The sequence below is a fragment of the Musca autumnalis genome, unplaced genomic scaffold (genome assembly GCF_047663935.1).
Source record: "Musca autumnalis isolate F117 unplaced genomic scaffold, ASM4766393v1 scaffold_1, whole genome shotgun sequence".
NCBI lineage: Eukaryota > Metazoa > Arthropoda > Insecta > Diptera > Muscidae > Musca > Musca autumnalis.
The window spans coordinates 329,847,001-329,966,908 of record NW_027411644.1 but is presented as its reverse complement, the minus strand read 5'-3'; the positions used below and the strand labels follow the sequence as shown (position 1 = coordinate 329,966,908).

At 34.1% G+C, this 119,908-nt stretch overlaps 5 protein-coding genes and 1 long non-coding RNA gene across 14 annotated transcripts; 4 read left to right on the top strand and 2 right to left on the bottom strand.

Moving 5' to 3' along the window:
* The first annotated feature begins 14,375 nt into the window (after positions 1-14,375).
* Unc-115a (actin binding LIM protein Uncoordinated 115a) lies at positions 14,376-55,988 on the top strand. 9 transcript variants are annotated; one of them, XM_073963383.1, is made up of 11 exons: positions 14,391-14,975; positions 43,372-43,682; positions 44,176-44,847; positions 45,659-45,715; positions 45,985-46,511; positions 46,582-46,755; positions 46,823-46,962; positions 47,386-47,474; positions 54,207-54,273; positions 54,344-54,585; positions 54,690-55,988. In XM_073963383.1, the coding sequence occupies exons 1-11, from the start codon at positions 14,972-14,974 to the stop codon at positions 54,801-54,803; spliced, it is 2,397 nt and encodes a 798-aa protein (XP_073819484.1). In that variant the 5' UTR covers positions 14,391-14,971; the 3' UTR covers positions 54,804-55,988. The 9 variants fall into 9 exon arrangements, 8 of the variants coding, with proteins under 8 accessions (XP_073819486.1, XP_073819487.1, XP_073819484.1 ...); XM_073963380.1 differs by lacking the exon at positions 47,386-47,474 and adding an exon at positions 51,321-51,427 and having other exon boundaries at positions 14,406-14,975; XM_073963379.1 differs by lacking the exon at positions 14,391-14,975 and adding an exon at positions 23,048-23,483.
* Positions 55,989-59,850: 3,862 nt separating this feature from the next.
* Positions 59,851-65,208, top strand: LOC141390162 (ATP synthase subunit C lysine N-methyltransferase). Its single transcript, XM_073962849.1, has 3 exons — positions 59,851-60,239; positions 60,368-60,549; positions 60,614-65,208. The coding sequence occupies exons 1-3, from the start codon at positions 59,960-59,962 to the stop codon at positions 60,782-60,784; spliced, it is 633 nt and encodes a 210-aa protein (XP_073818950.1). The 5' UTR covers positions 59,851-59,959; the 3' UTR covers positions 60,785-65,208.
* Positions 60,794-66,342, bottom strand: Oga (O-GlcNAcase). Its single transcript, XM_073962848.1, has 10 exons — positions 66,165-66,342; positions 64,850-65,007; positions 64,681-64,790; positions 63,941-64,600; positions 63,768-63,885; positions 63,622-63,707; positions 62,839-63,554; positions 62,711-62,778; positions 62,227-62,648; positions 60,794-62,161 (listed from the first exon to the last, which is right to left on the bottom strand). The coding sequence occupies exons 2-10, from the start codon at positions 64,996-64,998 to the stop codon at positions 61,326-61,328; spliced, it is 3,165 nt and encodes a 1,054-aa protein (XP_073818949.1). The 5' UTR covers positions 64,999-65,007; positions 66,165-66,342; the 3' UTR covers positions 60,794-61,325.
* A 1,803-nt stretch (positions 66,343-68,145) lies between these two features.
* On the top strand, positions 68,146-70,016 carry LOC141391532 (uncharacterized). The gene is made up of 5 exons (XM_073964407.1): positions 68,146-68,542; positions 68,616-68,771; positions 69,259-69,396; positions 69,452-69,666; positions 69,732-70,016. The coding sequence occupies exons 1-5, from the start codon at positions 68,411-68,413 to the stop codon at positions 69,841-69,843; spliced, it is 753 nt and encodes a 250-aa protein (XP_073820508.1). The 5' UTR covers positions 68,146-68,410; the 3' UTR covers positions 69,844-70,016.
* On the bottom strand, positions 69,276-70,119 carry LOC141391533 (uncharacterized). Its single transcript, XR_012409673.1, has 2 exons — positions 69,997-70,119; positions 69,276-69,915 (listed from the first exon to the last, which is right to left on the bottom strand). It is a non-coding gene; the product is annotated as an uncharacterized lncRNA (long non-coding RNA).
* A 23,744-nt stretch (positions 70,120-93,863) lies between these two features.
* On the top strand, positions 93,864-102,527 carry Nelf-A (Negative elongation factor A). The gene is made up of 6 exons (XM_073962847.1): positions 93,864-94,241; positions 94,861-95,115; positions 95,246-97,966; positions 98,033-98,497; positions 98,584-98,739; positions 102,266-102,527. Exons 1-6 carry the CDS (start codon positions 93,924-93,926, stop codon positions 102,449-102,451), a joined length of 4,101 nt encoding a protein of 1,366 aa, XP_073818948.1. The 5' UTR covers positions 93,864-93,923; the 3' UTR covers positions 102,452-102,527.
* Positions 102,528-119,908: the final 17,381 nt, after the last annotated feature.

Genomic DNA, 119,908 nt, shown 5'->3' with positions numbered 1-119,908 from the left:
ACGCAACACACCATTGACGAAGCCTTTAACCGTTAAGTTGTGATTCCTCTGTTGGACTATGGCTATAGAGATTGTGGGACCATCGTTCTCTTCAACTCGCGGCGGCGCCTCGTGATTGGCAGAACAGGTTTTATCTGATTCACCTGATGCCTCTCTTTCCAGATTCTTGGCCACCGGTTGTTCGTCGCTTTTTGAAGGCGGTGAGGGGGATCTGGGTCTTGCTTGCCGCAATCTGCATTCTCGGGACATGTGTCCAGTTTTCCGACAGTTATAACAAGTCTTTTTCGTTCTAGCAGCCCCTCGTTTCACACGCATCAGTGCATCTTTCAGCAGGTCGACAACGGTCTGGGAATTGTTGTCCTCAACTTGCAGCCTCCGCACGTTGTAAGCTTTAGGTTTCACCAGCATCTTCGCGGTTTCTTGGGCCAGGGCAAATGACACGGTTTCTGCAAATGTTCCCATTGGTGCCGCATACGTCGCAAATTTTATCTCTGGATCACGAATACCACTTGCAAATGTCTCAATCTTTATGCGGTCCACCAATGGATGTGTCTCTCCTGGATATGCCAACTGCGCCAATCGCTCTATATCAGCCGCAAAGTCTTGTAAGGTCTCATTTGGCTTCTGGACTCTTCCCCTCAGTTCCATTCGGTAGATCTCTTGCTTGTGTTCACTACCGTACTTACGTTCGAGTGCAGCCATTATATCCCCATAACTGTTTCTAGAAGCGGCGGGAATACTCTGTAATACGTCAGCAGCATCACCCTTCAATGCCATAAGTAGTGATACCGCCTTTTCGTTGTCGTTCCAAGAATCTCTAGCAGCCACTGTCTCGAACTGTAATTTGAACACATTGAAAGAGGTAGAGCCGTCGAACACTGGAGGCTTAATTTTTAACGCGTTATGGATAGCTCTCACTGGACCGCCTTTAATTTCCAGTTCCGACATTTTCTTTTCTATGCCCAGAATCTTCTCATCTTGAGCCAGAAATTTCTCGTCAACAGACAAAATCTTTTTATCCAACTCTTTAATTTGTACCTCCACGTTTTCTACTCTCTTTTCAATCACCATCGTGATGTTCTCGAGTTTCTCGTTAATTGTTCTAGAATTTACCTCTAATTTTTCCTCTAATTTCCTGGAATATTCTTCACTCTTTCTGGAATTTTCTTCCATTTTAACATCTAATTTGTCCATCATTTTACTGGAATTTTCTTCAACCATTCGACAATTTTCTGCTTTCATTTCCATCATAAGCCTAGAAGTTTCTTCATTCTTTCTAGACATCTCTTCTAACATTTTACTGGAATTTTCTTCCATTTTAGCATCTAATTTCTCCATCATTTTGGAATTTTCTTCACTTTTCTTATTCATTTCCTGCATAATCATAACCAGCATTGATTTCAAATCGTCACCCCTGGCAGCTACCGATGAAACTTCCTCAACAGTGGATTCGCCCTTTGCCGGTAACTCGACTTCCTCCTTACCATCGAACTCATATTCATCGATGTTCATTCCACGGCGTTCGAACTCTTCCAACAAGCGTTTTTGTAGTTCGGCCTTGTTGCCAGTAGAACACAACTCCAACTTACTTAGCTCCTTCTTCAAGTCTTCCACTCGTAGATCCTTAAACTTCATTGTAGGATGATCGTAATCTCACTTCCTGACACCAATTGTTACGGAATTAGATTTAACTAATCTCCGTGTAGACGTTGTTTTATTCCCCAGTACGATTTGTACCAAATAAAACAGGGTTCGTTTTAGATTACGTTTCTACAATGCTTTATTTACTTTATTACACTTATTCGGAACCGACTTTAATTACTAAGCACACAGCAAGTCTCTAGTTAGTACGCAGCACTTCTTTAACCGATCTGTTCAGTTCAACGCTTAAAACACAACTCAACTCATGTTGCCGTTCCTACCGCTATTTATATCCAAAATCTCCTTGGTCTAGAATTATCCAGTAATCTGGCAACTTCTCGAATCTGTGCATCGAACACACAGACGCACATTCGCACTTTGCGTATACATTTTGTATATAAAAAGTGACAACCCATATGTAAAATACATATCGTGTAAAGTACCCATAAGCGAACAACCATACTCACATACATACAAGTAGACCAGCACAGTAATGACGTAATTACAACAACAAACAAATACACGAAATACGAGAAGTAGAAACTAAACGATAATTACATGATTATGGCAAAACAAAATAAAAGCACATTAATGAAAGGTAAAGTAACATCTAGAATAATGAAGAGAGTTCTACATGGTAGTTGTTGTTGCTTAAATAAAGTAACTGCGTAATAAAACTTTACGTTACAATTCAAATTTTTAAATTAACGGAAATTAAACTAAACTAACTTAAAACTATCAGTTACATTCGTAACAGTATTTTTTAACACAAAATAACAAGAGAAACTGGGTAGTGCAGTAGTTTGAGAAATAGTAATAAAATTAGAATTAAAATAAATATACAAATATATGCACTCTTCAGTTCGTTCGCAGTCGTTAAAAATAAGTTAAAAAAGTAAGCATTCCTGAAAAAATGATTTAATATTAATAGCCTTTATTTTACAGGTGAACAACATTTAATATAATACGCCGTTGTTTATCAATGGAAAGGCTCATTTATTTTGAGAGAGATTTATTAAGGTAGATGTATTAGCAGTCTTTTACAACAATGTCAAATAGGTTTTGTAAACATAATTTATTTTCTTAAGGCCCCCACTCATTTATCAGTCTGTGCCGTCAGTCCGATGAACCCTTTCTGTATGTGTGACTGACAAGTGTGTAGCACCAACCATCAGTCAAGTCTAAAAATCTTGAATTCCTCCTCCACAAATGAATGATTTCTACGTTTTTTGTGTTCCTACACGAACATTATTTTCTGTTTTCCAAAATTGTTTATTGACAATTTGAAAATAAACACAATTACCCAGACTGATGGGGGTTCATTTTGAAATCAAAACTATTTTGATTTTCATCAGTCTTGGAAAACTCACACATACATTCTCAAAATTTGAAAAATTTACACATACTACCATAAATGCTGGCAGTCAGACTGACTAATGAGTGGGGGCCTTTAGCACAATTTCATTCCGAATTCATTATTCAACAAATTCCACAAATATTTACATTTTTTCATTCATAGTTTTGTTTTGTTTTAAAATAAACACATTTTTTGGCGTCTACCTGCATAATGTTTCTTGCAAATACATCGAGGCCTTGTTTTTCACAACTTGTTCGAACCTGGGGCTGGATTCTTGTTCTATGAAAATTTGAAATGAAAAATATTTTCTCTATAAAATTTTTTATTTGAAATTTATTTCCTTTATAAAAGTTTTCATTTCAAATTTTCATAGAACAAGAATCCAGCCCCTGAGTCAGGGGCCCTGACCTACTTTCTAGATTGTTATTGGTCTGTTCCAGTACTGCAAGAATATACTATTTTTTCCGATAACATAAAGGAAAAATGTTATCGTAGTAAAAAATAGTAGCTTCTTGCAGGTTCTGGAACAGAGCATATACCATGACTTTACGGACTCAGCTTCCGCATACAGTGTCAAAACTAATGCACGCCTTCAATACATTTTTTTTAAAATGGTAATTTTTTTAAGAAAACAATTACTCTGTTCCAGAACCTGTAAGAAGCTACTAATTTTTACTACAATAACATTTTTTCTTTATGTTATCGAATAAAATAGTAAAAATTAGCTGATTCTTGCAATACTGGAGCAGACCAAATGTTGTAAAATTTGGTCTGTTCCAAGATCTATTTAACAGGTCACGTAAGTAGCACAAATACAACTCTGTTTTAGCCAAAAATTCTTCAATGTGTCAAAATGTTTGTTTACATTTTCATACAATTTATTCACAATAACAAAAAAATTGACAGATTGAAACCAATCAGCTGGTCGTTTTACGCCCCCTTATTATTTCATCATGGTCTGTTCCAGTACTGCAAGAATCTACTCATTTTTACTATTTTTCCCGATAACATAAAGGAAAAAATGTTATTGTAGTAAAAAGTAGTAGCTTCTTGCCAAGATCTATTTATGAGGTCACGTAAGTAGCACAACAAAAACTCTATTTTGGTGGAAAATTCTTCAATATGTCAAAATGTTTGTTTACGTTTTCATACAAATGATGCACAATAACAAAAAAATTGACAGATTGAAACCAATCAGCTGGTCGTTTTACGCCACTTTATAATTTCATCATGCTTCTTGCAGGTTCTGGAACAGGCATATTGTTTTGTATTTTTCTTTTTATTTTGGTCTGTTCCAGAACTGCAAGAATCTACTAATTTATACTATTTTTTCCGATAACATAAAGGAAAAAATTTTATCGTAGTAAAAAATAGTAGCTTCTTGCACGTTCTGGAACAGAGCAATTATTTATGTATATCTTTTTCTCTGATCCAGAACCTGCAAGAAGCTACTATTTTTTTACTCCGATAACAAATTTTCCTGTATATTATCGAAAAAAATAGTAAAAAAAATTACAGATTCTTGGAGTTCTGGAACAGACCATTTATTATTGGAAAATACAAACATATGGCCTGTTCCCGTACTTTATAAAGTGGTAAAAGTCGTAAAAGTTGTAAAAGTCGTAAACGATTTTCATATAAATTTTGTGTACGGGAACGCAAAATGTGTAAAAGTGGTAAAAATTGTAAAAACTTTTTAGTTCTGGAACAGAGCTATAAGTGATTCAGAATTTAATAAACAAAAGTTAAGTTTCAAAACCCATTTTAAGTCGCAAATATAATGCTTAGTTTACATTTGGCGTCGTTTCTTGATTTTGAAGGCGTTTCGTGATTTCGCGCGGAATCAAACAAAAGCTGTGTTCCAGAACTAAAAAGTTTTTACAATTTTTACGACTTTTACACATTTTACTCGAAAAAGCGTTCCCGTACACAAAAAAGTTGTAAAATGTTCACTTCTCTTTAAACAAAAATGGCGCTGAATGACGCTCTCTTTAAAAACTTTTTACACGACAAATTTGGTCGAGGAAAAAAATAGTAACATGGTTGCCGGCGTCTGATTGGCTGATACGCCGACTTTGACATTTGTTCCAGTTTTTTTGACGTATTTTCCATTTTTCCGTTCCCGAACTATTTCAAAAAACTTGTGTGTGATAACAAATTTTTTGCAGTTCTCTCTTTTACGAGTTTTACCATTAAAAAGTACGGGAACGAAGCTAAAATTTATCATGATTTCGCATACAAAAATGAAATCATCTCATTTCGTGATTTCAGCGAAATTAACATCGAAATCACAGTACACATGATATACAACCCTGTATTTGCATAAAAAAGTACCAAAAGTTGCAACACTTTTCACGTATCACAATAAATAAGGTAGATGGTCAATTACTGCAACAAACAATTTTAGTATCAAAATTTATAAACTGGTCTGTTCCAGTACTGCAAGAATCTACTAATTTTTACTATTTTTTGCGATAACATAAAGGAAAAAATGTTATCGTAGTAAAAAGTAGTAGCTTCTTGCAGGTTCTGGAACAGAGCAAACAATGTGAAAAAATATTAAATTATATTGTTACAATGCTATTTTTCATTGTGCTCCCGTACTTTTTAATGGTAATGTTAGAAAAAAGGGCGAATTGTCAAAAATTGCTTCCCCATACAAATTTCTTAAAAAATACGGAAACGAAAAAATGACGGAAATTGCAAAAACTCCAGCATAAATGTCAAAATCAACGTAGCAGCTATCATATTAGATACCAATGAACATGCTTGCTGCTAGTTTCTACTAGGCCAAAAGTGTATGGCAGAAAACAGGAGAAGAGGGTGTTATTCGGCGCGATTTTTGTTTGAAGAGAAGTGCAATATTACTATAGCTCTGTTCCAGAACTAAAAAGTTTTTACAATTTTTACCACTTTTACACATTTTGCGTTCCCGTACACAAAATTTATATGAAAATCGTTTACGACTTTTACAACTTTTACGACTTTTACCACTTTATAAAGTACGGGAACAGGCCATATATTTCGAATTACGGGAACGCATTTTTAGCACTAAACGAGAAAACTACTGCAAGTGCTAATATTGTGCAGGATCTGAGCACAACTTTTATCTATCAAAATTTATTATAACGATGTCTCAACGATAAAATCATTTTTTTATTTTTTCATTTGTTAGTACTATACACAAATAATACGATATATAGATAATTTTACTATAATTTTCCAAAGAAAGTTTTAAAATTCTATATTGTCGTATATTTTTGATGATTAATTCAATTTGCAAAAACTTGATTTGAAAATTCATGTTCGATCAGCTGCGCATATGCGTCTACCTTGATCATTGTGATATGTTTGAAATCAACAAAAAATAAGTGTAAACACCGGGGTGTATTTCAAGATTTCGTGAAATCCAGTGGATTTTGGAGCGCAAGTGTAAACTTGGCATAAGCGGACAAAACTAAAGCACCCCCAATTTGAGGTACAACAAACGCTAGTAAAATCAATATTTCGTTGCTTATCCTTTATTCTGGATGACGCAAGCACATCGTTTAGGCATAGAGGATATCAAATAATTAATTATTGCAGGCGATATTGCTTTTCAGACTATTTTTGCGGTTTCAAATACATTTTCTATGGGTTTTCAATTTTTTTTGGATGATTTTCGAGTTAACGATCTCCCACAAGCCCCAATTGAGAGTTAAGATCAGGGGATTGGTTGGGCCAACGGAGAACTTTTGTCTAATTGTTTTGGAATCACTCCTTTACCACTTTCGATACATGTTTTGGCTCGATATCTTCCTGGAATATCCATCTAAGTTATATCTCTTCTTCAGCATAAGGCAACATCACTCCTTTTACTACGTTACGATACTTCAAACGTTCCATAATTCCATTAATTTTACGAATTGGTCCAATCCCTTGCCCCGAAAAAAAATCCCAGACCATTGTGTTCCGCCTCCATGTTATACAGTGCCCTTATAATATTTAGGATTTAACCGTTGCCCATTTGATCTATGCCTTATGAAAACAGCACAGTCCTCCATGTTTGGATACCCCAGTTCAGGTGGGTCTTGGCGAATTCCAGTCTGGCTTCCATCGTTTTTTTGTCGATATGAAAGGTTTTTTTTTGCTGGTCGTCGACTGAATAAGCCGTCGCCTACCGTTCTTCTGTAAATCGTTCTTTTGCTAATTTTTCAATCTAAGCGATTTTGTATTTGACAATTTGACCAGTAGTGGGATTCTGTAACTCATTTTTGCCGTTATCGATAATTGTCGGTAAAATTAAAATGCTTATAATTTCGATAATTAACGAAAATTTTCGGTAATTTAACGACGAATAAAAAATAGTCGCTAGCCTCTACCGACAGAAACAGTGATGCCAACTTTTCTTTATGTTTTTAGTCATAATTTTGCGATTTAATTTTACCGATTTTTGTCGGTAACAGCAAAAATGAGTTACAGAATTCCACTACAGAAGATGCTGTAGCATAATTTTGTGATGAATATGAACAATATTGGCTAATGTTTTGGTATAGCCCCCTTATAGCGATACCATCCGATCTTCGCTATTTTGAGTATTTAAGCAACATTTTCCTACTAAATTAGCTGTAATTTGGTACTTATACGGCGTTTATATTATAGTTTTTTGCAGGATTAACCTTCTTTATGAGGATTTGTTTGAAGTATATACAATGGAAATGACATTTGAAACCCAGACCCACTGGGTTAACCTTGTTATATATAAACTGCCTATTAGGGTTCCTAGTGGCCACAAAACATTTCCACCAAAATTGTGGACCTGGGTCCACGTTTGGGTATAACCCCCATATAACGGTACCACCCGATTTTCTGTATTTTTAGGATTTAAGTTAAATTTTCCGAAAATCAATTATTTCTCCTGCAATAATTTATTATCCTCTATGCCTAAAAGAGGAGCTTGCTTCATCCAGAATAGAGGATATGCAACGAAATATTGATTTCAATACATTTTGTTGTACCTCAAATTGGGGGTGCTTTAGTTTTGACCGCTTATAGTACGTTTATATATAACCGGATTTAACAAACCCAATGGGTTTTAAATGTAAATTCCATTACATATACGTCAAACAAATCCTCATAAAGAAGGTTAACCCTGCAAAAGGCTATAATATAAACATGGCCTTATATTTGCTACCTAAAATGTTTTTTGAATTTTAACTTCTGTTTATTAAATTCTGAATTCATTATGTTTGCATTTTCCAATAATAAAGATATAAATAAATAAAGAGAAAATTACAAAACATTTCACAACAATGTCTTCTTAAAAAATACCATTTTAAAAAAATTTACTGATGCGGTGCTTTAGTTTTGGCCAACACTGTATGTTCAAAAGTTTGTTTCATCACAATTGGTCTGTTCCAGTACTGCAAGAATCTACTAATTTCTACTATTTATTTCGATAACATAAAGGAAAAAATGTTATCGTAGTAAAAAATAGTAGCTTCTTGCAGGGTCTGGAACAGAGCAATTGTTGATGAATTTCAATTCAATAAGTCCCGGGCCACACTAAGAGCAATTTCACTGAAATTTGGACATGAAAGTAAAAGGAAATGTAAAATAAAACGGTCTGTTTGTTTCATACGAATATTGCAACAAAGCAAAACTGCAGAACACATGAAACCGTGTACACTAGTTTCTTGAAATTATGAATTTTTCCCAAAAAATGCAAAGTTTCGTTTCAAAATTTCATTGAAATTACTCTAGTGTGGCCCGGGACTAAATGTTGCAATACCATGGTAGAACAAACCATGTAAAGTAAATACTACAGCAAATACAACTCAACAACCACATAGAAATTTGGTTTTGTTTGTAATGTTGTGTCAAAGGTAAATGTAAACAAACCAAGGAAACCTCTTTATTTGAATTTAAAAAACTAATAATTTTTCACATTTGATTCAATATTTTGGAAAACATGAATGAAAATTCGTTACATTTTCAATTCGAATGTTTCCACATCATTCCACTAAATGCATAATTTCTATCAAAAAGTAGAATTCTTACAAAAATGTCTGGGGTCGCTGGAGTATGTTCGAATTGAGTGTTGTGAAAAAGAAACTCAAAATAAAATGCCAAAAAATACAAGTTAATAAATATTTTGTTTTGGCAAAAGGCTACATGGGGTTAGTTTTTGACGGGAACTATATCCTTAGACTAAAATATTCATGAAAATATTGCAATTTTCCGCAAAGATCGTCTTCGAACTTTTTGGAGTTTTTGGGTTTGAGTAACTTGATTGCGGCAAAATTGAGTATTCCTTCGTCTATATTTTTATTAGTCTATGTTACAACTTTTTTGTGTACGGGAACGGGTTTTCGGGTAAAATGTGTAAAAGTCGTAAAAATTGTAAAAACTTTTTAGTTCTGGAACAAAGCTGTATACTACTCTGAGATCAAAAAACTTAATAGTATAATGAGTAATAAAAAATATCAGTGTAAAATAGAGAGGAGATATGATTACATTACTTTACTTAAACTACTCTCAATATTTTTGTGGGTTTTGTTTTTGCATTTTGTTAAAGTATTGTCTGTTATCTGTTATTTCACGCTTATAAAGCTACACTTGACCTACAGTGAATCACAGTCAAAAGTATCCATTTCAATTTCTTTCATTAAAACTGCGATTGCTAAGAGTTAATTAATGTTGGCAATTTCATTCTTTTTTTATATTTTTACATTAGGGTCTTAGCTTAAATATAATAAAATACAATTAACGAAATTCGGGTAAGTTTTGATAAAAAATAAAAATTTTTAAACAACATCGATTTCTACCTCACAGTGAAAAGTATCCACTCTAAACTTTCATGAAACAAAAAGGATTTTTAAAGAAAAATGTTATTTTTAAAAAATGCTTAAAAAGCCTCAAAAAATTAATTTTCAAAATAAATTTTATGTTTTCTCGCAAAAAAAATCTCATCGCTAAGTGGGTTAATACCATGGCGGAATAAGGTGTTACATCAATAACAATAATCGGTCTATTTAGAGGTAGTTTACACTATCTATCAATGTCATATGACACGAAATAAAAACATTCCATATCTACCCACGGAGACAATGTGGAGACGTAATTTTATTATATTTTTGTTGTGGTGGACGCACAGAATAAATGGCGTAAGGAAAATCTCCAATATTTCACATATTAGTGAATATTTGACGATGGAAAATTTCATGTCATATGACATTTACATATAGTGTAAACTACCCCTTACCTCACCAAACGTCAAAATTACGCATTACTGTGAATTGATCGTTTACCTTTTGTATGTAATTTTTTCACAATAATGCATTTTGACAGCTAATGTGATAATCCGCTGTTTTTGCCGTTGTACCTGTATTATTGTGCCATTGTTAATACATAATTTTTGTGGAAAAGGATTTTGGTTTTGTAACCGGTATTTGTAGATTAAAGTTTCAATTTACTATTGGTGTCCAAAATAAATGAGAGAGAATTGTTGGGAGAGTAATGTCCCTTTGTTAAACAACGGCTGACATGGCTCTCATTTGGATTTGTTATTCTCTGTTGTTACGACAACGTGCAGGCGTGTACATAATTAATTTACATAGGCAAAGCCGACTGATATTTTTTTCTTTTTTCCTATAGCCTCCATATAGCGTTACCACCCGATTTTAGGTATTTTGATGCTTTTATCTACGTATTCAGGCCGAACTGGCTACAATATAACCTTAGAAATTGTTTTTCACAGAGCATGCTAAGGAAGCATTATACATATTATTAATGTAATATATTATTAATATAATATTTAATAATATTTTTGTATTGTAGCAATACCAACAACAACTACAGCAACAGCCGTAGTACATTATGATGGCACCACCTGGACAAGCGCAGCCTCAGATCCAGGTGATCCAAATCGTACAGCCAACACAACAGCCAGTACAAGAGCCAACACAACAACTTCAATCTCAACCTCCTCAAGCACAACAACCCCAACAACCGAAACAAACCCAACAGCCCAAAAAAGGATTGGTGTTATATGAAGAACAAAGGCAACAAGCAACAAAAACAAAATAATAATACCGGAAGACGTAACAATGATCATGATCAGTACGATGTACATGATCAGTACGATGTCGTACTGATTACGATCATTATTACCCCGGAAGACGTAATGAGGAGGTACGTCGCACTGTTACTTACTCTGCTGCAGAGCAAAGCAATGCAGCCCTACATAGCGGAACAGCACCAAATGCTACAGAGCAGAACAATGCAGCCCTACACAGCGGAACAGCACCAAACGCTACAGAGCAGGGCAATGCAGCCCCACACAGCGGAACAGCACCACCCCCGCAACGAGTTGTTGTGATACGAACGCCGCCCTGCAGAGTCGAGCACAGCTTAGTTTAAAATTTATTAAACAAATTAGGACCTATTTTACCTCGAAAAAACTTGAATTATTTTTTTATTTCAACAAAGTCTTCTGTGAAATTAGTAATTAGTCCTTAAAACTAAGTACAGATAATTAAACAAATTTCTAATTAAAAAGTTTTTTTAAAGCATAAACTACTCCAATCAAACATAAAAACAGGTTTTATATTAAATTTAGTATCATATTTTATATTGAAATGACAAATTATTAAATTTTTAATTAGTGTTAGATGTATCAAAAGGATCCGAACCAAATAGATAGAACAATTGTAGGGCTCAAAGTCAAACACATCATTAGGTGTGTACGATAACTTCGCAAGTAAAAAGTACTTGCAAGCACTCAGCAAGTTCTCACTAACGTCTCTCCACCAATTTTATTCTCGAAGCAAAAAATTTGCAGATTGTTATCGAACAGCAATTTGCAAAAACTTGCAAGAAGTCAGCTGATTTGATAAACAAGAAATTGGCGGAAAAGATTAAATTTAACGGCTTATCTTTCCTTTACCCACTCACCTCAGAAAATTATGAAAAAAATACCACAGATAGTGCTTTTTATCCCGATTCCAACCATGTATTGCTTTTGTTGCGGAAATGTATACTTCCCAAGAAATGGGCCTCCAACGTTCCACAAAGTCCCTTGTATAAAATGTTGGCAAAGCACTGCAGAAAATTATGAAAAAAATTACCACAGATAGTGCCTTTAATCCCGTTTCCAACCATGTATTCCTTTTGTTGCGGAAATGTATACTACTTTGGGCCTCCAAAGTTCCACAAAGACCCTAGTCTAAAATGTTGGCAAACCACCGGTGATGTTTATACTGATTTCAACGATGTATTATTTTGTTGAAGGGTATGTATACTTCCCGAGATATAGACCTCCAAAAATATCTAATTTAAAAGAAAATTTTGTTCCCATCCCCGAGATTTGCACATGTCCATAGGAGAACTCTTAAATCCCGGACGAAGGCCGGCTATTTAGAGAAGAATAGGTTAGGGCCTTTGTGGATTTTTTCAGGCCCATATCTCGGGAAGTATACATTTCCGCAACAAAAGCAATACATGCTTGGAATCGGGATAAAAATCACTATCTGCGGTAATTTTTTCATAATTTTCTGCGTTGGGTCGGTAAAGGAAAGGAGTTCCAATTTAACAATTGAAGGTGTCTACCATTTTTTTTATTTTCCATTTAAAATTCTTCTTCGATCCATAAAATCGTGTACACACTTAACAGCTATATTATTTGATTTTGTGTCAATAGATGTGAAAATAATCTTCTCTCCTTCTCTGGCCTTTCCTACATCTTGTTCTGAGTGCGAGAATGCGGATTGGATTATGACAATAGTTTGTGAGATAGGGCAACACGGAAATCAAAGACACGAAAATCCAATGGTGTTGTAGCTTGTGCCTTCAAATATAGTGGCTCTCCTTCCCCGTTCTTATTTGATAGTGGTCGATTGACTTATGCAGGCAAACCCGTTGACTTGACTTGCGCCAATGATCCGGAACTGAGTTCCACCCGGCTATCGTGTTAAGGCCTCGGCTTCTGGCTGAAAGCATTTCTGCCTATTATGTGACGAGGCCCTTAGTGTTGCTACAACTACAATTCACTTTCCAATGCACAAATATAAAACATACTGGAACGCAGTGCGATGTTTGGCATACATATTTATTGATATCGTTGGGAATACCTGGCCGTCTGCATTGTGTTTCTCCTACTCCATGGATGCACTGCTTTTTGCTGAGATTTGATACCTTTAAAATAAAAAAAAATAGTCACCAGAAACTACAAAATAAGTTATTTTACTTACATTACCGTTTTCCATAATTTATTTAATATTTTTCCCCTTTTTTATATCTATTTATTTTTAGTCTGTTCCTTTACTTTTGAAAGTGGTAAAACCGGCAAAAGTAGCAAAAGTTGTAATCTGCTTCCATATGAATTGTATGGTGTCTGAAGTAAAGGAACGCTTTTCGAGTAAAAAGTTGTAAAACTTGAAGATTCTTGCACGTAAAGGAACAGAGCTTTTAATAGGCAAACATTTGTTTATGTTTTTGCCAAGAAGTCCGCCACAAAACTTTCGAATTTAAATCAGCTGATCAAACTTGCAAATTCTTACAAGAAAAATTTTCCTTGCAAAAACTTGTAAACAAAAGTCTCCAAAACTCTCCAATATTCTCTCACAATTGTCTCCAAATTCTCTCTCTTTTACTTTGCAAGTTTGTTATCGAACAGCATTTTGTAAAAGTTTGTGCAAATTTGCCCAAACTTTTGGGTTATCGTACAGACCTATTGCTAATTAAGCTGGGTACACAATGTCAGTTTTGAATGACAGCATTGTTGTTGCTTGCTAGTGTGGCCGTTCATTTTTGTCATTCATCATGCAACCACGAAATGTTTTGTGGTTGCTGGACGGTTGGACAGTTATCGATAATTGCAAAAAATCGTCATTCAAAACTGACAATGTGTACTGCACTATAGAAACCCCACTATTGCTATTGCCATCTGTTGAATCCTCAGCTCTTCGATCAAAAGCTCTTTATTATTCATGATCTTGGTGTTGGCGTTGTTGAACAATGCCATTTCATTTTCAGTGGCCAGTGGACCCCCTTCGCGTTCCCCGCCTTTTATTGAACAAACTTGTTCGAACAGCATTTTGTAAAAGTTTGTACAAACTTTAAGGTTATCGAACAGACATAATTGCTCTGTTCCAGAACCTGCAAGAAGTTGCTATTTTTTACTACGATAAAATTTGTTCCTTTATGTTATCGGAAAAAATAGTAAAAAGTTGTAGATTCTTGGAACAGACCAAATATGGACTATGTATGTTGGTGTGTTGTACGTGATTGTTTGAGCGAACGACGTAATTAAGGCGCTAGTATGAACATGGCATTACTCAAGTCATTGTCAAATTATCGATTGCATTTTATTTTCGATTAATTTCGATAGGTCCCTACTAATCGAGTAATCGGTGTGTCTGTGTGTGTATTGAACTTCTGTTGTTGTGTGTAGAAAGAAAACGTTAACTTCTTCTCAGCGTTTCGCGTTCAGTCTAAAAAAAAGTTCGTGAAAAGGTCGTGTGTTGGTTGCTTCTTGCGCTACAGTCTTTTAACAATTTTTAACTTAAATTTAGAAAAGCTGTGAGTGGTGGTGTGTGTCGCGTTTTTTAATAAATTGTTAATTCACATTTTGAAGATAATACTTTATCAGTTTTTCACAAATTTGCTGTTTTCCTCCTTTCTTTGCGGCTCTAATAAAACAGCCTGAATTTTGTTTCATTGCAAAAAATTAAAAAGACGAAAGAGGGCAGCAATATCGACAAAAAATGCATTTATTTTGAAAATTTACAAATAAAATATGCAAAATTTTCATAAATAGTGTTGAAATACGAATATTAAACACAAAATACAATAAAACAAACGTTAAATATTTTTTTTGTGTGAAAAAAAGTTAAAACGCTGTTTAACGAAAGCAAGGCTAGCAAGCAGTTTGTAGTTATTGAACACCAGAAAAAAAGAAGGGGCAGCAGCAGCAGGCAGAATAAAAGTGTTGTAATGGGTGAGTTTTGCAATTACACGACAAGAACAAAAACGACAAAAAAACATGAAGAATATGGCTGAAATTGGGGGGTAGAATTTGTGAATGGAATGAACTGTTGTTTTATTTTTTAACCCTGATGATTGATTTGGAAATCTATTTCTGCAATAAAATGTTTTGTTAAGTGCAGAATATGGAAATATGTTGTTTAAATTTAATTAAATTAATTTACACAAATTGATTGTTGGCCATGTGAAAGAGTGTTGTGTTTTTGTTTTTTCTTGTTATTTCTTTGTACACTCCCTAAGAGAGCAAAAAGAGAATGAGAGCCTGTCTCATTGGTGGTTTGTTTTTGTGTTCGTTTCGAATTAGAATTTTTCTGCAATGTATTCGAATTCGAAGTATGATATCACCCGTTCGTTCGTCCACTTTACGCAAAAACAAAAAGGTTAATACATTTTAAACACGCACTTCTTCGGGGAGGGGGGCACATGTAGAAAACACATGGCCATATGTGGTGGCCTGGCCTGGGATTCATAAGGAATTTGTCAAAAACAAAACGGAATGGCTTAAATTACTCATCGTTTAAATTGTATTCCCCCATTTCCTCGTTTTTGAGAAGATATCAAAATTGTTTTACTTCAGACATGATACCACAATCATAAATATGTCTTGACTTCAGAAAAAGGTAAACAATGACGTATACATTTCCTTTTACGCTTTCTTGTTTCATGTGCTTGGTTTTAGCACAATCAGTCTAACGTGGTTCGTATTTTTTTTATATCAATGTCATGTTTTGAAGATGCTATTCTGATATTCTTGTTCGACTGAATGAATGGCTGAATGGTTGGTTAGTGACTGTTCCATATTTACCAAATAGGTATTCAGCTTAAAACGAACAATAATTATATTAATAGGTATAACCTTTGTTCCAGAACTAAACATTTTTGTTGTAATAACAATTTTTGGTACTTAAGTATATGTGAATGAGCTTTTAGGAAAAGGCTAAGTCAAGAGCATTGTTATAATTTATACCATTTGGGATTATAAACAAGCTTTTTCGTCATTTTCGTGGCTTAAGTCTCATTAATGGGTACTTTACACGATATGTATTTTACATATGGGTTGTCACATTTTATATACAAAATGTATACGCAAAGTGACAACCCATATGTAAAATACATATTGTGTAAAGTACCCATAAGTGTCGAGTTTTGAGCCACCCCGATACCAAACTTGTATACCGATATTGAATGTTATCAAACTCGACAATTACAAGGCGGCCTTATCGACAATTTACCATCACTACTTGTCAACAGAATTGGTAATAAGCAAGATCGTCTTGATCGTCAACACAAAACCAAGAATAAAAGTTTAATTAGTGACCGCCTGCGTCCATATTTTGAAACGTTTGTTTTTATTTTTGTGTGACAATTTTAAATTGCATTTGACCACGTGAGTATATTTGAAATACTTTTGTGGTGTCCTTTCTGTGTATTTGCTGTTTTGTTTAGTTGCTGCATTTCCCGCCAAACAACGATTTACTTGACCTTAATTTAAGTCAAAGTTGCAGATTCCTCGTCCTTTTAGACGAATCTCGGAACGGGCTGAAATTTTGTACCAGAGGTACTCTTGACCCTGATCACAACGATATATAGTTTTTCCGAGATATCGGTCTTGAAATGTTACTATTCTTACTTGGAGTGTACTTTTACACCTGTTCATAGAGGAAAGTCTTAAATCATTTTTTAAATGTTGACTTTATATTTTTAAATAAATTGTTAATATTTTTTATTTTTAGAGAAATATGGAAAGTCCAGCTTAATCACAGATTTGTTGTTTTGCCAAAGTGAATCTAAATTGTTAATAGATAATTTAACAACTTTTCCAAATTATTAAAGGCATTAAAAAACACTCTTCATGAGCTGTAACACGGTACTCATATTGTATAGGTTCATTAAAAGTGGGGATAAAAAAAAATTATGTATAAGAAAATTGAAGACCGGAATCGGAATCTATATAAATATAAATACCATATTATATAAGACCATATTACAAGGCAATTCACGGCCTTCTATATGTAATTTGCACCAAGAATTCCGCGGAATCTATTAACTTCCTGAGAAATCTGATGAAAAGCGGGCATTTATCGACGTCCAAGAAGCAATATTTTGCACAAGAACAACTCCAAAGCTTTCTAGGGTCTCAAAATTTGTAATATGACACTAATTTTGTGTTTTTTTTAAAGTGCATTACTTAAAAACGCAAATAATTAAGCAAGGGTCGGCTTTAACAAGCTATACAAGAAGTTTGACCTTAAATAACGGCATTTGACCCCCAAAAATTATTTTTGCTGTTAATTCCATAAATTGCACGGCAATACTCATATTTCCTTGGGGTGTATGTAAACTTTTGTCCTCATCATTTTTAGGTTTTTGTAAAATTTACCGTTATTTGTATTATGGGATATACTTTTGTTCTATTAAATATTGTTTATTAGTGAGACGAAATAAAACTGCATACTTGGAATTTCATAAAAATCACTACTAACCTTAATACCCGAGATTTAGGGGGTGTATGTAAACTTTTGTCCCTGACTGTATATTTCAGCACTGCTGAGTGACAGGTTCTAACTTGTTTTATAAATTAAGGAGGATCAACACTATCTCTTGAGCTTGGGGCGATATTCGAGTCAAAAACTCGCATAAATCTGGAGGGTTTATGTCCAAAAGGTAATAAAATTGACAAGTTGGTATCTGAAGTTGTCAGCTCCAAAGTCTCAATTAAACTCAATCGCAATTGAGTTTGCTTCTTCCGCTCTCCATTTAATCCATGTAGAACTGATCTTGCTTCATCCGCTAAAGGGGTTTTTATATTGTCTTCCCAATATCAATTCTGATTGGGAAACATTATGGTGTTAGATTGCATTCGAATGATGTTAAAACATATGGCATGTGGTGTCCTTTTTACGGCATCGTTTGAACTGCTTCAGAACATGCAGTGGAATCACTAGTCTACACTGAAGAAAGAGTTGTTAAAATCTAGTGAGCTAGTTCAGTGCCTAGTTCGTTTACGTATGAATGCTTTCATGCAAATGATCCGACCGATAGCTCCAGATAGTGAAGTAGGTTGTTCAAACGAACTTTTAACAACACTCGCGACTTAATGGAACTAAAACAAAGTTAAGTCGCTCTACAACATTAGATATGAACGTACATTTTTAACTAGGAATTATTATATCCTGGGTATCCGTGGTGCATGTAAGTATGGTATACTGTAATATCTTTTATTGCTCACACGATATGTCCATTGGTAGCGCAACTGGGCCCAATTCCAAACTGTCATCATCATTAAAATGATTATTTTTTTATGAATTATGACAAAAATGATCAGTCAAGTTTTTTCTTCATTTTCTTGCCTTTTCTTTAGCTGCAATGAATGGCAGTTGTCAAGTGTGATGAATACCGCACATAACATACGTACACATATGTATGTATGTTTTTACGTTTATATGTACCTGTCTTCATTATTAAAAAAGAAAAGCACGCATATAATGTGACATCTGTTGTTGGTAGTTACGATTATAAGTAAAAATAGTAACGGTAACATGCTTAACATTCGTATCGACCGTCTGTCTGTCTGTCTGTCCACTTCCATTCATCCGCTTCTAGTAGGTGCATTATTGTTTTTATTGCCATTTTTGTTGTTGCGGACGTGCCATGAATGAAAAAAATGTTTCTTTTTGTTACTTTTTTCGAGTGCGTTTTTTTCCTCTGATCCGATTCCGTTATTGTTGCTGCTTTTGTTGGCTTTTTTGTGTATTTTTATTTTTGATTGAATGCATTCGCGCATTTCTGTGAATGAGCTCTGATGAGGAGTGCAATGTGTGTTTGTTTTGTTGATTATTTTGTGGGGGTTTTCTCATCTCATCATTCAATCATCGTTTATTATGTTTTCTTCGACTTACTGTGCATCTTCAATTGCAGCAGTTGTAGCAAGAGGAACGTTGTTGTTGTCTTTTATGAATAGAAAAGTTGTGACGGGGACTTTTTTCGCCATCAAATGAAAAAATGCTAAAGTAAACTATAAATTATTCATTCTTCATTCCAAATGCGACGGGGCATTATCACGCTAATGAAAGCGAAAGGATTGTCGGATTGTCATTACTGCTTCATAATTTTGTGCTACTATTGTTTTTATTTTGTTTACATCCAGGGTGGCAAATGTGAAATTTTGTTTGGGGTATAGGTAGAATTCGGAATGCCTCATCACAACGATATATAGTTTTCCGGGGGAAGTCTATTCTTCCCGTGATATGGGACTTCGCATTTCGAAAATGTCTTTGCATTTAGGGTCCCAAGGACTATCTACTGTAAAAATTTCAGACCGATCCGATAGGTGCCCATAAGCAACGTAATGGTGTTAAAGTACATTTCCCAAATGTCAAGACTCATATCTCGGGAAGCATGGATTTCCCCCCGGGTTCAGGGTCCCAAGGGCTACCAATGGTAAAAACCGAGAGGTGCCCATATCTTGGGAAGTATGGACTTTCCCCGGAAAATTATATATCCTAGGGTGACAAGGGCTATCAACAGTAAAGTACAGTACACATTGTCAGTTTTGAATGACGATTTTTTGCAATTATCGATAACTGTCCAACCGTCCAGCAACCACAAAACCAAAAAGATGTAATTTCTTGAACTCCCTAATTGTAACAACAACGTCACATACATATACCATTTAAAAATTCGTCTAAGAAAAACACAAAAATACATAAAACCGGAAAACATTGCATAAACTCGTACCTATTCAGCCAACTGTCACATTCCATATAGACATTATTTTGTTTTAACATCCAAACATTCCTCAAAAGAACATCATTGAATGTGGGCCACCAAAATAGAAAAACTGAACAGACAAAAAATGTTAAAACACCAAACATATGACTCGGAACTTTAAACGAGAAGTGTGAGGTTGGCGGATGCGGTGGCACACGACATGTTCTCAAATTACAAAACACTCGAACAGAAAAAAAACGCAATCCATTGTATTGGAAAAATTCCTTTGTTAACAAACAAAACACACTCGTTTGGCTGCCACTAAAATATCCTCCAACTAACTCATCCCTCACAGATGATCATTTTATTTATTGTTTGTATGTAGGCATCTTTGTAAGTAGCAGCAACATAATAATCATAATCATGAGAGGAACGTGCTTAAGTACAAAAAAATTATCCCTATTTTCACAGTGCATTCCATGCGAGTGTGTTTGCGTGTATGTTTCCCAAAGTGTATCTGCTAGTCGTCCAGTCGAATATGTATACCAATGTTTGTGGACGTGAAAGGTGGAATGGGGGGTCACAATCTAGGTCATATGCACTTGATTCATTTGGTTGTTGCTGTTGTTGTTGGGTTTATTCTCTGCCACTTAATTTATATCTATTTTTAGGAGTCACACTGCCTGCCGCCGCTGCGGCTTTTCTGTTGTCGTAGTCGTCGTTGTCTTGGAACATGTTTTCTATTCTACTTTTCATTAATTACTCTTTTATGCTATTGTTTTTATTTCTTCGCATATCTACTGCTTAATGATGTTCCTCCCCCCATTTAAATTTATCCGATTTATGCTGTTTAAGTTTATGTCGATATTCTTTCGGTGGTCGTCGTCGTCTTTGTGTTCGATCAATATGCGGTTGGTTGGATATGGATGGATGGTTGGTTGGTTTCCGACAATTCTCATCATTTCTATGCAAGAAAGAGAAATCGTTCGGGAGGAAAATTATCAAAAACGAGAGATATACCAAATGTTCTTTTAGACGATGACGCTAAAAACATGAATATGCCTATATTGAAGATATTTGCGCTAAGAATTGAGCAAATGTTGTGCTGTATGTGGGAGAGGTTACAGTGAAAACCTTAATGTGGCGATACTACGGTAATTCAACGTGTATTATTTTAGACTTATTACAGATTGTTCTTTTATTCCTAGTTCAATGTTGCAACTTATTCTTTAAGAACCTCCATTTAGACCCTATTACAAGGTGGCGCAAAAGTAATCTTCCGAAGTTTTTTGGCAGTAATTTAAAAAAAATGAAAAACTTTGATTTTTCTTGTGGATTATTTTTATTTGGTCTTTTAATTTTTTTTTTTTTACATCAAGTCGAGAATGTGATATCAGATAAATGGCCGCCGCAACATTTTATTGTCATTTGAGCCCTTTTTATGGCATTTTACATCACTTTGGCCAAAACTTCCGGCGATAGGTCCTAACATTCTTGGCGGATATTGTCTTTAAGAGTTGACATAAACCCGCGACTTCAAAAAGCCCCACAAAAAGAAGTCTGGAGCGCCTCATCACTCATGATAATTTTGGATGAAAAATCATCTTCCTCTTGGTGGTGATTAAGGATGGATTGATCGTATGTTAGACACGATTGGCGGTCAGCGTTTAACAGCTGATGTACCGTCTGGACTTTGTACGGAAACATTTTCAAATATCGTACCAAAATTCGCTGTAAAGACCGTCAACTGAAACCCATTTGCGTGGCACGTCGTCTGGTCTATGTCGAAGGCGCTTCTGTGACATCCTCGGCTACAGCAGCAATATTCTCTGCAGAACGGACAGTCCGGGGTCTGCCATGCCTGGCAGTATCTCGTGTTGTGCCAGTCTCTTCGAAGCGAGCGGCTAAACGTCTGCGACGAAATTCACGTTGTGCCAAAGTCACCGACCGATTATTGGTCAAATAAATAATCACCAATATTCCGCGTTCTGGAGCAGTGTAGCGTAACATTGTTTATCAACGTGTATTTCGCATGTGTTTACTACACAAATGTCAAAACAGAACTGATATTAGGGGCCAATCGCAAAAATTATAGCATTTTCTGATAGGAGGATTACTTTTGCGCCACCTTGTAGAACCTGGAATCCCAAAAATGTTTCTTTGTCCGTGCAATAGAGCTGCCAACTATCGTTATTCCCAACATTAGACATTTTCGATATTTCATTTATAAAAATCGATAGCTACCGATATTATCGTTAGTTCGTCATCACCATTAATTTGGAAATAAAAATAGCGGAAAAATTTGTTGACATTTTGCACAAGTACATAGAAATATAATGGAGAAAACCCTATTGATTTTATTTAATAAAAAGACAATCTACTTTTACGTGAGACTACGGACTTACTTCCTTACATCCACAAAACCGAAAAGCCGTGTAATTTATATTCATTTTAATAAAATTTAGGTTATCTATCGATATTAAATTAAAAAAAATCGGTACTATCGATAGTGCTATCGATTTTTGCCAGCTCTAGCAAAAATATAAAAAATCCGCAGTGATGTTCTTGCTGTTACCTCTATTCAGAGCTCCGAATACTCACTCGAATTTCACTCGCGAGTGAAACTCTTCTCGAATTTGAGCATGATGAGGGGGGCAAGTTGGCCCCTCTCCCTCACCAAACAAAAACTTACCCCACCCACAAACAAAATTGCCCCAACCCCCTTAAAAAACTCACCAAAAAATTTACACCCTACCCAATTTTCACTCACGAGTAAATTGGAGCTCTGCCTGTATTATTGTTCCAGTTATCAATGTTTTTAATGTCTATATTCTTTCTGAGGTTTGCGATGACATCTTTTTTCGAAAGCCCCAATTGTTGCTACTCCACAAACATCCCCAAAGGTACATATCACTGAGTGCATTCCGATTATCCCGATTAATATTAGCTGAATGATATAGGATCTACTGTTGCTTATCGCCGAATCCGAACGACGTGTCCTAAGACACCACAACTGTAGTGAAGTTTTACATGGGTAAGATACTCTGGAAACTTCGCAAACATTCGCTAAGTCGTACTTCTTCAAGCTAACATTCAAATCATGAGCATACATCAATATTAATAAGGCTTCACTGTTGCACCTACACCATTCATTCGATCATCAGATAACATCATCCCAAAGATCGCTTTTCACTTGAGACAAATGATCGTTACGCTCTCTTCATCTCTGCCAATGGATGTTTTTCTTGAGTTTTCATTTTGTTTGATGCTATGCTTAGCCGCCATGAAGAACAAGAACGGACATTCAAATTTGATTTGCTTTTTTTCTTTGAGAATTTTCAGTCAATTTTGTTACTTTAGCGTCTGCGGTTTGTCCTCTATCATTCCGTGATTTCGTTCTATCGTTCGTTTCTTTCGTATTTCCCCTTATTTCGGTAGTTGAATCACCTTTGCGCTGCTGCCTGCCACTTATCTATCGATCGATCTACATATGAACGTGTGTGAATTCTATAGTGAAACAAAGTTTTCATATCAATTATCTTCAAATCTAAAGAAAAAATAGAAGAAAGCAAAAAAAAAAAATAAATAAAGTTGTGACTGATCGTCACCAAACCTTTCAGTTTGTAGTGAAAATTGTTTTTGTGCAAAGAATATTTGATAATTGATAACAACTAAAAAAACGATACAACAACATACTGTATAATGAAAAAAGGCAGTTCATCGCGTTTCTTGAACTTTTTTGGCACACTACGTAAGCTAATCACCACATATTTATTTTTGTGTCGAACCTTTTACTAATTTTCATTTTTTTCACATTCTCATCGCCTTATTATACAATGTTGTGTTTGATTATTAAAAGTATTCCAAAAAGTAGCCCACGCCTTTTTTTGATGATGACTCAATTTTGAATAAATGTTCGTTTGCGTAGACCAATGCGAATGTTGTATTGTTCTTGTAGTAGTTAGTTATGTATTTTTGCTATGTGTGATGAATGTTAATTAAAACATCATACATATGTATTTATGTATGTACATGTGTCATTTTGATTTCAATTAAAACGATGATCTAGTCTGGAATGCGCTTCAAAACACACCGAACTTCAAATTATATTTCACGAGTCAAGTGTAAAATTAATTTGGCCATGACCTTCGTGCCATTAATTTATATTAATTAATTTGATTTTATGTGGACTATTGTATGAAAAAGGTAAAGATATCTCATTTGAAAATGGATTTCGCAGATACATGAGGAAAAGTTTTACCCAGTAAAAAATATCCATCTGCATTACAACTTAATTATTACCTGTGTGATAATTTGTAAATTGTATTTAACAATTTTGTTTTGTTGTTGCTATAAATACAAAAGTTATCCAAACAATATAATTGGTCTAGTACCGCAAGCTTCTGCTAATTTTTACTATTTTTTATATATCATAAAGGAAAATTTGTTATCGTAGTAACAAATAGTAGCTTCTTGCATGGTATGGATCAGGCATAATATATCGTCTGTTCCAGAACTCCAAGATTTCACAACTTTTTTATTACTATTTATGATAACACAAAGGAAAAATTGTTATCGTAGTAAAAATGTATAGATTTTTACATGTTCTGGAACAGGCATACAGATATACAATCGAACTTCTCTATAACGACCTTCCGTGTAACGAATACTTCTCTATAACAAAATAATCTCTCTATAACAAAATAATATCTCTATAACGTATTAATTGGTCGGTCCCCAAGTGTTACGTTATAGAGAAGTTCGATTGTATGTTAACTAAAAATCGCTTATAGAAATATTGTTAGATATAAGCAAACTGCGAGTAGTTAATGTTTAGATGTTTTTTGGAACCGCTCATGGCCCTATGGTCTAGGTTACTGTAATAAATAAATTAAATTAAAAAAAAATTAAATTATAGCGTTAAGATTCATAAACCCACTCGATTTCAAATGTCAATACCATATCGTATACCTCAAATAAATCCCCGTTACAAATCCACTTGATTTTACATGAAGTACCTATGTATACGCTATGGAATTGACATTTGAAGTCGAGTGGATTTCGTAAATCCAAACGTACTTCAAGCCATATTTGAAATATATGATTTCAATTTATGCCGTATCGGCATATCGGCCATTACATTATACCGATTTTTGGAGATGATTTCGTAGAATTTTCATAATTTTTGTGTGGTATATCGCTGTTCAAATTCAACATTTTCAATTGGTTTCATATATTTTTATAAACCATTAACATTTTTAAAATAAATCTCAGTGTCTTACCATTTGCCATACATTTCTGTAGCTCACTGTTTACATTATTCATTTCTCGAAATAAATTTGTTTGGCAAATACATACGTCATAAGCAAATAAAATAAAAAATTAAATTTAGCATTATGAACAGCAACAACATTAAACAAATGAAAGCATTAGAATAATAAGAAAGAATGGATAACAAGCATACATATAAAAACAATGCCAAATTACACATTTTTTTGCTAGAATTCATTTCAACAATCTATTATCTGTATATATTCTGATATATACAACGAAACAAAAATAATGCGGCTGATAAAACATTTTTCACACTCTTTATGCAAGAAAAAAAATCGTCTTTTTGACGACAAGAACAGTCAGACCCACGATCTGTTGGCCACGACAAAAATCAAAATACAAAACCAAACATAAACTTTTGCTGACCCACTATCTACCGTCTATGTTTTAATGTATTTGTCCGCTTGTTGCTGAGAAAAATGCAAACGAACTTTTCAATACTTTTACTTTGGCCCACATAAAGGAAAGAAAAAACAAAAACATATCAAACAAAAGTAGACATTAAGGCAGGTGAATGAGCACATCTCATTTTTCATGTGGTCTATTAGAAGTTTCGAATTCCTCAATACTAAGGAAAGTATTCTTATTGGTCAGGACTATGTATGTACAAACTGATAAAAATATTTTTAAAATCATCCAAAAATATCAGAATTATTCTAATTGAATTATGCAAATTCCGCTGTGTATTGATTATCTAGATAAATGTTTACAATTCTTAACAAATATCCAGAATTGTTTAAATTTAAATTTAAAACCGTATGATTTAATATTTCGCACTGATTGTTTTTAATACCAATCAATTGTTTCTGAACACCAATACGTACCGCAGCTTTCCTATCTGCTTCAGTCCATCATATTTTCTCTCATTGCAGTTGACAAAAAAAAAACACAAGATGGTAAATAATACTTCGCAACTGATTAGATAAAATAAAAATGTGAAGAAATTATTAGACTGGAAAAAGTAAAATTAAAAAAAAAAAATAAATGATCCAAAAACAAAACTTTTAATACGTGTATTTTTGTCTTTTTCACCGGGTTCAGGGGGCATATTCTGTAACTTTTTAACATTTTTTTAACATTTTGAAAATTAAACAATGAGTAAAATCGCATTGTTTAATTTTCAAAATGTTCATTTGTTTGTTTTGTTGTTGGTAAAACAGTTGTTATAATAATCTAAATTACTGCATAAATGTAGGAAAATATATATTAATAATGTTGCTAATTAGCTTGTAATTTCTAGTTCGTTTGTCAAAATTTTAACAGCATCGCACGATTTAATTTATATATCAAATATTAAAGTTTAATTTGAAAAACCTTGGTGTATACACTTTTTAAATCCATTCAATGTTTGTTGTGGTATTTCAATTTATATCACTTCAATGGTAATTGATCTGTTCATGATATGGAAAGTGTTGTTTTTTTTGCAAAGTGTAATTTTGTGAAATGTAATTCAATGTGAAATGTGTGAAATATTTCATGGTTGTATAGCTGAAAGTATAAATAGTTATGTAGGTGTTTTATTCAAAGAAATTAATATTTTTAAATACAAATATTAGTTGTGTTCCTTTACTTACCTGAGGTTACCATTTTTAACCTGCAAAGCGTTCCTTAACCCCAAAAACTGGAAGCCATTTTTAAGAGAGAGAGAGAGAGAGAGCAAAAATACCTTTCTCTTCTACCACAGGCTCAGCGTTGGCAGTATTTTTTAGCCTCTTTTCCCCAACTTGTCCAAAACTTTTCTCCAAAATTTCCCCAGATTTTATTGAATTTCCTTAAAAAATCCCAAAAAAATTTTAACAAATAATTACAAAAAAATCAAAATTAGTTTTATTTTACTATTGAAATGCATATGTATCATTAAACTTGTAAAGTATTCTATACACTTATATATGCATTAAACTATCGATATTGAAAACTTCACTTTCAAGTGATTCAGAATCATTAGTCTCATTGGATTTATGTGAATTTTTATAGTGAAAGAGTTGTAACATTTCTTTAGGTGGCTCAAAATTTCTACAACAAATGGAGTTGTTAGAAAATTGATTATTTATTCAAGTAACTCGTACTGCATTTTATTTCTGAATATGGTTCAAATTAGAAGACCCTTTCTACTTAAGAATTACTTGTTGGACGGAAAGCATATTTAATACCATCTCCAATTTACGAATGATCGATTTCACTATTTTGTCAATATCACATCATAGGGAAAAATGCGCAATGGAAAAAATAGCAATGTGCATCGGTTTAAAAATGTAGATTAAGGTCCTTTCTTACATATTTTCTTTAAAATCCCTTTTTGTTATACCTTACTTTAAAATAATATATATAACCGGATTTAACAAACCCACTGGGTTTCAAATGTCAATTCCATTGCTCATATTTCAAATAAATCCTTATAAAGAAGGTTAAGCCTGTAAAAGGCTATAATATAAACATGGCCTTAAGTTCGCATTACCAGGATTTGTTTTTACATCTTCCATTTCAAACAAAACAGTCTGTATACATCAAATTTACTCAAATCGGATTGGTTGATTTGAATTTGCTCTCAAATTTTTCTTGTTTTTGGGCGCACTTTAACTTTAAAAAGAACAAAAAGTTCCTTTTAATTTATCTGACACTTATTATTAAAGCAAACTTATAGGATTATCTGTCCGATATCGGCCAACATTTAACTACAAAATGGATATAATAACGGGCCTAAGCATATTTATTTCGTTTATAATTGGAGCCATGAATGTTAAATAAAGTTTAATTTCATCATTGATGGGCAATCATTTCTGCAGTTAAGTCCACTACAGCAATAGAAATGATGGAAAATGTTATTTCAATTCAACCCACTGTTCTAGTACGCTGTCATTCGTCGAACCGCATGATAACACTTCAAATCTGTCATAAATTATTACAAGTGCGACCAGTTAGTATATGATGCATGTTATTTGTGCGTCACGCGTGCTCTACTACTATTCACGTACTGAAATTAAAACAAGTAAGAAAAGCGTTAAGTTCGATCGGGCCGAACTTTTTATACCCTCCACCACAAATTTCAGCCATTTCGGTGGATTAATGTGGCCACAACCTTCAAAATACCGAAATTCGGAAGGTACCGTTCTATGGGCGCTATATGATGGCGTGGACCTATACCTACAAATTTCTAGGGGAAAGTTTTATACGCCTAAAGAAGACTAAATACCAAATTTCAGCTATCTCGGTGTAATAATGAGGCTAAAACGTTCAAAATATCGAAAACCGGGAGATATTGTATTATGGGGGCTATATCAACACGTGGACCTATATAAACATTTTATGGTGGAAATGTTTCTTAGCCTCTGGAAACACAAAATACAAAGTTACAACCGATTTTTTGGTCAAATGGGTCTAATACATTCAAAATATATTAAAATGACGCGTACTTTATAAGGGGCCTTATGTGGGGGCTATACCAAAACGTGGACCTATATAACCCAACTTTGAGGAATGTTTTCTGGCCTTTGAAGACACAAAATACCAAATTACAACCAATTCTGTGGTCAAATGGGTCTAATACATTCAAAATATATTAAAATGACGCGTACTTTATATGGGGCCTTATAGTAGGCTATACCAAAACGTGGACCTATATAACCCAACTTTGGTAGGAATATTTTTTGGCCTCTGTAGACACAGAGTACCAAATTACAACTAATTCGGTGGTAAAATGGGCCAAATATCTTAAAAATTCCTTAAAACGACGACGCGTCACGCGTCATTTTGTATGGGGGCTATACGAAAGCGTGGACCTACATAGCCCGTTTTCAATACCAAAAGTCCTACGTAAATATAACATATTTTCCCAAAATTTCATCAACCTACGTCAATCCGTTCGGACGCTAGAGTGATTTTCACAGACGGACAGACGGACGGACATGGCTATATCGATGTAGAATTGTACGCTGATCAAGAATATATATACTTTGTAGGGTCTACAATGATTTCGAGTAGTTACAAACGTAGTGACAAACTTAATATACCCCCATCCTATAGTCAAAAAACAAATTCCCCAAAAATTCCCAAATATTTTTCAGATTTCCTCAACATTTTCCCAATTCCCCAAGTCGAAATTGTTTTCCGCATTTCAAATAAAAATTCCCCAATTTGGGGAAAAATCCCCAATACCAGACGAATTTCTTCAGGTAAAAATTGGCAGAACTGTTTTTTTCGATGTTTTTTTACGATTATTTGACAATGAAGAAAAAATGAACAAAAAAACGGAAGAAAAAGGCGAACGCTGACAAAACAAAATTAAAAACTATGAAATAAAAGAAGAAAATTGAATTTGTATGCTTCTTTTTGACATTGCTACCAGATCTATCATTTTTCCTTCCTTTACTTTTCTGGTAAAACTGCTCATGAGAGAGCAATTTTGACAGTTTTCTCTTTTGCCATTTTTACCATTAAAAAAGTAAAGGAACAAAGCTATTATCCCCCTGTTTTTCTGCTAAACCTAAATAACGACGGGACGTACACAAATATTTCGTATTACCCAAATACGTTGAGTCCAAAATCACATTTAAAACACAAAATCCGCGACCGAAACTTAGTTAAATGTTTTCATTAGTAAAACAAATAATTTTCCTTTGCAATAAATTGTATTTCATGTTTTGTAGGGCTTTTGTTTTTAAAATACAAAACACACACACATACAAACAATAACGTTCTGTCATACCCCCATACCATTGCTATCGCAAACGATCCGTTTTCGAATGTTTTTCGATAGTTTTGCGGATATTTTGTTCGAAAACGACACTCGAGAACGAATTAAAAACGATTCATTCGTCGCTCAGTTTGTGGCAGGAAAACCTTTGAATTCGAATGTCGTTAATAATATTATTAGAGAATGAAAGATGATATAATATATATAATTGTTCCACAAACATCCCAGATGGGACAAGGGAGACTTCTCTCATATCAATGAGTGCACGCCGATTCATATTGGCTCAATGATATGGGACCTACTTTTTATCATAGACTAATAAAAAGATAGACGAAGGAACACTCAATTTTGCGCCGTAAACCTACTCAAACACAAAAACTCAAAAAAGTTCGAAGACGATTTTTGCGGAAAATGGCAATATTTTCATGGATATTTTTGTCTGAGGATATTGTCCCCATCAAAAACTAACCCCAAGTTGCCTTTTGACAGAACAAAATATTTATTAACTTGTATTTTTTGGCATTTTATTTTGAGTACCTCTGTAAGCATACTCAATTCGAACATACTCGGTGAGAGCATTCCTTCGTCTATCTTTTTATTAGTCTATGCTTTTTATTGCCGAGTCCGAACGGCGTGTCTTACGACACCACTTTTAGAAAAGTTTTTCATGGCTTAAATACTCAGGAAATGTAGCCAGCATTACTGAGGGAGAATTTTGCCACCGTTGAAAATTTGATGTTGCTTGGCCTGGGATTCGAACCGCAGACCTTCTGAGTGCAAGGCGGACGTGCTAATCATTGCACCACGGTGGCCCCCAGTGATAGTTTTTACGAAAGTGCCGAAAAAGCATTTTTGGCGGAGTTTCGATTTTATGACATGTTTAACTTTATCTGATGTCGCTTGATTTTTCTGTTATGTGCGTTTTCTTCTTTGTAATGTTTGCGATTCAATGCGTGTAACAGTTTATAAACATTGTTGTCTTGTATTTGTAACCAAGCTATATGTTGTGTTTATCATCACTTCTTGTTAATATTATAAGTAGCATTTATATCGAAAATATTTGAAAAAAGGAAATGGGAATTTTTCACGAACTACATAAAATTATTTTTTAAAACGTAAAAAATTTCCGAAGCAAAAAATGTTTCTCGAAACAATTTTTCTTGTGAAGAAAAAACATTCGCAAAATGTTCGAAATTGATATCGTTTTTAAACTTTTGACGAACAAAAGAACAACGTGCTTGTGTGCACCCGAAAAACATTTGCCAATCCTTCGACAGTGATATCGTTTTCGAAAGTTGTGCCGGACATTCGAATAATATCCGCACTTGGTATGGGGGGTAGTTGAATTTGTTCAACTTACAAAAAGTATACGCTCGATGTATTTCGGTAGTTCTCATAAGAATACATGTGTTCTACTTTTTTCACCACTCACGCCCTGGGTATACGGTCGTATATAGGTATGGGCCTTTGTAAATAAAATTTATGTTCTCACGCGAATTGTCAAATTTTGTAGATCGACTTACTCGCCTTAGCGCATATTTTGTTTTCTTCTCTGATTTGTTATAATAAGTATGGGTATACGACCATTTTAAAACATAGAAACCCAACAAAAATAAAATATGCATATAAAACTTTTTCGCACCGATTGCGTGGCATCTTCACACTTTTCCAAATTTCACAAAACTGAAATCTTTGATCCCAAATAATACGCACAAGCAAATACTCTAGACAAAACTTATCAAAGTAAGCTTTGTTGGCCGTTATGTTTTGTAGCGCCTCATCACGTTTATTAGACAATTTAACGTAAAATAAGCGCAGAAACCTGCAAAAAATAGGTGTACTACCACTGTGCATATCTGGGTTAAAAAAAATTAAAAAATTGTTTATGTTACATCAATGATTTTTGGTACATGGACTAAGAAAAAATCGTCGTTCCAAATCTGTATTCGTAACTAACATTGATTTTTGAGTGCAAAAGATATGACCTTATAGTATTCCCATTTGCGAAAATTTTTAGACGTATTATATTAAATCACAAGGAATTCCAATCATAGCATTAAATTAAAATAATGCTATATTGAATATGACAACGCATATAATCCTCGTAATTGTGGAAATGACATCGTGCGAATCCGATTTTCCAACACACCGAATGAATCCCTTTCATTTGATATACACTTTGTTTGTTGTTTTCAAATTTTAATTTTTTTTTTTGGTTGTATAATGTGTCAAAACTTTTTATATTCTTATATTTGAGACAATGAACTATACATAATTGCAAAAAAATACCTAATTTTACTTTCACAAAAATATTTTAAATAAAAATTCCTAAAGCGTGCAATTTTGTTGCAAATGTTTTTGCCACCACTGTAGATATTTGCGAGTCGAGAATACCCCTTAACAATTGAATCTGTAAAATATATGAATCATAGCAAAAAAATGTTTTTAAAAATGAAACGATTTGTTATCAATCATGAACCGAGAAGGCCCCACCTGATATGATGAACCTTTGACAATTTAATAACAAAAATATTTATTTTGTAATATGTTACTTTTGACAATCTTGCCCCCACACAAACTTTCCTAACGGATATTCCAAGAATCCCCCACTGTGAATTGAAAAAATTATATTTTTATGAACGCAGTTCTAACTGTAAATTGTAGTAAAGAAAAAGGGTTATACGGTAAATTTATTTCAAATGACTCTTATGGCTCATTGGAAGTAACTAATCATTCTATTTGTATTTTCAATGTTACAGGTTTTCCCTATTCAACAGCTATGTATCTACTACTACCGTTACTAACCCAAGAACGCACACATGCACCCATCTATAATTGGATAGATTTCGAAAAAAACAAACAACAATAAAAATTCTAGTAATGAAATTGACTTGGGGTTACATACATTTTTGATAGGTAGACTGTTATTAGTGGCAGCACTGCATGTCGTTTACAACATTCGTTCGTTCGTTTCTTCATTCATTCATTCATTCGTTGATGATAACAAAGTCGGTCATAGTCAATGAATGATACCTGCCGTCTACCCAACACCACCCAAAAGCAGTAACAATAATAGAAACAAACCTACTATGTTTCGTACTAATTTTCCGATTTGTGCTTGGCCCCTTTCTGGGCGATGATAAATAAAACCTTATGACAGACAAAAAATGCGAGAAATACATGTCGAACAACTTATATCGGTTGAACGATGAACAGTAGTTTGACCCGGCGTCGTCTCGCTACATTTTATTTCATTTGTGTGTTTTTGTTTTTATTTTCTCATGGAGCCTCCATTAAGCCATGACGTATTACGCGTCTGGTTTTAAGAGAACAGCGAAGCAAACATTATAAAATACAACACACACACACACATTGATCCACCTATACGCTGATAAAGATTATGCAATCATAACATTTCAATTGTTGTTTTTTTCCTTGCTAAATAACACTTTGAATTTGTAGAACAAAAGTATAATTAAACAGCAATAATTTTGAACTGCTATTAGCTGTTGGAGACTTGTGTTTTTTATTCGCACTCTGAGAATCAATAAAGGAGAGAAAGAGAATCTATCAGCTGATTTCTTTATATATTTTCTGATATTAAACAATCGACCAATGTTAGTAGTACTGTTGGAAATGTTTTTTGTAATTTGATTTTTAAAATTGTTCTGATTGCCTGATGACTGGCAGCAAAAAAGAAGGGTTTTACACAGTTAAGCAACCGATATTTGAGCCATTTATTACTGTTTTTACAGAAATTTGCTTTTAATTACACTGCGATACAAAAGTTGACAAAAATTTCTGCAGGGTTCTGATACTTAAATTCGGTTTCTTTGGGTCACTTGGTTTTTTGATTTTATGACGGAAAATGTAGTGAAAAACGGGGTTTCTTGGATTTTTAACTTTAAACGGGCATATCTTCTTTTTTGCACAACGGATTTCCTCAGCCTATTATTTCCTTCAAAGGGAAAAATAATGTCTATCGAACAATCCATCAATTTTTTTAAATCGGTTAAAAAAGCCTAAGGTTTAGTTATTATTTAAGTGCGACAAAACCACATAAAAACAAGAAAATATTTTTCCTCTTGCTCTAGGCCTCTAAGCTGCGTAGTTAGCTTTCCAAAATGGGAAAATTTATTAAATCGGTTGAAAAATTGATGAGTTATGCCATTTTATATGTTTTAACTTTTTGGTTTATTGCATTTTTTCCTTTATAAAAGATTCGTACCTTGTGTGTAATTATTAATTAAAAAATTCAAGTTACAATCATACGCACTACGGCACCGATCTTTTATAAAGGAAAGTATAACTAAATTTTTTTCTTGCTAAAAGTAAATAATTACACTGACTAGTATCTTCTACGCAGCCTAGAGCACGAAGAACATTTTCCTGTTTTTTAATACCCGAGTATTTACCCAAATGTTGGGTAAAAACTCTTTAACTGCCGAACCACTTGACGTAGCCTAACGAAATTTGCCTCAAATCTTATTTATATGTAGAGAACATCTGGTATTGAAAATGGGTTCTCTGGGTCCATGTTTTCATATAGCCCCCATATAACCGTACCTCCCGATTTAAGGTATTTTTCACCTACTAGCCACATTTTACAATCATATTGGCTGAAATTTGGCACAGTGAGTCCTCAATGAGTATAAAATATCTTTGCAAAATTTTGTTAGCGTAGGTCCACGTTTTCTTATAGCCCCCATATAAGGGTACCCCGATTTCGAGTATTTACCCAAACCTTGGGTAAAAACTCTTTAACTGCCAAACCACTTGACGTAGACTGACGAAATTAGGCTCAAATCTTACTTATATCAAGAGAACATCTGATGAATGAAAATGGAGTCTCTGGGTCCATGTTTTGATATAGCCCCTATATAACCGTAATGTGTATAAATGGGTATTTACCCACCCTGTGGGGTTTTTAACCGGTAAATACCATCTCTATACATTAACGTAATCAATGCTAACAAGTAAGAACGGCGTTAAGTTCGGCCGGGCCGAACTTGTTATACCCTCCAACACAAGTTGAATTTAAGTAAAATGGAATAGTTTCCTTTCGTGTATGAAGAAGACAATACTAATTTTCAGCAATTTCGGTAAAACAATGTGAGGCACCGTTCTATGGGGGCTATTTCAAAACGTCGATCTTTACCGACAAATTTCTGACGGAAAGTTTTTAGACTCAAAGAAGACTAAATACCAAATTTCCTATATTTCGGTAAGAGAATGTGGCTAAAACTTAAAAAATACCGAAAATCAAGAAGTAGCTTCTATGGGGATATAGGAAGACGTGGACCTATACTGATAATACTCTTCTGGAATATTTTATAACTCTTGGAAGACTAAATAACGAATTTCAGCCATTTCGGTGGGATATTGACGTCACAATCTTCAGTATTACGAAGTATTACGGAGGTACCGTTCTAAGGGGAAGACTAAATACCAAATTTCAGCCATTTTGGTGGAATATTGAAGCCACAACCTTCAAAATACGGAAAATCGGGAGGTACCTTTCCATGGGGGCTATATGAAGGCGTGGACCTATACCGACAAATTTAAAGGGGATGTTTTAGTACCCCCAATGAAGTCAGTCATTTCGGTGTGATAATGGAGCTAAAACCTTCAGAATACCGAAAATCGGGAGGTACCGTTCTATGGGGGCTATATGAAGGCGTGGACCGATACCGACAAAATTCTGGAGGAAAGTTTTATACCCTTAAAGAAGACTACGTACCAAATTTCAGCCATTTTGGTAGGATAATGAAGCTAAAACCTTAAAAATACCGAAAATCGGGAGGTACCGTTCTATGGGGGCTGTATCAAAAGCCATTTTCAATACCAACCATCCTGCAAGTAATAAAAACTTCTGTACCAAATATTGACTCTCTATCTTTAAAATTGCGAGCTATATCTTGATTTCAACAGACAGACGGACGAACGGACATGGTTAAATCGACATAGAATTTTATGCTGATCAATAATATATATACTTTATAGGGTCTCCGACGAATATTTCGATGTGTTACAAACGGAATGACAAATTTAATTATACCCTCCATATGCTGGAGCGTATAAAAAACGAAGTGACCCAAAGAAACCAAAGGTATTTTCGTCTTTCGTGGACTCCCACAAAACGGAATTTATGTATCAGAACCCCTGCAAAATTTTTCGTGTAGCACACTGTTATTATGAGTTTTCTACTTAGGAGTATGAACATTTTTGTTAATATGTAATTGGCATTGGAGGCTTTAGTATTAAAAATGAATTGAATGAATAAATAAATAAATAAAAATCGACAGTTAAATCTGATAATGTGTATACCGCTTAAGAAATGAAAGCAATTGAAGATCCAATTTTTGTTCCGTTCCACACTAGAATAATTTCGTGAAAGAAATACCATGACATTATGCGTTCTCAGATCGAGTGTACTTTTATGAAATTACTATAGTGGGGAACTCGATCTAAAAACACACAATTGGATATTTACATATATGTATTTCATTTACTTGTGTTTGTTGTTTCGTATTATAGAACAAATGTGTTATAATTTTCATATATTATCTTTTAAGTATGATATTCATCACATTATTTGCAAAACAAAAATATTTTCTTTTTTTCTGTTTTGAAAATTCGAATATATGTACATTAATATGTATGTGAATACATATATGTACTATTATATATGACTGTTTATTTGTTTATACCTACAAACATCCGAAAGAACACCAATTTTGTGGATAGACTTGTTGTTTGAGATTCTTTATGGAAATGAATGATATCAACGACAAACGTATGGATATAGCTGCTAACTGTATGTCATCGTTGAATGAATGCCTTCGTGCATAATCAGACATCGTATAACTAAAAACCCTACAATGCTTCACACATCATATTATATCTATATACGTATGTATGTCAAAGTGTTAGCTGCGTATATATGTGTGAGCTGTTTTTTTTTTTAATTGCGACACCGTGTCGACAACAAATGTTGGCTACGCGATGATGATGTCACTTGTTAGAGTTAGTAGTCCAAAAAAAATATAGCTGAGGAGGAGGAGAAGAACAAGAATAGTAGAAATAAAAACAAAACACGAAAGAATAGAATATTAAATAATAAAAAAATACTTTAACTCTCACAATTTTTATTTTTATACTCTTAACTGCTCAGACAATCGTTTAATCTCCTTATTTGCCTCTCTGCAAAAAAACAAGGAGTGTTTGGTGAATTTAACTGTTTTTTTCTCAACACGTCTAGAAAGCTTTTTTGAAGACAAGTTAAGTAAATAATTAGAATGGAAAAGAAAAAGGGGAAAAAAAACGAGCAGCTCAACAACAAACAATTATCTAACCCCTCCTCCACTGGAGTACAAATTCCAATGGGGAATGTGTTTTACGACCAATGTGTCAGCAAAAGCCATCAACAAATAAAGGTCAACGATGTATGAGGTCAGTTTGTTGTTTGTTATTGCTGTTGTCATGACAATAACTATGTCAGTTTTTGGTTTCCTCGAGGAAGGATTTTGAATTTATAATTAGTTTTTTTATTTTTCCTTAAATGTGAGAAAAGTAGGAAAGTTGGTTTTGTTTTATATTAATTAATATTTACTGGCTTTAATTTAAATTGATATGGATATAGGTACACAATGTATTTGTGTCTTTATAATAAACAAATACATAATCAGATTTTTGAGAAAATTGTTCAGGTTTGATATATAGGCGTATACTTAATATTGCGTCTATAGTAAGCATACGCCTTGACTTCCGAATCGCCAGTTACTTTGTATTCGTGCATGAAACTAGGGGTTATTAGATCGAGTTCCCCGCTACTGCAATTTCATAAAATTACTCTTACGATTTTAACGAAAAAATTACAGTTTTTTGTCCAAAAATTGGGAAAAAATTTAAAAAAAAATCTGTCTCGCTTAAAGACAAGCTTTTTATGTATTTAATAAGCTCACAAAACATATGAAGATAGGTCAATTCGTTTTCGGCACCGACTTCAAAAATGCCATTTCGAGAAACACGCGCTTAAAGTTTCCCAGCTACATACCAATCACAATAAATTGTCCCCCCCCGCAAAGCTCATATCTCAGACAATTTTGCTCCGATCGACTTGAATTTTTGCGGCATACTCTATACTACCTGTGCTTCAGTACAAGGTTGTCATTATACCCTCAGCCTTTAGGCTAAAGAGGGTATTTACACTTTGATACGACCAAAAATGTGCCTCATCGAAATAATGGTTTTAGACCCCAAGTATGTTTGTACGAAATGTGTTTCAGACAATTTGGAGTAGATCTAGCAATGTCCGTCCGTCTGTCTGTCTGGCTGGTGCGCACGATAACTCTCGAACGGATCAATCGATTCCGTTCATATTTTGGGTATCAAAATATTTTTTCCAGATTTGATTTAAGTTCGAAGATGGGCCATATAGGTCCACTCCTTCCGGTACCTCCCCCACAAAAGTTCGAAAATGTTCGGAAAATTTCTGCGCACGATAACTCTTGAAGGGAGTAACCGATTTGGTCCATACTTTGCCAATCGTGAAATGTGTACCAGACTTAAGACCTGCTATTGAATCACTTTGATTTTTGTTGAAGCAACTTACATTCGCTGCCTCAAATACGATGGTAAAAGTTGTTTCAGGGGCAAGTCTATACTTCTTGAAAAAACAGCCCGAAGGGTGTAAAATCCCCCTATGACACCCCCATGGTCTATGTCGGCCCATTCCTTTAAGTACCTTTTCCCCAAAAGTTTTGAACTTTAATCCTAATCAACATTTTTGTCGGTTCATACGACCAAAATTTTGAAACCCCCTTAATACAGAAGTTTTTTGTGAAAAAAAGTGTTTCAATGTGCACAGGCTGAGGGTATATCTCTGTCGGCAAAGCCGACTGATACTTTTTTACTTGTTTTCTTTTTATTTTTTGAAAAACACAAACTTAAGGAATACTGAATTTAATAAAAAAGTTTAAATTCAAAAACATTTCAAGACGCAAATATATGTAAGTGGACAAAATTAATTTAAGGAACAAAAAAAAACTAGTGAAATCAATATTTCTTTGCGTTTTTGGTTTTTTTTTTTAAATAAAAATATATAAAAAAAAAGAAAAACACAAAAAAAAAATAACAACATTGTATTCTTAAAAAAATTACCATTTTGAAAAAATTTACTGAGGGAGACATTTTGCGTATTTGAAGTGGTACATCCACATATTCAACGAAAATAGTCTAACTTGGATTTAAAGTTTTCCATGGATGCAATAAAGAATTAAAATGATATAATAAACTGTATACATATTATGAATCTGATATCCGATGTATCTGCGGAACCTTCATTACTAAAGGCGAAACATGTCATGTCACATAGTGGTGGGTGTGTGGGTTCGAGTCGTCGGCTTTCCTTTTTCAGATGCATTATTGATTATAAAGCTCGATTTCCTACGAGAAATTAATTCAGAGCCAAACTCATAACATTCAAAGACTACGCTAAGAAGCGTTTGTCATGAAAGCCATTCAATTACTGAACGAAACATTCAGAATTGTAAAAAAAAATAAAAAAAAAAAACAAATTGCATTTCAAGAGTAAAAGTTAGATGATAGCGAAGCCGTCCCACATCCGATATATCTGAGGAGCCTTCATTACCAAAGGCGAAACATGTCATGTCACATAGTGGTGGGTGGCTCGATTTCCTACGAGAAATTAATTAAAAATTAATGCTAAAAATTATCTTCGCCTAATATGGCAAAAATTTCAAGTATATATTTTTTCTTTATAAATTTGTCAGAAATTTCAAAAATAATAGATTCTTGCAGATTCTGGATCAAATATTTGTAATTGTGAAAACCTGAACTACTAACAAAAATAAGAGAAAACTGAAAAACTGGCTGAAAAAAGTATTATTTTGAGGAATTCTGAGCAAATAACGATGGGTCTGCAACGAATATTACTCAAGTGTTAGATTTTTCATTATATGGACTGAATTTTCTGCAAGTTGGGCCAAGTATATTTCCCTATTTTGGAGGTTAAAATAGACTAAAGCCATCGGTCAACTATAAACCCATAACCAAACTCAAGTCTTCTTTCAAAACTGAGTTGTTATTGTCAAACATTTCCAATTCCAATATATTTCCCGTAAGTTAATAATATCGGCAATACAATGTGCAAGTACATCTGCCAGTGCATAAACTGTGCCTTTTCTATTGAAGATCAAAATTTGCATTATAGAAAAAATCATTCTGTCCAATGAACCAAATTTTTAGATTTTGCGAATAAAACAAAAAATTATGATTTCGAGCCGTCTCCTAGTTCATTGGGGATTGGTAAATGGCTTATCTTCATCATTACTTTCTATTACAGAGAGTCTTGTTTTTCAAAACGAACTGACAGTGTTGCAAAATTGTACTGATCGCTACTAATACCAAGATTTCATCCCGGCGATGGAAATTTTATGGAATTTATAAACGTTTTGAATTGTATAGCAATTCAGACAGTACAGCGTTTAACTTTATTCCTTAGTTTCAAAAACATATAAAAACTTAAAAGCCATATAGAAAATTTCTCAATTTTGAAAGGCTTTGCAACACCTTTCCAGCTATTTCACTTCCATTGTGTGTTGTCATTTTAAAATGTCCTCATATGAATATGTCACAGCTGTGAGATCGTTCTCTCCCTCCCCCAATCATCATTTCAGCACAAAATGTGTCAAACCATTCAAAACACATTATAACAATAAATTATTGTATTTTAAGATGTTCCATTTCTTTTTCAACATTAACATTGTTGTAATTTTCTGTTTATTTTTGTGCAGTGGTAGGCCTACCATTTGTATCCCATCACTTCTTAATGAGCCCTTGAAGTGTATTTTTATAAAATGCTCATAAAATTCGGGAAATGAGTCAATTTTTCAAGATCATAATCAAGTAAATGGATGCTTGGAATTTCATAATCGTCAGCATCGCATCGACATCTGAAGGCCGCATATGCCCTCAAGATTTGTGTGTGAACACAAAATACCAAACACTTGTTAAAAATAGACTTGTTTATTGTTTTGGGAGGACTTTGGCTCCCCTCACTCCAGTAAAGTACCAACGACCTGTAATTAAATAATGGCAGAGAAGAAAAAAATAAACTGGAGCTTACTCTGTATTTTGTTAACAACATCATGAATACATATGTAGATCCATTGAAAATGTAATGAGAAAAACAACAACAATTGCACCCATAAACAACCGAACCACACTCCGCACAAACGTCGTCTATATACATTTTAAGGTGTGAATAGGTAAAATCCATCCATTTCAAAGAGAAATAGATGAGTGCATGGTACAATAATTACACACATTATTATACCATGGATGAGCGTAAGATGTCATTTCTGGTTCAAAGTTTCATTATTTGTTGCAGCTGATCGACAGCTTAGGAGACAAAGAGTAACTCTTGAAAAAATGCGAGTTTCAATTTATGTAATAATATACATGGCAGCAAATTCAAAAAAGTCGCTTGTTTTGCAGTAATTCTCAAAAAAAGACAGACAGACATACACATACACTGCCAACAAAGCAAAACGTTAAATAATTAGTTGAACTTTCCTAATTGAATAAGCAACAATTGAACAACAAACAACAATATAAGTGTATGTACAAACATGGTCAAATGCCGGCTGTGCCAGACAAGTTGACAGACGGACAATAGAGTATTTCTACGAGGCAAGGGTAATAAGAGACGGGAATATAAACAAATTTCATTAATTGAAGAATGGAGATTCGCTAACAGAGTAACATTCTTTTGAACAATTAACTAATTTGTTTTTAATAATCATTTCCTTCGAGACTTTAAAAAATCGAACTTTCCTATCTCTATAACAAATAATTTGGCAAAATATGTGTTTTTACAGTGGTTTTTTTTAACTTGCTTTGGTGTCTGTTTAGTTCAAATCTAGTAACTCAAATGCACAGTTGCAGTTGTCCAATCGAACTAAAACTTAGCACACTAATCAGATTTGGATGACAATACATGAATATGAAACCAAAATCAATATGGGTTTATTTTTTCCTATAGCCCCCATATAGCGGTACCACCCGATTTCAGGAATTTTGAGGATTTTATCGTCATGTTTAGCCAGAATTGGCTGTAACTTGGCATTTGGAGTTTCCAATGGTACAGAAAATTATCCACCAAAATTTATGGACATAGGTCAAGGTTTTAGTATAGCTCCCGTATAGAGGTACCACCCGATTACAAGTGTTTTAAGGATTTTATCTTCATTTTTGGGCCGAATTGGCTGTAACTTGGCATTTGGAGTTCCCAATGGTACAGAAACTTCCCCACCAAAAATTGTGGACATTGGTCCAGGTTTTGGTATAGCCCCTATAAACGGTACCACCCGATTTCAGGCATTTTAAAGTTTGTATCTATATTTTTGGCCTAAATTTGCTGTAGTTTTGTTATGGGGTTCTCAGTGGTCAAAAAATTGTATTTACTAAAAAGTTAGAAATTAAAAATAATTAAACAAAATTAAGTTACAGTGGTTTATTTATAAATGCACTGAAAACTAGAAAATAATTTTTCGCTTAGCTTCAATGTGTATATTCTTCTTCATGATGGAATCTCTCAAATATAATGGTTGCCATTTTATTTTGTCACAATTTTTAATTTAAATGCAAGCGTTTTGTTTGAGAGTTTCCATCATGAAGAAGAATATACACATTGAAGCTAAGCGATAAATGTATCTTTTCTAATTAATTTTCTCGTTTAGAGTTAAGCTTGATGATCGAAAATTGTTTGCAAATGAAAAAGGAAAGCCAAGGACTCGAACCCACACAGTCACTAAATTACGTGACCTGGTTTCACTGTTAGTTGAGCAGCTCTTCAGACGTATCGACTGTGTGATGGGTTCTCTGTCCTAGAACTTTTGGTTTTTCAAATGCAAATGTGTTTTTATACAACCACGGATATTTGGCCGTTGAATTGTATTTCTTCATAAAAAACGCTTTTTTCGCTGCCTTTGAAGTTATGAGTTTGGCTTTGAATGCTAACACGCTGTGACAACATATTTTTTCATATGTTTTCTAGGACGCGGGTTCAAATCCCAGCCGGGCTTAGCCTGTTTTTTACTTTTTGAAATATTGCCTGTTAGGGCGAAGATCATTTCTTTTCATTATCTTTTCTAGTTTTCAGTGCATTTATAAATAAAACACTGTAACTTATTTTTTTTAATTATTTTTTATTACGAAGTTAATAACATTATCGACAGGTTTTTTGAAGGGTATTTAAATGTTTGGAATCATGTTATTTTCCTTAAGAAATACCTGTCAATGTAGTAGCTTATATATTCCTGAGTCTTTGAGTGCAATGCATATTCCTATTTTCCAAAATATATCATACCACTCACTATATGTGACATATTTGTCGAACAAGTTACGATGACTTCAACAATTTTTATTTGTTTGTGTGTGTTTTATTTAATTTTTGCATGCCAGCGATGAGCTAATCATTAGCTCACTGTTCATAATCTACTCCAAATCATCCTACTACTCCTCCTCCTATTAGTGTATGCTAATTGCCTTTTCCTCATCAAACAAAAATATTTTCTTTTTATCATTGCAGGCAAACAAAAAATTTATTGCGCCAAATGCGATAAAAAATGTTCGGGTGAGGTGTTACGTGTTGCCGATAAGCATTTTCACAAGGCTTGCTTCCAATGCTGTCAGTGTAAGAAGTCACTAGCCTCCGGTGGTTTCTTCACCAAAGATGGTGCTTACTATTGTATTCCAGACTATCAGCGTCTGTATGGTACAAAGTGTGCTGCATGCTCGCAATATGTCGAGGGTGAGGTGGTCTCAACGATGGGTAAAACCTATCACCAAAAGTGTTTCACATGTTCCAAATGTAAACAGCCATTCAAATCGGGTAGTAAGGTAAGAAATATTTACATGTTGCTTTTAATTTTGGCATTGATTATTTTGCACAGATCATTACATATGTATCATTTACTCCACACATTACCAATATTGGGTGTTTGCCAAGGACCATACCGACTTCATTGTTTTGTTTAATGTACAATAGCTTCCAAGAGAAGTTGTGCATTCTCGAAACAATGTTAGGTAATTGCACCTCACACTTTTCCCAATCGAAGATAATGCTTGTTTATCTGCATTGTCAATAGCAGCACATTAATTGACGTCACAACTTACTCATTTTTATAGTTGTCAGTACTCCAACATTATCGTCCACCACAAAAAAAGACTCTGTTTTAAACATTTAAAAATATCTTGTTATCAGTTGTGCAAAATAATACAAAATATTTATGTTGCTTTTGAACTATCCTTCGTTTGATCGATAGTTTGCAATCTTTAAAGTTGTCTTGAAGAAAAAAAAAAACGTTGATAACATTGTTTGTTTGCATTACAGGTAACTAATACAGGAAAAGAGGTGCTTTGTGAATCATGTGTCTCTGGAGGAACTGGTGCAGCCACATCATCACCTACACGACAAGTTGGCGGCAAAGATGGCACAACCTCTCCAACACCAGCTATTGAGTCTCCGACAAGAGCAACAGCCCATCAGCAAATGACAAGTGGAGTGCTATCAGATAAAGCGCATTTAAAGGAGGACTACGATCCAAATGATTGTGCCGGCTGTGGTGAAATGCTTAAGGAGGGACAGGCTTTGGTAGCTTTAGATCGTCAGTGGCATGTCTGGTGCTTCCGTTGCAAATCATGCAATGCAGTTCTGAACGGTGAATATATGGGCAAAGATGGTGTACCGTATTGTGAAAAATGCTATCAAAAGTCATTTGGCGTTAAGTGTGCCTACTGCAATCGTTTCATTAGTGGAAAAGTACTGCAAGCCGGTGAAAATCATCATTTCCATCCGACATGTGCCCGTTGCACCAAATGCGGTGATCCATTTGGCGATGGTGAAGAAATGTACTTGCAAGGAAGTGCCATTTGGCATCCACGTTGCGGTCCTGGACCAAATGAATCGGGTTTGATATTGAATGGCTGTGGTGGCGGAGTATCAAATGGCAACTTTACTGATACAGAATGTGATCGTATGAGTTCGAGTGCTTTAAGCGATATGGTAAGATGATCCAACCACAGAACAATGAAAGAAATTTACTAGCACAAGAACTTGAAGGAATAATCTAATACATACACCGATGAACGTCATTTGTGTGAAAACGTAGAGTATCAATTTAACTTTTTGATCGTGTTATGTTTGAAATAGACATCGATTTCTATATGAGGAAATTAAATTTTTAAGCGGATTTATCTAAAACTTAAATATTTTAAAGTTAAATGAAACTCGCGAGCCCAAGTTACTGCTGTCCGTTTGGTTGATACGACAACAAAATTCATATTCATACAAATAGAGTATTCTAAAATGTAAATAGAAGAATCTCAAACAGTTTTCACGCAAATGGTGGTCAAGTGATTCACATAGGAACACCAAGAAAAAAATAGTGTTTTAATCTTTTTTTGTGCATCCAAAAGTAACAAAACAAATCACCTCCACAGCTGGCTGTACAATGAAAATACACCTTTGATACTAATGTTATTTTTTTTTTACCCCTCATCATCATGCTATGGGAAAATCAACGAGATCATTCATTTTTACATTATAACCAGGGCATGGTGCTGCCCCTCAAACTTACCAATCACTCAACACATCAACCCTTTATTTGAATTTACAAGAAACAAAAAACTAGCAGCATTTATTAACATCCATCACAAATCACTGATTGTTCTTCTTTTTCATCTTTTGGAACTTTTTTTTTTGAAACAAAAATGTGCATTCTTTCGAAAATAATTACATATTTTATTTTTTATTTGTTTCACACCATTCTCTGAGCTTGCAAGATTTTCTTTTTTGTTTTTTGTTTTGTTTACAGTACATAAGATCCCGAACGCCGAGTTTTAATGGTTCCGTATATTCCTCTAGCCGCAAGGTTTGTTTTTTGATTTATCATTTTGAAACTGACTTTTTATTTTATTGGATTTTTTTTATTTCTTGAACTACTTCTTGAGTTCCTTTTGCTTTTGTATGCCTTGACTATCACTCTCACTTACTAACGAGTTCGTTCAATTCAAATATAATGAAATTCACAGAAAAGTAGAGAGTATATATTTTATTAGAACAACAACAACAAAGTCTTATATATCAATACGTCCTGTGTTGGAACATATCTAATATCTTAAAATTTGTTCATAATTGCAGCACTACCGTACTGTTAGTCCAGGTTTAATTTTACGCGAATACGGTCGCCATGGTGGCGAGGATATTTCACGCATCTACACATACAGCTATTTGACAGATGCTCCCAATTATCTACGCAAACCAATTGACCCTTATGATAAGACACCATTGTCGCCACACTTCCATAGACCATCGTCATATGCTACCAGCACTGCCGGATCTGTGGCGGGTAGTAGGCCACCATCACGGCCTGGCTCTCGTACCCGTAGTGCAATGAAGGTATTGGTTGATGCCATACGTTCGGAAACACCACGGCCAAAGAGTCCTGCCATGAACAATGAAGAGCCAATCGAATTGTCACATTACCCAGCTGCAAAGAAACCACCACCAGGCGAAAAACCCAAAATCGAACGTGATGATTTCCCTGCACCCCCATATCCCTATACAGATCCTGAACGTAGGCGTCGCTATAGCGATTCCTATAAAGGTGTACCCGTATCTGATGACGAAGATGATACCGAGAACAAAAATGGAGAACAAGAACAAGAGTATGTTGGCAAGCTGCAATAGATATTGTTTGAAACACACTTAGGTGAATTTCCCACTTTACCATTTCAGTCGCTTACAACGAGAAGCCAAGGAATTGGAAAAACTAAATTCTGGTATTGGTTCAGCTATTGCTAAAGATTTGAAGGAGACAGCCAAATATCGTAAATGGAAACAACAGAATTTAGACCCAAGAAATGCATCACGAACAGCATCGGCAAATAAGGAACCATTGAATAAGTTGAGGTAAGAATAATAGAATTTTTAGCATCTTCCTCACTTGACAATGACAACGAAACCTATTATATTTTAGATACGAGTCACCAATAGGTGCATCACCATCACGTAATCTGGATCATCAAAAACCCTTCTACGATGAGGAAATGTTCGATCGTTCAACGAGTTACCGAGGATCACTGGGTAAATCATTGGGCAATGCACCCAGTTATAACGGTAAGTTGAATACGTTAATATCCAAAGACTAGACATAACTCTGTGGTCAACTTTACTGTGTACTTCTATTGCTAAAAAAAACAAATACAACAAAAAAATATTCAAATATCTTGTCTGTACAGAGAACAAATTGTCACAAGCCAAAACATCTTCCATAGATTCTGACTTTTAAAACTACTGCGATGCAATACCCTATTTATATCTGTCGTGTAGGCTTTAACACAGCTTTGGGTTTATTGTTTTCTTTTCATATTGTTTGTTGTTTATTATATTTTATTTATAATTTATATTCTTGATTTTCTTTTCGATTTTATTTTGGTTAAAAAATGGAAACAATTTTCTCTTATGATTTTCTGGGGTATTTGTTTTCGAAATTCGTTCAAAATTTGCAAATACAAAACTGAAAACCACCAAACAACACAGCTATACATTCCTACCGATCACCACCAAAACCTGGATATGGATTTAAAACTTCAACCTTGCCGCCGTATATTCGTAATGGCTATTCTTCAGTAAGTGTGAATAAATCTCTTAATTTCCCAAATTGACAAAAACAAAAATCAAGCAATACCCAATAAGAAAAAGCACACACATCTTCACTAGCTATTTACCTACTTATGGTCTCAATACTACCAAGCTCTGCTTCCAACGTACCTGTAAATGCTGTGTTACTACTTTGAATCTAACCCTAATTTAAGCATACATGCGATTGTCTACTGTCGGTTGTTGGTATTGTGTTTTGGCTGTCATTCACTCACAAATTCTTCTACTAGCATACTACACCTTGGGTCTGGGCATATATATATCTTAATAAAGTCTTTTTTTATTACATCATCACTATTATTATCATCATCTCATTACCTACATACATATACTATGTCAAATTAAAGCTCATTCAACACAATGCATGGACGAAGTCATAAAAAACAGCAAGAAAACAAGTGATGTAATATTCCAAATTATTTTTGAGAATATCTGTAAATTACGAATGTCCTTTAAGATAAGAATTAATAAGGATATCTCTATACAGGACTTGATATCACTTGCACCAGTAGTTTAAAAATAAATTTTTTTAACAAAGTTTGTGAAAATATCATGGCTAATCAAATAATTAAAAAATGCATTCTTATATTAATCAGTTATAAGATCGTTTATGTACTTATTACCGGGTCAATCCTGATGCAGTTTCTTATACCTTGTACACCTATGTGGGTGTTGTTGGTGAAATCTATGGCTCGTCGTATTGTTGTTTGGCTAAAATTTTGAGGCATACGTCATCTATGTAATACTTGTATAAGGGGTTTTGTAGGAAGCTCCACACTTCTTTCCGACTCGGCGACGAGGATTGTAGAATTGGAGCTTATAGTTATAATTTCAAGATATTCCTGAGTAATATTCTTTATGCAACGTTTCCAATACAACTGTAAACGATGTTACTTGCGGAAAATTTTATACAAAAGTAATAATTTGAGAAATATTATTAAAATTTTATTAAAAATGATTGCGAGTCCCTAACTAACACTGTGCAACATTTTGGAGCCAATCGTGTGCAAACAACTTCTGTCCAGAATTTTATTAAAGTAGAGGACCAATAGGCAAAAACCATATTTGGGTTTTGTTTTCTTAGATCGGGTTCGGTTTTTATGGCCTCATCTAAACATAGTTAAAGATCGAATTTTTAAAACAAGTCCGGGCTGTATCTCTGAAACCAATACGAATCATGTTTTGACATCTGCAGCAAACTTGTAGATAAGAGCAAGAAGAAAATATTTGGAGGACTATTGAATTCGAAAAACTGCATTTATTGCCTCAAATTTTATAATATATCTAATTTTTGTGTATTTCGCAGCGTATCTCCCAAAATGTTAAATTCTTCTTAATGTTACCTTTTGGGAAAATATTCTCTGGAATGTAATACACAACTCTTCAGAACATTATGTTTTTGTAAAATGCCTCTATCGCCTTGTTTATAGCAAATTTTTCAATAATTCATTGAAATCCCCAACATGAGAATAAACAGCCTGTGTGAACATTGTTTGAAATAAGTTTTGTAAAAGGTGTGCTATGAAATACCCCTTAAACAACGTGAAATAACCATTTTAGAGTTTCAGAATGTTCTGAAGAATTGATGGTCACATTATTTGGAAAATTTTTAGAATGGTTACTTGTTTCTACTCCCAACAGTTTAGTTGTTACTGACCAGAATTTCAGAAATTATGTAAACTTTTCTATATTTTAACGAGTTTGACGCGCTAGATGCAGCTTTTCCTAGTTCATCTGTTTGACACATAATTTTACTACTTTAGGGCTACAATATTCCTGAAGACTGCAAAATTCCTATTAGTTTCGGAGTCCGATCACTGGAAAAAAGGCTCATTTTAGGTCGGTTCAAATGAGGCCATAAAATCTAAACCCGATCTAAGAACACAAAACCCAATTAAGGTTTTTGTAGTCTCAATATGTACTTTCAGAAAATGCCCATTAGAAGTCGGTTTGCATTTCCAGTGTTGCACAGTGTAATTAAACAATATATTTTTATAAATAATATATTATATATAATAAAGCTGGAAAGCGACATTTCGAAATTGTGGAATACGGGCAGCGCTTAACGCAAATAGTGCGAACATTTCTTTCGGGAAAACTTATTTTTTTTTGTAAAAATTACCTTTGAAAGACCGTTAAACCATATTTTTTCTAAAATGTGTAGTGTGTCCTTTTAAAAGGACAATGTCAAAATCCACTACCATAACTTTCAATGGAAAATCTTAATTTTATTTTCAATTATGGCATGAAATTGAAAGACATATATTGGATATATGGCATCCTTTCTTGTATGCGGTTAATGATGAAGTTCACCCCACTATTTGCCACTTTATTTTTGCATTTCAACCATTTAAAGTTTTAGTAGTAATATAGCACTCTGGTTACATTTAATGCAACCCCAGTTTCTCATCGTAAACAATTTGAAAAAATCATAATTTAAACGGTGCTAAAGTCGTAGTTTTAATACGTGGAGTTTTTTTCTCTTAAATCAGAAGTGGTTTAAATCCTTCAGCGAAAGCGGATTTACATCGAGCTATTATCTATTTTCATTATTACTGAAAATTCATTCAGATACTTGCAACAACTTAAGATATTTTCATATTACTCTCTGTATAAAATGAGAGGCCAATAATCGAACTAACAGCTTTGCAATTTTGTTTGTTGTTATTATTTATCCTGACAAAAGTGTCGAAAGTATCACTAAAAAAAGCTTGAGAATACTAGATAATTTGGGGAGGTTTGAGGGTTTTCACCGAAACGGTTTTAGTAAAAGTGACCACCCGTAAGATATCGCGATTATGGATATGACTTACTGAAGTACAGGATTTGGCGAACTAATGTACATATCATATTTTAATTGAAATGTCATTTCTCTCATTCTCATAACCATATACAAACATATTGACATACATAAATTGCGTAATTTATTCTCATAACCTACATACTCATGTACATATATTTATGTAATTTGATCTTTTTATTTCATCAAACATATCTTCTTCCATTTATTTCTAATGCCGCCTAATAATACTGAAACAAATAAAACATTAACAACTAATAACTTCTGGAAATTCGTCGAACAACAACTCCACTGCTTTTTTGGTGGTAATCTCTAAAATGCATATTGTTGCAAATATAAATGGGACACTCTCGGCTTCAACCTTAATATGTAAACATCATGTAATGTGTATTTTGGAACTACTAAAATTGTTTTGTTTAACAACTCTACTAAAAAATGCGGTGATTTTGGTGAATACAAACAACAAATTATAACAATTTTCTGTAACGAATGTGCACAAATATGAAAAAAACTAATATTTTTGTTATTACCTTTTTCCCCCGAAATAAAAACCAAACTATCATTTAATTGTAAAATTGTAAATACATTCATCCAACGTCATAAACTACACTCTCATGACTTCATTGAAAACATACACACACGTATAAATCTACTGCCATAAACGACAACAATTGCAACATTAATGTCAAATATAAACAACACACAAACAAAAATGAAATGTTTTTTTGTCAACGACAACATCACAACGATCATCACCATCAACATTATTATTATCACCATAATCGTCATCATGGCCACTACAAACGAAACACAATAACAACAAAAACACACTTTGGAACATCATCAACATTGTCCCGCCCACTCACTCATCTAATCATTTCCACATCGCTACCGGAACAATTTAAACATGCATGTCCGTTGTTTTTCTTATTATCGCTGTTGTTGTGCTCTTGTGTAATGCCTTTAATATTATGTGTGTTCGCCTCTCTACACTGTCCGACTTTCCACTGTTCAGTGGTAAGCTCTCTTCGTCATGTCCCCAAACCTGGATACGGCTTAGCTCCACGTTCCCACACTTTCAGTTCAACCACATCGGCCGGCGCCATGATGCACGGCGTCACCGTAAGCGCTTTATATTCATTAAGTATTTGTAGACTATATATATAAATACATACATACAAATATTATTCTACAAATATACAATGCATATTCTGTAGTTTGTTTGTATATTAATTTTGCGGCTTTTGATTAAATATTATTACACCAAACAAACCACATTCGCACTTAATTTTTAATTTGCCTTATTTGTTTTTGTCATTAGCATTTTTTTTTAATTTGTTATTAACAAAACTTGGGTTGTAAAAATGCAACTAAGTTTCAAATCTATCGGCTATATCTATTACATATTTTTTGTTATTATTTTGTAGATATAAATCAATCAATTTCAGTTGTATCAGTAGTGTTTTCTATTCCAAGATGAAATTGAAAGAATAGATATATCGGCATAGTCCTTTTTTTAATATACATTGTTTCTATAGTCAGTTATACAGCTTATCAACTATATTGTATATATTTAACCTAAATACTGGGTCAAAATAAGCTATTAACTCAAAAAACTTTGTGACTTAAAAACCTTTTTAATAAGTTTGAAGACCAAGACTTACCACAAAATCCTCTCAAGATTATCTATACCATTCTAAATGCTTTACGGATTTCGACATATTATCTCTATAGGTACATATATAATTTCCCCAGAAAACAAAAACGTTTCAAAACAATAGGAGAACAGACCCTGAACTATCCTTTAACGAAAACATCGATAGTACATCTTCAAACTTGATGTGACTTGTGAGGTAATATTAAGATTTGCAATATTAGAATCAATCCTAAGCACCAGTCATTCAGACGGACAGCATGACTTAACTGAATCTAAATTGTCTTGTCTGTAATGATTTTGGATGGGGTCTAAAACAATGTTTTGTATAAGAATTAAGCTTTTCCCATACAAAACAGTAGCAATCATTGGATTGAAGGTATAAAAACAGTAATCTGTGCTTGCTACCTTCTAAAAATATAACAACAGCAAAATCCACTACAATTAATAATGCGAACTTTATATGTATACTTCTAGCTTCTCTTTGACATTTTTAATAATTGGTATATAATGTATTAGTTTAATACGAAACAAGTAAAAAACACAAAGTTCGGCAGGGCCGAACTTTTTATACCCTCCACCATAAAATATTCTGAACTAAAATGGAATAATTAATTTCTTGTTAGGTTCAAAAATTTTTCCACGGATCCACTGATAACCAAATGCCTACATTGGTACCTTATTAAGGGGGATATACCAAATATGTTGGTACCTTCTTAAGGGGGATATACCAAAAAAATGGACCTATGTTGACGATTTTTGGTGGAGAAGTTTCGTGACCACTGAAATCCTCAAGTGTCAAATTACAACTAGCTCGGTTAAAAATTTTAGATAAAACCCTTACCTTTTGGTATATGGTGCCTATACCAAAACGTGGACCTATGTATCTCCACCATTTTGGTGCAGAAGTTTTTTGACCTCTTGAAACTCCAAGTGCCAAATTGGAGTAAATATGGGCGGAAAATGTAGTTGAAATCCTCAAAATACTATAAATCTGGGAGCTATACCAAAACGTGGACCTATCTTGACAATTTTTAGTGGAGAAATTGTTTGGCCATTGGGAACTTGAAATGTCAAATTTCAGCTAGTTCGGTAAAAAATGCGTGCTTATGGAAAAAGAAAATCGGGTGCAAATTTTTATCGTTCTATCCAGAGCTCCGATTTACTCGCGAGTGAAAATTTGGGGGGAGATTGTAAGATTTTTTGGGTGCAATTTTTTTGATGGGGGTGGAACAACATTGTTTGAGGGTGTGGTAAGTCTTTGTTTGCTTGGGGGAAGGGGGCCATTTTCCCCCCTCAACTTGATCGAATTCAAGAAGAGTTTCACTCGCGAGTGGAATTCGAGCGAATTAGAGCGAGTATTCGGAACTCTATCTCGCTATAGTGCGCTCCAACCACTACACATGGTGTCATAGTCATTTCTCTAGTTGTCACAACAAAAATCGAAGCGATCCGAGAAGAGATCTTAAACTGAACTTATCCAAAATTTTGTGTGGGAGGTATCCGAAAGAGTGGACCGATAGAGTCCATATTTAAACCTCATCTAAACCATATTGGTTACTCTCTTCAAGAATTTTTTGGGTTATGTACCCGAAGGAGTGGACCGATACAACCCATCTTCGAATTTAAACTAAGTTTGGACAAAATATTACGAAAGCCAAATTTTGGACCGATTCGGTTGATCCTTTCGATAGTTATCGTTCGCTCCAGCCAGACAGACAGAGGGAAGGACATGGTGAAATCAACTCCAAATTGTCTGAAACAGATTTCGTCCAAACATACTTGGGATCTAAAACCATTATTTCGCTGAGGCACATTTTGCCCCTATGAAAGTGTATATACCCTCCGTAGCATAAATGTTGAGGGTATAATAAGGAAACAACAGTATATGGAATAGGAGGAAATCAATGTATAGGAAGACTTGGATAAAAGGATCATAGTATAAAAGGGATGTAAAAAAGAAAATTTATGTAATTAAAAACGTTTTCATTTGGCTTTGTTTAAACTAACGCTTTTTCATTTTTTTAGTTTTGGAGATTTAGGCCGTATCTTGACGAAACATACAAAATTGCTATGCTTTACATTTAAACCCCATTTCCCAATAACATAAATTTTAAGCATGTCTTTTTCTGTTTTCACTTGCTTGCTCGCATGAATTTTCTTGTTTTGATGCCATCACGCTTTCTAGCTTGTCAAATCTCTATAAAATCTTAAAAAATGATTGATTCTTTTACTTTCGAACTATAGGACTATTCCTATGGAGGATTAGGTGATAAAACGCACAGTACCGATTTGAGTTGTGGGAAGTCAGAAGGTGAGCATATATTTATATATTGATAGTCACGTCCATTACGATAATGATTTTGTTCTTTATACTCTTTTAGCCTCAGTTGACTCCATAACAGAAGGTGATAGACGCGCTTTGATGGGCGGTGATTTACCTGCCTCCAGTACATATTCGGGTGCTTTATCTTATCACTATCCCCAAGCTGGTTTGATACGTCGTAGTTTACCAAATATGGCACATTCAATGTTGGTTCATGAACCTGCAAAAATTTACCCTTACCACTTGTTGGTCATCACTAATTATCGTTTGCCTTCGGATGTTGATCGCTGCAATTTGGAGGTAAGTAATACTATTTTATTTTTAATAATAGTGTTTTTTTTTTCAAATACTTCATAATTCCACACAAAAACAACTCATTAACGTTAATTTTTTTTTCTTTACAGCGACATTTGTCGGATGTTGAATTCGAGCACATACTTCAATGTACCAGAGCCGATTTCTATAGATACCCACAGTGGAGAAGAAATGAAATGAAACGACGAGTGAAGTTGTTCTAAATCGTCCATTTGCAAGAAGAGAGTGTTAATTGTTCAACAAAAAAAGATACTACACTTGTATTTGTGCTTGTGTATGTAAATACAAAATCAGTTTCAAGCCAAACTGTGGAAAATGATACCAAAAGCAGAATTATATATGTAATTGTTTTCAACAAACATCAAATGACAGCAAATTGCAAACATATTTGCAAAACCTCTATTTGGAAACCAAATCATGTAACACAGCTTTAGCAAAGGAATATATTCGAAAAGTAGGAGGAAACAGCAAACGGCAACCAAATGATGAATGAAAACAAAGAATCAACAACACACTACCCATTACGATACAACACAATCCAGAGAAAAAATTATAGCTAACAACAAATTCCCACACTGTCCACGTCACTATCATCAACCATCACTTATGAATGTATGCAGCTTTTTATTATTATTTTCTAAAGAAACAAAAACAAACTATGTGGCAACTAAAAAAAAACAGAGTTTAGACTTTTTCCGGTTTTAAATCCTTCTGAAGGTTTTGAAACCATTTTTAATCTGCCACTGGCTTTGTAGCAACGCATGGCATTATTGAGAAGCTTTTTCTTTATATACTACTATATATACTACAAGAGATACATGCATATTATATACTAGGTTTCTATCAAATTTATTATAAACAAAAATGTATTTGAATCGAACCACCATTAGCCGTTAGTTTCGTTTTTTTTTTTTTTGTTTGTTTTTTAAGTGTATGGAAATGAAAACGTTTTCCTTATAGTGGAGATTAAAAACAGATCATTTCCCATTAAAGACCGAACCATTTTTTATTTTGTCACTGTTTAATTTTTATTTCAAAAAATTCGGTTTTTTTGAACGTCTATGCAGCTATATTTTTTAGTTCTTTGTTTTTGCAAAATAGTGCATTTTTTATTTTTCTCTTTCTTATTTTATTTTACAATGTGTAGCTTTCAGAGTAAAAAAAATATATTTTATATAAATGTCATACAAAACAAAAACGGAGAGATATATATTTTATTTATTAATAAATAACGCAAAAGAATGAAAAATCAAATCAAGTTTATCAGAAATTAAATAAAGAAAACATTGAAACTTGATTGATAAAGTATAAGCTTATAAAATAATTATTAAAGTAAATAAAGTAAAAAAAAAAACAAATTTCAATTTCGAGCGCTGGTAATAATCAAATTTACTTGTTTTATTTGGTTTCATTAAATAAAATATTAGTAGGTCATTGGATGATTTAAGCTCTTTAATTTTATATATACTACAGAGGAAGATATCGTCACCACAAATGCCCGAAGACGTAAACAACATGGAAATCGAAATTCGGTTTTTGATGGAATATGATACATAAAGCTAATATACATGCTCTGGCAAAATTTTAACGTTTAAAAATAACGATCCTATTCAAGAAATGCCAATAGACGTAACAGCATACTGTAATTTTCCATGGTTGCAAGCAAGGCCTACATAAGGTCGGCCATTCAGAGTACTGTTAACATTTGACAACAAACATAATAGATTTTACATTATTGTGATTTTAGTTTCTTTGTATTTTAAATCACAATAATGTTGTTTGACATCAAACATAATAATCAGCTGGGCTTATTGGCCGACCTTATGTAGGCCTTGGTGGCAGGCATGGTGGAATAAGAAGGTGCTACATCAAATCATACCAAACGTCAAATTTGGTCACAATAATGTATTATTGTGAATTACTTGTTTACATTTTGTATGTGGTTTTATTCACAATAATGAGTTTTGACAACTAGCATGGTGGAATAAGGTGTTACGTCAAATCATACCAAACGTCGAATTTGATCACAATAATGTATTATTGTGAATTGCTTGTTTGTTTTGACAACTAGTGTGATAACCAGCTGTTTTTGCCGCTGTACCTGTATTATTGTACCATGATTGCAAGTATCTGTAGTATCGAACAAATCATTTGCAACTAACGCATAAAATTCAGTTTTAGCGCAGTAATATGTGTAAAAACTATCTTTGTTGTTGTTTTTCGGCTTTAAACTTTCTTCATTCTCCGAACAAAACACCCACAATTTGTGTTCCACTTTAAATAGCGTTCTTAGAGTGTTATGCTAAGTTTACATTTACGAAATCCACTCGATTTCAACTGTCAATTCCATAACTCAAACGTCAAATGAAATCTCATCTGGATTTCATTTGACGTTTAACCTATGGATTTGACAGTTAAAATCGAGTGGATTTCGTAAATGTAAACCAAGAATTACATCAAATCATGTCAAACGTCAAATTTGCTCACAATAATGCATTACTGTGAATTGTTTGTTTACATTTATTTTTTATTTTTTTTTTTTATGTGATTTTATTCACAATAACGCATTTTGACAACTGGAGTGAAGATCAGCTGTTTTTGGCGTTACATCTTATTATTCCACCATGGTCAGCACAACTGAGATGGAATGTGGTATCATTGGTGTCAACCCAACTGGGTTGTCGATAAACGTGTTATCGATCAGTGCTTTTTCAAATTTGTGAACTCTAAAATCCAAAAGGCACAACTCGCAAAAAAAAACTATTTTAAAATGATAAGTTCAGTAGAATTTTTTGTTCTTTTTTTTGATGATGAAGAAAATTTACAGTACATGGCATCTATTAGAAGAAATTTGAGGGACAAGTCGAATCAGTAAATTATTTTAGATTTAAGGCGTATTTTCAATTGAAAAGGATGCCGTCGTTTACATTGTGGAAATGTTAAAGGATGACTTCAAAGTAAGTTACAGATCAACAGCAATACCCCCACTTTTAAAAGTTTTCCCAACGTTGCGATTTTTTGCGGAGGGAAGTTTCCAAAAGACCAATGACAATGATTACAACAATTGCATGGCTCAATCTACATTATCGAACGTATTGAAGGAAGTTGTCCACATGGTAGAGGACAAATTAGATCGTTTCGAAATTGTCGCAGGAGGAAAAAAGACAAAACAAAAATCATTTTTATTCAAAAACGAAATTCCCTGGTGTTGTCGGCTGTATAGATGGAACCCATGTGCACATTGGATTTGCACTCAATTTATCGATTAATATTTCAAACTGTTGTTTTATTGTTATTTTCACCATATTTTTGCATGGTAGAACAAAACAGGTAAAGTAAATACTACAACAAATACAACTCAACAACAACCACAACCAACGTACCAGAGAACTGCGTAAGTAGCTGATTTTGACATTCATAAGCCACATGCAAAAAACAAGCGTGTGTGCGGCTTGCTACTCTAAAAAATAAATGCAAGTTTTGCTTGCCATTCTCAAAATATGTACGAGTGTGGCTAGCCACTCAAAAAATAAGTTATTTAAAAATGGATATTTTTTGACACTTGCGTATGCTTTGCCAAGTAGTTTTAAATACGCAATTACATTTTCTGTTTTACTTTCTTGCTCATCGCACATCAAGTGTTGTTTTCAACCCTTGTAATTCAACCGTTTGTCTTATGTTCTCCGAGAGAATGAGAGCAAAAATAATTTTCTAACACTGATTTTCAAAGGTTAGAAGAGCATTCAAAAGCACGCATAACATTCCAAGCAAATAAAGAAAATCACACACAAACGAAACAACAAAAAATAAAATTAGAAATGTTTATTTTTTGTAATGTTGTGTGTGTGCTTCCACTTGATAAGTCACTTGGCAAACTATCTACGATTGCGAGTTTTGTAACAGTGCAAAATATGATGAATACTTGTTTTACTTATTACGCACAAGCAACGGTCTTGATGCGTCGCAAGTATTTTTGGTGGTGGTGGAAAAAATACAGAGTGCAAGAAAACACACGCATTAAAAAAGCAAAAGGCCCAAAAAACTTGTGCGTGCACAATTGGCTTACGGGGACAAGTAACTCATTGATGATCTCTGCAACGTACATGTAAACAAAATAAGGAAATGTCTATTAATTATTGGATTTTAAAAAACTAACAATTTTTCACATTTGATTGAATATTTTGAGAAACATGAATGAAAACTCGTTAGATTTTCAATTTGAATCTTTCCATGTCATTCCATTAAATGCATAATTTCTCGCAGAAAGTAGAATTATTGCAAAAATGTTTGGGGTCGCTGGTAATTCATTGAAAAAAGAGAAACTGTTTCAATCGTTTGCTTTTGAAAACAAAGAAGCACATGTTTATTAGGGCTACATTCTTTTTAAGTTTAAGGAGGAGGTTACATGTCAATGATATGAAGGAGTCCTTATGGGAAATAGTTTTTTTCTGATGAATAAATTTGTTCTTCAAAAAATATATATCCCTAATATACATCGAACATAGAAATAAAATAATGTCGTATGGAATTTGACACTAACATTACAGTTCAGTCAGCTGGGTATTGCTGCTACCTTTTCTTGTTCTACCATGATATTTTTGATAAACAAAATTAATCATGCAAATAATCAACAATTGTTAAGAAAATGTTTTTTCCTTTCAATTTCACTTCTTGTTTCTTCGAAAATATTCACTGCAACTGAACATAACTGGTTGCTGAAGGTTGCCATACATAAAGTAATTTTGGCAAGTGACAACTCCACTCAACGATAATTGCTATCGATAATTTTAAAGCCGCCGCCGACAATTTTGTCGACTGAGCCGTTAAATTCAGATTAATAATAAAAATATGAAAATATTAATTTTTTAATGCTTAAATATTAAAAATGAAGTTCAAAAATATATATTTTTTATATTTACTTGCTGTTGATTTAAAACATCCATTTTTTTATTTTTGCAATGTGGTAACACTGAAATACCTTTTCTGTTTTTGGCGAATGGGGTAACATTTTTAGGTGTACGTTATGTGTAATTTTAATTCCAAATCCTTAAATTAAAAAAATATGAATTTCTTTGTTTACAAATACAATTTTTTTAATAAAAATTTGTGCAATATTTTAAATTGTTGTGTGCATATATATTTTTTATTATTAAAAACGATGTAATGCAATATGAAAAAAATGTTAAAAAAAACATCGGCTCACAGCCGGCTGATAGCCGCCGCTGACATTTTTCAACATAAGCTGCCGCCGCCGACAAACTTTGCTCGGCGCAGGTCTCTGACTACTACTACTTGTTTGTTAATAATTAAACAAATAAAAAAACATAACATAAAAATAAATTATTCAACGAATTAAAACATGTCTGCACTTACTATGGATGCCTTGGAATTGAACAGTAAATCATCCCAGCCTAAGTCAATGTCAAAATCGGCGAAATTTTTAATTTTTGCGACAGGGGGAGTCGGTATTGGGTTGTCTGTTGTTTGTGCTTCGTTTGTTGCACCTGCTTTTCGGAAAATATGTTTGCCTTATGTTCCTGCCACTCCCGAACAAGTATCAAATGTTTTAAAATTTCTACCGAATAAAGGTCCCAAACGTCTTCTGGATATTGGTTCGGGCGATGGAAGAATAGTAATTGGTAGGTGTTGGTTATGTTTACATAACAAACAAGTCAACGAGTCCTCTAAGTGTAATGGAATCAGAAGAACACTCAAAGACATTTCAATCATCCTCATAAAATTAAGGTACTATCTCCATTGTTCTTAGCAACTGCCAAGCATGGCATTCAATCGGATGGTGTCGAGCTTAATCCATGGTTGGTGTGGTGGTCACGTTTAGCAGCTATGCGTGAAGGCGTTAGCTCAAAGACAAAATTCTTTCGCAGGGATTTATGGAAGTTTAGCTTGAAGCCATACGACTATGTGGTCATTTTTGGAGTTGAGCAAATGGTATGTAATAAAAAGCGTACACACAAAAACGATTTCTTTGAATTGTAAATCATTTGATCCACAGATGAAAGACTTGGAAACCAAACTGATTGCTGAAGTTCCTTCCTCCAAAGTGATAGCCTGTCGATTTCCATTGCCAACATTAGAACCACTTAAAGTAATAGAAGACGGTGTAAACTCAGTATGGTTCTATGATCTAAGCAAATCCAAACAGCCCAAACAAACAGGAAGATAGTAACGCTCCTTTATTTTTAAATATTTACTTTATTTTGTTTGCAAAAAAGATAAAAACTTTGTAATTTAAATGCATTTTTGACGGCTGACAAAAAAGGAAAACATTGCAAAATTGTATGTTTCATAGTTGAATCTTATATAAATGTATATAGTATAGATTGTGCCTAATACGGGCACCGACCGATATCTAAAAATTATATAAATACTAGCTTTAAAATTGTAGGTTACGCTTTTCCGAAGAGCGTAACTGATCTTGTTTTTTGATTACGAATCAACTGTAAAAAATCTTGAAAACTTATACACACAGCTAAAGTATAAAATTGTGGGCGGGCGGGCTGGCGTGTGATTTGTAAATTTCTAAAGAGGAATAGTACGTCACGACATTTTATTAGTCCTAGAAACATGTGGCAAAGGCTATTTTGTTGTGAGTGCAAATTACATGTTTGCCGAAGGAGACCGATTTTAGTACGAAAGAGATTCCATTTTAGGCTGAATGCTCATTTTTTTAGGAAAATTCCACTCAATGAGGAACGCTGACGATGCTAAAATCGACGACCAAAATAAATGTAATTTGGTCCATCGCGATAAATCTCTGCAAAACCTAATCTCGCGTAGTATTGCAACAATTCGATGCCAGCATCCTTAGCTGCTAACCTTATGTGCACCCCAAAGCAGCCGTTGGCACGTAATGTTGCCAAAAGCACAGTGATCAGTCGTTTGGCTACACCATAGTCGGGATTTAGGCACGATTCCAAAACAGCAGAAGTCATTACGGCTGGATATGAACTACTAACTTCAGGAGGGCATTGTAGTTCAAAGGTATGGAATTCCTTGATCATTGACCGAAGCGTTGCACCCGCTCTTTGGAAAGTTGGTGTCACTATATCGAACATTTCCAATTCCTCTCCGCTGTCAGGATATTTCACTTTCATTTCAGGTATCCAGCACATTTGAACATTACGTGAAAATGTTTGATAATCCAGTGCAGCTGCGGCATAACCAACAACTTTGTTTGTGCAATCAGTGGCCACAATACAAAACTCAGGATGTATGGTCACAAATGGTGCGATAATACTGTCGGCAATTAGGTCTGAAAACTTGGCATTTAGGTGCAACGGCAGTTCTTTTTCTTCGACAGATGTGAATAATGCTAAAAATCCTTGAGTGCAGACCAGACTGACAGCAGCCTCATCCATTACATTATATGGGCGCATTGTATAATAATCTGTGGTGGGCAGTTCTGGCAATTTATATACAAACAAATCATTACCCTGATCGATAGGCATCAATCTTTGTAAATCAGCTATAAGGCCACCACGAAAAACCCACGGTTCTTGATCACCCGACATAAAGGCTTCCTTCCATCCCTTGCTGAACCCTATGCAAAAAAAATAAAACAAAATAGGTTAATGAGAAATAGTAAGTGTTGTGGAAAGTACTAACATGTGTAGCTTCCTTGGGTATATGCATAGACATTTTGCGGAAAATGGCCCAAGCTAAGCCATTTTACAAAGGCATCTAAAAGGGACAAAGCCCCAGCAATATCCCAAACATAGGAAAACAGATCGTGACATATTTCCTTATTATCGCACAAAGCTACTTTCTGCAAAAGCTCATATACTGACTTGCACAACTTTGTAAAGTAGTCAGCTCTTTGAAGCCACTCTGCAACTTCAGGTTTTGTAGGTGCTTCTGGTGTAGTTTTTGCAGATTTGGCCTCCAACAACACATGGGCATTCGCTTTAAGCCAATTAAACTCATTGAGTAACTTGTAACCACGACTTCCATGTTCGAATGGCAAATAGAAGAGGTCGCAAAGAAAATACAAATCCTCAGCATTTATTTTGGATCCTTCAACCGGTATCCTTTTGAAAAAAAATTGAAGGTTATAAATAACATACAGATTTTAATTGGAGTAAAGACTTACTTTTCCACTTCAGTCATTTCGGCTATAGATATGGGAGATGATTCAACGCTCTCAACCTGCATTGTGTTCTGAAAACGAATAACAAGTTAAGACTCAATCAGAATAAGTTGGCGAAACTGGAAACTTACATTGATATTATCACTGTTCGAACTAGTTTCAGCCATAACAACATCTTCGTTTGTGTTTGCCACCCCAGCTTTGCCGTTCTCATCTTTTGGAGAGATTTGGGAGGTTAAGCTGCTACTACATTCCATCGGCTCATTAACAGGGCTGAGGTTGTTGTCATCACCCATTGTCTCAATAGATAGGCCCGAACTGTCAGCGTCGGTTGGTTTTTCTTCTATGGCGATATCTTCTTCCAATTTATTATCGTCTTTTATAGTCTCTGGGACCTCTGGTAAAATTTCCTTATCACTAGTTGCAGAAGTTTCCGGTTTAACCGGAACTTCTTCAGCCTTTGTAGCTGGCGCAATATCGTCCACATCACGCATGTCATCACTATCACTGTTCACCTCTTTTGACACCATTATTGGCACCGATACTATAGAGATTGGTATCTTCTTGGGTAACTCAATGTTTGATGCCACAGATGTTGGTATGGGATTGATTATATCTTCGTTGGTTACCACTTTTGTAGGCGAAACCAACGAATTCATAACCGCATTGGAAATAGGATTGACGGAGGACGAATTAACGGTGCTGCACACATCAGCTAGGGCTTGCAGTTGAGTTGTATTCACTTGGGGGACATTTGGAGTTTTAGCATTGGTGGATGTAGTAGTGGTTGTCGTCAAACTCATACACGTATTGATGGAGGGTATAATAGGAATAATGGGCATAACAACTACCAAAAAGGAAAATTGCAATTTTACAGTGATTTTAGCAGACAAACATAAATTTGCTATACATACGGGTCACTTGGGGCTGTGGTTTTGTAATTGGTCCCCATGCTTCTTTCTCAATGAAAAATTCTGGCAGCCATTCTGCTACGGCATTTCTGAAAGATAAATCGACATCATCATTAACAGATAAACCAATTCAATGTACAATGAATTACTTTAATGCCATGCGGGGATGATAAATATTTTTCGATAGGCAACAATCCACTGGCAAATCATCCGAACCATTCTCATCGTCGTTTTCAGTCTCTAGCCGAATGTCAGCTGATATGGAACCTGGAAAAAAAACTCGTTATTGCAACTCAGAAAATCAATACCCCACAATACTCACTATTCACTCGGGAATCAAGAACACAACGCGACCAATAGGCCAATGTGTGTATTGCCAAAGTATTTGCATGGAACTCACAGTTGGGATTGGTCATAACACCTCTTAAATGTGGGATGATTTCTGGCGATCGACCTGAATAGGGACCTAAAAATACCCTTTTCTGGTCGTAATCATTCGCATGCAAATTATCCCAAATCACTGGAGGACGTCGCAGCACTTCCGTAATCTCTTGTAGTGATTCAACAGAAATTATTTTCGAAATAACTTTGTCACCAGTCCACATGATATCTATGTCATGATTTAGTTTTGAACCCAATGTATTCAAATACTCAGAATCATGGACGGTAGGTATAGCACGTGAACTGCAATATTGTGTGGGACAGAAAAGGAAGCGAGGATTGCCCAAATGAGTGTAGATTTCGTTAGTAACCGAGACTTGAGCATTTGCAAAGGTCTGAAAAACTTCTTTATCTCCTTTGGACAATTCAGATTCTATATCGTCGAAAAGAAGTGCAAAGGCTTCACAACCAAATTGAGAAACTTGATCCAATTTACGTTTTAATGTCTGCAACTCTTTTTGACTGCTATACGTCATGTCCAAACCAGGAGATAAAGCATAATAGAATGTTATGCCATGCTCTTTGGCCGCCGATATTAAGCCTAATTTTGAGGAACAGAAATATGGGTATTTAATAGCGAGAAAATACAGCATCACCATTTCTTTTAAGAAAAATACGTACCAGATAAATGATCTGCTTCTTCTACTGTGTATAGCTCACGCCAGTATGCACGGTGTTTATAGTCGTCCTTTGGAGCATATACATATGAATCCATACCCCATTTCTTAAGCCTGCACGGAAGCGGTCACATTTTAATAATGTAAATATAAATTTCTTATATCGAACTCACTTTCTAAATAAATCTTTTCTCTGTTCCGTAGTCCAGGGTCGTCCATAAAAGCCCTCAATAACACCGCATATAAAGTTTGGTTTCTTTTGTTCCTTGCTATTAGCATTGACTGATGCACAGTCTTCTGAGTTTCTTGTTGTGTTTATCATTTCACGGCTCTATTCAAAATATAAATTAGTACAAAAGTTAGTGGGAAAGATTTATGATGGGCCTGTTGGTTTTGAATTGCAAGTTAAATAAATTGAAAAAAGAAGTGGAAAAAAGTAAAGCCCTAAACTTCTTTGAAAGGAAACTATGTAATGTACTCTTGAGATTTACGAATAAAAGCATTTTTTAATAAAAGCTTTATTCAGAATCTGTAACCTTTGCTGTTATAAGTGCAGGAACTGTTAAATGGTAAATGTTTCTTAGGTATAAAGTAACAGAAGTAAGTACATTTTATGGGAATCGGGGACTGGATTCTTGTTCTATGAACATTTGAAATGAAAAATATTTTCTTTATAATTTTTTTATTTCACATTCTCTTAGAAACAGAATTGAGCCCCAGGAATGATTAGGAAGGTTAACGTGTACTCACAATACCATCTCCGAGATGGGAAAGGTCAGTTACAAGAATATTTACAAACTATGTATGTGTATATCCTGCCGACGAAACGTGTATTGACCACGAATTTCATACATTTAATCATGTTGTTCAAAATATTTCCTTCCATAGAATATGTATAAACATAGATGAAAGTAGATTAGATTCCTGAGAACGAGCCATACAGTCAGTGTAATGATGCATAATTATAACACTAATTAATCTTTAATGCAAAATTTGTTTTTTCCTTGAAGACTTGAAGTAGTTGCACTAAAACTGACTTCAATCGGCTTATCTGGAGTTTAGCCGCTCAGCTCCGATTTTGATGAAATTTTTTTTACAAGTAGATTTCACTTCCCTGATCACGAATGTACACATAATTTTTTTGGGAAGTATATACTTCCCGAGATATGGGCATTTGAAGTTCCAAAAATTCCCTTGTAAAAAGCCACTTAATAAGAGAAAATTTTTAAATTAGAAAAAAATTGTGTTCCCTTGCCCTAGATTTGCTCCTGTCCATAGGAGAAAGTCTTAAATCGCCGGCCGAAGGCCGGCCAATTAAAAAAAAACTGTAAATTAAAAAAAAAATTGGGATGAGCGGCTAAACTCCAGTTGCTCCCTTCAATCGAAGTTGTGATTCTACCGAAAAGCAGTTCTTGTGCATCTAATTCGCAATTATTCTTTGCGATGATATCCGCAAAAGAACAGCAATAGATATTTTGTAATATTTACTTTTCTCTCAACCGTCGTCGTTGCGAGCAACCAATTCCAGTCCTTTATTCTCTTTTAACGCGTTTATTTTATTTTTATTTTAAAGAAAAAATACGAAAAATCTAATTTTTTATAAAAGCAATGAAGGATGATGAACCCGATATAAATTCTTCTTCTTGTTAATATTGCAAATCACTGTAAAATGATAGCTCCGTTATCGAAATAATCGTCAAATTTTGATGATGGACTGACTTTGAAACACAACATAAGCTTTGTTCCTTTACTTTTGTTAATGGTAAAGGGTGGTAAAAGAGAAAAGTGTCAAAATTACTCAAAATTGCTCTCTCATGAACATTTTGACCAGAAAAGTAAAGGAACGGAAAAATGGTAGATCTGGCAGCAATGTCAAAAAGAAACATAAAAAAATCAATTTTCGTCTTTTATTTCACAGTATTTAATTTTGTTTTGTCAGCATTCGACTTTTTCTGTTTTTCGTCCATTTTCTTTTTCATTGTGAAATAATCGTCAAACAAAAGTCGAAAAATCAGTTCTGCCTTTTTTTACTTGCGAAGTTATCGTACAGATCTAAAATAACACGTCACTTTTTTGACAATGTCAGTGTTGCCACGCATATTTACTTCGTTTTTTATGATATAGTCATTTTTTGCAATGTAAGCTATGTTCCAGAACTAAAAAGTTTTTACGACTTTTACACATTTTACCCGAAAAACCGTTCCCGTACACAAAAAAGTTGTAAAATGTTCACTTCTCTTTGAACAAAAATGGCGCTGAATGGCGCTCTCTTTAAAAACTTTTTACTCGACAAATTTGAGCGTGTAAAAAATAGTAACATGGTCGCCGGCGTCTGATTGGTTGATACGCCGACTTTGACATTTGTTCCAGTTTTTTTGACGTATTTTCTATTTTCCGTTCCCGAACTATTTCAAAAAACTTTTCCATATATTATATGCTGCTACAACAACAACAACAAAATAAGTTATTTTACAAAATCGTTTTCCATTAATTATTTAGTTATACCTTCTCTTTTTTATCTTGTAATTATTTTAATAACCAAATGTTGTTCAAGTTTTTGCCAAGATATGCAAAGTCCGCCACACAAAACATTCGAATTTAAATCAGCTGATCAAACTTGCAAATTCTTACAAGGACAATTTTCCTTGCTAAAACTTGTAAGTTCTCAGTAACAAAAGTCTCCAAAATTCTCTCCAAATTCGCTCTCTTTTACTTTACAAGTTTGTTATCAACCAGCATTTTGTAAAAGTTTGTACAAATTTGTACAAGCTTTTGGGTTATCGTACAGACCTTTCGCTGCATTTATGAACGCACACATTAGGTACTTTCTCAGTAGATATTACTCAGTAACTTCTTTTTAGAGAGTAAAACATTTTATACTCTTTCAAAGAAAAAAATTAAAAAAGTAAAAAGACAACATTCATGGTCTGTTCTGGAACAAAGCATCAGTAAAAATTTTCAATTTGATTGAGAAATTACGAATTTAAATACAAAGAATAATTTGTGTACAGAGCAGAGCGAGGCAGAGAACATTTTTGGGTCTCTCTTGTGCTCTCAATGAGCGTAAATTTGTTGTTGTTCACAACGTGTTAGCATCTACACCAATGGTGAGCAAAACTGATTTTAAGAGAATATAAGAGAATTTAACATTTGTCGCTTTTCATTGTTTTTCGAAATTGTTTTTTAATTGTGAAAACACAATTTTAATCTATAATCGTGGATGAAATTATTTATTAAATAATAATTTGAAAAAATTCTTAAACGTCTGATTTTTGATGAATTAATAAAAGTAAGAGTATTTTACAGCAGCCACCAGTGGATGCCCGTGCACACCTATGATCTACACAGGCTGTGAGCGATAACAAATTTACGCTCACTTAGAGCACATTGGCTCTCTTGTGAGTCACAATGCCTCCTCCTGGTACAGAGTTTCACCCCCTTCACGCCTATAAACTCATTTTCACGTTAGTGAAAATTTTCATAGTCTGGCACAAGATTTATGATGTCTGTTCCTGCAGTACTGGTACAGACCACAAAATTTATGTGGATTTCGCACGGAATCATAAAAATCCGGAATGTAAACCAGCTATAGTCGAGTTCCATTTATCGCCATTCGACGATTACTGTTTTATCGGGTTTAATCGTTTCTTTTACCATCTCAATTTTTTGTCCGTCTGCTTGCCGTAATTTGTTTTTTGGGCCGGTGTTGTTTACAAAAAATCATTCCATAACAAATGCAAAACACCAATCCATTTATTGTGATAAGGAACTATCGTGAAGACGACGAACTCAAATGTCAGGAGTTGATTCAAAATTATGTCATGTCATTCGCCAAAAAATCATTTTATTGTTTCTGTTTTAGAGAGGTAAAAACGAGATGCTGATGCATAGCATTAATTAGTCTTAATTGAAATATGTGACCTTCGTGTTTCATTGCAGATAACATTACAATTTATTGTGATTACCTGGGCAGTGCTCTTCATATTCTTTGGCGTTCCCTTGATGTTTTGTGCCCTAACCATTCCATTCTGTATTTTCTTCTTATTCTCAGGAACGTATTTTTCATTTTATGCGAAAGCTGTTGAATTGATGAGGGTAAGTGGGCAAGCGTTACCGTCGATACAACGATATACAATTTGTGTTACGGAAGTACATACTTCCCAAGATATGACCTTCAAAGTTCCGTAAGTATGCAAGTTCCACGAAAACTTGAACTGTTTAAAGGAAATTTTATCGCGTAGATGGTGTTGAATCTATCCACATTTTTAATTTAATTTATTTCAAATAGGGTAACCAAGTCATAAAGGCCATCCATGTTACCGTACAGGGAAAGACACAGACGAGAACTTATGATTTTTAGAATCTAGTCTTTACACGCTTTAAAATTATACCAAACAAAAAAATATACCTAGTAGGTCGATATCTTGGGAAGTATGGTCTTCACCAACACAAAATGCATATCGTTGTAATCAGGCTCTCAAAGGCTATCGACGATAGGCATATCAAAAAGATCCGCGATCAGACCCCAAATCTGATTTGTTTCCAAATACTGTTTTTGTGTGTAAATTAATATTCCATTTAGACAAAACCCAATCAATCTCTGGTGGCAGAATGCTTTGAGCCGTTTATATTTCGAATGAAACCTACAGAATGCACATATCAAATATTTCTCGATGACGCCCCTTATGAACAATCGTTCAAAAATAAATTTCGGAAAAAGGTTGGAGGTAATATCCTTCTATAATTTTTTGTATTAATCATGACTTGTTTTGCAGATTATAGCATGTATTAGTGTGAAGAATCACAACAGTGCATATAACGCTGCCTGGATTTATCGATTTGCTGTTGCTCCAGGATATCCGATTCAAAAAGTTGCTGAACCAATGGTCAATTTAATAACTAAAAACTGTGTTCAACAGGGTTATAGTAGTTTGGAGTGCACCATGTCAGAATGGCAAGAAGAAGGTCGCGATTTCTTTGATAATTTAGGGTGAGCTTTTTTAATAGCAATGAAAGATTTGTACAACAGTACGCCTTTTGAAATGTGTATTTCAGATTTATAACGCGACAAATATATCATAAGCAAATCATTGGGTCTTCACTGACTGTAATGAAAACTCAATTAACTTACGACTTGACAAAGGATTCTTTACAGAAACAAAGTTAAACATCCTCGAATTTCCCATATATCACGAATTTACAGAATCTCCTGTCTTATTTGATGCTGCTCTGATAAAATCTAAAATGACAAAGAAGAAAGTATTTTGAATACATACATATATTTTGGTAATTTGCAATATAGTCGCTAATAAATCATCACCCAAAGTTTGAAAAAATAAATGATCATCAAACAGCAATAATTTAAAAGTTTCTTTTAATTTTAACTTCGTCGCAAATGGGCCAGAAAAACAATGATTTTTTACAACAGCACATATCCGCACATACAACATCGTTGGTCTGTTCCAGAACTCCAAAGAATCTACAACTTTTTACTATTTTTTCGATAACATAAAGGAAAAATTGTTATCGAAGTAAAAATAGGTCTGTCTGGTTACCCTAAAATTTGTAACAATTGCTCTGTTCCAGAACCTGCAAGAAGCTACTATTTTTTACTACGATAACATTTTTTCCTTTATGTTATCGAAAAAAATAGTGAAAATTAGTAGATTCTTGCAGTACTGGAACAGACCAAATTTGTACCAATTGTTGCTGGAAGTCGTCTGTTAACACAAAAAACCAGCAAAAGAGAGCGATTCGAGAGAGACATTTTGACAGTTCTTTCACTGAGAGTTTGCAAATTCTTGCTGGAAAAATTTCTTCTAGCAGCAAGTAGCAATTCTTCTTCTTCCTGAAAACAATCAATCATCTGTTTTTAATTTGTTGCTGATTTATGTTTGTAAAAAATAAAAACAATTTTATTGTGGAAATAACATAGTCTATGGGCCATTTTTACATCTGTTCTTTTACTATTTGGTAGATTTGAAAATGCAAAATAAACTCATATGGAGGCATAAAAAATATAATTTCCACATTGAAAGTTAATTGCAAGAAGCTCCTCCTTGAAATTCTTACATCACTTTTAACTTTAACTTAACCGGAACGCTATAAATCTGTTTGGTAAATCCAAACTATAACAAAAGAAGACTTATAATAATGGGGGTAATTGTATTGTTTTATAGAGAACAAATTTGTAAAGTGGAAAAGTACTTTTTTGTTTCATTTTCTCTTTATTTTTAATAAAATACAACGTGTTTGCTTCCTTTATTGGCGGACAAATTGTTCTGTTTTGGCAAGGCAGCTGATTGCTTGCTGGTTTTTTGGTGGGAAGGTGTCTGTTTACTTTTTACAATTTTCTAGCAAAAGAGAATAAAAACCCCTTGCTCTCTGAGAAAGTTCTTGCTGGGAAAGTAACCAGACAGACTTAATGTGCAGATTCTTGCAGGTTCACGCTAGAGCTGGCAAAAAATCGATGGCACTATCCATAATATCGATTATTATTTAAAAATTCAATATCGATAGGCATGGTAGAATAAGAAAATGTAGCAGCAATACACAGCTGACTGAACTGGGTTGTAACGTTAGTGTCAAATTTCATATGACATTTTATACATTTATTTCTATTTCTATGTACAAGTTAGCACATCCCTGCCGAACTAACAAACAACATTGTTGCTTGCTTGGCTGTGTTGTGTTCTTGCTAGGCTACATTGATGGAGTCGTGTTACGTCTAGTGGCGTGATCATGGTGTCAGCACTTTTTGTCTTTTATAACTTAAGTAGTTTAAGTAAAATAAGTTTTTGGATTTCAATAAAGAAACAGTTTATTTAAGCTCACCAAAAGACGAAGAAGTCTTTTATTGTTAACTGGCGCCCAACCGGGTTCAACCCTACAAATATGAAGATCAAAAAAAAGAGATCTATCAGTTTAAATCAGTCCTACGAATATAAAGATCTAAAAAAAAGAGATCTATCATCTTAAATTTAAATTTTGCTGAAAAAGGAAGCTTTACTTAAAACTTGCTGGATTAAGAGGCCTCGCTTAAAATTTGCTGAAAAATCTAAGGATCTACTCTTTTTAAATAACGTAATACTTACTGAAAGTAATATTTACTGGAAGGAAGCCTTACTTAAAGCTTGCTGGATTAAGAGACCCCGCTTAAAACTTGCTGAAAAATATAAGGATTTACTCTTTTTAAACAACATAAAGTCATGTAAGTGTGTCACTCATTGAATTTCAAAATTGTGTCCAAAACTGGTGGTATTAAGAACTTAATATTTAAGAAAAAACAAAGTGTAGTGCGTGTTTAAAACATTTTTATCTTTGTGCCAAAAAAAACAAACACAGTGATTTAGATCTTGTTATAGTCGTAACAATTTTTTGTTTGAAAAGACAATATGAACAGTGAAGAAATGACTGCATTAATAGAATCCGCTGTACGTACAGCGATTCTGGCATATAAAACAGAAGCCGACAAAAAAGTCGACGAGTTAACAAAAAAATTATCGTCCATTTCAGTAGGGCAAACAGATGTGAAACCATACGAAGACGTAAAAATTTATTCATCAATAACGTGTGATGAATCACTTGATATTATCAAATCTTTGCCCGAAAGATACGAAAGATACGTCTTTGCCACATCGTTTGCGAATAGGAATGATGAAAAAAAGTTAAGGTCTGAAACCTCAAAAAAAATTCAGCCAAGAAAACCGTCTGATAGTGGTTGGAACTATAAACAACAAAACTATCATAAACAGAAAAATCCACATTACGAAAATGGTGGTGATGCTAATTTACAGGCTAGAGATCAAATAGAGGACATGGACTTGGACCCAACTTCGTCTAAATTCAGACAACCGACCAATTATGGTAACGGTAAAACTTCTCACAGACAACCATTTAAGCGTCAAGCTGGGTCTGGCCGAAGTACGGGCCCAAAATTTCAAAAAGTCAATAATATGATTCCAGAATCCCATTCAGGAGAAGAGCAGGCGGGACACTATTGTGACATAGCTCAATCCGAATGTGGAGACATAAACGATGAAATAAATGAAGACCGTGACTATGTAAATTTTTTTGGAGGCAGGTCCCTACTACCGTTCATAAGGCGGACGATAGCAGGGAAACCAATACGCCTTTTAATTGACACTGGTGCTTCAAAAAATTATATAAAACCTCTCAATGAACTGAAGCATATAATTCCCGTAAGTACTCCTTTTTCAGTTCACTCTGTCAACGGACAAACTCCTATTAAACAAAAATGTTTTGTAAATTTATTCGGCATGAACTCTACATTCTTCATTTTGCCAACTCTAACAACTGTTGATGGAATTGTGGGCTTAGACCTATTAAAGAAAATCAATGCAAACATTGATTTAAAAAAAGGATTTATCCTACATAATTCTGGCTCTGAACTAATTGAATTTTTTGAATGTAAAGATGTTAATTTTATAGACGTCGATAAAATTGATGTGCCTTTCGCAATTAAGGCGGATTTTCAGAAAATGTTAAAAAAACGTATAAAGGTTTTTGCTGATCCTAAAGAAGCACTACCTTATAATACAAATATCGTTGCTACCATTAACATGGAGAACGAAGAACCTATTTATTCTAAACTATATCCATACCCAATGGGTGTATCTGAATTCGTAAATTCAGAAATAAAAAAATTGTTGGCAGATGGTATAATTCGACCTTCAAGGTCACCATTTAATAGCCCAGTATGGGTAGTCGACAAAAAAGGTGTCGATAATCTAGGCAACCGAAACAAACGTCTCGTTATAGATTTTCGGAAGCTTAATGCCAAAACAATTAGTGATAAGTATCCCGTTCCGAACGTAGCAATGATATTATCAAATTTAGGTAAAGCAAAGTACTTTACCACTTTAGATCTGAAATCCGGGTTTCATCAAATTGAACTCGCGGAAAGAGATAGGGAAAAAACGGCATTTTCTGTAAATAACGGAAAGTAATACAAAATTTCCCAGAACCAACGACGTTGTTCGCACTAAGATCGTTTCTTGGGTTAGCAAATTATTACAGATGTTTTATCAAGGACTTTGCCAAAATTGCAAAACCTTTAACTGATATTTTAAAAGGAGAAAACGGTAAAATTCCTGCAACCAAATCCAAAAAGGTTGTAGTCAATCTTAACGCCTTCCAACTGGATGCATTTCACAAACTGAAAAATATTCTATCTTCGGAGGACGTCATGTTGATGTACCCTGACTATAAAAAACCGTTCGACCTTACCACTGATGCATCAGCACATGGTTTAGGTGCTGTCCTATCCCAAGAGGGAAGACCAATCACTATGATTTCTAGAGCATTGTCGGATAAAGAGTTGCATTTCGCAACAAACGAAAGGGAGCTTTTAGGAATAGTCTGGGTTCTTAAAACATTAAGACATTACCTCTATGGTGTGAAGACTCTTAACATCTTCACTGACCATCAACCTTTGACATATGCAGTTTCGGATCGTAATCCGAATGCAAAAATTAAGCGCTGGAAAGCTTTCATCGATGAACATAATGCAAACTTGTATTATAAGTCAGGAAAAGAAAATCAAGTTGCAGATGCGCTATCAAGGCAAAATGTCCATGCGTTGGAGAACGATAATTCGTCAGACATGGCAACAGTCCATAGTGAAGAGTCATTCACTTACACTATGGAAAGCTCAGACAAACCGGTCAATTGTTTTCGCAACCAAATCATTCTGGAAGAGTCGGAATTTCCCACCACTCGAAATTTTATACTTTTCGGAAACAAAACGAGACATATTGTACAATATAGAGATAAAAACGAAATATTGGCCAAAATTTTTGATGCAGTCAACACTGAAGTTGTCAATGCTATTCATTGCGGCCTACCTGTGTTGGCCCACATTCAACACGATTTGATTAGAATGTTCCCTTCAACGAAGTTCCGATTTTGTAGTAAATTTGTCTCTGACATTTTCAACCAATGCGACCAGAGAGAAATTGTCGTAAGTGAACACAATAGAGCTCATCGGGCAGCCCAAGAGAATGTTAAGCAAATCCTTTCAGACTACTATTTCCCCAAAATGGTGAAAATAGCGAATGAGGTTGTTGCCAACTGCAAGACATGTTCAAAAGCAAAATACAATCGGCATCCAGAAAAACACGTTATAGGAGAAACAAAGGTTCCTTCTTATTCCAGTGAAATTCTACATATTGATATTTATTCAACTGATAAAAACCATTTCTTAACTTGTGTGGATAAATTCTCAAAATTCGCTGTGGTACAGCCAATAGCGTCCAGAACGATTCTAGACGTAAAAGAACCAATTCTCCAATTAATGAATATTTTTCCAGATACCAAAGTTGTCTACTGTGATAATGAGAGGTCCTTTAACTCTGAGACTATCAGTAGTGGGATTCTGTAACTCATTTTTGCTGTTACCGACAAAAATCGGTAAAATTAAATCGCAAAATTATGACCAAAAACATAAAGAAAGGTTGGCATCACTGTTTGTGTCGGTAGAGGCTAGCGACTACTTTTTATTCATCGTTAATTTACCGAAAAATTTCGTAAATTATCGAAATTATAAGCATTTTAATCTTACCGACAATTATCGATAACAGCAAAAATGAATTACAGAATCCCACTACAGATCAATTCTGAAAAACAGGTTTAATGTAGATATTGTCAATTCACCTCCTCTACACAGCACCTCAAATGGGCAGGTAGAGAGATTTCATAGCACTCTTGCCGAAATCGCAAGATGCTTGAAAATAGAAAGGAAGATCGAGGATACCGTCGAACTCATCTTACAATCAACTATAGAATACAACCGAACAATTCATTCTGTCACGAATGAAAGACCTATTGATACGATACATTCTGCACCCTCTGAGGTAAAACAAAAGATTAAAGAGCGAATCTCTAACGCGCAAAACAGGCAGTTACATTACTTTAATAAAAGTCGTCATGACAAAGTTTACAATGTGGGGGATAAAGTCTTTGTTAGGAATAATCGTAGACTTGGAAATAAAATGACACCACTTTATGAAGAAGCTACTGTCGAAGCAGATTTGGGGACAACTGTCCTAATAAAGGGGAGGGTAGTCCATAAGGACAACCTCAGATAAATTTTAGTTTATATTGATAAAATGTTTTTTTTTGCTTTTGTTTTTTACCTAGGCTGTTATGAAATTTTAATGGCCAGAAATCGGATGATAGTTATGGAACTACAAAATATAATTTTATCCGTAACTTTAGCTAAAATAAATATTGTAAATCCAACAGTTTTGGACCAGGACGATTTAAAAATATTTATAAAAAATCAGAGCAATGAGCAACACACAGATTTCACCATATCAGAACTAATGTCTTTGTCTAAAGTAAAAGTAATATCAAATGAATATTGTTTGTATTTTATCATTAAATATCCTATTCCAATAAGAACATGTCAGAAAATTTCTTTATTCCCAGTACCTCACGATAATAAAATTATCCAATTCGCTGACACCAACACTGTAGTAGACTGCGAAGGCAAGACGTATTCAGCAACAAATTGCAAGCAAACAATATCTTCAACCTATTGTCAACTTATGCCAAGCGAAACCTGCGCTCAACAACTCATATCGGGTGAATCAGCACACTGTAATACGCAAAGCAATAATCTTGATAAAGTGGCAGAAATCGACGATGGAATTATCATTGTCAATGACGCTATTGCAGAAGTGAAAGAAGCAACCGAAAATGTAAGAAACATAAACGGCACATTCCTCATAATCTTTGAAAAAAATGTGACTGTCAATGGTACACTATTCGTAAATAGAAACAACATTGATATGCGGAAACCAGGAACACCATCATTCCCCTCAATTATTATAAACAACCACAGTGAAATTTTAAGTTTGTCATCTATCCATCAGATGAACTTGCAAAACTTACAATATATTGGCGACCTTGAAAAAGATGCAAGAATGCGACCAATTTTAGTTGGCGGTGTTGTTTTTATGAGTATCGGAATACTCCATTTCATATTGTGCCTCGTCAAACGTAGGACAAAGATAAGAGAACAACAAAGATTTAAATCTGCCGTAGCAATGGCTATAAAGAAGACCGAGGACGGCCTCCACTTAAGTGAGGGGGTAGTTAGCACATCCCTGCCGAACTAACAAACAACATTGTTGCTTGCTTGGCTGTGTTGTGTTCTTGCTAGGCTACATTGATGGAGTCGTGTTACGTCTAGTGGCGTGATCATGGTGTCAGCACTTTTTGTCTTTTATAACTTAAGTAGTTTAAGTAAAATAAGTTTTTGGATTTCAATAAAGAAACAGTTTATTTAAGCTCACCAAAAGACGAAGAAGTCTTTTATTGTTAACTTACATTAGGGACATGTATTTTTTGAGAAAAAAATATATCATTCGGAAAAAACCATTTCCCAGAAAGACTTCTTCATATCAATGATATGTAACCTCCTCCAAGTTCGAACGATAAGCCGCGCAGTAAATCCCCGCTTGTAGAGGCGATACAACGTTCGTTAATATGTGAGGTATTTTGTTAAAATTTAAAAAAATAAAGCCCTAATAAACATGTGCTTCTTTGATTTCTAATACAAAACATTGAAACTGCTTCTACTTTTTCTATGAATTTCCAGCGACCCCAAACTTTTCTGCAAGAATTCTACTTTCTGCGAGAATTTATGCATTTAGTGGAATGATGTGGAAACATAAAAACTGAAAATGTAACGAATTTTCATTCGTGTTTTCCAAAATATTCAACCAAATGTGAAAAATTATTAGTTTTTTAAATTCTAATAATTTATAGACATTTCCTTGTTTGTTTACAAATACAACTGGCAGTAAAGTTACAAACAAAAACAAATTCCTTTGTGTTTGTTGTTCGAGTTGTATTTGTTGTAGTATTTACTTTACCTTAAACTACTTTTACATAATTTCAAGAAAACCATTGACATTTCCGCAATTTTCATCTCCAAATTAATATGTGTGTTCGTTTACTCAAAACATGTACGAATTGTTACTGGATGTTGTTCGTTTACTCTTCATTACAATGAAAATTCCTTAGTCGTTTACAATAAGTTACTGGACTTGCACAAATTTGTACAAATTATTGAGTAAACGAAAACACCTAATGGCGATGACAACTTAACGATAATATCGATAGCAATCGATTTTAAAACATATCGAAAATATCTAATGTTGGGAATATCGATGGTTTGCCAGCTCTAGTTCACGCATCGTGTGTCGAGTAGAGCTGGCAACAAATTGATGGTACTATCGATAAAATCGATTATTTTTTAAAAATTAAATATCGATTAATAGTTTTGCTTATCGATATTATCGGAACAAAAATCCGCAACCTAAAATTCATTGAAATAAATAGAAATTTCACTGATTTTCGGTTTTGTGTGTATGAGAAAGTAAGTCCGTAGTTACACGTACACATTTTTCGGAAAAGTAATACCCTAGACAGACGGCAGCGTTAATTTGCATTAACTGCCTTAATTCAAATTAATTCGTGCATTATCCACATTCTTAATGCACAAATTCAAAGGAAATATAAACTGAATTTAGCAATTTCAATATGGCAATGCTGTTGAAAATCAATTGTCTTTTGTCAAATTTCCATGTTTAGTCCCAATTTACATTGGGCGAGTTTACTTGCGGCAATTGTCATTTTATAGGAGAGAGAGGTGAGGCATATGGTAACCCTTTGCCTCTCAGCACCCTCTCTCACCTACAAACTGACAATTGCCGCAAGTAAACTCGCCTAATGTAAATTGGGACTTAAGAAAATAAAAAAGGAAAGCAAATCTGCAATTTACGCGTTTCTTCAATATAAGTAGTGGTCTTTCGCGAGTAGAATAACAGCTAATCGTTTTTAACGCCTTCTAACAAATCTCTTTTTAAAATTTTTATTTTCACAAAAAATGTCATTACCCACCATACCAACTCTATCGAAAATTATATCTTCTTCAAATGTTTTTTAAAGTTTTGCAATATTTTTATAATATTAAAAAGACTCAAAAATATCGCGAATAAATTAAATTTATTTTTGCTTCATCGTGGTGAAAAGGTCAATGGTAGAAAGTGTATTTGTTTCGCATATTTTGGCGAACTTTTGTAAAGCTTTATGAAATGGTCTGCTGGGTACAAACAAACCACACAAACAGCTGTTTCATAAATGCAGAAACTATCGTCTGTCAGGGTGAAAAATTAATTCAAATTAAGACATTTTTAATGCAAATTAACTCTGCCGTCTGTCTAGGGTATAAAATACGTTTTTTTAATATTTTTATAAAATAAAAGCACTTGTTTATTCTCCTTTACATATCTGAGAACTACTTGTGCAAAATGTCAAGAAAAGCATTGACATTTCCACCATTTTCATCTCAAAATTTATGGTGTTGACAACTTAACGATAATATCGATAGCAATCGATATTTTAAAATATTATATCGAAAATATCTAATGTAATAATTGGTAATATCGATGGTATGCCAGCTCTAGTGTCGAGCAAGATCTATTTAACAGGTCACGTAAGTAGCACAACAACAACCCTATTTTGGCCGAAAATTCTTCAATATGTCAAAATGTTTGTTTACGTTTTCATACAATTTATTCACAATAACAAAATATTTGACAGATTGAAACCAATCAGCTGGCCGTTTTACGCCACCTTATAATTTCATCATGAGTGTCGAGGAATGATACTCATTTTAAGCTTGGTTTACATTCGGCGTCGTTTCGTGATGGAATCAAGATAAATTTATCATGATTTCGCATACAAAAATGAAATCATCTCATTTCGTGATTTCAGCGAAATCAACATCGAAATTACAGTACACATGATATACACACACCCCCGATTTTGCCTAAAAAAGTACCCAAAGTTGCAATACTTTTCACGTATCACAATAAACAAGATACACAGAAAAAAATCCGGCGATAAAAAAATTATCATATTGACGAAATTCGATAAAATTATTTGATCACAAAGTAATAATACAACTGATAAAATATTTCACATATTGACTAAAATATTTATCGATTTTTTATATTGAAATGATAAAATTGAAATATTTGGAATATTTTGATAAATATTTTTGTCAGTATGTGAAATATTTTATCAGTTGCATTTTTACTTTGTGACCAAATAATTTTATCGAGTTTTATCAATATGACAATTTTTTTATCGCCGGAAAATCGATAAATTTTTGATTGAATCCTTGATTTTTTTTATCAAATGCCTAAATTTTTTTTTTCTGTGTAGATGGTCAATTGCTGCAACAAAAAATTTTAGAATCTTTATCGTTTCTTTCCTTTACGTGCAAGAATCTTAAAATTTTGTCACTTTTTACTCGAAAAGCGTTCCTTTACTTCTGACACCATACAATTCACTACTTTTGCCGGGTTTACAATTTTCAAAAGTAAAGGAACAGACCAAAAATTTGTAAACAATGTAAAAAAAAATTTTAAATTACTTTGTTATGCTTGGTTTACATTTGGCCTCGTTTCGTGAGTTCGAAGGCGTTTCGTGATTTCGTGCGGAATCAAGCAAAATCTATTATGATTTCGCATACAAAAATGAAATCATCTCATTTCGTGATTTCAGCGAAATCAACATCGAAATCACAGTACACATGATATACAACCTTGCTTTTGCCTAAAAAAGTACCAAAAGTTGCAACACTTTTCACGTATGACAATAAACAAGGTAGATGTGTGAATTGCTGCAACAAAAAATGTTAGTATCAAAATTTGTAAACAATGTGAAAAAATATTAAATTACTTTGTTATGCCAAGTTTACACTTGCGCTCTAAAATCCACTGGATTTCACGAAATCCTGAAATACATCCCGGTGTTTACACTTATTTTTTTTGTTGATTTCATACATATCACAATGGCATAGTAGAAACTAGCAACATGTTCATTATCATCTAAATACGATAGCTGATTTGCTGCCGTTTTTGCAATTTCCGTAATTTTTTCGTTCCCGTATTTTTTAAGAAATTTGTATGGGGAAGCATTTTTAGACATTTCGCTCTTTTTTCTAACATTACCATTAAAAAAGTACGAGAACGCAATGAAAAATAGCATTGTAACAAAGTAATCTAATATTTTTTTCACATTGTTTAAAAATTTTGATTCTAAAATTTTTTGTTGCAGCAATTGACCATCTACCTTGTTTATTGTGATACGTGAAAAGTGTTGCAACTTTTGGTACTTTTTCAGTCACAAACTGGGTTGTATATCATGTGTACTGTGATTTCGATGTTGATTTCGCTGAAATCACGAAATGAGATGATTTCATTTTTGTATGCGAAATCATGATAATTTTTGCTTGATTCCGCGCGAAATCACGAAACGCCTTCGAAATCACGAAAAGATGCCAAATGTAAACCAAACATTACAATGCTATTTTTCATTGTGTTCTCGTACTTTTTTAATGGTAATTTTAGAAAATAGAGCGAATTGTCAAAGATTGCTTCCCCATACAAATTTCCTAAAAAATACGGGAACGGAAAAATGACGGAGATTGCAAAAACTCTAGCAGAAATGTCAAAATCAACGTATCAGTTATAATATTAGATACCAATGAACATATGAACATGCTTGCTGCTTGTTTCTACTAGGCCAAAATTTTATGGCATAAAACAGGATAAGAGGGTGTTATTCGTCGCTATTTTTGTTTAAAGAGAATTGCAAGTCTTGCTAGATTTCGGTGTACGGGAACGCATTTTTAGCATTAAACGGGAAAACTAGTGCAAGTACTAATATTTTGCAGGTTCTGAGCTATCAAAATTTATTATTATGATGTCTCAACGATAAAATAATTTTTTATTTTTTCATTTGTTAGTACTATACATAATTAATACGATATATAATTTTACGATAATGTTCGAAATAAAGTTGTAAAGTTCTATATTGTCGTATATTGTTGATAATTAATTCAATTTACAATAACTTGTTTTGAAAATTCATGTTCGATCAGCTGCGCATATGCATCTACCTTGATCAGTGTGATATGTTTGAAATCAACAAAAATAAGTGTAAACACCGGGGTGTATTTCAGGATTTCGTGAAATCCAGTTGATTTTGGAGCGCAAGTGTAAACTTGGCATTACTCCAAAACACAATCGGTCTGATGCAGAACTGCAAGAATCTACTAATTTTTTAATTTTTTCCGATAACATAAATGAAAAAATGTTATCGTAGTAAAAAATAGTAGTTTCTTGCAGGTTCTGGAACAGAGCAAATTACTATGTATACAAATAGGGGTAGTAATTATAAAATAAAAAAACGATATTAAATATAAAATATTTTGATTGATTGAATTATTATACTCCAGAAATGGAAGGAATATTAACTAGGCGTGATCTGATCTACTAACACATATGTTCTGTTCCAGAACCTGCAAGAAGCTACTACTTATTACTACGATAACATTTTTCCTTTATGTTCTCGAAGAAAATAGTAAAAAATAGTAGATTCTTGCAGTACTGGAACAGACCAATAGTCGATGGTCAGACTAGCAAGGTTTCTTGAAACCTATTCCGTTACGGTTTCTTTTCAAGTTTCGTTAGTGTCTACACACGTTAAAGTGAAATTCGAGATTTTTTCGTGTCCTCTTTATTTTACCATTCGCGCTTGTTGTGTTTCTCATACCAATAAAAACAAAACGAGCATAAATAAACTAAAAAACAACCCAAAATAATTAACATTAATAATTAAATTAATATTAATAGTTAAATTTTCACTCTTTCATTAATCAAAGCTTTGTTCCAGAACTAAAAAGTTTTTACAATTTTTACGACTTTTACACATTTTACCCGAAAAACCGTTCCCATACACAAAGAAGTTGTAAAAAGAATTGACCGATCTTCACATGACCTTATTATATTATTCATGTGAGCTTATATCATGTTCACACGAGTGTTTCAATTACGTTGTTCGCCTGTCGAACTACGTACACGAATTAACCCGTTTCCATGACACCATTCGTAATTTACAAAAACGTAAACAAAATTGCCTTCATTTTTGTTTCCTTGTTTTCACGAAAATTTCAACCGAAAACACATAAAATATACATTAAATGAATAGGAAAAGCAATAGACTTTCCTTCAAATGTATCTTCTATATTTAACTACACACACTTCATTCATTTTTTCCATAAATTCTGAATAATTTTGTATTTTCAATATATTTTTATATGTTTCTATTTTCAAAATTAAAGAGAGAGAGACATGTCAAAACAATGTTTGTGTATACAGACTTTCAGTTATTTGTTTCCTTTTTGTTTCTGATTTTTTACGCGATTTTGAACTAATGGACAAGAAATATGTGTGGAATTAAGAAGGAAACAGAACCGTCTTCCGTCTGCATCTATATAAAATGTTTAGTTCATTAATTTTCATTCATCTTTTTCCTTTTTTCTAAAAATTTTTGTTTTTCAACAATTTGTTCAATTTTAAATTTAGACATGTCATAATAATTTTTTTCGATAAATTCTCTCATTTGTTAGGGATGGGACATACTTATTCGTCGTTCAGAGAGTATTTCTAATCGAACAACGTAGAAAAATCGTCGTTCGTTCATAGAATTTTGTGTGGGGAAATAAGTAGTTTATTCGTAGTTATGGGTCGAACGACGAATAGAGAACGAACGACGTACCTTGAAACCGGGCTATTATAAAATACATAAATCGCTTGCCTTTAAGCTAGACAGATTAAAAAAATTATTTTGCCAAATTTTTTGACAAAAACAGTCTATTTTTTTCGTTAAAATTGAAATTTTGACTTTGACAGCTCAACATTTGTTAAAAATATTATTTTTAATTCTGTTTTATTAGGTTCCTAAAACGCTATCTTTGGCAAAACGCTTTTACAAATAGTCTTTTGCCTCAAGAATATGCACTATTTTTCAACAACAAAAATTCCAAAGGTATTGTTACGAATGTAACTGATAGGTTTAAGTTAATTTAGTTTAATTTCCGATAATTTAAAAATTTGAATTGTAACGTAAAGTTTTATTACGCAGTTACTTTATTTAAGCAACAACAATTATCATGTAGAATTATCTTCATTATTCTAGATGTTCTTTACCTTTCATTAATGTGCTTTTGTTTTGTTTTGCCACAATCATGTAATTATTGTTTAGTTTGTTACTTCTTTATTGCACTTGTTTGTTGTTGTAGTTACGTCATTACTGTGCTTGTCGTCCAATTGTATTCCCCCATGTATGTATGTGAGTATGGTTGTTCGCTTAGTGCGAATGTGCGTCTGTGTGTTCGCTGCACAGATTCGAGATGTTGCCATATGTGTTCTGGAGGACTCTAGAACGGGGAGACTTTGGGGTATAAATTACCGGGGAAATGACAATGACGGGGTAGTTGTGTTTTAAGCGTTGAACTGAACAGATCGGTTAAATAAGAGCTGCGTGCTAACTAGAGACTTGCTGTGTGCTTTGTAATTAAAGTCGGTTCTGAATAAGTGTAATAAAGTAAATAAAGCATTGTAGAAACGTAATCTAAAACGAACCCTGTTTTATTTGGTACAAATCGTATCGGGGAATAAAACAACGTCTACACGGAGATTAGTTAAACCTAATTCCGTAACAGTATTATAAGATGTGCTCTTTGAGATGAAAGACGGTATAGTTTCACCGAGTCTTAGCAAATTCCTATCTGTTACTATTAAATTCTACAAGTCTGGGAAAATGTAATACCTGGGGCTCAGTTCTGTTTCTATGAAAATGTGAAATGAAAACTTTTGTAAAGGAGAAAACTGTCAAATGAAAAAAATTATAAAGGAAATATTTTTCATTTCAAATTGTCATAGAACAAGAATCCAGCTCCTGGTTCATAATAGGCAAAACTTCGTTTGAGGTTACCTTATATTGAATTATTGTATTTAGTAGTTTAAGGGCCATTATTACATCCTTTCTTTTACTATTGGATGGATTTGAAAACGCAAAAAAACCAATTTGGATGCATTAAAAATGTAATTTTTACACTAAACGTTAGTACAAAGAAGGTCCTCCTTCAATTTTAATCATTACTTTCAACTTTAATTTAGACGAAACGTTATAAATCTGTACGCAAAATTCAAATTACAACAAAAGAAGAGTTGCAATAAAGGGGGTATTTGGGTCCCTTTTATAGTTTATTCCATGGTACAATAAAGTAGAGGTGGGCCAGGTATGAAAATCACTGAGAAATGCCACCCCGCAGCCATGGCTTAAAACGTCAAATGGCATGGTACAATAATAATGGTAGATGTACCTGCATAGCTATCCCGTATTACAAAAACATATGGAACTTAAGCTGTAAACAGATACAACGTTTGGGTAAAGTTTTGTGTCGTTTTGGGCGTTTTTACACTGTTGGGCATGATGCCGAAAAATTCAAATTCATTTGAAATATATGCCGGCAAACAGATAAACGCTGGACTTTGGTATCGTCGTCGCCCTGTTGTTGTTGTTTTTTCTCGACGCCCAACGCAAAACTTTAATCAAACGTTGTATCTGTTTTCAGCTTTAAAGCTTCACTTTTTATATGTTAAAAGTGCCATATAGTGTAAAAACATTTCTTTAGCTAGGCTCCAGAATATTCTTGTTGGAAAAGTGTTCCAAAAATAGCAAAAGTTCTTCCCAAACTTATGACAGGGAAAAAATGTAATTCACTTATTTTCTACTTGACGAGTTTGGCTAATCTGACATCGTGATTGCTGGTATCCGATTTGCAGATAAATGTCAGCAGTATTTTTACAAAAGTTGTAATTTTTAAATTAAATTAAAAGTTGTAGGCTCCAGAAGGAGTAAACGTCGGAATAAAAATTCATGGGAAAATAATTAATAACATAAGGTATGCGGACGATGCCACGTTACTGGCTGGAAGTATATCCGGTCTCCAGAAACTTGTGGAGAAACTTGCACGTGTAAGTGAGAAATATGGCCTTAAAATAAACATGAAGAAGACGAAATATATGGTCATAAGCAGAAAAAATCCCCATGCAGATGTGACCTTAAAAGTTCAAGGTACAGAAATTGAAAGAGTGCGATCTTTTAAATATCTAGGGATACTAATAAACGACCAATGGGATCCCTCGAAAGAGATTAAAAGTCGTATAGAGATGGCGCGAGATGCTTTTTGTAAATACAACAAACTTATGAAAAGCCATGACATAAACGTAACAACGAAAGTACGTTTTATAAAATGCTATATTTGGTCGGTGCTGCTATATGGAACAGAAGTTTGGACGCTCAAATCCTCTGATGAAAGAAAATTGGAAGCCTTCGAAATGTGGATTTACCGGCGAGTACTGAAAATACCATGGACTGCGAAAATTTCTAATGACGAAGTACTAAGAAGGATGAATGTAAGCCGGCAGTTAATAACAACAATAAAAAGTCGCAAAATAGCATATCTTGGACACGTATTAAGGAACAATAAATACAACATTTTACAAGCAATTTTAAAAGGAAAAATTGATGGAAGGCGTGCTAGAGGAAGAAAAGAAACATCTTGGCTCAAAAACATCATGGACTGGACAGGTTATACCGACGAAACTGATCTGCTGAATGCTGCAAGACACAGAGATCTGACAACCACTATACTATAACATAAATATAATGCGATAAATATTAAAAAACAAAATGAATTGTACGATCACTTATATCCGGATAACGGATGAGTAAATAAAGAAGAAGAGGCTCCAGAATATTCTTGTTGGAAAAGTGTTCCAAAAATAGCAAAAGTTCTTCCCAAACTAATGACAGGGAAAAAATGTCATTCACTTATTTTCTACTTGACAAGTTTGGCTAATCTGACATCGTGATTACTGGTATCCGATTTGCAGATAAATGTCAGCAGTATTTTTACAAAAGTTGTAATTTTTACATTCCCATACTTTTGGAACAAATTTAAATTAATATCAATATTTGATAAATTGTTCATTCGTAAGTTTTACTAAAAAACTCAACCATTTTATTTTGCCACGCGAATACATATTTTTTGTCCTTGTTTTCAATTTTAAGATATAGTGTTACAGCAGAAGTTTTTTGTTGGAACAATTCAGCGATACATCTACCTTTATGATTGCATAATGTCAAAAACAGTACAAAATGTCAACCCTGCTTTTGACAGATTAGGCCATAAAAAGAAAAAAATTGTAATCAGCTGTTAGCTGTGGCCTACCTTAACTTTATTCTACCATGGTTTATTCTCTTATTATTTTAATCTAGTAATTTAATATAAAACTCCAAAACAGCAAATTTTATTTCAAACTTTTCATTTTCTGTTAAGTAAGAGTGCATAAATGTAATTGTCTGCTTTTGTGCCTACAAATGTTTGGTCTGTTCCAGAACTGCAAGAATCTACTAATTTTTACTATTTTTTCCGTTGGAACAATTCAGCGATACATCTACCTTTATGATTGCATAATGTCAAAAACAGTACAAAATGTCAACCCTGCTTTTGACAGATTAGGCCATAAAAAGAAAAAAATTGTAATCAGCTGTTAGCTGTGGCCTACCTTAACTTTATTCTACCATGGTTTATTCTCTTATTATTTTAATCTAGTAATTTAATATAAAACTCCAAAACAGCAAATTTTATTTCAAACTTTTCATTTTCTGTTAAGTAAGAGTGCATAAATGTAATTGTCTGCTTTTGTGCCTACAAATGTTTGGTCTGTTCCAGAACTGCAAGAATCTACTAATTTTTACTATTTTTTCCGATAACATAAAGGAAAAAATGTTATCGTAGTAAAAAATATTAGTTTCTTGCAGGTTCTGGAACAGAGCAATTTATGAAGTTTCGAGCTTGTACGATTTATTTTTTTAGTCAATGTCAATATATTGATGCTCTTTTTTTATTTTTTTATTTATTTTTTATAAAAAAAGACAATTTGGGTTGACACTCGGAAATATAAATAGGATAAACCTGAACTATCTGCTTGAAATTCATTCTTAAGGTTGTTAATTACACTGTGCCACAAATTGGAACTCAAGGTCTGTGCGGTGGAAAATTCCTTTTGGAGATGAAAGCCCTTAGTGAGTATATAAAGAACCCAAAAGGAAATTTTCCCCATAGGTCAAGTTTCTGAGATATCGCGCGATGAATTTTTTGAATTTTCGCCTATGATGCTTGAGAAAATAGCTTTATATCTCTGTTTGCCGTTATTGTAGCTTCCTTTTGAGATTACATGTCTTCAGTCAAATCGAATGGCGAATCTTTTTGTAGAACATTTCATTCTTCTAACTCAATTCCTTTCATGTCCTTTTCGTCCTTTCTTTCTTGAAGCGTAGTAAAAGTACCACAAGATGAAATTTTACAGCATCCAAATATTCCACAAAAATGTTGCTCAGAGAATTTTAGGTATGGTTCTCATTGACAACTAATCGATATTGTCACGTTTTCATTGTCTTTTTCGACATTTACCCGGTTTTGGTTCAGAAAAAAACCTATGTTTTGTTTTTCTGTATATTCTTTATTTGTTATGTATTGGTAGGTACATGGTAGAATCATTACATGGTAGGGCATAGCAAACAGCTGATTACAATTTTTTTCTATTGGTTTGCTTATTCTTTCAAATCAGTATAAACAAATTGTGTATGTATGCGTATGGTTTTGAAAAATATGACAAAATATTTTATACATATTATAATTCAGTCGAAATGAAAATTATTATTACAACATTTATTATTTGTATTTATTACAACATTGTGATGAAACAAACTTTTGAACATATGCAGAAGCGGACTCTGTAAAGAAAACTTAGCCTCCCATTCATTTTTCGCGTTTTTAGTTAGTGATCCAAAATATCAAATAAACAGTACAACCTGTTGCATATTCAGTTATGGTAATTCTGACAGAATAAGCAAATACACCCAGGCCTTATTTTTCACAACTTTTTCGAACCTGACCTACCTTCCAAATTATTGTACCATGGGTAGGTAGACATACCCATTGGTTATCGCTTATATTAACATCTGGTATGTATCTGAAATATTTACCATATATAGCTCCCGATATGCTGAACACGTGAATGACAAATTTTCTTGGAAAATAGATCCGGTTTTCTAATATTTTGAACCGGATATACCGATATAAAACCCGGATTTTGTACCGATTTTAAGTAACCGTTTAAAGCTTATATGTATACGATTTGAAAGCTAATAAAATTGCGAATCAGGGAAACTAAATTTTTTGACAGCACCTTACCTGAGTTCGGTGCTAAAACAAAAAACCCGTATTCTTGAACCGTTTTTAAGGAAAAATATCACTGCGCGTAAATATGAAGATAAAAGCTTGGTGGGAGAAATATTCTTTTTGCCGATGAAAGTCGATGAAGTTCATATTATGAACCCGGAAGGACTGTTATGCCATAGGTCAAACTTCTGAGTTATAGCGAAATGGAATTTATGTTACGGGTTTATTGTCGTGCTCTTAGTGATATTTTTCCTTAAAAACGGTTCAAGAATACGGGTTTTTTGTTTTAGCACCGAACTCAGGTAAGGTGCTGTCAAAAAATTTAGTTTCCCTGATTGGCAATTTTATTAGCTTTCAAATCGTATACATATAAGCTTTAAACGCTTACTTAAAATCGGTACAAAATCCGGGTTTTATATCGCTATATCCGGTTCAAAATATTAGATAACCGGATCTATTTTCCAAGAAAATTTGTCATTAACGTGTTCAGCATATCGGGAGCTATTTATGGTAAATATTTCAGATACATACCAGATGTTAATATAAGCGACAACCAATGGGTATGTCTACCTACCAATACATAACAAATAACGAATATACAGAAAAACAAAACATAGGTTTTTTCTGAACCAAAACCGGGTAAATGTCGAAAAAGACAATGAAAACGTGTCAATATCGATTAGTTGTCAATGAGAACCGTACCTAAAATTCTCTGAGCAACATTTTTGTGGAATATTTGGATGCTGTAAAATTGCATCTTGTGGTACTTTTACTACGCTTCAAGAAAGAAAGGACGAAAAGGACATGAAAGGAATTGAGTTAGAAGAATGAAATGTTCTACAAAAAGATTCGCCATTCGATTTGACTGAAGACATGTAATCTCAAAAGGAAGCTACAATAACGGCAAACAGAGATATAAAGCTATTTTCTCAAGCATCATAGGCGAAAATTCAAAAAAATTCATCGCGCGATATCTCAGAAACTTGACCTATGGGGAAAATTTCCTTTTGGATTCTTAATATACTCACTAAGGGCTTTCATCTCCAAAAGGAATTTTCCACCGCACAGAAACCTTGTTGCACAGTGTTATAGGTAAAATATATGCCAAAAATAGAAAAAGAACCTCTAGATGGCATGATTCCGTTGCCACCAAGGTAGATGGTCTATTGCTGCAACAAAAAATGTTAGTATCAATAGGTCTGTTCGATAACTTCGCAAGTAAAAAGTATTTGGAAGTTCTTGCAACAACATCTCATTCCTCTTTTATTGAACAAGTTTGTTATCAAACAGCATTTTGTAAAAGTTTGTACAAATTTTTACAAACTTTTGGGTTATCGAACAGGCCTAATATTTGCAAGTCGATGTCCAGCAGAGTTGCCGTTTTGGGCATTTCGGCTCAAATTTTGGCCGAATAAAAAATAATATGGGCGATGCATTTAAATTCAATCCAAAACACTACATCAAAGGCTGTGATTTGGATGGAAAATGGACTGCATCCTAGCTGTGTGCCGTGGAAGCAAAATGGAGTGCATCCTAGCTGCGCGCTCTCTTGTAAAATTCATGGGTGAATTCATAGGAAAAGATGTACTCCAGCGGCAATTCTTCTAGTGATTTAACTTTTTGCTGGGTAGGTAATACTTGGCCTTTAATCTTTTAGATGAAACTGAGCGTGAAAAAAGCGGCGTATTTCATTCTTTTCACACCCTTAAGGCCTAGGTACATTAGCTGCCTCGCCGGGTTGCCTTGCTTTCCTGCTTCATTTCTGACATAACATAAAATAAAAGAATAAAGAAGGCCAAGCCAATTTCGAACTAGGTTGCCCTTTTCTTCTTTATTCTTTTATTTTTGTTATGTCAAAAATGAGGCAGAAAAGCAAGGCAACCAGGCGAGGCAGCTAATGTACCTAGGCCTTAAGGGTGTGAAAAGAATGAAATACCCCGCTTTTTTCACGCTCAGCCTACGTACCCAGGCCTTTAAGGTGAGAACACAATGAGAAATTCAATCTTATCCAAGCCTGAATTTGTGTAAAAGAATAAAGAAATCCAAAACCGCATTTGAATTAGGTAGTACCAGCCCTTTGTTTATTTACATGAAATTGAGCGTGAAGCAAGCAACAAAAGTCATTGTGTTTCTACCCTTAACACATCCAACGTTTGAGTAAAGTTTTGTGTCATTTCTGGTAGAAGAATAAAGAAAAATTGAAACACTTGGCAACACTTTGTCCTTTATTCATCTACCAGAAATGGCACAAAACTTTACTCAAGTCGATGTTTAGACGTTCAAAGTTATTGGGAAAGAAAACTGAGTTTATGGGCGAGGGAGTAAAGAGGAAATGGGGGTACACGTATCCCTGTACCCGCAAATTCTGTTTTGTTTCTTTATTCTTTGTAGATTTTTTTGCATTTTCTTTCATTTTATTTTCTCCGCGGACAAAAAAAAAGCAACGCATACGCATACAAAATTATCTGCGTTTACAAATGAGTTCATGTATTGATTGTCAAAAACCCAAAACTTGGCTGTGTGACGTAGGCGTCCAGACAACTGCCAAAAACAGTTGTAAAATTATGAATGAATATCATCAATTTTTTTTTTGTTTTCCATTTACATATTTTGTTTTTGTACATGTTCTTTTGTTTTCAGCACATTTGAAATACCATCTCACTTCTTTTTCACAAAAGTGTCAAAAATTTGTTAACCCGACTGTCTTTGAAAAAATTTCGGACAGCTGGGAGAAAAACGACAAATGTATGTATGTGTTAGTAAATCAGAGTTGTATTTGAAAACAAACTGTCTGGTGTAAACACCTAGTAATAGTAAACATATCCACATGTACTTATTTAACTTTTAATGCAGTTAATTTAATTTCTATAAAGGCCTGGGTACATAAGCTGCTTCGCCTGGTTGCCCTTCTTTCCTGCTTCATTTCAGACATAATAAAAATAAAAGAATAAAGTAGGCCGAGTAAATTTTGAACTGGATTGCCCTTTTCTTTTTTAAGGCCAGAACAGAATCAATCGCCGCTTGCTTTGCTTGCTTCCCCAAATGTCAAATTATAAAGGAATGGCAGAGCCTCTTTGCAAATCCGCCTGCGTTCCCCTTTATGCTTGGTTTACATTTACGACATCCACTCGTTTTCATCTGTCAATTCCTTTGTGTATACGTCAAATGAAAACTCATCTGAAATCGATTGGACTTCATTTGACGTTTGAGCAATGGAATTGACAGTTGAAACAGAGTGGATTTCGTAAATGTAAACATAGTATTAGGAGGCTCTGGCATTCCTTTATAATTTGACATTTGGGAAGCAAACAAAGCAAGCGACGATTGATTCTGTTCTGGCCTTAAAGGTCCCGGCACATACACTACGTTGAGAGACGCGTTGCACTTTAAAAACAACAACCACATGAAAAAAGTGTAAGTGATGCCAAGTTTGTTCTTGAAGTTTTCTTGTGGTTGTTGTAACGCGACGCTCAACGGACCGTATGTGCCGCGGCCTTTATTCTTTTATCAGAAGTAATACTATGTTTACATTTACGAAATCCACTCGATTTCAACTGTCTGCTTTAAGGCCTGGGCACATAAGCTGCTTTGCCTGGTTGCCTTGCTTTCCTGCTTCATTTTTGACATAATAAAAATAAAAGAATAATGGCCCCGGCACATACGGTACGTTGTGCGTCGCGTTACAACAACCACATGAAAACTTCAAGAACAAACTTGGCATCACTTACATTTTTTTCATGTGGTTGTTGTTTTTAATGCGTGACGCAACGCACAACGTACCGTATGTGCCGGGACCATAAAGGAGGCCGAGCAAATTTCGAACTGGGTTGCCCTTTTCTTTTTTATTCTTTTATCAGAAGTAAGCAAGGCAACCAGGCGAGGCAGCTTATGTACGTAGGCCTTTAGTTCAATGCGTCCGATGTAGAGCTGGCAAAAAAATCGATGGCACTGTCGATAAAATCGATTATTTTTTAAAAATTCAATATCGATAGATAGTTTTGCCTATCGATATTATCGGAACAAAAATCCCCAACCTAAAATACAGTTGAACCTCGATTATCCGTGAATCGATTATCCGGGAAACTCCATTATCCGTGATAGAAAATAAATGTTGGACTTTTTTGCATTTCTTCTATTTTTCGTTATAAACTTCACTACCAGGGAGTAAAAACTCATTTACAAATTAATTTCATTAAGCAAACAAAAGGTAAACAAACGAAAACTGGAAATTCTACCGTATTACACAATTTGTGTATTTACGATATCACAAAAACCATGGGACAAACTCAATTCAGATGAATCTGATGACGATGATGTTATGTATCCTTGTAAAATATGGTGGATTACCGTAACAAATTTATTAAAATTTGCAGATTTTCATATTATTGTACAATATTATGCCACTTTTACCTAAAAATATGTTCAAAAACTGCAAAAAGGCATTGTCTCCATTATCCGGGAAAATCGATTATCCGTAATGCCTCTGGTCCCGACCATTACGGATAATCGAGGTCCGACTGTACCTTGAAATAAATGGAAATTTCGCTGTTTTTTGGTTATATGTTTGTAACATGATGAAATTATAAGGTGGCGTAAAACGGCCAGCTGATTGGTTTCAACCTGTCAAATATTTTGTTATTGTGAATAAATTGTATGAAAACGTAAACAAACATTTTGACATATTGAAGAATTTTCGGCCAAATTAGAGTTGTTGTTGTGCTACTTACGCGACCTGTTAAATAGATCTTGGTTTGTAAGAAAGAGTAAGTCCGTAGTCAGACGTACACATTTTTCGGTAAAATAAAATGTTTTTTTTTTTACATTTTTATAAAATAAAAACAGTTGTTTATTCTCCTTTACATTTCTTTGAACTACTTTTGCATAATTTCAAGAAAATCATTGACATTTCCGCCATTTTCATCTCCAAATTAATGGCCATGACAACTTAACGATAATATCGATAGCAATCGATATTTTAAAACATTATATCGAAAGTATCTAATGTTGGGAATATCGATGGTTTGCCAGCTCTAGGTTGAACACTTATGAACAGAGAGGCGGCGGCGCGACGCCGACTAAAAATCAACTCGCTCTCACCTCTGGAAGAAGAAGCATTTACGAATCGACGAAACAAAAAATATTTGACAGTTTACAATAAGATGGCGAATGTGCGGGACACATCATTGTGGCTTCATAATAAACTCGGAACTTCGAATGATTCTTGGATTAGTGGTTCAATATGTTCACAATTGAACAAGGAAGTGTTGCGCAATATCAAGGAGTGCTTTCCCGATCTCCAGACACAAGTGAAATTAAAATTATTACTAAGTTTTTTCCATATTCCGCGTCGTCTTGTCGAAGAGGTAACACAAAAAATTTTCTTTGCTGGTGAAATACGAAAAAAATCAAGTTTCGTTAAGTCATACAACCAACACACACAAACCACGGAATGAGAATGTGTGTAAAACACAACAATGGATGGAAATGGAGAATAGAAAAAAACAACAATAAGAAAACATAAATGATGTGTTGGTGAAATGAATTGTGATGATGATGGAAAAATGTAAAGAAAATTGCTTAAAAAGTGTGTAAAATGTTGTGTAAAAGATGTTTGCAACATTCTGAAAGATCAGTACAGCAAAAAGTGAAAAAATATACCAAAATATGCAAACGAAATGAAAGCAAATCAGTGTCCGTTGTGTGATGGTGTTAGTGTGGGAGAAGAAAAGTCAATTGTAGATCTCTTCAGCAGCGATTATTATTTTTCCCGCCTTACAGATCCTCTCCATTGAAAATCCCAGACTGAGTTGTGTTGTTTATTTTTGTTTTCATTGAATATTTTTGAAAAATGCTAATTTTTAGAAACTTTATTCTATCTTCACTCATTTCACTAAAAAGTATTGCTTTTGTTTATTCTCTTGCAATCTATCTGGACTTGCTGCTCTTTCGTTTGCTATGCTGTGGACGTCGTTCCATATATAGTGGAAAGCCGAGTTAGAAGAAGTCATAGAAGTTGCTGGTCTAGACTCGGAACTATGGGTATCTATGCTGGCCGAAAGTATGAAAACATTTCCAGCGACCAGCTCGCTCAATACCGAGATCTCGGACTACGAGGATACACGCCCTATTTTCACCGACATGGTAAATGATTTACGTAAATTGGTCTCCAAACACAGCGATTTGGGTATGTTGCCGCTGGAATGTCAATATCTCAATAAGAATGCATTAGTTTCAGTGGTGAGTAGAATATTTCCTTCTTGAAAAGGTGTTTCTAAATGAAGACATCTAAACCGTCTTCATTTGGACAAACATTTACCTTTTCTTATATTTGTTTAAATTGATTCTAATTATTGTTTTTATATTTCAGGTTGGACAACAACCCAATCCTGTAAAGCATTTCACAATCAAACGCAAACCAAAAAGTGCCGCTTTGAGAACTGAGCTACTCCACAAATCAGCTGATGCACAGTCTTCGTTAAAGAAAACATCTGCCCCCACCATACCGCTGAGATCACGCGGTATGCCGCGCAAGATGACAGACACCACACCTCTTAAAGGCATACCTTCGCGTGTGCCTACTTCGGGCTTTCGTAGTCCCAGTATTAATGCAACCAACGCTCAACGTCCTAACATGAGCCGAACACCAGCTGGTCGCAAAGATGGTGGTATCAAATTAATAGAATTGTCTGAGCAACCGCTAGGCTATGCAGCAGCCAAGAAACGTAAACGTGAACAACAGTTGGAGGAACAACAACGCAAGCAAGAACAAAAGGCCGCTGCAGCAGCTGCTGCTGCTCTATCAGCAACAGATAGTAGCACATCGCCTTCTAATAGCAACAATCCCAGCGTTCAAGCCGCCAGCAAAGAAGTTAACACGCCAACAACACCCACTTCAGCAAATAATAGCTTTGAAATTAAAACTGAAACCAATCTCAATCAAAGCCAAAGTAGCAGCGCCGATGAAGGTGGTCACATGTCAGATTCTAAAGAGGATATAAAACCGGATATTAGCCATACCATTGTTTCAAAGTTGGACAATACAAACCCCTCTACCCCGGAATATGCTCCACCATCTTTGAGCTATAACCAGAATGCATCTTCGGGTATTTTGGAAAATGCTAATGCTACTACCATCAAGATTGAAGACTCCAAACCCAACACACATAAGCTTATTGATTATATTATTCAACAACAGCAACAAACATTTTCAGACAAGTCCGGTGTTCAGCAACAACAACAGCAACAGCAACAATCCCCTCAACACCTGCCGAACAGTCAACATACTAGTAGTAACAGCAACACTAAGAATAACAATTTGAATCACGCCCACAAACGTATAAAGCAAGAAATTAAAATCGAAAGCGAGGAGATTATAGTGCCGGCAAATATAAAGGTGGAGAAAATAGACCCTCCGCCTTTAACACAACAAACTCAAACAAATACATTGGGCGGACGTGCACAGCAGCAGCAGCAACAACATACACAACAACGGGTTATTATTCAGCAACAATCGTCACTGCCTACTTTGCAGCAGATACAACAGGGGGCAACGACAACACAACAACAGCAGCAACAACCAACACAACATGTTATTATTCGCACGTCTCCGCAGCAACAGAAACAAACATTGACCGTCAGACAGCAAAATACACCAACAACGCCGATTAAAATGGAAAAATTGGAAATAAAGCCGTTAGTACGGAACACAGCTCAGTCTGGTACAATAATAACGCAACAGCAGCCTATGCGTCCAGTTAGTAATACAGCGACAAGCACAGCAAGTCACAATAATCCTTTGGCTAATTTACCCAATAATATATCGGTGAAAATAACTTCAACAAAGACCGGCAAAGTGACACAAACCAGCCAGCCACAATCACAGCAGCAGCAGCCTATACTGATTAATAGCTCTACCCCGGTAATATTGGCCTCAACTCCATCTCAAACTGCGGCAATGCGCCAGAAACAATTGGCTTCTGCCACGGCATCCACTCAAAATGCCACACCACAAACAGCACATGCTATTAAATCGATGCCTTTGAGCCAATTGAAGAATGCCACAAACAGTGGTCCCGTTATAATATCTCAAACGATTATTCAGCCAGCGAAGAGGGCACAGCAGCAGCAACAAAGCAGTCAACAGCAACAACAGCCACAGCAAACTCAAATAATTCAGCAACAACAGCAGCAACAATCTACAACCACAACACAGTATATTCTCACACAACAACAACAACAGCAGCAGCAAACTCAACAGCAACAGACCTTACCTACATTAACAACATTTACAACACCTCAGCGCCAACAACAGACTTCATACCAAACAACACCATCTACACCGCAAACGCCAACGTCCGCCAAAATTCTGCTCAAGACGTCGCCCACATCATCTGTTGTAATTCGCCAACAAACACAACCCACAGCTACTCAGCAAATTGTAACCGGTAGTGCGGGTAATCCTCCTCCCTTAATAGCTTCCTCCACGTCACCATCTACAGCTACATCTACGCAACCAACGCTTTTGAATATACAAAATGTTCAATTGCCAAATCGTCCTGTTACCATTCAACCCGCATCGCACGCTGCCCAACAACAACATATGCAAGCGCAATTACAACAGCAACAACATACGTTGGTATCCAATAACACCGCTACACAACAACCTAAACTTACGCAAGTTCTGATGCAATCCGGAGGAAGTACCACTAGTGTCGGTGGTCAAACATCTGTCGCAGGCAATTCCAACGTTAAGAATAAAACAATCATTTTGACCCAAAAAGGTGTAATTCTTCGAAATATTGGCGGCGATATGTATCAGCAAATCCCCATTAGCAACGTTAGTGGTTTGCAAACGCTTGGCTCTGGTGCCACTACGCTTATGACAACTGCGGCTGGTCCGCCTGGACTTGTAAAGACGACATCGGCAACCACAACTCTGCAACAGCCCCAAACAATTACACTGCAGCAGCAGCCACAGACACAGCAAAGTACACAGACTACACAAAAGTTGACGACATTGATACCAACACAACAGCATATGATTGTTCAGCAGCAACCCCAGGCAACAACAAGTTTAATACAAACAAATGTGAGTATATATATTGAAAGAAATATGTGGCGATTTTTAATTTTGAATTTAAATGTCTGTTTTTAGCAACCTCCGCAACAAACCATCATCAGACCCGTAATGACAAATGTTCAAAGTGGTGGCCTAACAACAACTCTGCCCGGTGGATTGACCCTCATTCAGAGACCTGGGCAACAGCCACAATTGGTACAAGTACAAACCACACCGGTTCAGACGGCCCAACAGCCGACAACACAAATCCAACGTACCATCATTACGCAACCGGCCTTGCAACAACATCAACAAACAACACAACTACGTCCCCAACAAATTGTGTTACAACAGAAACCTGCAACAACCCAACAACGTTTAATAACAACCACAACTACAGGTGGTCTGGGAGGGGCGACAACGGGCGGTACACAGCAAATTCAATTGCAACAAACAAATACGGGTGGCATACAACGCACTCACATTATTCAAATGCCACAGCAACAACAACAGCAGCAGCAACAACAGCCTGCACCACAGCGTAAAGGTTTATCACTGTCGGTAAGATATTATCAAAGAAATGGAATTCGAGAGTCGCCGATCATTCGTAAAATATTGTCAATTGTTTTTCATTTTCTTCTTTACAGAATGAACACGTTCATAAGGCCCATGAAATGTTCCGTAAAGCTAATCGTGTTTCTCGCCCTGATAAAGCTTTAATTCTAGGTTTTATGGCAGGACTGCGTGAAAATCCAAGACCGAATTCAGAAAATGTGATTGTTATTAAATTAGGCGAAACAGAGGTGAGAAAAACAACAACACACACTAACTAAATCGACACTAAGGACCATTATTGAAATTTGTTTCCTTTGCCAACTACTCTAAACATGATTGGTGTTATGTATGAAAAAAATCTTAATCGTATAGAAATTTTGGAATCAAGCCCAATTTATTAACTTTTACGAAGCTCAATTGCAAGTAATTGTGAAAAATCGAATACTTTTGACTTATTCTATCATAGATTATGTTAACACTTTTTCGATGGACTGCTTGTTTGTGTAATATGACCATAATACCCAAAACGAAAAGCTCCGTCAATATACGGCCAACTTTTCATTATGCATTTCTACACCAAAATAATAAAAATCGACTCAAAAACTATTTTTAAAATGACTGTAATAAGAGCAAATGAGATGTGCTTTACAATTACACAATCATCAGTGATTAATACTTCATTATAGCCTGTGGTAATGACATCTTTTCCAGAGAGAATTTCGTCTAGTACTCTGGTTATAAAAATCTTGTAATTTCTTTTTTCTGATGGCCTGTCAAAGTAAAATAAAATGAATATTTGTGTTTAAATCCATAGCACTATTTCAAGAATGTATCCATAACGTAATTTTATATGCTATGAACATACCGCGCCCTTTTTACATATGGACACAGACATTGTTTGAAGTCAGTAATTATTATATGTGCCAAATCGACACAATTTTTCTCTTTTTTCTTTTTGTAATTTTTGGGCCAATTTCTCAAGAAGTATGGAATTGCCAAGGAAATAATGGTACTGTCGTAACTAGAACCGCATACTCAACATGTAGTCATTTGAATATTATTCCGAAAAGTCCTTAAAGTGCACTCTTTCTAAGCTTTGTGTGAAAGGTACCCAAAAGACTGGTCCGATGTAGTCAATATTCGGACATAATCCGAGTCTGTAAGGCGTAATACGATGTAAAACTTTTGGACCAAATCGGTTTTTCCTATCGAGCGTTATCTTATATACTACCCACTTTAATTGATGCCGGCATGTGTAGCTTTTGGGCCATTATCTCAGGAAGTATGGATTGCCCCTGATCTATACCTGGAAGAAATATTACCATATATATTAGTACAAATTTTTGAACTTTGGGGAAGTACCGGAAGGAATCCCATATGGCCGAACGGTTGATGAGTACCAGCCAGCCAGACCGACGGACGGACAGGGATAAATCAACTACAAATTTTCTGAAATGGAATTTCGTTCAAACATACATACATACATGATATAATTGTTGCATCAGAACACTAGAATATTTTTCTGGTCAACTTTTGTAGTACAATGTCAAGGCCAAAACTGCCTGAGGGAGCGTTTCTATGATCTTACGATGTACTAGAGAGTTTTTGTCTTAGTGTTTGATCGAAAATCTCAATGGTTTGGCAGTTATATGCCAAAATATCCAAAAACGTGGATAAAAAAACTTCAAGTCAAAATCAGGAGGCTCGATTTTTACCGTAGGCATATGGTCCAGCGGACTTTTTTGCACAGTACAATCCCAGTAATCAGAATCGCAATGCGCCCGTTAAGGTTTTTTCCTTCCATACAAATCGCCTCGCCCTAGTGAATATCCTCTTTAGCATAAAGGCTGAAGATATACAAATTTGTAGTAATGGTATATATTGACAAATCGTCAGTGTCATGCCTAAGTGTTCCATACACCATTTGCCTGATTCGAGAAAAACTCAAGTTAATGTTTAAGGCCATACAGGATAAAAATGGTACAATAATCCAATACTTTAAGAACTCAGTTCTACTTAACTAAACTCAAAGAATATATCGGTAGTTTATTTTAGTCAGATATATGTGATAGCCTAGAAGTTATGGCCAATTTTTATAATTGCAAAAAGTTGCTGAATTGTTCCCTGAAATCTTTTTTTCATGTTTTTGGCAGTTTGTGTGACATGGAACACATTTTGTCACATTTCAACCAAAACAGTTTTTATCAATCGTGTTCCACCTCCCTTGTATGAAGTGCTACTGTGGAGTTTAAAAATCAGGACTTTAAATGAAACATTTATTTTTCTCATATAAATACAATAAGGACCATAATTTTAGGTTTCCTTTACACTTATTTAAGAGATTGCCTCCGCTTATCACTAATTTTTTGTGGTAAAAATTTCGATCGGACAAAAAGGATTGATATTTTGCATTTCTAAGGTAACATAAAACATTTAAACATGTTTTTCTTATAATACCATTTTTGTAGTCGGTGTCCACACTAGCTTCAAGTCAAATGGACATTTTTGTGTATATTTTTGTGGACTTGCATCAAAATTTTGTCTTTAAACTAGGGATTTTTTTGTTTAAATGATTGATAAATTTTTGTTTTCATATAACAGTACAATATTCAAAAATATTTGGATTTGGAAACTATTATTTTTCAGTTTTTAAACCAAGTCCTTTAAAACAATTTGTTCCATACGCCACATTATTCGTAACTTGGAAAAATTGGGCAATTTTTTGTTCCATACGCCATCATTTTTGGTGCGGAACAATTCGTTTTTGTCCCTTTTTGTTCCATACGCCAATCGACATGGGTCACAAAGCGGATATGGAACAAAATGGCATCTGAATATCTCAGAAACTATAAGAGATAGAGAATAACCGACCAAAAAATCTGAAAGTGCATGGTTCAAAACCTTGTACGCTACCTTTATCTCAAAATGTCAAAAATGGCGTATGGAACACTTAAGCATGACACCGACGAAATATCAAAAATAGTGATATTTTGGGTAAATGCTAAATTTTTCATCAATTGGCCATTTTTGCATTTTATTTATTTATTTATTTATTTATTTATTTGCTTTGCAATTGAAGCCAATTTTGAGGCCAATTTATATAATTACAAAGAATCCACCTAGATATCATAGCTACTCTAAAAACAATTTCATATATATAATTCATCTTAAACCTAGAAATTGGAGATCTAATTATTTTGGTTACAATTATATTCTTTAATTTTTTTTTTTTAAATTCTTCATTACGTCATAGCTACTCCAATTTTAAAGCAACAGATTAATAATAAGTATATCGTATAAGTTATTAGTTAAATTATGAAATGATCATTAAGAGATGTATGATGTGGTATGCAAATGATAATAAGTTTTCGCGCAGTGATAAAAACTGGTTAAAGCTAGAAAAAATTCTTCATTACATCATAGCTACTCCGAGCATTTTGTCTTGAGAAAAGTCCTGATTTATATTACAATGCAATTATGCCCCCAACAAGTTATGCAAAAATAACTTGGCGCAATTTACATTTTGAATTTTCCGTTGGGAGCAATCTTTAAAACAATTATTTCCTACTAAAACCGAAAGGGGCAAACAAAATGGGTATTTCAGTAAATGCCAATTAGTATGTCTCTAATCTAGGCTAATTCAGCTGTCTAAGTATTATCGATGATGGATTAATGTGCCAGGTACTTTTGTCCACTCTTCTATGTTACTATGTATTAGATTAGATATTTGACGGATTAAAATTAATTATCTTAATATATTAACCTTTTTTACAGGAAAAAGTTCAACAGGAAGATGGACAAACTGCTCTTTGTTTGGTGGAGTCTCATATACGTTTAGATTACAATACGGGAGAGTGGAAAACATTCCAGAATTATCGACGTCTCGATCAGACGAATCAGAGTACAAGCGATGGCGGCGGTGGTAATGTTATGCAAACGCAAAACTCCGTGGTAATATAATGAATAAGGCCCGCTGGAACAACGACGGGCCCAACAACATCAAAACATTTACAAAAATAAGACAAAAAATACAAAAGGGAAGAAAATGCAAAAGCCGACAGCAAAGTAAAGTTAATACAAAAACATTCACTTTACACATCATGGTATAGGGAAAGCTTAGTGAAAACGCTTTACAATAATAAACAAATGAAATATTTAATATTTTTCTCTCATCATGAACATGAACAAGATAACAACAACATCTTGAGATATCATATGAAACACCTAAATGTTGCTGTCTCTATGAAAACATCGCCGAATTAGAATTTATATACACATATAATGCAAGCATACATACAATAATAACAATAAGATTTTCCCGGTAATTTCCCACTTTGGTAAGTACAAGCGTACTATTGTTTTGCATTTTTCTTTGTTTCCCGGCTACTCCAAAAACATTCTTAAGTTTTTGGTTCCCAACTTAAATTCAAATCAACAGATCCAAATTCGGAAATGTTTTCAACTCAAACTCCCTCCTTTCCCTTCCTTTAAAACCCTTCATTCAAATAAAACTTATTACATTAAAATCTATCTATACCTATACATACATATATATTTAAAAAAAAATCCGAACTAAAACAGAAAAAAAATCTACATGTAAAACGTTCATTATTAATTTAGTTGTACAAAATTACAAAATTTAAAGCAAGCCCCGTAGTTTATTCATAATGCTTAGATTTAATATTAAAAAAGTAATAAAACAAAAACCTATATATAAAATATATAATAAGACACATGATGATCATAATATATGCGCAACATCTTCAATGGAATCGTTTATTTCAACTTTTATTTCTGGCAATAATTTTGCATTAGTTTCTCAGAATGCTTTAAACAGTTTGCTTTTATTTTATTGTTTTTTCGTTTATGGGTCCATTGTATGTTGAATGTAAACATTCAGATATACATACATACATACATCATTGGTGGACGTGAAAAGTCTTTCCGAGCTTTTCATTGATTATTTATTTGGAAGGAAAATGAAAGCGTATTTAAGCAGGAATAACAATAATAAAACCTATAATAAAAAAGAATGTAATTAGAGTTTATAAAGAAATATATAAATATTATATAATAAAGAAAAACAACAATTATTTGGCTTATATAACAAATATGTGATTTATATTGATTAAAATGATGAAAACATTTCTATGTGACTGACAAAAACATAAATTTTCGTTCTCAATAAATATGTATGCAGTTGCTATGAAAATGATTGAACAAAATTCAAATCGAGCGGGTTGAATTAATAAATTTTTAACTAAATAATAATAACTTTTAAAATAATAAGATAATGTTTAACATATCTTTCTTACACCTGTGGACATAATGTTATTGAATTTGATCTATATAGAACAACAAATTTTTTGTAATATTAAGATACAAAATGCCCGCATAAAAATCATTACCAGCCCAATCATGAATGAAAATTCCGTGCGGAATTTCTCTCTTTTCCCTTCTTTGCTATCACAAACAAAAAATCCGCACGGAAAAAAATTCCGACGGAGAAAAAGTAGGTATCATAAATGCTCTCAAACATGTGTTTTCCTCCAAGAAAATCTCCCTTGCAAAACCGAAGGGAGTTTACAAAAAATCTTACAGCCTGTTTCTGTATGTCGAAAGAAGAATGTGTGCAAAAAAAAAAAAACACGTCCAAACTCTTGTGTGTTTTTCAAATTTGTTTTTTGCTTTGAAGTAAAAGCAAAGGTAAAATTATTTCGAAAACTAAAGTTCGGGCGTGTTTCATTCGCACACATTTTTCTTTCGACATACAGAAACTGGCTGTTAGTATTTCCCACAAACTTTGTACAAAACATGCAGAATAAACACTTTTGTTGGGATTTTATACTAAAATCTTTTACTTGTGGTTGGAAATTTATTAAAAATTGAACAAATTTTACAAAATAACATCACTTTGCAAACTCAGTCACTCTCAACTTTTTGTACCGATCAACGATGGGATGGCAGAATTTTGCACATACAAAATTGTTGCACAACAATTATTGAAAAAACGCTGGATAAAAGCATATGTATTTTCAATTATTTTTATTTCAGAATTCGTATTTTTCAATTTTTGCCATTATTTAATTAAAAACACTCGTTTCTAACACATTCATGATAGTGGCAGTTCCATAGCACAATGGAATCAATTGCACTGTCTTCTTAGACATTTCCAATCACATCCGATGTTTTTCATAATTAGTAACATCTTCTGAATGTCTTTGATGTATAAAAGTGTTATTTATTTGATTAAATTTGTTGATTTTGTCTAAAAACACAAACACTTAATATTTTCTGTTTGTTTTCACAACAATTAGGGCACACAAGGTATTAAAAAGACCCTTCAGTGCTGCCAAATTCAATGATTATTTTTCTTACATTATTCATGATAGGAGGAATGTTCTCTCGAGAAAAATCCATTCCGCGAAAGTTGTATTCCGCAAGAATATTCATGATTGGGCTGTACATCTTTCACATAAAAAGGTGTAGTCCGAAATCACTTGCCCTCATGATTCATCTACTTTTTAGCCCAGTAAACATACATACGTTCATTCAAAATAAAAAGTTTTGGGATTAATTGGTTATTGGACATAACATTCTACGTCCATTTCGAAAATTCCAATGTCGTACATGCATATGGTAATATTCAAAAATGTTTTACAATCGTTGAAGTTGAGGTTCACCATTTAATAAGTCGCAAACTGTCAATATATTTTATACAATATGAATCGGGGTCGCATAAAATGAAACATAACAAATAATTTATTGGAAGCTGTGTTGGTGGTAATATTAGAAAATGGGTAAAAATGTGTTGAAGTTTACGAGTTTTTTTGTGTTCTTTCTTGAATTCTGGTCAAACCAAGGAAAATTTAGACCTGAGCTCAAAGAAAGAATTGAAGAATACCTCTTGGGCAGCATGGTTCTAATATATGACTTTTCGATATATACACTGCATCCCCCTAAAATCGATGCTGACATTTTGAAGTTTTGAAATCTGGGTTTTTTGAATTTTTCTTATAATTGGAGGGCGCAGCCAGATAATTACCCAAACTATTTATTGGATTGTAGAACTCGTGATTCCACGTCGATTGATGTATATCTCATGAATGTGCTTCATACAGCTCCCTAGTAATAGGAGTCCAAAGTCGAAATTTTGGTGCGTAATTTTTTTTTAAAAACCTATTTTTTGGCTTCGAAATGTACAACTGTGTCTTAGGAACCCTTGAACCCCGCGTGATTTTAGTTTTTTTACGCGCCGGATCTAATGAACCCTTCCGCTTTCAAATCCATCCACTAAAACGGCGGGTAGGAAATTCTGCAAAATTATATTTTGATGATTCCGTGCATTGAACCGCGATTTTCTTTGGTTATTTTTACATAAATGGAATCCTTTATACGCGATGATATTATTTTCCAAAACCGTGTGGCATAAATTACCGAGATTCTGGAGTAATATTCGTATTTCATATAGAAAGTGGAAAAATCGCTACATATTGAGAGAGATGAAAAGCGCATGCGCCTTAACTGATTTTAACGAATTCGCGAATTATACGTTTTTTAACTTTTATGTTTTTTCTTTGGTTGTAATTTCAATATTACTTTCTATTTCATAATCCTATTGTTTATCAAAGTAAGCAAATACACTTTCGGGTTTGTCATCGCATTTTCCCTGAAGAAGTTTCAGCAAAGTCCGTCAGTCCTTGCATCGAAATTTAACGAAGTAGTAGAATAACTCCCAAAAATGTTTTTTCTATTTTTCGTATTGAACAAAAAAAATATATTTTTGAAATAATATTCCAACAATAAGTTTTCGTCTTTTGTTGTTGCTGTAATATGACAGTTATAAATCCTATCTTTAAAATTTTGGTCTCATATTTTTCTACGCGTTGTCTAGAATCTGTCCGTATTTTTAATTTATTTTTTCGAGTTTTATTTGGACTTTAAATTAGAATAAATTAAATTTACTCCAAGATTTTTTCAGTATTTATTGATTTTCCGCGAAAATAGAAATACATTTAGTAAATATTTAGGCATCTACGGATAGATATTAAATGCTGTTAACGCTTTATATATACATTTTCTTATTACAGCAAAAATGGAATTTTTAAATATTTTTTCTTTATAAGGGAGTAAAACCCCCCATAACTTTGGAGCGCAGCATCCAATTTTGTGAACGCGAACAGATTTGAAACCACGACTTTTTTCTTAATCCATGTTCCAAAAATTGCGGATGTGCTCGAAAAAAATTTTTTAACTTTTCTTCCAATGGAATTGCAAAAGAAATTTCAAATTTACCATATGCATATTCGTCGGAGACCCTCAATGTGGTATACCAATCTTCATATCTCCACGAGATAAAGCGAATTTCAGATGTGTGTCCGTCTGTCCATTATAAATTGTAATCAAAATACAGGCCGCAATTATAGACCGATCGTCACGAAATTTTCTAAGGAGGTCGGGTTCAAACCAGAATAGAACCCTATTTTTTTTGGTGATGATCGTAAAATATTTAGCGGTAGAAATGGACCAAAAACATAATTTTAATAATTTTTTTAATAATAATAGTCCGATTAACGCGAAATTTTAAATAAGGTAAGAGTATATTACAAAGAAGAAGCCATGAGTTACAGCTGGCCACTCCAATAACGGTACATTTCGTGCATTTAAAAACTCCTTTGTAGGTCGAACAGGGTGATTCGGGTCAATATCCTGTTGGAATGTCCAATTATATCCGTACATTTCTCGAGCAAAATCTATTAAGTTCTTCTCTAACAACTAAATTTATGTTTCGGCACTCATTTTTGTCGGAACAAAACTTAAAGTAGACTTTCGTCGATGTTAAGTGTTTCCTTTATGACGTGACAGACGCGAATGTTTTATAATTCTCATATAATAATTATAATATAATTATTTTTTATTGGTTTGTAAGTTAAAATCGAATGTCTCAACTAACGGGATTACAAATTAAATCCAAGGAAGATATTACCAAAAAGCAAAAAGTGACAGGACATAAGCAAAATTTAGAAAAAAATTGAAATTTAATACCGTTAGAATTTATTTTGAGAATTGGGAATTTTTCGCGGAGGATCTCTTATTAATAAATTCCGAAATATATGTTGAATTGTTAGAGAACAACTTATTAGATTTTGCTGAAGAACTGTACGGATATAATTGGACTTTCCAGCAGGATATTGCCCCGAATCACCCTGTTCGACCTACAAAGGAGTTTTAAAGGCACGAAATGTACCGTTATTGGAGTGGCCAGTTGTAACTCATGGCCACAAACACATTGAAGACCTTCGGGGCATATTATCTGCCAAAGTTTTCGCAAAGTCAAAGGAGTGCACGACGCTGAAAGAATTTAAATGTACATTATTGGCGGAATGGGAGTATATCACCACTAATACCTTAAGAAACCTAGTCGGTTCTATGACACGAAGGCTACAACAAGTCCTAATCAACAAGGGCAATACAATATCCAGCCCAATCATAAACATCATCTCACTGTGAGTTTTCTCACTCTCGCTTCCTCCCTTATTCATAGCAATCATGAATACTCACGTAGGGAGCTTCTCACGAGTGAGTTGCAGCTCACTTCTTACGTCTCGACCTATCACAAATGACAAGGGAGGAGCGAAAAAAGTGAAAAAGGGTTCACAAGTTGGAAAATTGAAAATAGTGCCGCATTTTGTGAACCCTTGAAAATATAATTTGTGTTGCCATATCGTTATTTTATTTACAAATAATTTTGCAATAACTAAATTTGTAATTTTTTTTATAAAACACTACTTTATTTTAAATTAAATTAATCAGGTATGTGATGGAAATCAATTTCGAGCTCAAAACGAGTCAAAAACGACTGTAGGTGTGATGCATGTACATTTTCCGACATCGAATTGTTTTCGATATCGGTTTCATATTCCATTTTGTTCTATGGAAAAATTGATCAAAAAGACGTGTGATGCAATTCGATAATCGTTTATTTTTCTCGGTTTGAAAACGGTCATATTTTTGTGGTCGATTTATAAACGATGTAATGAATTTTGATATTTTTTAGGAAAAAAGCTTGAAATTTAAACACGGATATAGAATAGATAAATTTACATTTATTTGCCTTATATTTAGTATATTTTGTTAAGAAAATATTTGATATTTCGATAAAAAAAAACACGGATCAAACAATCTACTTTGAACTTGTTTCTTTCCTCTAGATTAGAGAAGACATCCGCTTAATATGTTGTTTGCACTGTTTATAAATGTAATTGGACAAGAATTTCCACACTAAACTTCCATATAGGCCAATTTAAACAAGAACACTAATTAATTTGATTTGTTATTAAATTTTTTCGGCTTTTGCCATCGCCAAGACTAAAAAAGTGTTTTTTTTCTATTTTTCTTCTTTCAACTCCAGAATAGGGATCACCAGTCCGTTTTTTGTTTGTGGGAATTTAATGAAATTGAAACAACGTGGAATTGAAATTCGATTCGGATCCCATCACATCTAAAAACAATTCACTCGTTTTGGGCAAATCGTTTTCATTGCAAATCGATTCGAAATTCATCACATACCTGAATATTTTTAAAACGAAAAATACTTTTTTACCAACAATCCACTTTAAAAATACTTGGTAATTGATAAAATATTACTAAATGTTTGACATGTGGCAGCATCTGTAACAGCTGTTTTTTTGTTTTGACAAATATGTAAAAATTGTTTATTTATGCCCGAAGAATTTCTGCAATTTGCAAAAAGTGATCAAACATCGTTTAAAGGTCATTAAATGGCAAAAATAAATGAAAATGTTTAATATTGCATTTTGGATGATGGCCGAAACGACAAACTCTGAGGAATACAAAGAAAATCAAGCAAAATTTTGTGGAAGTTGTTCCATGCGATGCCAATATCTCACTGTATCTTTTGTATTAGTTCAAATGAAGTTGTGAATGATCCCATCTTCAGCATTTGAAGGAATTTCAAGAATTGTAAATAAATACAATACGGAATCATCCGATCTTTTCACCAGCATTAGGACCAATTTTATGAATGCTAAGTACAATTCAATTAAATCCCTTTCATTAAACCAATTTCATAATTTTATCTTTCTTTTTGTTATGTTTTTATTTATAATATTTTTATATTTAACTTTATGAATTTAATCCTTCATATTTTGACTCCTTCTTGATGCCATCCAAAATGATTTGGATCTTTTGGTGGGTAACGGTCTTGTAAAAAGAATGGGCGAAGGCGGTAAAAAGGTGACATTTCACTTGCACTCATGCTTAAATAGCATCTTTGGCATCGAATATTTTGCTGGGAACCTTAGCGAACAAAGAACAATTCAAAGGCACTTACGATATGTCACTCGAGTTGCCGCAAAGTTTGTAAGTACCTACATGCATATGTACATTAATATGCACATTGTTCTATCGAGGAACAACAATTGCAGAAAGGGGTTGCTCCTGATTGGGTCCTCTCCCATTCTTGTTGCCATCCTATGATTCTGAACCGCTTCCCATATCTGAAAAATATTGGCCAACTTCAACTCCGCCTCCAAATTACGCCAAACTCGATTGAGGTCTTTCTTCCTTGCTTCATTAAAACACGGATGAACCTGTACAGTTGCCAAAAGAATTTCTAATTATTTTGTATTTGTTACTTTCAACGTAAAACACAAATAAATGCAATTAATTATATATAATATTCGTTTTCGTCGATTTTTTTCTATAAAAAATTTCCATATTTAAATTTTTTTGTTCAACTCACCTTGAATTCTGTAGTGAGAGAAAATTGCCGCACATTCTCACTTTTTTGACATTTATGATAGCTACTTTTCTCACGAACGTGAGTTTTGTTCTCCCTTATGATGTTTATAATCAGCCCTATCATGAACATCATCTCACCGTGAGTTTTCTCACTCTCGCCTCCTCCCTTATTATAAACATCATAAGGGAGAACGAAACTCACGTTCGTGAGAAAAGTAGCTATCATAAATGTAAAAAAAGTGAGAATGCGAGGCACTTTTCTCTCACTACAGAAATCAAGGTGAGTTGAACAAAAAAATGTAATTATGGACATTTTTTTATAGAAAAAATCGACGAATACGAATATTTTGCATTTGTAATTATAATTAATTGCATTTATTTGTGTTTTACGTTGAAAGTAACAAATAAAAAACAATTAGAAATTATTTTGGAAACTGTACATGTTCATCCGTGTTTTAATGAAGCAAGGAAGACCTCAATCAAGTTTGGCGCAATTTGGAGTCGGAGTTGAAGTTAGCCAATATTTTTCAGATATGGGAAGCGGTTCAGAATCAGAAAATGGATGGCAACAGTTCTGCAATTGTTGTTCCTCGATAGAACAATGTGCATATTACTTAATGTACATACATATGTAGGTACTTACAAACTTTGCGGCAAGTCAAGATAATAAGTGACATATCGTAAGTGCCTATGAATTGTTCTTTGTTCGCTAAAGTTCCCAGCAAAATATTCGATGCCAAAGATGCTATTCAAGCATGACTGCAAGTGACATGTCACCTTTTTACCACCTCGCTCATTCTTTTTACAAGACCGTTACCCCCAAAAGATCCAAATCATTTTGGATGGCATCTTCAATAACCCAGTGGAATGGTATCTTAACCAACAACTTGGCATGGCATCTATACCAAACCTTTGGCATGGCATCACTAACGATTTGGCATGTCATATGCCATGAACAAAAAGGATTAAATCCATTAAGTAAAATATAAAAATATTATAAATAAAAACATAACAAAAAGAAAGTTAACATTATGAAATTGGTTTAAATGTTGAAGAATGGAATTTAATTGAATTGTACTTAGCATTCATGAAATTGGTCCTAATGCTGGAGAAAAGATCGGATGTTTCACGTATTGTATTTATTTACAATTCTTGAAATTCCTTCAAATGCTGAAGATGGGATCTTACATATCTTCATTTGAGCTAATACAAAAGATCCAGTGAGATATTGGAATCGCATGGAACAACTTCCACACAATTTTACTTGGTTTTCTTTGTATTCCTCAGCGTTTGTCGTTTCGGTCATCTTTTAAAATACAATATTAAACATTTTCATTTTTGCCATTTAATGACCTCTAAACGATATTTGTTCAATTTTTTGCAAAGTGCAGAAATTCTTCTGGCGGAAATAAACAATTTTTACTTAGTATCTGTCAAAAAAAAAAAAAACAAAAACAGCTGTTACAGATGTTGCCACATATCAAACATTTAATATTTTTATCAATTACCAAGTATTTTTAAAGTGGATTGTTGGTAAAAAAGTATTTTTCGTTTTAGAAATATTAATTTAATCTAAAATAAAGTAGTGTTTTATAAAAAAATTACGAATTTAGTTATTGCAAAATTATTTGTAAATAAAAAAACGATATGGCAAAATGCGGCACTATTTTTAATTTTCCAACTTGTGAACCCTTCTTCACTTTTTTCGATTCTCCCTTGTCATTTGTGATAGGTCGAGAAGTGAGAAGTGAGCTGCAACTCACTCGTGAGAAGCTCCCTACGTGAGTATTCATGATCGCTATGAATAAGGGAGGAGGCGAGAGTGAGAAAACTCACGGAGAGATGATATTCATAGCGATCATGAATACTCACGTAGGGAGCTTCTCACGAGTAAGTTGCAGCTCACTTCTCACGTCTCGACCTATCACAAATGACAAGGGAGGAACGAAAAAAGTGAAGAGGGGTTCACAAGTTTGAAAATTGAAAATAGTGCCGCATTTTGTGAACCCTTGAAAATATAATTGATAAAAAATAAAAATAAAATGATAAAAAATATTAAATGTTTGATATGTGGCAACATCTGTAACAGGTGTTTTTTTTTTTGTTTTGACAGATACATACATACATATGTAAAAATTGTTCATTTACGCCCGAAGAATTTCTGCAATTTGCAAAAAAGTGATAAAGAAAAATACTTCATATCTACACATTTGTAAAAATGTTTGTATAAATAGAAGGTATCAAAATCAGCCTTTGTCTTCTAGCCATCAATTAACATTCAAAATACCCCTGACGAGCTTTGGCAACCACCAAGCGAAACGGTCCGTAGGGTAATTGGTTGAATGTGTGTTGTGGTATAACGCTAGAATTCATTTTTCAATACAAAACTCCTTAGGCCATGTTAGCTCGATTAATCCATAATTAATAAACTTTCATAAATAATTGGCCTTCGTCCTAAAAAGACAATAATAAAAATAAAAATTCACAGCAGAGCCCGGCTGCCCCGGCTGAGGTTTGAACCTGGGTCCTCTCCAACAAATAGACAATGTTGTCGAGGTCCTAGCGCTCTAGGCCACAGCCAATCTATCATCATAACTACTGAAAAAGTAGGCATTGCAATTCATAAAGGAAAACCCCCTTTGATTGTACGTGTGTATGTATTGAGAAATTGATTTCTAGACAAGACACTAGGGTGACTTGATAAAGAAAAATACTTCATATCTACACATTTGTAAAAATGTTTGTATAAATAGAAGGTATCAAAATCAGCCTTTGTCTTCTAGCCATCAATTAACATTCAAAATACCCCTGACGAGCTTTGGCAACCACCAAGCGAAACGGTCCGTAGGGTAATTGGTTGAATGTGTGTTGTGGTATAACGCTAGAATTCATTTTTCAATACAAAACTCCTTAGGCCATGTTAGCTCGATTAATCCATAATTAGTGAACAAAAACCGTTTAAAGGTCATTAAATGGCAAAAAGAAATGAAAATGTTTAATATTGCATTTTGAATGATGTGCGAAACGACAAATGCTGAGGAATACAAAGAAAACCAAGCAAAATTTTGTGGAAGTCGTTCCATGCGATGCCAATATCTCACTGGATCTTTGGTATTAGTTCAAATGAAGTTGTGAAAGATCCCATTTTCAGCATTTGGAAGGAATTTCAAGAATTGTAAATAAATACAATACGTGAAACATCCGATCTTTTCTCCAGCAATAGGACCAATTATATGAACGCTAAGTACAAATCGTGAAATTCAGATCCTATTCAACATTTGAACCAATTTCATGGATTTTAAATACAATTTCTTAGCTGATGGCCTTTGTAGCCAAAGCTACTCTCTTATTAACTTTGTATTTACTACTAGTTAATGTAATAAATAAATAAATAAATAATAAATACAATTTCTCAATTTTCAAGAAGGTTAACCCTGCAAAAGGCTATAATATAAACATGCCCTTTTTATGAATTTAATCCTTTCTATTGTGGCTTGTTCGTGGAATATGCCATGCCAAGGTGGTGGTTAAGATACCATTCCACTGGGTTATTGAAGATGCCATCCAAAATGATTTAGATCTTTTAGGGGTCACATTATTGTAAAAAGAATGGGCGAAGGTGGTAAAAAGGTGACATATAACTTGCACTCATGCTTGAATAGAATCTTTGGCATCGAATATTTTGCTGGGAACCTTAGCGAAGTACCTACAAAAAATTTTTTAGAAAGGTGTTGCTCCTGATAGGATCCTCTTCCATTCCTGTTTTCATCATATGATTCTGAACCGCTTCCCATATCTGAAAAATTTTGGCCAACTTCAACTCCACCTCCAAATTACGCCAAACTCGATTGAGGTCTTCCTTGCTTCATTGATACACGTATAGTTGCCAAAAGAATTTCTAATTGTTTTTATTTGTTACCTTTAACGTAAAACACAAATAAATACAATTGATTATCATTGCAAAAGATTCGTTTCTTGTCGATTTTTTCTATAAATAATGTCTATAGATACATTTTTTTGTTCAACTCACCTTGATTTCTGTGGTGAGAGAAAATTGCCTCACATTCTCACTTTTTTGACATTTATGATAGCTACTTTTCTCACGAACGTGAGTTTTGTTCTCCCTTATGATGTTTGTAATAAGGGAGGAGGCGAGAGTGAGAAAACTCACGGTGAGATGATGTTCATGATTGGGCTGATTTATGATTGCGCTGAATTATACATAGCGATCATGAATACTCACGTAGGGAGCTTCTCACGAGTGAGTTGCAGCTCACTTCTCACGTCTCGACCTATCACAAATGACAAGGGAGGAGCGAAAAAAGTGAAGAGGGTTTCACAAGTTTGAAAATTGAAAATAGTGCCGCATTTTGTGAACCCTTGAAAATATAATTTGCGTTGCCATATCGTTATTTTATTTACAAATAATTTTGCAATAACTAAATTCGTAATTTTTTTTATAAAACATTAATTTATTTTAAATTAAATTAATATTTCTAAAACGAAAAATAATTTTTATCAACAATCCACTTTAAAAATACTTGGTAATTGATAAAAATATTAAATGTTTGATATGTGGCAACATCTGTAACAGCTGTTTTTGTTTTGTTTTGACAGATACATACATACATATGTAAAAATTGTTTATTTACGCCCGAAGAATTTCCGCAATTTGCAAAAAAGTGAACAAAAACCGTTTAAAGGTCATTAAATGGCAAAAAGAAATGAAAATGTTTAATATTGCATTTTGAATGATGTGCGAAACGACAAACGCTGAGGAATACAAAGAAAACCAAGCAAAATTTTGTGGAAGTCGTTCCATGCGATGCCAATATCTCACTGGATCTTTTGTATTAGTTCAAATTAAGTTGTGAAAGATCCCATTTTCAGCATTTGGAAGGAATTTCAAGAATTGTAAATAAATACAATACGTGAAACATCCGATCTCTTCTCCAGCAATAGGACCAATCATATGAATGCTAAGTACAATTCGTGAAATTCGGATCCTATTCAACATTTGAACCAATTTCATGGATTTTAAATACAATTTCTCAATTCTCAAGAAGGTTAACCCTGCAAAAGGCTATATAACATAAACATGCTCTTTTTTATTAATTTAATCCTTCCTATTGTGGCTTGTTCGTGGAATATGCCATGCCAAGGTGGTTGTTAAGATACCATTCCACTGGGTTATTGAAGATGCCATCCAAAATGATTTGGATCTTTTAGGGGTCACAGTCTTGTAAAAAGAATGGGCGAAGGTGGTAAAAAGGTGACATATAACTTGCACTCATGCTTGAATAGAATCTTTGGCATCGAATATTTTGCTGGGAACCTTAGCGAAGTACCTACAAAAAATTTTTTAGAAAGGTGTTGCTCCTGATAGGATCCTCTTCCATTCCTGTTTTCATCATATGATTCTGAACCGCTTCCCATATCTGAAAAATTTTGGCCAACTTCAACTCCACCTCCAAATTACGCCAAACTCGATTGAGGTCTTCCTTGCTTCATTGATACACGGATAAACATGTATAGTTGCCAAAAGAATTTCTAATTGTTTTTTATTTGTTACCTTTAACGTAAAACACAAATAAATACAATTGATAATCATTGCAAAAGATTCGTTTCTTGTCGATTTTTTCTATAAAAAATGTCCATAGTTACATTTTTTTGTTCAACTTACCTTGATTTCTGTGGTGAGAGAAAATTGCCTCACATTCTCACTTTTTTGACATTTATGATAGCTACTTTTCTCACGAACGTGAGTTTTGTTCTCCCTTATGCTGTTTATAATAAGAGAGGAGGCGAGAGTGAGAAAACTCACGGTGAGATGATGTTCATGACTGATGATGTTTATCAGCCCAATCACGCAAATTATATTTTCAAGGGTTCACAAAATGCGGCACTATTTTCAATTTTCAAACTTGTGAACCCTTCTTCACTTTTTTCGCTTCTCCCTTGTCATTTGTGATAGGTCGAGACGTGAGAAGTGAGCTGCAACTCACTCGTGAGAAGCTCCCTACGTGAGTATTCATGATCGCTATGCATAAGGAAGAACAAAACTCATGTTAGTGAGAAAAGTAGCTATCATAAATATCAAAAAAAGGGAGAATTTGAGGCAATTTCCTCTCACTACAGAAATCAAAGTGAGTTGAACAAAAAAATTTATATGTGGAAATTTTTTATAGAAAAAAATCGCATTTGTAATGATAATTAATTGTATTTGTTTGTGTTTTACGTTGAAAGTAACAAATAAAAAACAAGCAGAAATTATTTTGGAAACTGTACATGTTCATCCGTGTTTCAATGAAGCAAGGAAGACCTCAATCAAGTTTCGCGTAATTTGGAGTCGGAGTTGAAGTTGGCCAATATTTTTCAGATATGGGAAGCGGTTCAGAATCATTGGATGGCAACAGGAATGGAAGAGGACCCAATCAGGAGCAACCCCTTTCTGCAATTGTTGTTCCTCGATAGAACAATGTGCATATTACTTAATGTACATACATATGTAGGTACTTACAAATTTTGCGGCAAGTCAAGATAATAAGTGGCATATCATAAGTGCCTTTGAATTGTTCTTTGTTCGCTAAGGTTCCCAGCAAGACATTCGATGCCAAAGATGCTATTCAAGCATGAGTGCAAGTGACGTGTCACCTTTTACAACCTCGCTCATTCTTTTTACAAGACCATTACCCCCAAAAGATCCAAATCATTTTGGATGTCATCTTCAAAAACCCAGTGGAATGGTATCTTAACCAACAACTTGGCATGGCATCTATACCAAACCTTTGGCATAGCATCACTACGCTTTGGCATGTCATATGCCACGAACAAGAAGGATTTAATTCATAAAGTAAAATATAAAAATATAAATAAAAACATAACAAAAAGAAAGTTAACATTATGAAATTGGTTTAAATGTTGAAGAAAGGAATTTAATTGAATTGTACTTAGCATTAATAAAATTGGTCCTAATGCTGGAGAAAAGATCGGATGTTTCACGTATGGTATTTATTTATAATTCTTGAATTCCTTCAAATGCTGAAGATGGGTTCTTTCACAACTTCATTTGAACTAATACAAAAGATCCCCAGTGAGATATTGGCATCTCATGGAACAACTTCCAAAAAATTTTGCTTGGTTTTCTTTATATTTCTCAGCGTTTGTCGTTTCGGTCATCTTTTAAAATACAATATTAAACATTTTCATTTTTGCCATTTAATGACCTCTAAACGATATTTGTTCAATTTTTTGCAAAGTGCAGAAATTCTTCGGGCGTAAATAAACAATTTTTACTTTGCATCTGTCAAAACAAAAAAAAAAAAAAAAAAAAAAAAAAAAAAAAACAGCTGTTACAGATGTTGCCACATATCAAACATTTAATATTTTTTATCAATTACCAATGGGTCTATCTTGCATTGCCACTTAACTTGAGTTGAGTTGTCAGTTGTCTGCGCGACTGAGATGAAATGTTGTACCATTAATGTCAACTCAACTGCGTGGTCGATAAACATGTTATCGATCAGTGTTTTTTTAAACTTGTGACCTCTATTCGCCAAAAATTAAATTAAAAAATAATTTGCGCTTTGGATAACTCTTTTGTGTATTCTGGACAATATTTTAATATTTTGGCTGAGTTTTCGAGCAAATTTGGAAAACAACCCAAGATTGGAATATAACCTGGCCATTGAATCTTCGGATCGTCAAGTTTTATTTGCAAAAATGATAAGTTCGGTGGAATTATTTTTTGATGATGAAGAAAATGTACAGGACATTGCATCTATTAGAAGAAATTTGAGGGACAAGTCGAATCCATTGGAATTGCCATCTTCACTGTAAGCTGATGTTCATGTGGAAAGATCTGTATAATCAGTAAATTATTTCAGGTTTAAGGCGTATTTTTGATTGCCAAAGGATGCCGTAGTTTACATTGTGGAAACGTTAAAGGATGACTTCAAAGTTGCAGATCAACAGCAATACCCCCACTTTTAAAAGTGTGCGCAGCGTTGAGATTCTTTGCGGACGGAAGTTTCCAAAAGTCACATGGCAATGATTTCAATAATTACATGGGTCAATCTACATTGTCGAGCGTATTGAAGGAAGTTGCCCACTTGATAGAGGACAAATTGTGCCAAAATTGGATCGTTTCGAAGTTGACGGAGGAGGAAAAAAGACATAATAAAAACGATTTTTATTCAAAAACGAAATTCCCTGGTGTAGTTGGCTGTATAGATGGAACACATGTGCCGAACTGTTGCTTTGTCGTTATTTTTACCATATTGATACACAAAATTAATTAATGATGCAAAGAATCAATAATAGTTAACAAAATGTTTATTTTTCCTCCTATTTTACTTCTTGTTTCTTCGAAAATGTTCACTGCAACTGAAAATTGGTGGTTGCTGAAAAACAGCCGCTTCGTCAACTGAGATTCGCAACTTCAGTTGAGAGTTGCCATACGTGGATCAATTTTGACAACTGACAACGCCACTCAACGATAATTGTTATCGATGATCGACCCCCAAGTATTTTTAAAGTGGATTGTTGGTAAAAAAGTATTTTTCGTTTTAAAAATATTAATTTAATTTAAAATAAAGTAGTGTTTTATAAAAAAAACAAGTAAAAAAGTATCAGTCGGCTTTGCCGACAGAGATATACCCTCAGCCTGTGTATATTGAAACAATGTTTTCCCAAAAACGTATGTATTTAGGGGGTTTTAAAAATTTTGGGCGTTTGAACCGACAAAAATGTTGATTAGGATTAAAGATCAAAAGTTTTACGGAGGAGATACTAAAAGAAATGGATCGACATTGATCATTATGGAAGTGGATCTCCAGTCACTACATATGGTGCCATAGGGGGTTGTTACACCCTTCGAGCTGTTTGCTCAAGAAGTATGGACTTGCCCCTGAAAAAAACGTTTACCATCGTAATTGAGGCAGCGAATGCAAGTTGCTTCTACAAAAATCAAAGTGATTCGATAGCAGGTCTTAAAGTAAACTTATCCGAAATTTCGTGTGGGAGGTACCGGATGGATTGGACAAATATAGTCCATATTTGAACCTTATCTATATCTAGTAGATATATTAGGATGTGTAAAGTATGGACCAATTCGGCCACTCCCTTTAAGAGTTACCGTATAAACGAATTTTCCGAACATTTTTGAACTTTTGTGGGGGAGGTACATGAAGTAGGGGACCGATATGGCTTATCTTCAAACTTAGACTATGTTTGGACAAAATATTACTAAGGCCAAATTTTGGACCGAATCGGCAGATCCGTTCTACAGTTATTTTGCGCTCCAACCACCTCACACGGTGTCATAGGGTTTTTTTACAACTTTCAGGCTATTTTCCCAGGAAGTATGGACTTGCCCCTAATGAAACTTGTACCGTCGTATGGAGGGCAGTGAATACAAGTTGCTAAAACAAAAATCACAGTGATTCGAGAGATGGCCCGAAACTGAACTTTTCCGAAATTTTGTGTGGGAGGTACCCGAAGAAGTGGGCCGATTAAGGCCATATTGGAACCTCATCTTCCTCTTGTAGAATGTTTACGATATACAAAGTATGGACCAAATCGGTTGCTCCCTTCAAGAGTTATCGTGCGGACAATTTTTCCAAAAATTTTTGAACTTTTGTGGGGGAGGTACCT

Coding starts and splice junctions, on each gene's coding strand:
- Nelf-A (XM_073962847.1), top strand. CDS start 93,924: ATGAACAGAGAGGCGGCGGCGCGACGCCGACTAAAAATCAACTCGCTC. Junction 95,116..95,245: donor AGAATGCATTAGTTTCAGTG/GTGAGTAGAATA, acceptor TTTATATTTCAG/GTTGGACAACAACCCAATCC. Junction 98,740..102,265: donor TTAAATTAGGCGAAACAGAG/GTGAGAAAAACA, acceptor CCTTTTTTACAG/GAAAAAGTTCAACAGGAAGA.
- Unc-115a (XM_073963378.1), top strand. CDS start 23,435: ATGAAAAAAGGCAGTTCATCGCGTTTCTTGAACTTTTTTGGCACACTA. Junction 46,963..51,320: donor CAATGCACCCAGTTATAACG/GTAAGTTGAATA, acceptor TCCACTGTTCAG/TGGTAAGCTCTCTTCGTCAT. Junction 54,586..54,689: donor TTGATCGCTGCAATTTGGAG/GTAAGTAATACT, acceptor TTTTCTTTACAG/CGACATTTGTCGGATGTTGA.
- LOC141391532 (XM_073964407.1), top strand. CDS start 68,411: ATGCAAAACACCAATCCATTTATTGTGATAAGGAACTATCGTGAAGAC. Junction 68,772..69,258: donor AAGCTGTTGAATTGATGAGG/GTAAGTGGGCAA, acceptor TATTCCATTTAG/ACAAAACCCAATCAATCTCT. Junction 69,397..69,451: donor AAAATAAATTTCGGAAAAAG/GTTGGAGGTAAT, acceptor CTTGTTTTGCAG/ATTATAGCATGTATTAGTGT.
- LOC141390162 (XM_073962849.1), top strand. CDS start 59,960: ATGTCTGCACTTACTATGGATGCCTTGGAATTGAACAGTAAATCATCC. Junction 60,240..60,367: donor CGATGGAAGAATAGTAATTG/GTAGGTGTTGGT, acceptor CATTGTTCTTAG/CAACTGCCAAGCATGGCATT. Junction 60,550..60,613: donor TTTTTGGAGTTGAGCAAATG/GTATGTAATAAA, acceptor TTTGATCCACAG/ATGAAAGACTTGGAAACCAA.
- Oga (XM_073962848.1), bottom strand. CDS start 64,998: ATGATAAACACAACAAGAAACTCAGAAGACTGTGCATCAGTCAATGCT. Junction 63,886..63,940: donor TCTTGATTCCCGAGTGAATA/GTGAGTATTGTG, acceptor TTTTTTTTCCAG/GTTCCATATCAGCTGACATT. Junction 63,708..63,767: donor CATCCCCGCATGGCATTAAA/GTAATTCATTGT, acceptor TTTATCTTTCAG/AAATGCCGTAGCAGAATGGC.